The sequence below is a fragment of the Halichoerus grypus genome, chromosome 12 (genome assembly GCF_964656455.1).
Source record: "Halichoerus grypus chromosome 12, mHalGry1.hap1.1, whole genome shotgun sequence".
NCBI classification, from domain to species: Eukaryota; Metazoa; Chordata; class Mammalia; order Carnivora; family Phocidae; genus Halichoerus; species Halichoerus grypus.
In genome coordinates this window covers 31,676,431-31,798,326 of record NC_135723.1, presented here as the reverse complement: position 1 = coordinate 31,798,326, position 121,896 = coordinate 31,676,431, and the positions used below count along the sequence as shown (strand labels likewise).

The 121,896-nt window shown below is 40.3% G+C and overlaps 2 protein-coding genes and 1 long non-coding RNA gene across 13 annotated transcripts; 2 read left to right on the top strand and 1 right to left on the bottom strand.

Moving 5' to 3' along the window:
* The first annotated feature begins 349 nt into the window (after positions 1 to 349).
* On the top strand, positions 350 to 21,024 carry TMEM243 (transmembrane protein 243). Of its 5 annotated transcripts, XR_004914189.2 has the most exons (6): positions 350 to 600; positions 1,208 to 1,513; positions 17,967 to 18,017; positions 19,011 to 19,115; positions 20,414 to 20,605; positions 20,908 to 21,024. XR_004914189.2 is itself a non-coding variant. In XM_078059203.1 (5 exons), exons 2-5 carry the CDS (start codon positions 1,436 to 1,438, stop codon positions 20,534 to 20,536), a joined length of 357 nt encoding a protein of 118 aa, XP_077915329.1. In that variant the 5' UTR covers positions 350 to 526; positions 1,208 to 1,435; the 3' UTR covers positions 20,537 to 21,024. The 5 variants fall into 5 exon arrangements, 4 of the variants coding, with proteins under 4 accessions (XP_077915329.1, XP_077915328.1, XP_035938110.1 ...); XM_078059203.1 differs by having other exon boundaries at positions 350 to 526; positions 20,414 to 21,024; XM_078059202.1 differs by having other exon boundaries at positions 1,211 to 1,513; positions 20,414 to 21,024.
* On the bottom strand, positions 20,849 to 64,374 carry DMTF1 (cyclin D binding myb like transcription factor 1). 2 transcript variants are annotated; one of them, XM_036081499.2, is made up of 18 exons: positions 64,229 to 64,374; positions 53,218 to 53,340; positions 51,929 to 52,045; positions 50,060 to 50,182; positions 45,516 to 45,610; positions 41,817 to 41,931; positions 41,106 to 41,182; positions 36,093 to 36,250; positions 34,925 to 34,957; positions 33,905 to 34,014; positions 31,786 to 32,014; positions 30,445 to 30,596; positions 28,936 to 29,145; positions 26,212 to 26,297; positions 23,899 to 24,054; positions 23,026 to 23,400; positions 22,348 to 22,495; positions 20,849 to 22,170 (listed from the first exon to the last, which is right to left on the bottom strand). In XM_036081499.2, exons 3-18 carry the CDS (start codon positions 52,035 to 52,037, stop codon positions 22,061 to 22,063), a joined length of 2,286 nt encoding a protein of 761 aa, XP_035937392.1. In that variant the 5' UTR covers positions 52,038 to 52,045; positions 53,218 to 53,340; positions 64,229 to 64,374; the 3' UTR covers positions 20,849 to 22,060. The 2 variants fall into 2 exon arrangements, with proteins under 2 accessions (XP_035937392.1, XP_035937532.1); XM_036081639.2 differs by lacking the exon at positions 50,060 to 50,182.
* Positions 63,586 to 86,845, top strand: LOC118529575 (uncharacterized). Of its 6 annotated transcripts, none has more exons than XR_013442733.1 (5): positions 63,586 to 63,697; positions 73,259 to 73,317; positions 79,275 to 79,380; positions 82,803 to 82,961; positions 85,692 to 86,845. It is a non-coding gene; the product is annotated as an uncharacterized LOC118529575 (long non-coding RNA). The 6 variants fall into 6 exon arrangements; XR_013442732.1 differs by lacking the exon at positions 63,586 to 63,697 and adding an exon at positions 64,448 to 64,563; XR_013442731.1 differs by lacking the exon at positions 63,586 to 63,697 and adding an exon at positions 64,472 to 64,589.
* Positions 86,846 to 121,896: the final 35,051 nt, after the last annotated feature.

The window sequence follows — 121,896 nt, the reverse complement described above, 5'->3', positions numbered from 1 at the left end:
TCTTTAAACGCCACAGGATCCCTATCACAGAACAAAACAAGACAAACATACAAACAACCGTAAACCAAATTTGTCAGTGACCCCCGTTGTGTCCTAGTCGTGCCAAGACTGGGGTGGTTAAAGCAGGCTGGTTGTTTTAAAGATGCTTCCAGCCAAAGGCAAAGCTATCTTCAGAGCGGTTCTTCACCCACGTGGCTCGCGCAGACGCTAATTACTAAAAGGCCGAGAAGCGTGCAGCCAGGGAGCCTGGCCCAGCGGCGGGAATAAACTGGCACTTCCAGAAATAAAGCTCCGCAGCCAATGCGGCGCCTCGGCCCGCGGGATTGGCTGCCCCGGCGGTGACGTCGCCTGGGCGGGCCAAGTCGGTTTGCGACAGAGGCCGCGGCTCCCGGCCAGGGGAGCCAAGAAGAGGGGATCCGCAGCCCAGCGCTCGGCCCTCGAGCCCGCTCTCCGCCAGCCCGGAAGCTTTCTTCCTTCTCCGCGCGTCTCGCCCGCGCCGCAGAGTCTTGGCACCGGATCCCGGCGGGTGTGTGAGCCCGGGAGCAGCGGAGCCCCGCGCGGCCAGGACTCCCCAGCGCGAGGGCGGCAGGGGACGCCGAGGTTTGGCCTGCGGGCGCGGGGCGGTTCCCGGGAGGGTGGCCAATCTGTGCGCGACCGAGGCGGGATTTTCTCTTCCTCTTGCTCTGACCCGGCCCGGGCTCCAGCCGCGGCTCCTGCAGGAGAGAGCGAGGGGAGTTGCGGAAAGCGCGACGGGGCGCGGGTAGATGCGGCAAATGAAAGGGGATCCGAGGTGCCTGGCGCGGCTGCGACCTGCAGCTGCAGCGCTGGGGGAGAGGCCCGCGGAGTGCTCGGCTTGGGCAACTTCACTTTTCCCGCCGCTCGAAAATTGGAGGGGTGGAGAGGGGCCGAGGGCTTGGTGAGGGGCTTGTCATGAAGTCTTCACTGGAACCCCCCCCCCCCCCCTCGAGCGTGGAGGCGTTGCTGCTCAACAGGAGACTGAGAAAGCTTGGGAAACTATCGTGTAAAGAAACGCGGTGGTGAGGGGTGGGAATCGTGGGGACCCCCGGGAGCGCGCGGTCGCGGATTTGCCGTGCGAGGCGCAGCGCCCGGCGGGGCTGAGCGCTGAGATTTGGGGAAGTGGGAGCCGCGCGGGCTGGGCGTCCCGAGGAGAGTCGGCCACGCGCTGTGCTTCTTTCACTTCCTGCAGCAGCTGCTCGCTATGAGGAGGGCAGCGGGCCTCGGGCGGAGCGGCCGCGTCCCCCGGGCCTGAGCGCCCACCCGCCGCCGCCGCCGCCGCGGGGACGGCCCCGACCCCCCTGCGCTTTCGGCCATGAGCTCTCGGTGAATACGCGGCGTGGGCAGTCGTGGACCTGACCCTTCGGGAGGTAACGCTGGCTCAGCTTTGAGTGGCCTGCGAGAGTGAAAAAACCCTAACATGGAGGACTTCTCCACCAGGACCTATGGCACCAGTGGCCTGGACAACAGACCTCTGTTCGGAGAAACGTCGGCCAAGGTGAGTGCGGACCTGGATTCCGGGCTGGGGACGTGTGTGTGTCTGTGTGTCTGTCCTCCTGCCCAGAGCCCTGGCTGCGGCCCGGGAACGCACTTGAAGGAGGAGAGCGCTGGTTCTTCAATCCTGCTTCCCTCTTAAGATGTTTGTCCTGCCACTCGGCTCTTTCTTTGGGACCGCGTTGGGCCCGCAGCCCCGCAGGCGGGGGTGGAGAAAAGTTTAGAAAGTTCTGGGCTGTTGGGGGCCCTTCAGGGGAGTACGGAAGCCCCTCTCGGGAGGGGAGGTGGAGCTGGAGTGCTAACCTTCAAGAGGCCTCAGGTGTGCAACTCAAGCTTCCGCAAGGAAGAACCCCGGAGAGGTGCTTCTGGTGAGTATTTATCTAGAACCATTAAGGGTTTACGGCTGAGGCAGCCAAGCAAAGCAAAGAGGCTTGAGAGGAGGCTTTCTTTGATGGCGCTCCGATCAAAGGGTCTCTGGACCTAAACAAGCTGTAGTCCCTTATTTTAGCCTTTTAAAAAATATAATGCCACCTTACAGGCTTTATCATGTGATGTTCTGGGCCAGTAATTGAGGAGAGCTCTTTTCCTGGCTTCTGCTTTAACTTTGAGTCATTTTGGCAAAATAAGCCTGTGGTTGTTTTCACCTAGAAGGTGGTGTTGGTGACCTTTGAGACTTGCTTGACAAAGTTTTTTTTTTAAGATTTATTTATTTTAGAGATAGCGCAGGAGTGCACAAGCAGGAGGGGGAGAGAGGTGACAGTCCTTTCAGGCCTCTCAAAAAGTAGGGCACACGTGGACGCCAGAACTTCTTGGGTTTTTCAGCGTTTGGGGGGGACCTCTGACGGAAAGGATGGGAAACATAAACCTGGCAGGGTGGGGTGTAGCCCTGAGTTTGGAAGCTGCCAGCCTTCTGCAGGACTACTACCGGGTTTTTAAAACTCTGTGTGTGTATTCTTTCTTAGAGTATCTTAAGAAAATGTTTTAAGCTTGGTCCCTGGGAAGATGCACCTTGTTTATTTTGTGGCTTTGCATAATCCCGGCTCAATTGCACATGGTTTGAGGAGCATGGTTCTAGTTGATTAGACGTTCCTATTTCTACTACAATTATTAAGTATTATGTGATAGGCCCTGGGGGTCCAAGGAACACAGTTCAGTGGACGAAATAGAGAAAGAAATGTGATGCATTGGATCTGTGTTATGACGGGGCATAGAGGGAGCGTGTTGGGGTATACAGGAGAAACTGGTCACTTCTGTTTGGGAAGCTTGGGGAAGATCATGGATGGCTTTTCCATTCAGAGTTTCTGAATTCGAGCGGCTTGCACATATGAATGTCCTTAAATTGGGGTTTAACAAGAAGAGGATTTGGGGCCTGGAGAGTGGAGGGAGCTTGCTGCCCGAAGGTGTTGGACCCGGGGCACCTGACTGTCCATTTGTCCCAAGAGCTAAGAGGTTCAGTGTCTCCCTCACATGCCTTGTTGCACAGATTGGGGTTCTGGGTGATGTAGACTTGCGATCTCCTTTAAACCCCACAACCCCTTAACACTGAGGTAGATGACTTGATAATGGACTTGATTTACAGAGATACTGAGAAATACTGATGTTTTCTGACTTGCTTGGGCCTAAACAGTCAATGACTGTAAGTTTCCTGTGACCTGTGATCAGTTTGAAACCCATCCAAGAACTTGACTGTTGGAAATGTTTCTCTCTTTGTTGCATACTTTAGTCCGAGAGTATATAGGCCTGGCATTACCTAGGCCACTTTGGGCATTATAACAGCAGATTCAGCTACTCAGAGTCTAAGAATAAGGTACAATTCCAGATATGAAAATTGCTCCCTTCAATTCCCTCCGTCAGGCTGACAGAACGATTGGACGTAGAGAAATTATCCAGAACTGAGAAAGGAAAGGAAAGAGACCATTGGTTTGAGAAGGGGAGAGAACATTTGTGTTTTACAAATGGAGATGTCCGATCTGAAGAAGGAGAGACCTAGGTCTTTAATGACAGCAGGTGATTTTATTGGCGGCTCTGAAGGTGGGCCAGGCACGGGAACTGGGCAGGAAGAGTTGCAGTGCAGCCAGCCCTGTGGAGAGCAGTCACTGCCCGGGCAGGGCCGATCCCTGGGGACCCGGAGAAACCCTTCACTGGCCCCTCTGTGCACGTATTCCCAGCCTGCTCTCCTTCAGATGCAGGAAACTGGACACACAAGCCACTTAACCGTGAAACTTAGTATTAACGAGCTACCGTTTCTGAGGAGAAAATCCAGATAGGGGAAAGCCCACTTCCTGTCATAGTCTGTTAGATGCTCTGAACTTTCAGGAATCTTGTTTGCCATATAACAACTGATCGTATATACCCTCTCGGTTTTGTTTTTATCTTTATTTTTGTTAGCCTCTCAATTTTAAATCTAGAGCTTTAGGTCCAGTGTCTACCTCTAAGGCACAGATGACTGAAAGCCCACAGAGCAGAGCAGTCTCCAGGGAAATCGTTTTTCCTCCGTGCCACTCAGCATGGGGGGCATTTAGGCTTTCCCCTGTTTGGTCATCCGGTTCCTTTGTAAGGTGGGTGTTGACTTTGATTTTATAACTAAGGAAGCTGATCCACAAAGCAGGCTACTTGTCCACTCACACTACTAGTTCTTCCCTCGTCATGTTTTAACAACTCCCTTTCAGGAGTTGATGAGGGTAATAGATAGTAAATGATGCAGTCTCTGTGCATACTTGGAAAAGCACCAGTTACCCATTCCCAGGAAATGGGTTCATCCAAAGTCATGGAGTGAGTGAAAGATAACAGAATCTACTAGAGGACAGAAGATACATCATCCAGTGGGCCTTGAACAGCCTTTCTTGTGGGCAAGTCTCTGCAGTAACTTTTGTCTTCATCTGTACGGGATACACATACTTCTTTGATTTCCCAAACTCTAACCATAATCAGACTTCAGCATGATATTTAGGAATACCCTCTCAGATAGAGCTGTGGAGGGAAAGGCAAAGTGAAACCGTGCTGTCCTTCATAACTATCTCAGGGATGATAGACAAAAAAGGGAACCTATCCATCATTCCTTTGGAATTACATATTGCTAGGTGGGCTAGCTTACGCATACTGGTCAGAATGTTGTTTTCAGCTGTTTTTATCCATTCCCGAAGCCTGGGGTGGACTTACGTATGTTCTTTAAAGGGACAAAACAAATGTGGCGCAATTGCCAAGGTGAATATACCTGGGGTTGCCAAGCCTGTGCTCTAGCTTAGTGTTTTCTAAAAGGAGCACGATCCAGTAGAAATACAATGTGAGCCACAGAGGTGATTTTAAATGTCCTTGTAACCATACTAAAGTATAAACAGGCAAAATTAATTTCAATACGTTTTTGTTTAATTTCCTATCCAAAATACATTTGAAAGTATAATCCATATAAAAAGCCGAGATACTTTTACATTTCTGGACTAAGCCTTGGACAACCAGCGTGTATTTTTCACTTGGAGCCCGTGTCAGGTTTGGACGAGCACATTCCAGGTGCTCAGTAACCACCAACAGCTAATACCGCCGTAGTGGACAGCACGATTCTGAAGCAGGTGAGTTCTTAGTTACGGTGTTTCCGTAGTCCTTTGCACAAAATAGTTTCCTCCTCTGGGGGACTTGTCAGAACCTTTAGCATGCTGATTTTCACTGGGACTCTGGAGAGGGTGGGGAAGTAGTACTTGTGGACTGTTGGTAACAAAGCCTTTTAGGACGGGCGTGATGAGTTAGGGAGTTCTTCCCTCCCCCACGGGAGCATTCATGAGCCCAATTTCTACAGAACACTCTTTCGGAAATGTTACTTTAGGAAGTCTCTTCCTTTGCTCCTCCCTTCCCTCCCCTAGTGTGCACTAAAACTGGAGAAATTCCCCCTCTCTTGTCCGTAGCTGCCTTTAAAAGTTTGCCTTAGGACCACACATAGTTGGGGCCATCTTTCTAAGTAATGGAGGGGGACCTAAGTTAACCTCAGGCCTTGTGAGTCTGTCTTGGTTTGCTGCCTGCCTGCCCAATCATCTGAAATCCATTTCCTCCAATCCCGATGGATGAATCTAAGATGGGAAGGGGAAGATGGTTCTCTGCGGGGAGAAAGCAAACCCACACCCCGTAGCTAGCACAAGCGAGAAAGCAGGAACGCTACCCTTGGTGGGAGGTAATGTAAACTGCTTTCTGGACCAGCCTGTTCTGTTGATCTGTCACTGGTTCCAAAAATGAGTGATTCATTTTAAAAGGCGGGTGGTGACCGTGGTTGACCCTCCGTTCATACCTGGGCGTGATAGAAGAAAGCGAGTGACTTTGGTGACAGTACGTACACTGAACTCTGCTAATATGGGGGGCGGTGGGATCTGTGTAGGGGATATGTTACTGGGTCCCGAGATTCAGATCTTTGGTTCCAGAGGCAAAAGATCCATGTACGAAAGTATTTTTCCTGCGTCCTTCCCTCTTCTTCCTGTAAACAAAAGAAACAAACAAGATTGGTGGGTGGGGGGGGAAAGGTCTTTTTATGGCCTGTACTCCAATGAAAGCAATTCCAACTTGGGGCATTTAGCTTCTGCAGATTATAGTGTAAAATGAGACTGCTACTTTGTGCTTCTGGGGTGGGGGGGTGGTTTAAGGGTTGCTGCTTAATTAATAACAAAGCTGTGCTTAAGATTGTTGTGTCTGCCTGCCGCCCCTCCCCCTGCCTAAAACGCCCGTCTTTACTCTGAGGGGTGCAGGCTTCTAGCTTCTGTCCTCTTGACACAGCTTCTGGGTAATCCTCTGAGCCCAACTCCTGTGTCCCTCCAAGGGGAGCTAGTAGCCCAAGGTACCAGGTCAGCTGTCCCCTTGCCCCTCATCCACTGACAAACCACTTGAGTTGGGATTTCTTGTGCTGGAGATAGTCAAGAATGATCCATGCCATGCCTTTTTTCTTTCTTACTGTAATAAGTTTGCTCTCTCCCACCCCCAGACCCGAGGACTGGGGATCTCTGTGGGTTGGGCTCAGCATTTGTAATTTTTGAAAGCCCCTCAGAGGATGCTGGTGCCTAGAGAGGACTGATTCCCTTGGTCTTACCCATGCTGTGTGGAAGGCCAGTGCAGGCTGGCACCTCTCCACGGACCTCTTTCCTTTAGCTGCCTCTTGCTCCTGGCAAATGCTGTTTACCTCTCTGTAGCGTTCTTGCTGAACCCTGAAATCAGACTGGTGATGCGCAGTAAGCCAGTCTCGGAGTCCCTGAGTTTGAAGCAGACAAGGTTGTAGTATCAGAAGGGCAGCCCCACAAGAAGGCAGGGGAGAGCATTGGCCTAGCTGAGTTGCCCTGTGGAACCTTGGAACGGCTAATCTATGATTAACAAAGTATGTGGCAGTTAGAGCGGGACCTGGGTGAACCTTGAAACTTCTCGAGGTTGTTATGTGCTATCCTCCGCACCCTGGTGCCAGCCAGGGGGTCCTGGTTCTTTACATGTTAACGGGTTCTGCAAGACCGACATTTCAACTGGCATCTCACCCCTGGTCTCTGTAATTAACTTCAGGAAAAAGAATAAAAGGACAGGGTTAATAATTTTTGCAGGGTGGTGAAGGAATGTGTCTGTGTGTAGCCCCTGAAGTTATTATGGAGGGAGAGCCTTGTAAAGGTTTAAGTGAATGAAGAATACTGTTCCCCAGATCCATTGCCCTCTCTTCTCCAAATACCTAAATCCCATTCAGTCTAAATCCCCGCCTTAGAACATTCCTTAAAACCCAGCCTGCATCCATGCTGCCCTCAGAGGTGCCCCCTGGCACTTACTCCTTGTGTGGTGAGGGATTTGTCTAGATCTTGCCTTCCTGACCCTGAGTGTCAGCTCCTTGAGGGTAGAAGCCAGTTGCCTCATTTCTCCACCCTTTCCAGTACTGGGCACGAGGCCCATTCTTAGTGTTACGTTTATTAAGATGTGAGAACTGAGCATCACCAGAAGGGTAACCTACATTCTTGGGCCATGTTGGGTGACCATAGCAGAGGGGGCTGGTATTCAGAAGCCTGGAACGCTGGGCACAGGACAGGACGCTTCAGGCCTCCTGCAGCTAATGGCCTCCCATGATCCTCTCCTTGCTGCGCCTCAGCAGAGGGGCAGGTAATAAACCTAACAGTATTGTACCAAAAACTTAAACTGAGTTTGGCCTCTCAGAAGCTCTCTGGCCTGCTGAGTGGTCCTCTCCATAGATGGATTTTTGCAGGTCTGAGGTGGTAGGCTAGGTCTGCTGAAATGAATCATTTTTTTCCTGAGGGTCAGTCTATGGGCCTTGTATATGTATAATTATATATTTTGAGCTGCTTTAGGATCTAGTGGGTTGACAGACTTGAGTGTCCCTGCGGGAATGATGGAATGCATTTGGAATTGGGGCCAAGGTATGGGCCCTCTGTACTCCCGCTCATCTCTGAGGACCCAGCCTCATCGGTAAGATGTCCCATTAGACGTAGGAATAATACTTACACCATATTAGCAGCTTACCGACTCTCTGGTAAATGTTACTGTTCTAGGGACTTTACAGATACTTCCTCCAAATCCTTACAGCAGCCCCACACGTTCGACCATTGTACAAATATGGCAATTTAGGCTTAAAAGTTGAATGACTCCTCTAAGACCACAGGCCGGCATTTGGCAGGAGAATAAATCTGTCCCGTCCGTCAGGCTTCTAACCTCATAATCTTGCACTGTGTCTCCTGTGCTGGAGGTCACGGCCCGTTCCTGTGGGATTCTAGGGGTTATTTTGCCCCTTAAACTTGTGGAGTAGGTTTGTTTTCTATTTTCACTGTGATCTGATTTGCATAAGTGGTGCTTTAATGAAATTTGCATATTTCAAGTTCATGGATCTATGAGAAAGAGAATCGGGTAGGATGGAGATACAAAAATATTCACAAATGAAAGCTGCTTCAAAATGTGAGTGTGTGAAATAAGGGAAACCTTTGAAGATGTCTGTGTGTGTACTTTCTCCAGATCGAGATGCGCTGGGGGGTTTGATGTTCAGAGAGACACGTGGTTGTGGTGGTCATGGCGCACTTGAGAGGGAGCTCTGCGGGTGAGGGTTGTAAAGTGTGACTACCTTCTCACGCCGCCTCTGCTCCTGGCACCCTTCTAAGTCTGGTGTTTCTTTGGGATGCCAGTGAGGTAAGCTGTCCCCTGGCTTTCTACCCTGTGCATGCTGTCCCTGGCTTTGCCCTGGATGACAGCATGAGGGGAGGCCCCGGGGGAGCCACGTTAACCCACTGACAAGGCGTGAGATCCTGCTTCAGCTGGGCCCCAACCTCCTGCATTTTACATCTTCTTGGTAGGTTTATACTTATAGGGCTGCCTCTTGAGACATCTGATTGCACCATTTCCAGAGCTTTCCCGACAGGTTTTCCCCTGAGATTTGGAAGAAATAAAAGGAAAATCATTTCTGAGAATTGGCCATTTATTTATGGTATTGGGTTAGTTTGAGAAATGCAAAAACTTCTGACAGAAAATTGTAGGATGTGGCTCAAGGGTCTGACTCACTCAGTTGGGTTAACAATGGTAGGAAGTGGTGCCCTTTGGACATTTCCTACGTGCTGAGTGGACAGTCTTCTCTTTGCCTCACCAGAGAAGATAATCACTGTCTTCAGTGACCTGAAGCTCTCATGGGTTATGGAGGATAAGTTCTGGATTTAAAAGGGGATTGAGGCCTCTAATGAAAGGATGAGCAAAGTTCTGGGAGCCCCAAGAAAGAGAAAATTCTATTCAGGGCACCAGATCAGAGGGCTTTTGAGTCTTAGACCTTGAAGCAGGAGTAAGATTTTTGACAGGAGGAGGTGACAGGGAATCCCCAGCAGGAGGTCCCGCTTGTGTCAAAGAGGTGGGAGCAGGAAAGTACAGGAAATGGTGAAGGAACTCTGGGTACGACTGTGACTGGACTCGAGAGCTTGCTGGGAATGGGCTGGGTGGAGAGCCTTGAATGCTGTGCTGGGGAGTGTGATTTGATTTTCTTCTGGAGGCGATAGTTGTTGAGTGTGCACGCATGTATTCTTGTATTCACTTACTGACCATACTATATCCAAGGAGGTGTGCTGTGTGCTGAGTTTGTATCTTTTTTCATGGAGCATGTGCGTACTGCAGGGAAGATAGAAAGGCATCAAACAGTCCTTTTTCTTCCCTTTCTCTTCCTTACTGAGCTTCAGCCATCCTGGCCTTTTCTTTCTTTCTTTTTTCTTTTTAAGATTTTATTTGTCAGAGAGCACAAACGGGGGAGTGGGAGGCAGAGGGAGAAGCAGACTCCCCACGGAGCAGGGAGCCCGATGTGGGGCTCGATCTCAGAACCCTGGGATCATGACCTGAGCCGAAGGCAGACGGTTAACCAACTGAGCCACCTGGGCGTTCCACCCGTTCCCCCCCGCTTTGTTTTTTCCTTAATCCATTTCCCTAGCTTACTCCTGCTGAATTCAGGGCCTTTGCACCTGATGCAGTGGCTCTTTGGCAATACCCTCCTCCCTGAGCCTTGCATGTCTCATTCCTTAGGTCACATCCACATAAAGGATTCCTTGACCTGTATTTACAGATAGCCCTCCATCTCCACCCTGGTCACTCTTCAGTTACCCGGTTTTATTTTCTTCCTAACTTCTAACATTGGCATGTAAGATGAGTGGAGAATGAATGCCTAACATCAAAATGGGAGTCTGTATGGGGCACCTAGGTGGCTCAGTCAGTTAAGCGTCTGCCTTTGGCTCAGGTCATGATCCCAGGGTCCTGGGATCGAGTCCCACATGGGGCTCCCTGCTCAGTGGGGAGCCTGCTTCTCCCTCTCCCTCTGCTTGCCACTCCCCCTGCTTGTGCTCTCTCTCTCTCTCTGTGTCAAATAAATAAATAAAAAATCTTTTAAAAAAAAATGGGAGGCTGTATGGGTGGATCTTCTTCTGGTGCTAGAGGGAATTGAGCTTTGTGGGCTAGAGATGACTCCATGAGGGAGAGCTTCAACATACAGATGAAGATGGAGATAGTTAATGGGGCCAGGGAATGGGTGCAGGATTGACAGAGAAGCAGGTCACCTCTGGTCCTCTTCAGGTTGGAAAGAATGGAAACAGGAGGAGGAGGAGTTTTCCTCTTTTTCTTGGCATCTTTTCTAAAGGATGTCTGCTGATATCCAGGCTGCAAGAGTGGGATGAGGAAGCTGAGTCGAGATGGACCTGCAAACCACTTTCTGGGGAGACGCAGGGACGGTCATCTCAAAATGAAAGGCCATGGAAGTACAGTGAAGGCTCGGCTGACAACAGGAATTTGCAATCAACTCGGTTAGTCTGTCTTTGAGCTAATACTTGGGCATCTAATACACGCTGGGTGCTGTGGTCAGCATGACTAGTGCTACCCCCCGATTCGGTGGCACCCTTGTACAAACAAAAGAAGGTTCTCTCTGCTGTGGGCAGTGGCAGCTTCCTCAGCCGCGTGGCTTGGCTTTGTCTGAATTAGAAAGGCGTTCCTGCCAGTGGGGTGCTGCAGGCCGGTGCCGGGAGCTCAGCTGGGAGGGCGAAGCACGGGGCTGGCCTGCAGCCCCGCGGCCGTGTGTAGTGAGTGGCCCGCAGTCTGACAGTGGACAAGGAAGACGTGGCCCTCGGGCTCCCAGACCTTACAGGGTAGAGGGGGAGACGGACGCGGAAACTGGCCGGTGGGGTTAGGACAGTGGGGAGGCTTCACAGCGAGGCTTAGTGCTGGAGCATAGAAGTGGTTGAGGGTCTGGGAGGGACTCAGGACCGGGTTTTCAAAGCATCAGGAGCAGATGAACAGATCCACTGGGGAGGCTTCCGTGCACAGCTGAAAACCGCTGACTCCATGGTCCCAGATTGGGAGGGAGGCCCTCAAGTTAGAGCTTCGGTGTAACAGCTGGAGAAGGATCTAGTCTGTGGATGTGGGTGAAGACCAGATGGAGGGGCAGTAGAGCAGAACGTTGGAGGGCTACCAATTTGGCAAAAGCAGGTGCAGAAATGATCGAGGAACTGAGAGGAGGAGGGGAAGAAGTGGAGCGGACATTGGCAGGGACATAGGCTTTAAAGAGGATGCCTTAGTCCACTTGGGCTGCCACTACAGAATCCCGCAGACCAAGGACTAGGTGATTCTATAAACAGACCTTTCTCTCTCCGTTCTGGAGGCCGGAAGTCGGAGGTCAGGATGCCAGCGAGGCTGGATGCAGGTCCTCTGCCAGACTGTAGCTGGTGTCTGTGCCCTCACGTGCCGGAAGGCATGAGGGAGAGCTGGAGCCTCTCACAAGGGCACCAGTCCCATTCCTGGGGGCTCTGCCCTTGTGGCCTAATTATGTCCCAAAGACCCCACCTCTTAATAGTGTCACAGTGGGTGGTAGGATATGAAGCTGAGGAATTAGCAGGACGCAAACACCCAGACTGTAGCGGAGGATCTTACTGAAGCTGCTAACTCCATCTGGCCCAGGGAGCAGGGAATGCCCTACACCCCCTCCTGGCCGTGAACCTGGCGTGAGTACATGGGTGACACGGCTCTCTCGGGGACAGCGTTCAGAGACTGAGGCGGCAAGAGAAATGCAGGGTGTGGGAGAACTCTGCAGTCCCCAAAGCCGTTGGCTCACATGGAACAGGTTTCAGGGGGTGGGACAGCTCACAGGACTTGCGAGTGTGGGTGTGAGGACGGACCTGGGGAACATGTAGCGGGAGGGTGTGGGTCTGCTGGGCTACCTGCGACCGTGTGGGAGGTGAAGGATTTTACGGAGTCACAAAATTAGAGGCGACGCCAAAAATGGAATTCTCCATCTTACCCCAACCCTTGCACCCTCTGTCTCTCTCCAGAGGGTGGAGGGGATCGTTTCTGTGGCCTTGTCCATCCAGGGGTTTTCTGTCCTGCACAGAGCATTCTCTGTTTTCCTTTGCTTCTCCCGGGGAGTGCTGAGCAGCTCTGCCGGAGGATGAATTCCTCAGCAGGAGTTGCTGTCCTGTCTCTGAAACCAGCGCTTGGTCCTGCTGTAGCTGAAAGTGAGTAACTGGGCTTGTACTCGGTAGGGAAACCTGGACCCTGGTTTATCAGGTATTTTCGTGGAATTAATGGCACCTAGCCTGGGAGGCACCAGAAGGGTGTCAGGCCTTCGTGGCTGGCAGAAACGTGACCTTTTAGGCTGCAGGACCAGGCTGTAGCTTCTGGGCTGTGATGTGTCCGTTGCGGAACAGCGAGGCCACCAGGCTGTTCTGCCTGGGAGCTGGGATTTCCAAGGAGAGAGGAGCCTCTGTTGGTGACAGGCCCTCGAAGAGAAATGCCGTTGGCCACTTGTGCTTAACGATTCTCTGAGTCAACCATGTGCCAGGCCGCAGGGAAGGAGGACGAGGAGGCTGCCTGCCTTGCCATAAACTAACTGCCGCTCCTAATGGAGGAGACGGGGAGTACGTTCTGTTTCAGGGTAGTAAGCCTCCAGTCTGGGCAGTGTGACCTCGGAGTCCTGAGACAAGAGCATCTCACCCTGAGGGGAAGGTGCCTGAGGATGGGGTCCAGAAAGGATTTACAGTGGACTTGATGTTCGGGTTGAGCTCTGAAGGATGAGCATTCAAATTGGGAGCGTGGCGTGCTGGCCACCCCAGCCTCCCATCCCGCAGCTCACTCTTGTGAGAACTTTATGCCTTCATTCTTTCTTACTGGTCAGTATAAGAGACAATGATGTGTGAAGTAGCTGTGTTTTCTGTGTCCCTATATTTGCAAAGACCCATGCAACAAAACTCTTAGATCCAGGAGAAGTTTGCCTCTTCTAATGATCCAGTGTGCTTAATTTAGCCAGCAATTTTAAACCCTATTGCACTTCCCACTTCCCCAGCAGTCTTAGTACTAACATTTGAGCTTAAATCGGAAAAGTTTGTCTTTAGTCCAATTTTTTTGTGTCTGTCCTCTCACTCCACTCCCCAAACCGCTTTGGAAATTTTGCCTTGCTCTTTCTGTTGTTGCTTGAACGGGCTGGGGTTTTACTGTGGTAGCACAAGCCCTTAGATCCATTTTGGAAGTAGGCAAACAATAAATTGCTCTGGAAATGGAAGACTTGTTAGCATTCTGAACAGTCTAGAACCAGGATGTTTCCAGGTTGCCGAGGGCAAATGCGTTTTTATTTGAGATGTTACTGCCAGTTTCCTCCCAGAGCCGTCATGAAATGCCTGAGCATTTGACATGAGTTTGGGGTTCTCTGTCTTGTACCAAGATGCTGGCTCATGACTGACAAGGCAAGACTGGGGGGCTTCTCTGCTTTCTGATTGCTGGGGAGTAGGCCCTCTACTCTGGCCCAAGTGCAATTTGAAGCTGACAATCCAGAACCATAAATTTTAAAGCAGGAAGGGTCCAGATACCACGTAGCCCAATCCCCTGGTATGATAGACCCAAATGGGTTAAGGGATCTTTTTTTTTTTTTAAATTATGTTAATCACATGGGTAGCCAGTGGCAGAAGGGAGATGAGAACCTTGGTTTCTTAATTCTAATTTCAGGATCCATACATATTATTAGTCTAAGGATTCTTAGACCTTTGGCTTGAATTTTGCAAAGAGCATTGGATAGACTTGGCCATTACCTGGTTGTATGGCCTTGAAAGATCAGTCTCATTGAAGCTAGTTACCCATTAGTCAATGGAGATCGTATTTTCTTACTTGATTCACAGGGTTAACTTCTACCATCCCAGGTATAAGCCGCTGGTACATACGTCCATCATTTTCTCTTTCTCCATTTGCAAGGAACATGAAGACCTAACTGCTTTGGGCTCGAGGCTGATGCCAGCCCCTTTGCTCAGGTCTAAAGAAGCTGGCTCAGCTATGGGCTATCTACATCTGCCATGCTTTTGTTCTCTCTGGGGTCTTGGCTAAAGTCCCTCTGGACCCCCTTCTTTTCCCTTTTTGTTCATCTGCTAGTCCTCTTTCAGGTTTGACTTTGTCTTACATTCTCTACCTGACGAAGGTACCTCACTTCCTTTCTCCTTAGTGCCCTCTTGAGCTATGAACAGTGCCACCTTCTGGAGGGTAGAGACTGTTTTATTCATTGTATTTGCATCTGAAATATAGTAATTTTCTTCATTTTATTGAGCTGTCATGGAGATGTTTAAATGAATGAATGACTCACAAGGTAATATATGCAGAATCCCTCTCAGAACTATGCTATGTATTTTCTGTGTTCATGTGCTAGGGTGTCCTAATTCCCTATCCTATCCTTTCTGCAAGTAAGGATCAAGGATGATTTGGATCCTTCGATCTTTCTTGGGGAGTGAAAATAAAACACAGTGTAAGGTCTAAAGGTCTGGGAGGGGAGAAGTTTTGGTAGGCAGAAATAGGAATAATATAAAAATGGGGAGGAGACCGTTTCTATGAGAAATTAATAATCTTATCTTCATGTACTTTATTATGAATTTGATGCATATTAGTTTGAAAACTGCCCTTTGAAATGCTATTTAACTAATTGCTTTTATTGCTCTATCTTTGGAGATTGGGAGCTGGGAGAGATGCTAAAGCCCAGCAAGTAATCTCTGGGCCCAGGGAAGGGTCTCTTCTCTATTATTTGAACTTCTCAATATTTATTTATTTATTTTTATTTTTTTAAAGATTTTATTCATTTATTTGAGAGAGAGAATGAGAGAGAGAGAGAGAGAGAGAGCCCATGAGGGGGGAGGGTCAGAGGGAGAAGCAGACTCCCTGCTGAGCAGGGAGCCCGATGTGGGACTCGATCCCGGGACTCCAGGATCATGACCTGAGCCGAAGGCAGTCGCCTAACCAACTGAGCCACCCAGGCGCCCCTTTTTTTTTTTTTTTTTTAAAGATTTTATTCATGAACTTCTCAATATTTAAAATGGTTTAGTTTGGACTTGTTGATAGAGCAGTGCTTCTCAAATTTTAATGTGCAAATCGCCTGAAGATCTTGTTAAAATGCAGATTGATTCAGTAGGTCCTGAGGCAAGGCCCGGGATTCTGCATTTCTCACAGGCTCTCAACTGAGGCTGACGCTGCTGGGCTGCAGACCACACTTTCCATACATAACAAGCTTTTAGAAGCGCCTGAAAGTGGGAGGTCTTACTAAGTCAACTCTGCTGTTTCTTTGGCCTGGATTCATGGTTACTTGGATAGCAGAAGGCCTGAAGCCAAGTCCTTGGCTTGGAGAAGGAAAACCCTGTGAGAAGCACTTGACCATATGCTAAATGGTTCGTCCCATCTTGGGAGTCCCAGAGGGGCTGCATTGTGATAGAATGACTGATATTCATGAAGAGGACTTGGGATTCTATTCAGTGAACTGTCTAGAAGGCAAGCAAGGAGTCTTCATTAAAGTTTAGATATATTATGAAAGATTAAAACCAGTTAGGCTTATGTAATTTTGACAACATGAAAAAGTCATTTGAGGAACTCTTCATTCCTGAAAGACACTCTACTGTAGTTCTTTGCTAATGGGCTTTTTGAGGGGCCACCTGCCACTTGATGTCTTTGTCTAGACCAGAAGTAGCATTCCAAGCTGCTCTTCCAGTGAGAAGTTAAGTGGGATCTGCTCTCTCGGCATTGAATCCTGTCTCCATCGCTGAGTGAGACCTTGGGCAAATTGTCTTTCCCAGAGCCTGTTTTGCCACCTGTAAAATAGTCCTGATATCATTTCATCCCAGAATTTTTTATTTTTATTTTTTAGAAGATACGCAAAAGCTCTTGGCATAGTTACTATCCCTTCACTATGATTTTTCTCCTGCTCTGATCCTAGTTGGCATCTTGCTGTGCTGTTTGGAGATAAGTGATTCTGCTTGGCTCCCTCACCTGAACCTCTTCACTGCTTCTTTCTATGGGTAAGAGAGCTGTTGTGAGGTATGCAGACCTTCGTGAACTTCTGCAAATCCCTCGAACTCTTAAAGAGACGAGAGCAGATACTCTAAGTTAAACGTTTTTCACAAGGTAAAAACAGTGGGACTCCCATTAAGAGACTGTACAACTTAGGTTGAGACACACATTTGTCTTGTGTGTGGACACCAGTGACCAGTGACCGGTGATTTGGCCCTGGGTCTCTTTGCCCACAAATGGTTGTAATTTCAGACTCTGGGTGTTGCCGGGCAGGCTTCTGTAGCTGAGGCGGTGAAGATTGGTTCTGAGTCCTTCTAGGTTAGTAAGGGTGTGGCTGGAGTTGTCTCCTTTGTCCTCTATAACATGTGAATTGCAGTGGCCTTGGTCTGGAGAGAGGGGTTTGTCCTTGGTTAGGTCAAGCACACCCAATTTAATACTTGGCTTTCCTTCACTGTTCTCTCAGCTTGGCTTGCCTCTTATCTTTGGGTTCTCAGCTTTAAATGTAGACACCTCGGAAGTGGGTGTTCAGTTGCTGCTCTGCTGGTTCCTTCCTGTGCCCTTCGATCTGTGAGCGGTTGTTTATTGCCTACTCATGTTCCATAGCTGCTGTTCCTGCTCAGATGCTACCAAAAATCTTTAAGACTACGGATTTGGGAAAAAAAAAAAAAAAAGACTACGGATTTGTTTTGACTTCTCAGTAATAAGACTACTTGGTATTCTCAGTGGCCTTTAGTGTTTGTTAATCATGACCCTGTTCTGTAAGCTCAACCAAATCTACATATTACACGTGTATTACGTATTACTAACATTATATTAGTTTTATATATATAAAATACTTGAGTCCCTAGAGCTGAAGCTTTATCTAACCAGTGACCCTGATTTGGGAATCCTATTAAAAAGTTGCTTCACACTTGCTGTAGGGCTTTAGACAAAAAATTTAACCATACTCACTGGACCTAAATTTATCTTAATCTATAATAAAAGGATTGAATTAGATGAGACGTTTTCCAAACCTTTCTGTGGAATTGGTTGGAGTGGGGATGGGAATGACAAGAAGGCTCAGCGGTGGGTAGGACCCCAGGCTCGGCATTCAATCACATGATTATTTTGTTACTAAAGGCTTTTGCTATTAAGTTGGCAAAGCACTGGCCTAGATGGTGTGAGATTGCCTCCAGCCCTGGCATTGTGTGATCCCTTCCAGCAGGAGCCTCTGCTTCTAAATTACGTCAGGCAAGGACACCTAAGCTGTAACACAGGCAGGCCCAAACTCATGGCACTCAAAGTCCTCTACGGTCCGGTTCCTGATATTTGTCACCAAGGCCCTGGGCTGGCTGGCCATGCGAGTGCCCTTGTCCCTTTGCTTCTGTTCAAACTGTTCCCAGCAGCACAGGGAATATTTATAAGCATCCTTTCCCCATTCAGTCTTCCCAGTCTTCCAAAGACTATAGTGTAAAAGCATCGTGTCCTTTCAGAAAACCTTTTCTCATTAGTGGTCCGTGTCTTCCCAAAGTACCTTCTCCACCCTGGTGGCTCAGTACACTTGGCCTTTCTGGCACTTACGTGTGTGTGTGTAAAGCTCAGAGAGGGGCAGGACCTTCATTTCTTAATTCGCCATCACCGTAGTGGCTAGAATTGTACCTTTCTGAAAGTGACGTGGACCTATCATAGAGCTCAAGAACTCTTTTCTCTTTCAGGATCGAATCATCAATTTAGTTGTTGGCAGCTTAACATCCTTATTGATTCTAGTAAGTATGTTTATTTTGTGTCTTACCCAGGCTCTTCGCCAAAGTTTTTTTGAAAGCCTCAGTATTGTGGTTCAGTTTAACACTCAGAAAAAATACAAGAGGCCAGTACATGAATCTGTGGAGTATTCTAGTCACAGTCTAGTATTCAGTTTTATTACCGCTTGAACTGCAGCTGACAACAGGAATACCCCCCAGTTGAGTATATGAAATAGCCCATGTCAAGTAAGTAGTTATTTCTGAGTCTGCCATGTTTCTGTGTTTAGTAAATTTGTAACTCGTCAGTGGCACCAGCAATTCCCCTCTGTATACGACCCACAACTCCCCTTTCCTGCTAATCCCTTAAGTTTATTTTGTTCCTAAAAGCACACTCGTTATCCTTTAAAAAGATTATTTGGTCCTTATTCTTTATCCTGTATAATGTAGCTTGGTACTTCTGCTGTAAAATATAGCTATAGTTCCCATAGTCTAAAAAGGGCATTTTTATATCACATTTCATTAAATCAAAGAGAATTTTAGTGAAGTTTCATTGACATCTTAATAAAAAGAATGAGTATAATGCTTTATTTGTGATAGAAACAGAACTCCAATGTATTAGAAACCTATCTCAGTATTTCCCAAAATGTTCAAAAACCGTTTTGGTTTTAATTTTTGTTGGCGTATGCAAAATAACGTAACAAAGGTTAGAACTTTTCCCAGTGTAATCCTTAATCCTGGGAATGAGGTTTAAATGCTTTCTAATCTTTTTGTCAAGGGGTTATTTTGAGCTTAGCTAGTTTTATGAGCTATGATGTTTTGTCTCCTTTCATAGTGGAGGAAAAGGATAGGAAAAGGAAGTACTAAAAGAAGTAACATACTGGAACAGATTTACAAATACTAACATTCCAGAAGGCAAACCTGGTGGTAGATACTATTTTACAATGTGAAGTGTTTTATAATAGGACATTGCTTAAACTCCAGTCTAACCAAGGCCTGACACAATTTCTTTTCATACAGGTAACGCTGATCAGTGCTTTTGTTTTCCCTCAACTACCTCCAAAACCTTTGAATATATTTTTTGCTGTCTGCATCTCTTTGAGTAGTATTACTGCCTGCATACTTGTGAGTACTATTTAGAATTTAAATTGAGTATCCTGGAGGGCTGAAGGTTGCAGTGTATACGTAGGACAGATTCCCAGCCTTGGGTCTGTAAGAAAGGGTATGTCTAATTACCCGTCCCCACCTCGATGCAAAGGATGTCAGAAGTCTGAATATTAATTGGCAGATTTTTTGTTTCTGGAATCAGGAGTTGTTAATTCTAAAGGGAACCTTTGAAAGCTTAAAAAAAAAAAAAAGGTGGGGAGGGGGGAAAAGAGTTAAGACTTGGGTGGCCAAAGCTTTAGTTTAATTTACCTAATACATCTTCCTTCAAGGACTGCCTACAGGCCCAGCAGGATTTGGCAAATGCCATTACTGCTCTAAAGGGAAGAGATACAGCATTCTGGATTTACTTCTAATTACAGAATTAGTCTATTTTAATCTCTGTGCTTATCTCCCCAAATGAAAGTAATTAACACCAAGAACCTCCTGGGAAATCTTAAGCTACAGCTATATCCTTGTCATAAGAATGTACAACTACTTACCATAAAGATGCTTTTCCTTTACATAAACAAAGACAGTGATAGATCCTCACTTAGATATTTGCCAATTGTTTGGTCATTAATTACTTGGCTGTTGTTTTATTTCCCTTGAGGAGAGGTAGAACCAAAACTATAAACCCTTAAAAGCAGTAGTTTTGACTCACATAGGGCTTAAATCACCATTGTAATGTGCTTATCTCATTAATTTATTCTGCTCTACTCCTTTGCTCTGAGGAAGAGTTGGCCCATCTACTTCTGGAGTCTTTGGAACAAAACTACTAGAGATGGCTCTTCTCACTCCCAGCCTAAAGCCAGGAGTGACTAACATGACCTAGTTTTGTATAAGAACTTACCATGTATTGGCAACCTGACTCTGTAGTTAATAAGAATTTAAAAGTTGTCATCCCTTCCAGTACCTAAGAGACCTGTAACTTTTAACTCAAATACATTTAAAACTGACCTACAAGGTATACATTCTTGGATGGCTTGTCAGTGATTGGATGACTACTGGTTTGAACAGAAAAAAGGTAGCTGAGAAAGCAGGAAAAAGTATGATCTTGGATGTGGAAATTTGGTATTACTAGAATTATAAAGAGAAAAATTACATTCTGGCCACATTGGTTTCAGAAATGTATACTAACGTAAAGACTGTCTCAGTGGGGGAAAGTATATATGGATGAAATTGGTCACAGTTGAAAAAGAATCAGTTGTATTGAAAAATTTTCATGCCAGGCCTAGTGGCTATTACTTAAAACTCTTATTTAATTCTTCTTCTTTTAGATCTACTGGTATCGACAAGGAGACTTAGAACCGAAATTTAGAAATCTAATTTACTATATCTTATTTTCTATCATCATGTTATGTGTATGTGCGAACCTGTACTTCCATGACGTGGGGAGGTGAGGCTGCCAAGGAGAAATACTTACCAGGTCTCTTCAAAGCTATACATTAGGACTGTTGAGTCAGAGCCGGGTAAGCTATGCTGAAGAATCTCCTGCACAAGTCTGATACATGATTTTCATGTTAATTGTAAATCTAAAATTCCCTCTTGCAGGGGAGACATAGCCTAGATTGCTTTGCTTTTTCTTTAAGGAGGTGGTGTTGCACCTAAACATTCCAACCCTTAAAGCTCAAAGGGCACAAGCAATTTTCACTTTTGAAATTAGACTTTTTATAATGTAAGTGCATGGCGAAAGGCTATGTAACAATCTTGCATTTTAAGACAAATATTCTTTTATTTCTGTTAAACTGAATATACAATTATTGTTCCCTAGGCAACCAACTTCTGCTTATAACTACAATTTCACATTAACAAAACACAGACGGTGAAAAGACAACTTTGATTGTGAAGATCTAATTACAATAATAAATAAAATAATTTATACAAGGTTTTTTTTTTTTTTTTGTGACTTTTTTATAGGGGTCATGTTCATTAAAGCCCTAGAGGCTAATTTTGGCTTCAACTTCTCTAATACATGAATGACTCTTGATTTCTTTCCTTTCATAACAGAAGCAAATTTTGTTTTTTTAAATTGCCTGAGAGGGAGAAGTTATGTCACACCCCACCAGCTGATGCATTAAAGTGAAGGGCAGACTCATACCTTCCTCAACGATTTCCTGGGTAATTTGTATAGCAAAACATGTGAGAGTCGGAGTATAGGGTAGGCAACCGTACTTCCTTCCCATTTAATTTTACTTCAAAGTGCTAACTTTGTAAACTGACAACAGTGGGTTCTGAAGGGGTGAAGACTCTAGCTTCTGGTGAGCTGTGTTGCTATTCTCTTCCATATTCCCTTTATAAGTAATAAAAAACCTGTAGTGAATGTTCTTATAATGCTTCTTTGTGTACCCAGCCTGAATCAGCTCCCACTGCCAGCAATGGGTAAACCAACAGTCATGGCCACACAGTGCCCTCCTAGGTCTCTGTATGGGATGCTGGGCACCTTTCAAACTAAGGGTACGTGACATTTCTGAGCGTCACTGGTAAGCTCTACACCATGTTGATGGGATGTCTCCGAAATACGAACAGGCCTACTTGAGACTGGATAGAGCCATGTCCGATCTTTAGAGATGAGTATGACTGCTTTGTAAAACAAAGTAGATAAGCTTTGGTGATTGTAAACTTTTCTCAGTAGCTGAAGTGAATGAAATTCCCTGCTGACAATTAACACCAATCACAGGGATCTACGCAGTTAAGACCTCCATACTCAGTTCATCTACACACTGTCCTAAGACTGACCTCAGATGGTATATTTAAAGGAGGTAAATAGTCATAGCAGCAACATGTATGTGGCTTAAGCACTGTAGTTATTTAAAAGCCAAAGGAATGGTGAATTAAGCCTCTTGGGAGTTGCTCCTATTTCTTTGGAGATGTTGTAATTAACAGTGTGGCTTCTCTGCCTGAGCTACCTGTCTCTTAAGAATTACCTAATGACAGTTGACCAAATCCTCAACATCCTTTGAGTCTTCTGAAACAGGACTGCCCAAAGATGATCCAATGATATTTGATTCTTCTCGATGATGTTGGAGTATGGGATCTGTAATGAGTTAAGTGTTAAGTAAGTTTACATGTATGTACTCTAATCCATGTCAAGAAGGTATAGTAAGTACTCGACCAAAGTGCAATATCTTAACAAGATGACTACTGTTGGATCAAGTAGCCTGATGTTCCCCTTAAGATTTATCAGGCACATGATGGAGTTGTATCACAGTACCTGTTAGTGTTGTCAAAGGCAAGACAGATTCAGTATCTATAACATCAGATGCCTGGATAAAGCCATGTGGTGAAGGAACGATAAGTATGGTTTCATCATCAATGGCTGTTTGATCAACTTGTTCTTCTATGGTAGGAGACTCTAGATCCTAAACAGTAGCAATTAAAAAAAAAAAAAAGACATTCTGACTTCTATTTCTTAGTTTTCCTTAAGCTCCCAAAAAAGGACTTTATAGTCAAACATTATCCCATTTTATAAAGAAAAGAAAATTAAAGCCTAAAAATGGACAAAACAGAACTTAAAAGGAATTCAGTTCTAGGTCCCCTGAACGTAGAAGAAACAGCACTGTTACACTGGGGTAAGTAAGGTTGCTAAGCTGTACCACAAAGACCTACTACTAACCACTCTCCTGAAAATGGTTCCATAGGTCCCAACAAACAAATCTCAAGCTATTGGAAGGGTACAGGGGAAAAGTTTTGGTGCTAAGGCTGAGCAACACACTGCTGTCTCATCTTGTGAGGTCGCAGGTACAGTTTGCATTTGATTTTGTGTCCAGAGAAAAAGGGAAGTTGGTGGAGGACCCCCTCCCCCCCATAAATTATTGCTAGGCTTTTTCCAAAATGAAGGTTTAAGGCTCAAGGCAAGAACCCAGAGGCTGTTCCCTTAATTGCAACTTACCTCAGTAACATAAGCACGGGCTAAAGGAGAAGATGACTCCTCTTGTTTAAGGTCGGTGTCAGAGATTCCTTCCGCTCTGACCATAACACTATTCATCAGTTCTGTGCTATTTTGGTCACTGAATTTGGATACATGAGCATCATTAAATGATGGCTCTACAGTTATCTTAGGCTGATGAATTTCATCTGGGAAAGTGTCTGCTTCTAGGGCATCTGGAGGCTCAGGAAAATCAGATGAGTGAATATCACTATCTACTGTCAGTTCTGCTTGGGATATGGAAGAAGTGAGGTCTTCTGTGGCAACAGTCTGAATGATGACTCGTGGTGTGTGACACTGCACCGTGACGTTGTCACTTGTGTTTAACAAATGTTCTGGCTATAAAATGTCAAAGAAAATGGTCAATGGCAAAATGAGAAAGTCCCAACCAGACTTCAGTTATAGGCGACAACTACCATTTACAGGTGGCACCCGCCTGTCCCCACCCCTGCCCTCACCTCTGGAACTGCAGTGGTCTAGGACCCCCCCCCAATCATTCCATCTCCTGTAAGGAGACACACAGGGGTAAGGGTTATACTCCAGTAGAGGCAGAGTAATGGTGTAAAACTATGCTCCTAAGACAACAGCAGTAGGAAAAATTGTTTAAATAAGTGGACTCTATTAGTTCTGGCTCTTAAACTTAGTATCATTTAATCCTGGTCCCTAACAGGTACTCAAATACTTAGACTACATAATCCATTTCTCCCCTAGACCTATTGTTATTATTGAAGGCACATGGGTTCTCTCATAGTATTAAAAACAAAAAGCTTCTGGTGACACTTATCAGCCAGTCTTCTCTACAGAAACTAGAAAAACCAAGGAACTGATGGAACATACGGATAAAGCGTGAACAATGATCTGTTCAGGAGAAGCAGGTGCGGCAGCCGTCAGGGTTACTGTGGGACTAGCCGTCAGAGTGAGGGGAAGGCCTTGGCTTGAGCTTGTCTGAAGCAGGTAGGTGCCTGGAGTGCCAGTGGGCTGTAAATGGAAAGACTGAAGCAAAAAAGTTAAGATCAACATAGGTGCAACACACTGAGTGAGTAAGCTTACTTAAGTCTAGCTTTATATCTGAAATGGAGTCTTTAATTTACTAGCCACAAATGTACTTCCCAATCCTGAAGGTGCCCTCAAGTAACACAATGAAGGGTATAATACTGACTCGTCCTACGTCCTTACACTTGTCTGGGAGGTTTAACAGAGAACCTTGATCCTGCTCTTCACTCCCATGTATTTCTATGGTCTGGTCTTAGCCATTTATTTCAAGGCACCAAGACACGGTAGCATAAGCCACTGTGTCCAGTGCAGTAACCCGCACACAGTCTTCCTTCACTGCCTGTCTAGCATGTAAAGAACTGGCACTCTCCCCACTTTTTACAAGTTTCACATTTTTGAAAAGGTACTACAGAGTTTACTTGAACAGATTTTTTCCATAGTATAATTTTAGGAACTATTTTTTATACTAAGAAATGTACAGAGATAGTAATTAGTGTTCTGAATGAAAAAGAGTAACTTTGAAAAGCTGGTTAACTGATAGTTTATCTTGATAGGTTTCACAGAACTGTCACAAAACTATTCAACTTCTATGCTTGATAATTTGAGTTCGGTTTATCCTTTTCTCCCACAGGGAAAGTGTTTACACTTAGAGGGTGATGTTGAAGTCCTAGAGCCTGTGGTCTTGTGTACTGAAGTTATAATAGCTCTCCTGGTACTAGCTCAATGAAAGTAAGTTTCCTTATTGCTAAAGCAGGCATAATAACTACCTCAGGGAAGGGGTTGTGAGCATTACAAATTATTACAAAATGGTGCCTGGCACACAGTAGGACTCAAGTAGGACTCAATTTCTTTCCTCCCTCTCCATAGAAGTAAAAGCTGATCATTTACAATTTATAATTAGTAAATTAGATGTGGTCAGACAATAAATACTTCATGTATTAAATATATGCATTTTATTTAAGTTCCTGTAATGTTCATGATTTTTTGAAGCTGAGGCAATATCATCTTTTATTAATAAATTAGGACAGAAGTCTAAATATCTGTGACCCAAATAAGTAAAAACCTGAACACATACTCTAAATATATGTATGTATATTATTTGGCCAGGGGGCAGAGAGGAGGTGGCCAAAAAAAAAAAGTTTTCAACCTGTGACAAAGGGTTATATTACACATCCCTATTTTGGAGACCACAGGATTAGGAAGTGGAAGCTTAGGTTAAATAAATTGCTAGTAGAGGTTCCAAAGTTGTTCTAAAAGAGAACCTTTAGCCATGTCGACTATCCTCATGAGATTTGACTGTGCAGAGGATAAACTTTTGCACTAATAGCCCTATGTTTTTCACAGCAAATAAAGCTTGACAGAATTTAAATAAAACCTACTTTATATTTTCTTCCTGAAAAATGAGCTAATTCTGGGTATTATCCATTTTAGAAAACAGGGTAAGAATGGAGACTTAAAAAGTTACCCTACTTCACCCAAAAGAAACCCCATTCAAATTAGCCATCTTGGTCCTTAGCTCCCCCACAACCTCTTAGCATAGGCAACCATTAATCTTTTTGTCTCTACAGATTTGCCTATTTTAGACACTTCAAATAAATGGGAATCAAACACTCTATGGTATTTTGTGGCTAGTTTCACTTAGCATAACATTTTCAAGGTTCACCCTTGGAGCATGTATTAGTACTTTGTTCTTTTTTACTGCTGAATGAATGAATTATTCAGAATTGATGGCTCAGATGTTAACTATACTGTTTCACCTTTAGAAGAACTACAAGGTTCTTCTGTAAAGTGGCTACACCATTTAGGACTGGGACTTTTAAATTCTGTATCCCCAAGGGCCAGTACAATAAACTTTTTGGTTATGGATGGTATTTGTTTATGACTCAATACAAATCCATAGCATGCACCCTCCTCATTAAGCCCTGTCACGTTCATATGTAAAAAGAGCACGTTATTGGTTTAAACCTCTAGAGATGAAGAAAAAGTGGAAGTCTGATTTATGTCCTCGTTTAACAATCTGGCCTCAAAAACATGGACAGAGCTGCACTGAATGCCAATCATGTTTTTATTTCATTTGTTTATATGGTAACAGTGCTAAAACCAGTGATTTTTCTTATGCATAAAATGCCCATTTCTGTTTTGTGAAGTGCTACTCACTGGAAGAATCTCAAATGCCTGTAGTGTTCCACTGTTTAGTGTTATTGTTTCCGAGTCAACAGTAGCAGCAGGGGACTCTGTTGAAGCTGTGGTAGGAACAAGGACAACAAAATAAAACACGTAGTCTCATAGTGAGTAATTTGCCTGGAAACCTGAAGTCATTTAAATTTCTTACGAGAAGGAATCTAACAGATTTACCTGGGATGGCACAGGTTAGTGGTTAGCAAACTGTGGCTCATATCCAAATCCGGCCCACTACCAGTGTTTGTAAAAAGTATTTATAGGAACACGGCCACACCTATTTATTCTCCACAGTTGCTTCTGTACTTTAAGGGCAGAGCTGACTGTTACAGAGACAGTATCTGCTAAGCCTTGGTAGAGATCACAAAATAGTTCTAGAAGTAAGAGGAATACCCTAAGACTAACAAGTCAACAGGAACTTGGTAAAAAATAAATTTTCCTGGACAATCTGATAAGCAGTATGGATTCCTGGAATGTTAGTCCCCCAAAACCAGGCTTCTGTTCCAGCAGCATCACTCCCGAGCAAATAGCTTGCTTTGAACCTACTCATGTTCAAAGACTATGTGTCCTGCCTACCTCATGTAGTTGTTGGGAGGAACCACATACATGAAATATAAGATAGAATTATTTCAGGGGCGCCTGGGTGGCTCAGTCAGTTAAGCGTCTGCCTTCAGCTCAGGCCATGATCCCAGGGTCCTGGGATCGAGCCCCATGTCGGGTTCCCTGCTCAGTGGGGAGTCTGCCCTCTGCGCAACTCCCCCCCCCCCCCGCGCCCCGCCCCGAGTTTGTGCGCTCTCTTAAATCTCTAAAAAAAAAAAAAAGTTATTTCACAAGAACACATTTGGGTTCGTAGGTGTTCAGAATGGTTTGATCCCTATCCAGCTGAATTCCTGAGACCAGACGAAATCCAGGTCTCCTACTCCTCCGCCACCTTGCTCCGCCCAGCCCAGAACAACACATTTGGGAGACTGAACAGTGCTTTAGAGATCACACAGTATATAATCTGTTTATAGGTGTGTCAGTTGAGGCTTTAGACTTGAGCAGTGTTGGTTACACCTGATCAAGGTTATAAGGAATTAAGACTAGATGAAACGTGGATCTCTTGGTGCTTTCAATTGCACCTGTAGTTAAATCCATGTGAAAAAGGATTTGGAATCATCTTGTAATGTGTAGTGTTTATTCCAACTAAAATACTTCTCAGTTGGAAATGAGACACCTTTCTAAAGAAATGCACCTGATTCATGTTACTATTTCTCTATTTGATGGAATCTTAAGATCATACTTAGAATAATTTAAAGTGATTCCAGATAAATAACCTTCATCATGGGTAAGCAAACTATGGGCAGGGACAAATGTGGCTCAAGACTAAGAATGGTTTTTACATTTTTAAAGGATTGTTTAAAAACCAGAAAATTCCACAAAGACTTATGTGGGCTGCTAAGTCTAACATGTTTATATTTACTATTCTGGCTTTAAGGTTTGCTAGTCCCTGACTCCTAACATAAAGGAAGAAACAATCATGAGATTTTAGCCTGAATGCAAAGAATAACTGATATGGTATAAAACTCTTACCAACATTTCTTGCTGGAAGAAATACAATTATTCTACATATTTTAAAAAAGCCATCCTGTGAATATTAAGGTACCAAATCTAAAATGTCTGCATTCCCAATAAGTATAGTCACCACAACAGCCAAGGAGAGTTCTAACAATTTCTGTGCACAATCTATAACCAACAGCTCTCATATTTATGGCGGACCAGTAATTTCAGTTGCTTTGTAATTCTTCAGGCTATAAAGTTAAATAAGCAGAGGGCTAAAGAAAAATTCTTCATGCATTATCACACTGGTAAAAAGCTAAAGCAAATACCCAAACTTAAATAAGAATTTTAAGACAGGCATGATTAGTTTAAAGGTCTCCAAGGTAATTTTGATAGTCATTGGATATATGGATATATATAGTGTCACCACAACCAATAGACAGCCCAGTGATTCTCAAAAAGGTGAAAATCCTTAGGTGTTTTTATTTGCCATAGTGATTAGGAAGTACCACTGCAAGGGACACTGAGCATCCTGCAATGTGTAGGACAGCCCTGCCAACAATGAATTATCTCACTCAAAATGCCAATAATCCTGATTGAGAATAACAAACAGCAACTGGTATACTCTTGGTAATGACCTTTCCATAGGCATAGCATTTAGGTAGACAAAAGAAATGAGAAAAAACTGAAGAATCATCTGGTTCTGAGAATTTTATTCTCCTTCCTTTTGTTACTCTACCATGGGAAAAAAGAACTATCAACTTGGCTTAGATTTCAGGAAATAATTTCCTCTCCCTGTAACAATTGTTCAGTTCTCATAATCTCATTAAACACAAAAAATATCAGACGCAAAGGAAAAAGAAAGGATAAACAAAAGAGTTCCCACAGGAAACTGGCTCTTTACTTCCTGAAGAAAATCTTCAATCTCAACAAACTCATTTCTTCTACACACGACTTCAAATCCACCCCCAATTTGTGTCTCTGGTGAATTACTACAAATGATGTGCCACCTTAGGAACTCTATTTTGCTCAATTGTAAAATGCCTTAGAGTGCCTGTGTCAACTTGCACAAATTCCTGTCAACATTCTAGAAGAATGAAAGGTGTTAGAGCCGTTACTAAATCATACAGGTCCAATAGCAAGGAGTCTCCAATAAACACTTACAGACATGGGTGATCTGGACTGGAATCTGCAAGGCTGTCATGGGGCTTGGAGAGATGGCTGTATTGTCTTCCAAGCGGGCGACTCTGATCTGAACATGCTGTACACTGGAATTGGAATTACTGTTTGGAACTCCAGATCCTGATTTATTCTCCAAAAGCGTTGGGTTGTTTTTTTGATTCTCATGTAACTGTTTAAGACCTTTTATTAAGACTGAAGGGAGATGGGTAGACAAAAAGAACATTGATTCTCCGACAGACCACCATCTAAGCAGCAAGGGAGGTGGGGGTAAGGAGGGAAAGTATTTGGAATAAATAATTGTACACTGCATGTGAGATCTCAGCAAAATAACAATAAAAATATTTTAAAGCTACAACCTGTCTGGAAATTTTTGGAAACATCATCCATCACAAGAAACTTAAAAAATTCCTAACATAATGTTATTCTTGCCACCTAAGATACATTAAAAAAATAGCCATTGTGAGGAACATGAAAATAAAACCTTCGCTATGTCCTAGGGCTTCAGGATAAAATTCTTACCATTTAGGAAGAATATTGTTAATGCAAAGTAGCTTATTTCCTTTTTTAAGTGAATAGTGTACTTCTCCTCCACACACACCAAGTACTCAAGGACACCTGACTGTTTTAGTTTAACTCACGACTCCAGAGTAGCAGCTCATTTTTTCCAAACAGTAATATGCAACCACCATGAATTCTTGTGCAGGAAAGTCAAATCTAGACTTGCCCCATTCCACTAGTCATGATAAGCTATCAATACTCTCAGGTGATAACTGAAATCTGGGTGGGTTCATGTCACATTAGTATTCATTCACTCTTCCGGTTTTAACATTAGCTTTATAAATTTGTAACTATGTACTTAATTTTTAAAAAATCTTATTTTCATCAAGCCAAAGTTCTTCAGCATTTAATTTTCCTTGGGAAAAATGGAAGTTGGAGCACCACGCTAAGGGGAATGAATCTGACTGCCTTAATTACATGGACTGTACAACGGAGTTTTGCACCTCGGTGCAAAGCAGGCTCTATGCCTCCCGTTTAAGCAAACCCAACTTAAGATCTCTAGATTTATGTAATAAATGAATTATAGATTTATGGTCTTTATACTATAAAGCCACCAAAGACAATCTCTAAATGACAAACCCAGTTAAAATACATGAAATTATTCAACACATAAAAGTTGATTTAAACCTAAGTTTTCAGAAATTCATTTTGGTACACGATATGTAAAATCGTTTTCTTCTTCAGTTGATATGAGAACAAGAATGTGTATAAATGTGTATATTTTCGTCTTAGGTGCTTTGAGAATTACACATCACATCAACTCCTCAAGGGAAGAAAAGACAGTTACCCAAAGAAACAGAGGAGATATTTAAGTGAAGATCTACTAAGATTCGTATCTCTTTAGCTGAGGCAAAGAATTTCTGATCTCTAAGTTCTGAGGAGTAAATATCTGGTAAGACAAGGGAAGGACTTAAGAAGCAAATAATACATTACCAGGGAATGAAACATCCTTATGATTTGCAATTTGCCTTTTGATGGTCCACCATTTACTTCGAAGCCATTGTGGTGAACGGACACTGCTCCATCCCTCCGCTAACAGATCCCAGTTGATGTCATTTTCATCAGCTACATCAAGCTCTGCTATCCTACAGGTTACAAAACAAACGTCTGTTAGAACCTGTTAATGGATTTCTCTGGAAGAACCCTCCTCTGACTACACATGATGGCACTGGCAATAAAGGGGACAGCAGCTTTTGTCACGGAAAAGCTACTGTTAATTGCATGGGAAAGAATTTCAAGGGTGCAGAACTGCTCCCAGAGCTGAGAGCTATGACTGAGCACTGGCAAGAGCCTTTTGTTAATGGTACAAGCAAGGGGCCAGACCGTAAATGGTCAGAAGCAGATGAAGCACTGTAAAGGCAAGGGAGTAGCTAAAGGTTAGAAGAGGGTAAGAACAGGGTTAATTATATAGTGTTTTGCCATGTTTTAGAGTGTGTCATAGCAAGTTACTTCCTAGATCTGAGCTTTTCCGTATCTGTAATAAAAATGTTGAGAAATGAGCTATTTGCAGATGACCGGTTGAAAGAAGTATATTAAAAACAAAACCCAAAATAAAATGCTAGAAAAACAAAATACTCCAGCAGCAACCAAAACAAAAACCATCAACATGATAGTACCACTCAATTTGGGGTATGAATGGTCTGTTTTGTTTTCTAGCTTCAACTGTCATGATGATTTTGATTTGCAGGAGGGAGTAGCTTTTATTACTTCAGTGTCTCAAACATTTTCTTGTTGGTATTTTTGCCCACTTGAATCACTGAGTCTTAATGGTTATACCGACTAACTTAAAAAAAAAATGGAAGTGCCTGACTGGGGCCAGTGGGAAGGTGTGGGGTAACTGCAGACTGGGCCCCCTTCTTGGCAATCTTAGCACAGGAGCCCAAGATTGAAGGGCATGGAGACTGAAGAGCCCTCTTCCCCTGCACGTGGAGCCCCTCTGCTAGCACTGAGGCACAGTGGTGGGACAGTGGCAAGCTGCAGGGCCACTGTCTGTGCCGTACCTGTTCTGTGGACAGAGAGGACTTCAGTCTCCACGCCTTCAAGCTGGTACTTTGCACGAGCACTAAATCCTCTAAAAAGGAACAAACACAAAACAACAAAAAAAGAGCTCAATATGAAATGCATAGGATCTGAAAGATCCTCCATGGATCCTTTCTCTATGGAAAGGATGCTTTTCAGACATTAGGCATCTAGGGAAACCAAAAGAGGAAATACCAATCAAGACAACTATAGCTATTAAGCAGCTTTTGTTACTAAAGGACTTACGACACAAACCTGAGGATGAGATTGATTTCATCTTCCTTGGTCCATTCAGTACCTCCACTCTGTTTCCAGTTCAGGTAGTTGAGCCATTTAGAACGACACTGCTTTTCTGAGCGGGTCCCGACTCGCTCTGCCACAGCTGCCCATGACACGCCCTGTGTCACTATGTCACCTGGCTCAGTGCTTGTCAATTCATGAACCACCTCTGCAAGTCTCTTCTCCTCTTCTTCCGTCCACTTCCCTGAAAGAAGGAAATCATCTAGACCACTACTGCTACCTTCTTTTTTTTTTTGCAAATCAGATTCAGCCCTGTATTTCCAAGGACTGATGGAAGTACGCAGTAGCACCAAAAGTTATTTATGAACGACCCTGGGGCGGGAATCTGCATATATCTACTAAGACGGTTGCACCTGACTAGCCCAGTAAGGTTCTTGATACAAAAGAAAATATAGAATCCTACTAGAAAATACTGCCTGACTCCTTATGGAAAGAAAAACTACGCAATACATACCTAGAAAAAATTATATGCTGTCAAGTTGCACTAATCCTAAGTGGGAAGAGCTTCATGGAGGCGACATGGACACAGAAACTCACAATCACAATTTTTCCTTAGTCTTGCCTAAAATTCCCTGCTGTGCAGAAGTAGAGTAAGCTCAATAGAGATCCTTCATTAGAGGAATGAATGATGAGAGACAAGTGGAGTAACTCCTATGGGCTCCCACCCACTTAAGTAAAAATGGAAACTAGATTTATACCATCTCCTTTCCCCACTATCCCAACTCTAAGATATTGTGATAAAACAGAAGTCTGAGACTGGTATTCACACATGATTTTACTCCAGGTTTTCCTAAAGCCATAAACCAGTAATGACACCAAATGATCCTCTTGGTCTTTTCTTAAGGAACTTGAGCAGAAAAACATTTTTTTTACTCCTTCTACTTCTGTTTCCATTTTGTTACTAGTAGCTAAAAATGTCTAGAAAATTTCAAAAGAGCTGTGTGCTTGCATCAGGGATTCATTCATTCAACAAGTATTTATTGAACTTCTATTATGTTCTAGGCACAGTTCTGGATACCATATATTCAAGACAAAGTCCTGCTCTTCTACTTTAGCATGGCAACAAAAGGGGTTCTGTACTCACAGTGCCTTACATGAAACTCTGGGGTCAAATCCTAAATCTAGAGCTCCTATTCCTGCTTCATTCATTAAGCTGTCATTAACCACAGAATGACAGAGTTGGTGGGATTTATGTTCTCAATGTCTTGTGGGTCATAGGGCTGGTGGAATGAATGGTTAAGCAGGAAATATTCCTGATTCCACTTTGGCGGGGTAGGGAGGTGAAAAAAGAAAATATATAACCTGGAAGCTTAACTTGAGAACTATTTTTCTTATTAAAGACTAAGCACAGATTGTGGCTCCTTCAGAGAATTTTAGGGCTAAAAGGGAACTATGAGATCATAGTTCCCTTCTCATATATGAGAATTACAGATCACCTCTTCTAACTCTTCATTTTAGAGGAGACTGAGGCTCAGAAAAGTTATCTGAGAGCTGGTGCTGGAGCCTCAATACTGTTGTTGGTCACAAAGGGTAGGTTTAACAGTATCATCAGTGCATTTGTATACATTAAGAGTTAAATAGGCATTTGTGGTCTGTACTAGAGACTGAAACACTAATGACAAGTCTTTTCTATGGAAAAATATACTTACTTGTTTGAAATAAGCAAAACAGAGCCACAGCACTGAAAGATAACTTTTTAAGTTTTTTATAAACATGAGTGGATAAGCTGTTGTTAACAGAAGCTCAACAGTTAGATGGGCTTAAATTAAAACTACTTCCTGTACATAAACCTAGTAACAACTTTCCCAACTGGAGCAGTTTTGAATGGCTACAAAATGGAAACATGCTATACCTAAAACCTCGGAAACTGAGGACATGTGTCCCTGTGAACAATGTCACCTCGCACAAAAGCAGAAAAATGAAGGATTACTCGGGCCTACAAAGCGTGAAGAAAATAAAATGTGAACTCAAGTGAATGACAAATTTCTTTCCAGAAGAGAAGAGAAAGCAGTATGTGACAGGGCGGGAAGCTCCCATGGGGACAAGAGCAGCCCATCGGCAGCGCTCACAGTACCTGTGTTGCAAGTATCCTTCATCAGTCGGCACCGATCTTTGACGGAAGACGCGCTTCTTCCTAGCGCCGCCCCTATTGTTGCCCAGTCATTGCCATGCTTTATCCGGAGCCTAAAACAAGAGTCTGCCAATCAGCATTGGGTTCAACTGTTTTCTCCCTTTTAATTTCATCATTTATTCTTCATTCTTCTTCTTCCCATTTGACTGGTTTGGAAGTTGTGGGCAGCAATACTTTGAGAGCCAAAGTTTGAAAGTGTGGCCTTTTTTTGGGGTCCACAGTTGTCTGTGGGTGAAAAAAAAACAGGCAGCAATTGCCTTTTTCCTGGGTCAGAGAAGAAATAAGTAACTTGGATATGTGTTCAAAAAAGACCAAATTTCCCCTCAGGTTACTGACACAATCTCCCAGGCAATCCCCAGATTGTTCCCTTTTCAGTACTCCTAACGAGCTCTTCTCAGACATCTGAAAAAGTTTCCCAAGCTGCTACCATCATAAAGAGGATCAACCCTCAGTTTTTTCCACGATCCATACAATCCATTAACCCATACTTTATGGCCCTACTCAACAAAGAAAATTATTTTTCCTGCGAAATAGCCTTCATAAAGTAGAGTTCGCCCAGACATTAAGTGAAACATTTGCTAAGTCACCATTCTAAACTAAGCATGTAGCACAACCCTGGTTTTGATCCTGGTATTAAGTTCCTGGTATTTAGTATTTAGTCTTCAGGCCACCAAGAATGGCCATCTAATCTCTTCTGTAACCCTTATTAGTGGTCTGAGGACACATTTCATTCAGCAACTCACTATAGGAGAAGACGAAATTTATGGGCATGGCTACTCTGTGCATGTATGGATCTGAAAAGTTCTTTTTATGGTCAATCATGCTTAATAGCAGGATTAAATTACACCAGTCTACTAAAAATCTCTAGACATTTTCACAGTAAAAGTTTAAAAAACAAAGGTATTAAAAAAGTTAAAACCCAACTATCAGAATTCAGGAAAAGAAAAAAAATTTTAAACTTACTCCTTGAGCTTTTCAATTTCTTCAGGTGTATATCTAGAAATTTAAAGAAATTTTTAAAAAGATCAATTAAAACAAAGAATGCTAAAAAACCTTAATAAAAATCAGAATTTCACTTAGGGAGCCAAATGTTAAGTCACTTAGCATACTGATAATATTTTTAAAGTAACCAATTTCAAAGTAAATTACTAAAAATTAAAACTAATTCTTCTATCTTTTTTGTAAAAAAAAATACAATACTTTTAGCTATAATAAAAGTGAGCAATGTACATCTTTCTCTAGGAAAATTCAACATTTAAAACATATTTGCTCCTATTCTGCTTTAAGTCTTCCATTATTTCAAAACTGGTTTCAGGCCCTCTAACATAGCTATGCATGACACTGTAAACCAGAGCCAAAATGCAAATCTATGGTAAATTCTCACAAGGCACCAAAAAATTTTAAAAACTTCTCTTCATTTCCCCTACCCATGCACGGATATCTGCCATACTCTTGCTCCAACGTAAAGGCTCATTTTCTTTAGATGGCAAGTACTCAATACAGCCAATGCAATGTTCTTTTTTAAAGCAGTATCTAATAAGCCATAGTATAACTACCTAAAATTCCCAAAGAGAAATTAAAAATACGTCAGTAACACCAAAGAATCATTGCATTGAAAAAAAAATGATGCCTTCCCATAAATGTTACCTATAACAGAAATCCAGGCATTGTATTCAGAAATTTAATTATTTATTTTCCACTCTGGTTTATATATATATATATATATATATATATAAATAAAGTCACTAACCTAGGAAATGCTATACTATTAAAAAAAAAAAAAAAAGGAACGTTACCAATGAATTTAGAGGGTTTTTTTCAACTTCCTAAATCTTTAACCACTGTATTTTTATTATTTTATTACTTTATTACAAAGCAGATTTTGATGAAGACAGCTAAGTCTAAAATCTGACATATATAAGGTGATTGAGATTCTAATTTCTAAGAGGCCTTATTATAATGAGATTTCCATATTTACAACATGGACCTGGAGAAAAAAAATATTAACACAGCAAACAGTAATTCATAGCTGTCTCCAATTAAAATTCTGATAACTATATTTAAAAAATGATAGCTCTTTAAATATTTCCCCTAATTACATGAAAACATGCAGCATTACAAGTTTTCATACTTTCCCACATGGTTTCTGTCATCATACATGCGAAGCACTCTTCTATAAACTGCAAACAAAGGCCGGTTCAGACCCCATGCTATAGTCCTGTAGAAATCTTTTCTTTCGTCTTTTGACATCTCAAAGATGATTTCTGTAGCATCTTTTATTCCGCGTGCCTAAATGGGTTACATTTCTTTGATTTAGGGATTTCTGATAAAATGCATATGGATATACTATGCTTTTTAAAAGTTGTTTTTTTATGTTCAGGATCATCAATGGCATTTAGAGAAATAGTAAGTCAAATATAAACTTTAAAATGTTTGAAGAGATAATAAAGTGATACTTAAATGCTCCAAAAATAAACTATTAAATTCAATAAAGTCAAGTTGTGTCAACCCCTTTTAAAATTATAAAAAATTAGTATCTAAAGAAAGTAGAAGAAAATTGTAAGAACAAAAATAATGGAATCAGGAATCAAATAAATAACAAACTACAAGCAATGTTAAAAAATGGTTCTTTGAAAAGACTCATCAAGACTAATAAAATATGAAAAGATAAACTATGGCAAAACTAAAAGACAAAACAATACTGGAAATGAAAAAATGGGGCCTAAGTAGAGATGCTACAAAGATTAGAGAGTTGAACATTATGAAAATTCTATGGCAATAAATTTGAAAACTTAAATAAAATGAATAAACTCCTAGAAAAAGTCAACTTACCAAAAGAGACTCAGGAAGAGATAGAAAATCTAATAAGCACAGACCACCAAGAAAATTTAATCAGTTATTAATAATTTTTCACAATGGAAATATCAGGCCCACATGACTTTACAGGTAAATCCTACCAAACAATCAAGAGAAACATAATTCTGATTTTAAACTATTGTAGGGTATAGAAAAACAGGGGGGACACTTCCTCATTCATTTTATTAGGCTAGCATAACCTCAGTAGCAAAACCACACAAGGATAGTTTCAGAAAAGAATTTTCAGGCAAGCTCATTCTGTAACACAGATCCCCTAGTCCCTAAAATATTGAGCACCAGCAATGTGTAAGAAGGTCAGTAATCAATACAGAAGGTGAGCTTATTCCAGGAATTTTGTGTTAACTAAAAAAAAAATTTGTTATTATTACAGCATTAAATATTAAATTTATGGAAAAAATGTAAATAGCTATAGATATGGAAAGAACATTCATAACATAGAACATTCATATGTGATTATATTCCTACTGAGTCTGGATTTGCTGATAACCTAATAAAAGAAAATATATAAAAAGTACAGATTGAAAAAAAAAATCATTCACAGGTATTATATATGTAGAAACTTCAGAGTAGCAAATACTGGTTACAAAATCAATATATAAAGTCATTTTCATTTCTATACAAAGATCAAAAAAAGTTTAAAAGTTCTCATTTACAGTAACATCATAATTAAAAGCAACAGGACTAAATCTTAGGCAAGTGATGCAAGTCCTTTGTGGAGGAAAACAAAGTACCAAAAGGTATTAAACAGGAAGCCACTACAATGTAGGGTATACAACGTTCTCTATAGGAAGATGGAATACTGTAAAGATGTTAATTACCCTCAAACTGATGCACAGATTCAGTGCATTCCCAATAAAAATTCCAACGGTCTTCCATTCTCTGCAACTTGGCTCTAAATTTATAATGGAAGAGCAAAGGGCCAAAAAGGGCCAAGACATTCATAGAGACTTGCCCCATCAGATGCTCTGATTTCTCTAGACAGTGCTATCTATACTGGTGCAAGTACCAACAAACAGAACCTAGGAACAGGTCAGAAACAGGAACAAGTCTGGGGAAGCTTGACTTGGGGCAAAATGGACATTGTAGATTGGGAGAAGACCAACATTCCATAGCGATGCTGGGACAACGATCTTCCATACGAAACCAAAAAAACCCCAATAGTGAAACCCTATCTCAGAGCTATAGGAAAAAAAAAATCAACAAGAAAGGCAAAACTATAGAACTTTTATGTGACAATATATAGGGCAGTATCTTTATGCCCTTGAAGCAGAGGAGAATTTCTTAAATAACCATGCAAAATATAAAAGAATAATGATTTTGATATTGAAATTAAGAATCTTTTTTCATCAAATGACCCCCAGGAAGAAGGAAAAGATAGCCCACTGAATTGAGACAAGATATCTGTCATACAAATAAACAAAATGCCGTTAATATTAAGAATGTCTAGAAAATGAAAAAGTATAACCCCATAAAAAACTGATGAAAAACACAAACAGGAATTTCAAAGAGGAAACATAAAAAGTGGCCAGTAAGCATATAAAAGTATGTAATCAGAGGAATACAAATTAAATCCATAATAAAATACCATTCACACCCATCAAATTTGTATAAATAAATAGCAAAAAACTAAAAAGACCCAAAACAACCATTAACTATGCATGGGTAACTTACAGTATATGCATTGGCATAGTGAAATACAGCTAAAAAAAAAAAAGAAATCAACAGGGTAGGGATCACAAAATCACAGTAATAAACAACAGAAACCAGTTACAGAACACCCAAAGAATGAATCTATTTACATAAATTTCAAAAAGAGGTAAAACTACACTGATATGCATTATATACATTCTCTTGAATATATAAAACTTCACAGTAAAGTTTCTACATTTTATTTATTAAATTTTTTTTTTTTTTTAGTAATCTCTACACCCAACATGGGGTTCAAACTCATGACCCCAGACGAAGAGTCATAGTCTACTGACTGAACCAGCTAGGTGCCCCAAAGTTTCTAAATTTTAGAATCTAAAATTCTCTTATGCCAGTTCTGCAAATAATTAAAACTAACATTTACAAGTCTAAATATCTGAAAGGCACTGTGTTGCAGGATGACCATATAGTGAGATGAAAAGATCCTTTTGCGCTCTCTTTTTCCACTTGTAGCAGTTACTTTCACTTCTCTGACGTCTAATTAATTGGTTTACAAATGGCTCCACAATGTTCTTAAACAGTAGCACATAATAAAATCCATGGTCAACTATCAAACAAAATACCTTTTCCCACGATCAGTACATCTTTTTGGACATTTCCTATCTCTGCCAATCCATTAATCATTCTCCCAGTCATCCGAAATAAAACACTCTGAAGTTATTCCAAATCCTCCTTTTCCCTCCTCCCCGACATCCAGTCACCAGGCGTCCTTAGAGACTACCTGCTCATCTGCCCTTTCCCTGCCAATTCTGCCATCACTGTAGTTTACAGAGTCCTTAATTACTCTCATCTGGTCAAGTGAAATGGTCCTCTAAAAGGTCTCCAATATCTGTCACATTCCCACCCTTTATTCATAGAGTTGAAGGGGTTCTTGGAAACCATCTACTCCAATCCCCTAGACAAGAAACCAGCTTCTTAATTCCCAAAGTTCAGTGTTCTTACCATTCATTACTGTCTTATCTAAACCTGCAGCATTTTCCAAGTTTTAATTAACTAAAGTGTATGTGACCAGCGGACATACGTTTTCAATGGTCACTGTATTTGTGTTTCTCTTAAAAAAATTAGTTTGGTGGGAAGGATCTTTATTCATTAACAAAGAACTGAAGTTTTTTATTTACTCTTTATAGTTTACAGAGCTTAGCTTGGGAACAGTGCAGATTAAAATTAGGTTTAAGAATGTGGACATTATAAACAACTATTTAAGGGGGAAAAAAAAGAATGTGGACATTCTAGGCAGCAATGTATTTATAATAGTGAAAAATTATATAAACCACCTAAGTATCAAACAATAGGAGAATGGTTAAATAAATACTGTACACCTCCCATTCCCAAACAATGCTGATGGTATGTATTTCAAACATGCACTAACTCTTTTAAGGGAATGGTCAGCAAATAACTGGAAAAATTTCTTTGAGAAGAGCACAGACCTACTCCACCAATCTCTCACTCAACTAAGTTACCAGTTTTTCTCATTTCCTATGGGACAGAGTTCTAGTTCTTTGGACTGGACTTCAAAGCCAAGTTTCCAGAGGCTAATGACTCAGTGCAAGTTAAAGGGCTAATTTAATGTGCTCTGGGTTTCGTTTCTGACTCCCTGGTGTTCAGCATTTGCTCATGCTCCCTCCAGCCCCACTCTAGCCCAAGTTCTGTTCCTTTAAGACTCCACTCAAATCCTTGCTCTTCCAAATATTCTCCGTAACTGTCCTAACCCTAAGAATATACTCTTCCTTCTCCGATCTCATGCAGAATTCACAACATGTATCACTCACATGGTACAAAGCCTTATATTGCTCTTCATCTGCTTTGAATATTCCCAAATGAACTGCTGGCTTTTAAAAAGCCAATACCATGTGTTATGGCAATTCATATCTCCAGTACCTCAGAAACACTTTGTTCCAGAGACATTTAATGAAAAGGATGACTTAGCTAACAGCATATAAGCCTCAACAGGAAAATGAACTAAATTATTCATTTTTTTTTAAAGGCAGAAGTCTCATGTCATAAATTCAAAGAAGAAGACGTATATCTTAGGCTGTAGACAATATAAGCTTAAACTACAGGCTGCTTGAAAAGACAGGGCTTTAAGATTCTGAGAAGCTATTAGGATTTTGTCTAAACTTCAGGTGTTAACTAACGCATTACAGCTATTTTAAACTAAGAATTCGAAATTTGTTGGGGCGCCTGGGTGGCTCAGTCGTTAAGCGTCTGCCTTCGGCTCAGGTCATGATCCCAGCGTCCTGGGATCGAGCCCCACATCGGGCTCCCTGCTCAGCGGGAAGCCTGCTTCTCCCTCTCCCACTCCCCCTGCTGTGCTCCCTCTCTCACTGTCTCTCTCTGTCAAATAAATAAAATCTTAAAAAAAAAAAAAAGAATTCAAAATTTGTTTAAAAATATACTGTAATCATATACCTTAGAATTATGAAGCTATGACATATTAACCAATCAACCATTACAAAAATTACTGGAAAGCTCCTTGTAAAGTACATACAATGATGCTTTGATAATTTTTGCAATTGGCAATGAAAAAATTTGTGAAACAAAAAAATATGCCATAAAATACCTTTAGATAGCGTTCAATATTGTTCATCAAAATATCAATTTCTTCCTTAGACCACATCCCCTGTTTCCATTTATGTCCTTTAAAGGAAAAGAAATAATGTTATAGAAAATGTTATCCCTCAAGAGGAATAAAATACTGCGGATTTGCTTTGTGATTAAATAAATTATCTGTGGGAATAAAATGTAGCTAAATTCCAAGGTAAACATAATATGTTGGATACCAAGTGAATAATATATTCATAATGAGTATTACTATGCAGTGGTTGAAAACAATTCCTTTCCTTAACTTCAGAGTGACGTACGCACACCCCCGACTTTCTTATAGCAGCTCCCTACCAATCCTCATGAACTCCGTAGCACTATAAACACTTACTTTAAACCTCTAAGCCGCTTATCAGACCAAAGTTAGATCTCTGAAAAGACTTGACTTCCCACTCCCACGTGCAGTAACTGTACTTTCTTTTAAATGCCACCACTGTGCATCTGTTTATGATTTACTGCATCTCAGAGAAATTATGATTAATTATTAAAAAACAAACGTTGGTTTCATGGTCTCATTCAGAGCCAAAGTTAATCAATTACAAAAACTCAAATATTGTTAACTACTCAATCACAATTATGAAGTCCTCAAAATCCTGATGACTACAAGTTCTTCTTACCTCCCACTTTTTTTTTCCCCCCAATGGACACTAAAATTCACATTATATCTTACCTTTGTTAGTCAGAGAATCCTTATCTTCTTTAGTTGTAAACCATGCTTGGCTAACTGCTGAAACTTCCTCATTACCCAAGGAAGATATTTCATCTAGTTGCTCATTCTGTAGAATCTTGAAGAGGTAAAGGTAAAAAAAAAAAAAAAAAAAAAAAAGAAAAAAACAAACAAGTATAGCTTGATTTAATACAACCTGATTCATCTTTGTCTACAACACTAATGTAATCTAATGGAATTCATTTGCTTTAGATATAGTAAAAATACATTCATTTTATAGAAAAACAAGTATTTTTTTGCTGTTTTTATTATGACAGTATGAAAACAAAACTGCCTGCATTAACAAACTATGACTTTCATTTAAGCAAGTTAACTCTGCACTAGTGGCCTGAATTTTACAGAATAATAGCTAAGGTTCCATTAAGTACTTAAATCAATATAGGATATCTAAAGCTATCTGTTTATTTATATATGTAAAATGAGCTCATACATATAATAAAATGGAAATGCTTCGTTTGACTGTCATGATTGTTCAGGTCCTTATAGGTAGTTTGCTGCAAAAATAAACAGTCATCTGTAATGTAATCTCTTGCTAAATTTAAAGGATTAATAGACCAAATCAAAAGACACAGCAAAATCATGGTCTCCTTATTGTTTATTGGCAAGTTTGTTTTAGCCAACCTCTAGAATTCCTAACTTCATCAATGTACCTTCTTCTCAAAGAACTATATGTTACCACTTTTTATTATTATTGCAGCTAAAGTAGTCTTTACTGAGAAATGTGCAGTTAAAAACCAACAGCTTTACTGAGATATAATTAACACACCATAAAGCTCACCCTTTAAAGTACACAATTCAGTGGCTTTTAGTGTATCTATGCAATGATCACACCAGGTACATTTTCAATTACAGATATACCTGATCTAGCAAATTCTGCAGGAACAAAACCGCTTAAGAGAGCTGGCCTTGGGCTAAAGACAGCTATAGTGTGAGTAAGGAAGATGTGGCAACAGGGCTACCATTTCAGGGACAAACCCATCTATCATAGGCAGACCAGGAGGACAGTCACATGCCTAGTGACCACTCAACTCAGTTCAGTCTCTGGATTGGATCAACTAAGCTATGTCACTGGCTGGAGATTAAGTCCTAACAGACACTGGACTATTCCTTGAATAGGCAGAAACTGAATTTCTAATTTCAAGAGGAACTGAAATCATCATGCTCGGGAAGAGAGAAGCTGTCAGTGAACAACCCAAGCACAATGAGGAGGAAAGCCACGTTTCTACCGTTACCTATGTTATTTTTTTATCTGGGAGTAATGAGTATGTTGTATTTAAGAAAGCACTTTTCTTAAATCCATGGGCAAAAAGCTAGAGTCACTGGAATAAGTATGAAAAGTTTTGTCACCCTATGTTTATGTGTCATACATTTTAGATTTTTTTGTTTTAAAGATCAAGAGGCTACCTTTATAAAGGTGAGAATGGAGATAGCAGGACAATGTCTAAGGCCTCTTGTATTCTGAACAACCCAACTAAGATTTGACACTGAGGTTATTCATTAAGGGTGATAGATTGCTGTGAAAAGACCCTGATACAAACAATACCCATTGTTAAGAAATGTAATGTAGAAAATACTCTCCTGAGGTGACCTTCTCTTATGTATTAATCAGCTGGTTAAAAGAATAAAATCACCATTTCCCAAAGTGAGTCTAAATATACAGCCCACTCTCTGAACCTTAGGAATACACCTGTCATGCTGATTAACTGCTGTTTTTGGGCAAACACCTAAAGCCTTCTGTTTTAAATTACCCTGATGAAGAAATACAATTATTACTTACAAAGAGTAAACATGTAAATGGTAAACATGTAAATAGCCATCAAATGAAGCCAACAATTATTAAATTTTAGCAGTAAAACTTAACACCTTCCATAGCAAATGAATTGAGTATAGCAGAAGACTTAGGTACCTCAAAGGATGTCTACCTATACTTAGTATATAGATATTATGAAGTTTTACAGTATTTTACCCCCATTTTTCACTACTTTATATATACATTTTTTAAAATTACTCAGATATATTTAGTATGCTGCTGTTTTTGAAATGCAGCCTTTCTGAGTTGGTTTGGTTGTGCAGGGTTTTATGTCTGTAATATACATAGACTTGGAAATCTAAATATTTCACCCACTAAATACCTCTTGCAACCACAAAGCACTATAAATATCGGCAATTTTTTTGGTTTCTAACTATTTTTCCAGCTAGTTCCAATGCTGAAATGGGATGGTACATTAACTACAGCAATACGTGAAATAGTTACACCTGCTTGGACACAGGACACGGCGAAAAACAGGCTAGTTCTGAACTTTGAACTATGCTTTCACTCACAACCTAATGGTGTTTTTATGAAACAAATATTAGAAATTATTAAACGTTTTTCATTCACTAAAATGGCAATTACAAACCAAGAGGCTAATATCAAATTATAACTCATTAACTCTTAAGAAATAACCCAAACAAAACAACCCTATAATTTGTCTAACTCACATTGCCATTGCCCAATCTTTTAACAAGTAGGTTGTAAACCAAATCACACACACACATATATACACAGCTATTTTTACTGTGCTGAAAACGAAATTGAAGTGAGACTATACAGTCTTTGAAATGGAAATGACTTTGACAAGCCCCGTCTTGAAGAATGTGCTCTATGGCTTCAGAGGACTTGGAAAAAATTCCTGTCCAGATCACTCTCTGAAATCCAAGAGTAGATGATAAGGATCTCTAGGCAGACTCAAAACTGTTTGAAGCACATGAAAGACTCACTCCTCTAGAAATCCTGTCATTCTAGAACGACTGTAAAGCTCCCTGTTGAAAAAGGTTCACAGTGCACCCACCTGAGATTTCCTTAGTCCTTGACGTTATACATCAACTCGTAACTCTTACACTTAACTGAAGGGTCATTGGAAAAATAATGACATAATGTCTTTATTATCTACTTCAAAAATATGCTATTAAATAAAGAAATGAAACAAAAGGACAAGATACTAAAAAGAAAGGCACAATCAGCCAGACATAAACTTAAAAGTAAAATTTAAGCTCCAGGCTATCTAAAAGAGCAAAGAATTCTGATTACATTTGGCAGAAATAACTCGTACGAGACAAAGAAGTTCACAGGGAAGGAAAGCAGTAAGCCCTGCTTGTTACCCAATCACTTAACTCAGGGTAAAAGGTATCTTAGTCCTAGAGGCACCAAAAGGGACTACAACTGTTATAACTAATATCTATGTGAAACGAACAGCTTCCATTCGTATTAGAACAGAGCACATATGTAGCCCTTCTCAATCAGTCATTAGAGATACTGCTGGGTAACACTTCAAAAGCTTTAGATCAATATCTTATATAACTGGTAAGATAAAATTTAAAGTTATTTAATAGCTCAGGTGAGACCATTCCACGCAGCTGAAGAATGCACGTGCACCATCTGTTTCAACAGATGTGAACCACTCTACAGGGAATGAATTTTCAAACTCTATCTTTGCCTACTATTCTGAGATTCATATAAGTGGGGACTGGAACCCTGAATGAAAATAATAAATCTTACCTCAATTCTGTCCTTTGTCAGACAAATTATGTTCTCATCATTTTATCACCTAAGGTATGTGTTAAGGATAATCCTCTTGCGGTCAGTAAAAAGACTCACTATACCTGGATCTGTGTCACAGTTCCCTCAGTAATCTCATCATCTGCCACTTCTGTGGTTGCAGTCATGGTCACCTCAAAGCTCTGATCATTTTCTGAAACTTCAAGGAAAAAGAACAATTCAACTGCAGAATAAATGCAAGTTCTAATTATTAAAAAAAAAAAAATCCATGGAAAAAAATACGTGACCATCTAATTTCCTAACACATTCCTTGCCATATATGCTTAACAAAAATTGTGTACCTAATACATACTAGGTATTGCGTTGGGTGATGGGAAGACAGCAGTAAGCAAATGAAACAAAGTCCTGCCTTCGTGGTGCTTATATTCTAGTGAGGAAGACACAAAATGAACATAGTATGTCAGATGTTGATAAATAGTGAGAAAAAATAAAGCAGAAAAGGGAATGTATTGGGGGAGGGGAGGGCCAGGAAAAGTAACCAAGATTTGGACCCAAGTGACAAAGGGAGCTAGTCACACAGGCATCCTGAGGAAGAACACTTCATGCAGAAGCCAAGGGCAGAGACTCTGAAACAGGGGCACACATGGACTGTCCAAAGGAATGGCAAGGAGGGCAGAGTGACCAGAGAAGACTGAACAAGAACATTAAGATACTGTGTGGGGACTTGAAGGCCAATGTAAAGACTTTGGCTTTAATGCTCACATAGAAAACCACTGGAAGACGCAGAGTGACATAATCTGACTTTTATTTTATTTTAATGGGATCACTGGCTCCTCAGGAGACAATAGTCTGAAGGGCAGGAAGGGCTGTAGTGAAACCGGTTAAGAAGCTCATTCAATAATCCAGGTAAGAGAAGTCAGTGACTTGGACCAGGGCCGAAGGCAAGTGGAGGTGACGAGTAGTTCAAATTGTGGATATACCTTGATTTGGGAACCAACAGGATTTGTGGATAAACCAAATATGAAAGAAACTGAAAAGTCCAGGATGTTACTGAAGTTTTAAAAATCTGCACTATTGGAAGAATGTACCTGCCATTAATGAAATGAGGAAGACTGCAGAAGAAGCAAATGTTAGAATTTAAGAAATTTCAGGAGCTTGGTTTTAACACACTCGTTTGAGGTTAAACATCTAGAATCAAGAGCAAGTCTGGACTGGAATAAATCTGAGCATCATCACCTGAGATAGGATTTAAAACCATGAATTCTAGGGAGTGAGAGAAAACGAAACAGAAGCAGCCTAAGAACTGAGTCCTGGACTACTCCAATTAAGAGCCCGGGGAGATGTGAACAGGTTAGCATAAGAGACTCCGAAGGCGCAGACAGTAAGGTAGAAAAAAAAAAATTAGAGGAATGTGTTCCCTGGAGACCAAATGACAAAATGTTCTAGAGAAGACAGAGTGATAAATATTGTCAAAAATTGTGGCTAGATTAAGTAAAGAAGAAGAACGAAACAAACAAACAAACAAAAATCACCACTAGACTTAGCAACAAGATAGTCTCTGGAGATCTGGGAAGAACAGTTTTGGTGAAGTGATAAGAGATGAAACCCTGACTGGAGTGCGTTTAGGAAGAATGTAGGAAGAAATAGAGGTTTTTTTTTTTTTTGAAGTATTCTGCTCTAAAGGAAAGAAGTTAGATGGGAGCCCAAAGTGGGCTAATGGGACTTTTTATTTTATTTTATTTAAAGATTTTATTTATTTATTTGTGACCAAGAAAGAGAGAGAGAGAGAGAGCGCACAAGCTGAGCAGGGAGGCGAACTTGGGACTCGATCCCAGGACCCTGGGATCATGACCTGGGCTGAAGGCAGACGCATAACCGACTGAGCCACCCAGGCATCCCAGCGACGTTTTATTTTAAAGAAGACATTACAGTATGTTTGCAATGCTGATGGGAATGATCCAGTAAAGAACAAAAAACTGATGATTCAGAGAAGAAGGGAAAGAAATGCTGTGACAGTGTTCCTGAGTAGGTAGTAAAGCGAAGGGCTGGCCGTAGCTAGAAGAAAAGACAGAATGTATGGACATGGCTACATGTGGGTGTGTATTTGTAGTAGTGGAAACTTGCAGAAACTTGTTCGGACTACTTCAGTTTTCTCAGTAAGTAGAAGCAAGGTTATCCGCTGAGAGTAACAAAGGTGGAGAAAATACTAGAGGTTTCAGGCATGTATGAAACAGTCATCTCTGAGCGGGAGAAAAAAACATCCATTTGGTAGGTGTGGCGTGACTGGCAGGCAACAGTATGAGCCCACTTCAAGTTACTCATCATGAATTTAAAGTAAGATCACTTAGCTTGCTTGTGCTGTTTTTCAATTAGCTGTGCCAGTACAGACATAAACAGCCAGACAGATTTAACCACTGTTAGGTGGTTGTGGTTTCACTGAAGGACAATGAAGTGAAAGAAGGAAAAAAGGATGTGAGGGTAAATGCAAGAGGGATTATAATGATTAACCACAAAACAAAGTGGGTAGGGAGGAAACAAAAGATACAAGTGGAAAAGAATAATGCAAAAGTGGTAAGATCAGTGGGTCCTAGTGGGCAAAGGACTGCAAACATTCAAGAGTATTAGAGAAAGTAACCTGGAAACATAGGACGTAGTGCTGGAAGTAGATCACAAACGGACTCCAGTTAATAGGTGAGAGCAAAGGAGGCAGTGGGAGTAATAAACAACATAGTATGGAGAACAAAAGGTAGAAGAGGCTAAGATATTGCAACAGTCATCTAAATGAATAATCACCAAGAGTTCTGTGAATAGGGAATGGAGTAAATGTGGTGGTAGGTAATCGCAGTAAGAAGTGGTAAGTGATCTAGAATGATTAACATGAGACTTAAGAGGATTTTTAAGGATCAGATAGATAAATTTTTCAGTTTTATAAAGAATGTAATGAAAACTTGAATATTAAAATTTGAAGTTAAATCTTTAAGAGCTAATAATATTTACTTCCCTGAAGTCCAACAAACAATGACCTGCCCATTCAGTCAGTCCCCGATGATGGTGACGGACACAGGACTTCATGTTTTTACGTGACTTTTTTTTAATGGAGAAGTTTTCCTAAGTTGATTTTATCAACATCCTTTTTTTTTTTTTTTACCAATTTAGAGAACCATACTTCAAGCCCATGTTTCATAAATTTAGTCTTACTATAAATGTTAGGCTCCAGAATGTCCTCCAAATGTGATGCTGCTATGACCCCACATCAAGCAGCTCAGGTGCTTTTAGGTCAGCACATCCAAATTACCCTACCCAGTTAAGTGAGTGAGTGTGTGAAGGATTCAGTCTAACACCATAAAATAGAACAAAATATCAAGTGTAGTTTGAACCTGTGATTGTGACCAATATAGTCAACTTTAACCAAATGAATTAACCAGTCATAATTTATGTGAAAATAATCCCTTACTAATCCCTGGCTTAGTAAAATAAATATTTTTGTTTCATTTTATGTCCTGGGGATGTGGTGACTATAGATAATAATAGTCTATGGTATATTTGGAAATTGTTAAGAGAGTAGATCTTGGAAGTTCTCATCACAAGAGAAAAAGCTGTAACTATGTGTGGTGACTAGATATTAACTAGAATTGTTATGTTCATTTCACAACATATACGTATACCAAATTATTATGTTGTGCACCTGAGACTAATATAATGTTACAGGTTAATTATATCTGAGTTTTAAAAAATTCTAGCTTAGTAAATGCCCATATAGGATTGTATCTGTAGATACAGGTGAATCGAGTTTTAAGAGTGGATCACAGCTATTATGGTCAAATTAGGAGTTTAAAAATCATATGAACCACCACTAGAAGGAAAATCTCATTTAACCAGAAATAGGTTATGTTTATATATGCCACTGGAAGCAATATTAGTAATATTAACATTAACAATGTCTTTGAATAAAGTCTCACAGTAAACGGATATTTTATGGTTTCTTTTCTATTCAATTGAATAAGCAATAAACTCTACACAAAACGTGCACATCTACTTGTGAAGACAAGGTTTGCCATGATGAAAACCTAATCTTCATTTTTTCCAACTGGATGAAGATGTGATTTTGCTTGATGCTGAGAGCAAAATTAAAGTTCTCAAGAACCAGAACGCTGGGTATGACGTTAGACACGTTCTCATACCTCTCTGTGCCTTAGTTTCCTCATTATAAAACAGGGCTCATAATACCTACTCTACAGCATGCCTTCTCAATGAGGGTACACATGCTTCTGGGGGAGGTGTGGGTGAAAGAAAGCATTCTCATTAATAAGACAATACACACATACAGTATGTTAAAAAAAAAAAAACAGTGTGTCTGTGGTATTACCATTTCATGGGGGAGCGCACGATCAGGAGAAAACATCTAAAAAAGTTTGGGGCGGGGAGGACGACAACAATTAAAAAAAAAAGGCTGAGAAGATCAAAACAGGCAATATATGTAGAAGCATTCAGAGCCACGCCCACTCATTAAGTATTAGTTGAGAGTTCTTTTGACTCAAAGAAGAGAAAAATAATGGGTCTAAGTCAACCTTGGAATGCTAATTCCATGTCTCCCAAGCTACACTGTGATTTCAGAAGGGACCTCTGTTCTGAACACATAGTGACTTACGTGGCAGTGCAACAACTGATATGCAAGGAGTAGAACCATCGATACTCTGATCATCCTCAGAAGACAGACAAAGCCTTTTATGTGGAGGTTCAGTACTATCTTCTGAGTCTATTTCATCAGCTTCTAATGAAACAAAATAAAACAAAAATCTCAAAATCTTCAAACCAATGAGGAAAACCCACAATCTTCCAACAAGTAACTGTAAGACAATCTTCTTATCAATTTGCTTAGTTAACCCAATTGTGCAAGGAGGACCCCAAACGGCACCGCCTTCTCTGTCCCCCGTGCAGAACCTCAGCTCCTCTGCTTCTGACAACAACTATGAGAAGAGAGGCACCACTTTTTAAACATCACACTTCTGTGCTACTAATTACCTGTCTTTCCAAATATTTCACATATTAAGACAAGGGCTGGTTATTTAAATCACTCACAAATATTTACTGAATGCCCACTGTGTTCTGAGTGCTGGGAACAGAACAATGACAGATACTCTTCTCTGTCCAGGACCTCACAGGGTAGTGGAGATGACTAAAGCACCCATTTCAAAATAGTGTTTTAAGAGCTATGCAGGTGGAATGAGGGGAGAGGCATCTAATTTAGACTCTGGGTGAAGGAAGGTTTCCTGGAGAAGGTATCTTAAATTGGAAAGAACTTGAATGAACAGACGCCAGGGGTAATGATCATTACTGGCACTAGGGATAATTATTTGCAGTGACAGTGAGGTATGAAAAGCTTAAGGTATGGAAGGAAAAAAAGCCAGCTGTGACTCGCTGGGACACAGATATATGCAATGTGGCAGGAAGTGAGGCTGGAAGGAAAGTGGAGAAGATATCCATCTCTGTACTGTACAAACCACAGGACACTTAACAGAACAAACAAACCAACCTTCCTACACTACTGAGTATCATGAGCAAGGTCATCAGCAGTTTGAAAGATGAATTCAGGTTGGGAGACGCGTTAAAAGGCTACTAGGGCCTCCCAAGTGAGAAATGAGACTCTGAACTAAGAAAGCGGGACTTAAGACAAAGGAAGCAATGGACTCAAGAAACAAAATACCATCAACAAGTGTTCATGATGGAATGAACGCAGGAGATGAGAGAAGGGTTTATTCCTACCCACATTTATGATCTGGGTTACTAAGTAATGAAACTGACTGAGAAAGAGAACTGGGTCTGGGAATTTTGTAAAAGAATTCAGTTTGGAACATGTGAAATTTAAGGTGTCTATGAGAAACACAAAGAATTCAGAAAAAAGAAGTTTGAATCATTTTAATAGGTAGGTGGTAGTTAAAATCCCAAGTTTGAATAAAATAACCAGAAATTAAGTACTGAATGAGAGAAAAGAAGATAAAACCTAGGTTGAGCAAAGATAAACTTAAAGCAAAATAAAAAGCAAATACAAATAAGGAATAGGTAGAGAAGTGACAACAAAATCACAAGCCTCAAAGCTATGGAATCTTAATTGATTACAGATAATCACATTAAATCCTATTCAAAGATTCATGTAAAATCCTCTAACAGACTAGCAAAAAAACTGGCAGGACTACTATATTTTCTAATGTACTACATATATTGCAGGCACCAAATGATATCAAAAAGGAAGTATATTACAGTTAATTAATCATCATCTTTGTAGGTGCAATAGATTGTAGCTACGAGATTCAAAGTTCAAATTTATGGTAAATTTTAAAAATACAAAGGTATATTAAAAAATATATATATAAATTAAGGTTAATTCATGATCCAAAGAGATAACCCCCTTTTCTACTGTCCTAGCCTCAACTGTCTATCTGGGTAAAAGGGATCAAAGGTGACATGAAATCCAAAAATTCAAAAAGATCCACAATTCTATGTCAGCAAGTTCTCCTACCATTCTGAGGGCAATGAAGAATGAGGTTCCCGTCTGTGTCCTGAGTCAAAGTCACAGAGTTCACAGTTTCTACTGTTACTGTGTCAGAATCCTCTTCAACTGTGCTCATACTCAAATCTGTAGAACAGATTTCAGATTTAAAACATTATTTCCAAATATGAACATAAAGAAGCCTCCAACTTCCCCCTCCTCCCCACAAAAAACCCCACAATTTATACCAGCTCAACTGCAGTGACAGTTTAGATTTCAAAAATTGTCTTTCAAAAGGTTATACCCATTATTTAGAATGAGATGTAATAATCTGCAAGAATCTGACTTCTCTAATTAAAAACCTATGGCATTTATTTTTTAAATAGACTTGGTTTTACCACATCCAATGAAAATGACTGTTCCAAGTTGTCTTATCCATAAAATATTACGTCTTATTAGCAAAACTTTCACCACTATTGGCAATTCTGTGATATATTCAAATAGGTGTTTAACTTCTGATACAGAAGATTCATTAAACCTTGTAACTTAGAAATCTAAGATAAATCTAATAATTATTTCTCCAAAACACTTTTACAAGTATTTAAGCTCTATTATTATCTGAAAACTAAGAACACAATGGAATTACCCTCATGACGTTTTTTCCATGATATTAAATAAGCGCATACATCCATCACTGACCAAACTGCTTTTTTAAATGGATATGGAGGTAGGCCTTCTTTTGGAATAGAGAATTGATTTTGTTTAAAGTGCCTTTACCTGCTATTTTACACATACATTATTTTCCTCTTGTTCAGACAAACCGAATGATCAGAGTCTGACAATACAATACCTCATGGTTGACAGGAGGAAATGTATTGAATTAAAATCAAGAGCCCGGTTGAAGTCTTTGGGGTGTACCTTATAATGTTCAACTAAGTTTTTCCCTCAGTACTCAATTTTGGTCTTATCCACATACTTTTTACCAACTAACTAATAGAGTCCATAAGCCTTAATGTATACTAATCACTCAATATTTATTTGGCTCCTATACACAGCATATTAGTCTGTTCACGTATTTACCATTTATTCAAGTGCATTTTCCCTTGGCAGAAAAACTTAAAATCTATTGACATTCACATGGTGAAGATCCAATGATTCACTCAGGTTTTACTATACAAATCACTGTTTTAATGGACAACAGTCATTTTACAATAATAAAGATGAAATTCCCCAAATTAAAGATAAATAGAAATCATGATCTAGTTATCACCAAAATTTGCAAAACACAGGTGAAGTCCTTGGAACAAATGCAGGCTTACCTAGAAAATAGATGGATCAGGTATAGCCCTTCCCAAAGAATCGAGTCGCCTTCCCTTAGACACCAGCATCACTTTCATGTTATCCAGACTGCTTCTCTCCCATATTCCTACCTCTGCAACACTCTGAAAAAGTAACAGCATTACACAATAAGGCTTCAATAAGAACAATCATGTTCTACTGGTACGTTCATGACACTCTAGCCTCAAGCCTCTGTGATGTCTCAACTAGAAAAAGAAAGACAAAAACCAGAATTCTTTTCTAAATAGACCTTTTAGAAATCAAATCAGCCTTTGAAAGTATTCCCCAATGAAAGGCAGAAATGAGATCTTGTACCTATTAAGTTAGTTTACAGGCAGATTCTCAACCCAAGTTGTCCCTCAAAAGCAAATATTCTCAGAAAAAAAAAGAGGTTCAACTGTGCTACTGGCTCTTTGAACTGCAGAGAGTACATGCAACCTAACCCAGGGTGTAGAGTACCACAAATACTACCAGTAACTGTATTTTTTTCTTTATGTAATTTACTAACACCTCCTTATACATAATACCGTATTTCAACTTAAAGCATTAAAAACTATATCATATCTGTGAACAATCCTGCCTCCGGATCTGTGGGAAAAAAAAGAAACCCTAAACAATTGAGCCAGGAAAGATAAATTACAAGCAAGCTCCTGAATCCAATGTGAAACTTATAAAATCACAAGTGTTTTTTAAAGGTTTCTTTCAATAAACTCATTATAATCCCAAAGGGTCATCCAAAGAATCAAAAAGTTCAACACAATTTGAGATTTAAGGGGTATTTCAGCAAAAGCTATCAGCTGAAATTTCCATTTTAGTAGTGTTCTAATGAGAACGCCTCTCTCCAGGATGGTTATATTTTGAGAATTGCTATACATAAATAAGTCTGCAGTGAAAAGGTACAGATCCTGCTAGAGAAACCTCCAGTCAGCTATTAGATTTCATGTTGTTCTTATTTCTAATCCATTAAATTTTCTCAAAAGGCTGGTTAGTAATACTGCAGAAGATGGAGAAATTCAATGTTAAAAAAACTCATCCATAAACTTACCAAAAGCAGAGTTCACTCTTGGTGTGTGTGTGTGTTTTTAAATGTGTATACACCACAGTGTATAAGCAATTTATATCCTGCTTTTTAGAGTTTATTCATATTAAAAAGTATGATGAAACCAAGCTAGGTTATCTAACTGAAGTTTTCGGTATCACGTAAAACTTACACCACATAAAAAACAGGACATTATTTAATAACTGCCCTATCACTGGACATTTGTATTGTTCCTAATTTTTCATTTCCTTAAAACATACTGAAACATTTATACACTCTATTTCCTTAAACAGTATTAATTAATGGAAATTATTACATAAAAGAATATGACAAAATTTAGAACTTTTTTAAAAAAGATTTTATTAGAGAGAGAGAGGGCACAAGCGAGAGCACAAGAGTGGGGTGAGAGGCAGAGGGAGAAGCAGACTCCCCGTTGAGCAGGGAGCCCGATGCGGGGCTCCATCCCAGGACCCTGGGATCATGACCTGAGCCGAAGGCAGACACTTAACTGAGCCACCCAGGCGTCCCAAAATTTAGAACTCTTAAGTCACACTGAGACAGGGAGACTGTAAGGGACCTCATGAAAAAAAAAAAAAAGCTATTCTTTTTTCTTTTTTCCTTTTCCTGCTTCTAATTTTGCTAGGACCTGCACCCCCACTTTATACATGCCTTAATGTATGTCCTCCTTGTAAAGGTCAAGGAGTTAATGATTTCTTTGAAGTCTTCCAGCACAACTGATAACATCTAGGGAGTGGCCAGATGAGGTCCTCATGAATGTTTTCCAAGACCACAGACTCCAAACACCCTGATGCCAAGACCCCAGGCTCCAGGGCCATTAAGTGACTTGAGGAGGACACCTGAGCACTAGTCCTTGTTTGACCAGTTCCTGGATGCCTGCAAGGACATGTACACCAGACCACCGTCCTTAATAATAACTCCAGACCAGCAAACAAAGATGAGACTCATGCCTGTTTTCCCTTGAGTCTCCCAGACCATCTGTCAGTATCTGCTCTCTTCTATATATTCATTCAACTCTGCTCTCACTTCTTGCTGCCTTGAGTTTTATTTCCATCCTGTGGGAAGCCTAGAACCCCCTTGGCTGGTCCTGTAGTCCTCTGAGTCCTCAGGCCTGGCCTGCCTGCATTAATACTGCAGTCAGTTTTCCAGAAAGATTGTTTGAATTTATATCCAAACCACTGAGGTAGAAACTCTATTCTTGGCAACCTTTCTTTTTTAAGAAAGCACAAAGCAAAAAAACAGCACAAGAGCTCAATTGATAGGTGCAAAGTAGTCACTGGTTTAGTGTTTTAATCAATTTCATCAGGACCCAAATTAATCTAAAACTAAGAAAAAATAATATAGATTTAAGACAATATGGAGATATGGTGAGATAATAATACCAGAAAAAAGGAGTCTGAAATAGCTAGCTGAAATAAAATATTTAATCCTTGAAAACCTGTATTGGTTACAGGTAATCCTATGCAGTGTAGTAGCTTTAAATCAGAAATCTAGGTTCATTTTTTAAAAATTCGGCAACTCATGTTTGAGATTAGTAAATAGTTCTAAGGTGCTTGGCAAATTAACAAGCATATTTGTTCAATCAACAAATATTTACCACTTATCTACTATATATTAGGCACTCTCTAGGCACTGGGGATGTGGTGCCCCCCCCCTTTTTAAACTGTCTCTTTAGATATGACTCACTTTCCTGAGGTCTCCCCCACTGTAGTTAGAGCTAGGAGGTCAATGTATTTATTAATATTTAAGAAACTAATCTGGTTTTATTTTAAATTTATTTTTAATAGGTAACACATTTACATAGTTCAAAATTCAAAAGATAAAGGTGGTTGGTTATACAGTGAAGTCTGCTTCCTGCTCCAGTTCCCTAGTCACCCGGTCCCCATCCCTCTATAGGTAAACTGTTACCAATTTCTCAGACTTCCTTCCAGCTATTTAATGCATATGTAAGTCAATACAGCCCTTCTTGCTACATATACTCTTTTTACAGAAATAGTATCGGGCGCCTGGGTGGCTCAGTTGGTTAAGCGACTGCCTTCAGCTCAGGTCATGATCCTGGAGTCCCGGGATCGAGTCCCACATCGGGCTTCCTGCTCAGCAGGGAGTCTGCTTCTCCCTCTGACCCTCCTCCCTCTCATGCTCTCTGTCTTTCATTCTCTCTCTCGCAAATAAATAAAAAAAAAAAAAAAAAAAAAAGATTTACAGAAATAGTATCATACTACCAACACGGAACAGTACCTTAACGGCTACTTTCCAGTGCTTCAGCAAGATGAGGAGACACCACTACAAGCATGTGACTGCAAGCTAGCGAACTGATTAATAGCAAAGTCCCTAAAGTGGGACCTGCTTTGGCCTGTTGCGGGAAAAAAACCAAAAACCAAAAACCAAAAAAACAACCCAGCAGCAAGTATGGCAGAGGCTTTCCATAAAGGAGAGTAGCTGAATGGAAGGTTGGAGATAAAGACAGGGGTAGATCTCACAAGGCCTTACAATTCCTTGGATAGTTTTCAGTTGGGGAATATAATTTACATTTTTAAAAGATCACTTAGACTGCAGTATGGAGAATGGGTAAGTAAGTTATGAAGACAAGCTGTTGTCCAAGAGAGGATTCTTGTTTGGACTGTTGACAGCAGTCAAAGGAGGGAGACTGAACAAAGGATATATTCTGGAGCAGTGTGGACAGGATGTGCTGAATGAAGAGATGGAGATTAAGGGAAGGGGAGCTATCTCAAGCTGATTCCTGGGCTTTTGGCTTGAACAGCTGATTGAGTCTGGGGGCACTCAGATATATATTATGTATTTTTATTACTATTAGAATGAATGATTAACGTTGTAAGGCATTCAAACGAAGAGATCACATTGACAGAAGCTGGAATTCAACAAGGACTAGACATATCAAGACAAACAAGTGGCATGCAAACACATTTTTTAAAGATTTATTTATTTATTTATTTTGGGGGGGGAGGGTAAAAGAAGAGGGAAACGGAGAGAAAGTCTCAAGCAGACTCTGACCTGAGCACAGAGCCCGAATGGGTCTCAATCTCATAACCCTCAGCTGAAACCAAGAAGTCAGAAGCTTAACCCACTGCACCACCCAGGAGCCCTGGCAAATAATTTTTAAACATAGTATCACCCAGAGAGGTTAGATAAGACAGCCTAGATTCCAGTTCTAGAGCAGACTTTAACAGGTGGAAATCAAGCTATATATAAACAAGCAAAGGACTGAAAAGGACCAGCTAGTGATGCAGAAGGAAAACTAAGGTGTTAATCAAGAGACACAAAGTGTTTTTCAAGGAGCATTAAGTAGTCAACCGTGTTAACAGAGAAAAAAGACGATGGAGAGGTTACTATTTGATCTGTCAATATGGAGAACACTGGTGGCCTTAAAAGTATCTGAGGTACATTGGGGACAGCAGCCCCATTGGAATACGTAGAGAATTGAAAGTAGGGAGACAAAACAAACAACAGGTCATTTATGAGGTTTGGTTTTCAGGGCAAGTGAGAGTACTAGCTACAGTAATGTCTAGAGAGCTGTTATTTAGAAAAGCACATTTGTATTCTGATAGGACTATGAGAGTGCCTAAGAAATGTTGGTGAATAAACTTGTGATAGTAAGGTACAAAGCTGAGTATTTTATTGCCTTCCATTCTAATTCATTAAACATGAAACTATGCTTAGCTTCTGGACCTGTTCCTTATTTGGTTTATCGGGGAAAGGTATCAGAAAGATACATCAACTTTTTAGTCTTTTGTACTGTCATCAGCCTACTGAGGTCTTCCCTTTATTCTCTGTAAAGGGTTATACCGTATGTACTTTTATACTAACTAGAAATAAGAGGAAAAAAATTTTAACAGCCATTTTAACTGGTGAAATGGCTTTTTAGCACGTTTCCACCCATCATTTGGTGGCTATCTTGAACAGCAACAATATACTAATAAAATCAAGAAAAGAACATGTGAAATGTGATCTAAAAGATTTATAATGAAATACATCCACATTTAAATGAGAAATATATTTGTCTTCATTTAGAATTCCCAAAAAATGAAAACCCTATTTAACGTAGGACAAAAGAACAACTCTGGATCTGGTACTTAATACAGAATTTAATTAAAGAAATGAATCCTTCATCCTACTTCATTCCGGTATTGATGTGAAGTTCTTATTCAATGGATTATCTTAGACTGGTAGTTCCATCAACTAAATCGACATACAGGCATAACTCATTTTATTACACTTCACAGACACTAAGTTTTTTAATATAGTGAAGGTTTATGGCAACCCTGCGTTAAGCAAGTCTATTGGTACTACCAATAGCATTTGCTCACTTTGTGTTTGTGTAACATTTTGGTAATTCTCAAACTATTTTCAACTTTTTCATTATTACAGTTGACCCTTGAACAACACAGGTTTGAACTGCCTGTGTCCACTTATATGTGGATTTTTTACAATACAGTACTGTAAATGTATTTTCTCTTAGGATTTTCTTATATTTTTTTTCTCTAGTTTACTCTATTGTAAGAATACAGTATATGAAATGTGTAACATACAAAATATGTGTTACTTGACTGTTATTGGTAAGGCTTCTGGTCAATAGTAAGCTATTAGTTTTTGGGGAATCAAAAGTTATACAGGGATTTTCAACTGCCCAGGGGGCCACCTCCCCTAAGCACCCAACAACTGTATATTGGTTGTGGTGATCTGCGATCAGCGCTTAAGACTAGCTGAAAGCTCAGATAACATCTTTTAACAGTTATTTCTTAAGTTACGCACATTGGTTCTGACATGTTCTTGCATGCTTTTAAATGAACTACAGTAAAGTATAAACATAACTTGTATATGCCCTGAGAACCAAAAAAATTCATTTGACTTGTTTTATTGCAATCTTTGCTTTATTGCAGTGTCTGGGAATGAACTTGCAGTATCTCTAAGGTAGGCCTTTAATGGTCCTAATTTTCCAAGTAAAATGTCAAGTATCTTCCAAAAACTACAACCAGAAGTGGCATTTCTTCCTAGTTTGGGAACTAGTTTTGTAGATAAATTTGTACCAGTTTCTGAACAGTTCCAAGTGTGGGAGGATATATTTTAGCGGAGATCATGAAAAGCACAGGAGCTAAAAGTTGCTGACCCTCCAAGTTTGGACTCAGAATTCTACACTGAAAAGATGTGATAAGACTAAACATTCAGTATTATAAGATACTTTTATACGGGGAAATCAAGCAAGCTACAGAACGTGTAACACTAGAATTTTATTGAATGAGGTGAATGAAAAACACTGAGATGCCAAGGTTTCTGGGGTAATTCAACTAGTAAGTCAGTAAGGCCACATTTAATTTTTAGATGTCTTTTCTTAAACCAATGTAAGAAAAGTTATTCATATATTCCTCTGTAACATTTTGTGATGATCTTCCAAACATACTGCTCCATCTTTTAGAACTTTTTTTTTCTGTACTTACCTTATTAAGACTATTTTCCAATATTTCTACTTATTCTTCCAAAGCATTTTTAATGGGTATATAGTATCTAAATTTATCTAACCATTATCCTGTAAATCAACATTTTTGTTTGAGGTTGTGCTATTATGAAGACCCCATAATGACCACCACCATACCTATCACTGCATATTAACTAATGCCTTAGGAAATGCTTATAAGTGGATCTCCTCAGTAATATGTAATAAAAAATTTAAAGATATGTTTTATGATATTTTAAAAGAATACAACTCTTTGCTAATTAGAACATCTTAGTGGAAGAGAATAAGAAACAAGTGCCTATATCCTGAACATGGGTACACAGATCGTTGGCAGAATAGAAAGCTGCGAATACTGGTTTTATTCAAGATAGGAATAGGGACGCTTCACACTGAGGTTGAATGCTTTGTACAGTGATTCCAGGCCCCTGGGGATTTGCTCTTCTATACACTTTGTGGAAAAGTTTGAGAAGCAAAGCTATAAATGAACATAAAGCATACAAGACTAAGGTAACTAATGATCCTAATAGCTTAGTTTTAAGGTGGCAAAATAATGACTACACATTGAGTCAAAAAAATTGTTTGTGGAGTTTATTATAAAAGGCTTTAGTTGCTTAAGATGTTGATTTCAACTACCAACTATTTTTTTCTTAAATTTTATTTATTTGAAAGAGAGACTGAGTCAGAGAGAGAGCGCACAAGCTGGGGGAGAGGCAGAGGGAGAGGGAGAAGCAGACTCCCCATTGAGCAGGGAGCCCTATGCAGGGCCCAATCCACAGGACCTGGGATCATGACCTGAGCAGAAGGCAGACCCTTAACTGACTGAGCCACCCAAGCACCCCCAATTAACCAACTACTGAAAAACAATGTTATTATCAAAGAGAATTAGTTGGCAGTATGGTTCATTTCAAGGTGCAGCATTTCATACCTGGTTTGACAATAAAACCGTATTACTGATTAAAAAGAAAGACTATTTTTCACCCAGTGCATGATTTAAGAACTTATAATGTATATTTGGCTACATTTAAAAATTTTATCCATTCAAAACTGAGCACTTTATGCAAGGCACCATTAGAAGCTCTTTAAATGGAAATATATCAAATTATCACCATAGTCCTCCGATGTACACTGAAGTTTATTTTTAAAGCACACTTTCTTGACAGATACAAACATACACATAGGCAGTAAATAAACATAATGAGCATTTCTTCTGCTACACAGTATGTAATGGTAAATAAAGATTACTGTTGACAACCCAGTGCTTGGAAGAATGGCCTGACAACAGTGTCAGCTTAAAAAAAAAAAAAAAAAAAAACTGTTCATAAAGGGATCTCTGGTGTGCTTTTTCCTGACAACTTCTTTCGGGAATTCTGTCCTGGAATGGGGTATCTTTCCACAAACTTGAAGCAGCAGACATGATAAACAGGTTCCTTCTTTTATTTATCTTTATGGAATCAAACCAAAACCAAAACCTGTTTGTGATTTCTATTACAAGAATTCCCTTCACAAAAGGGGAAAAAAGGTGGGGGGAGGGAATGATATGAAAGCAAACAAATGCCATGTTTAATAAATCTATCATTTAACAAAGCAATAGGTTCGTAACTTTCTCAGGTCATTTCCCATCATTTGAGAATAAAAAAAGCTTTGGAACTGAAATTGCAAAGTACTTAGAGGTACACCAATCCCTAAACAAACCTTTTATATGGAAAAAAAGTGTTAATGATTAGGGCAGTAAGAGAAGATTGACTATTTAAAAATAAAGCTCCATTTTGAGAAGATAAACATCCCATCTTAAATAAGTAGCCTCTAAGACCAAAAAAAAAAAAAAAAAGAACTCTTCAACTTCATTGTTGTTCTAAAGTTTTGCTGTACCTGGAACGGTTATAAACGTGTGTTCAATATGATCTAGGAGCTCAATACTTTAAAAAACACTTCCCAACCCTCCTAAATTTTTAACATCTATGTGCCAGGTTGTAAATCCCTAGGGATGCTAGTGTTTCACATTAGTGTATTCATCCTCACGGGTGTTAACTTTAAGCCAATGTACTTAATGGAGCATGATAAAAGCAACTGTTTATAATAATGTTAAGTTATTGTCAGAACACACAATTTTATTACAACATTAATAAAAACTAGGGTCTGTAGATGTTGGGAGAGATAAATGAATAAAAGGAAAAGCTTTTGTTTTTTGTATTTCAATACTAACTAGCAATATCTAGCCTTACAAATAAGGCTTCTCTCTCCCATTGCCTTGGGGTGAAATCAGATAAACTTGCTCCATCATAAAACAAACAAACAAACCCTTAAAAAAAAAAGGGGGGGAACTTAAAAAAGATTCAAGGGGATATCTGCCTTCTTTTGATATAATTCTCTATTAGTAACCATTTCCCAGCCATACTCTGCTTTCAAAGATCAAATCCTAACTCCAAAACGTTCTTGTGATTGCTTCCCCTCAAAATATTTCTAAAACCTGAACGTTCTGTGGAAAATATTTATACAGTATATATTTATTCGTATCACTGCTTAAGGTATGAACTTGAAGTTCTAAGCAAGTATGCAATGCCCAGTACTTACTGATTAACTGTAGATGAAAAAAGGGCAATAGCATTTTGGCTCCACCATCTAGCTCAACTACAATCAAATAAAGAGATTCACACAGAAAATGCAGATTCTAGATCAGTCCCAAAAAGCCTATTTTGGGGTGAGCCTATAAACTAAAATAGTAAAACAAAACAAAACAAAACAAAAAATTAGCTTATTGGTGGCACATAAGTTTATGGAAGTAATAATGATGAGATAAACATGAAATGTCTTTTTCATAACTGTAATTTTTTTCCAGACAAATTCAAGCTATTTATTGTCCCTGGTGAATGAAAAAACAACTATTCTCACACCAAATTTTTCTCAAACAGCCTGACAATTTTTTTGTAAGGTTAAGGAACTCCATTTTAATTTTTTCCTAAATCTTAACTAAATTTCTGAATCTTAACCTAATTAATGCGCTCTTATCACTACGCCACCAGAGTAAAACGCTAAGTTTTTGGTATTTACCGCCACATAACCTTCAAATGTTAAAGTGGTGGTAATTACTCAAATTACTAAAAAACAAAACAGTAATACTAAAAAGATTATTAGAAACAACTTTAAAGCCGGCTCAAAGAAAGAAGCTTAACGGACAAATACGAAAACCTTTAACTGAAAAAGAAAAAAAGATTTCCCGTTTGTAAAACTTTCAACACAATGGAAGAGTATTTTCTTACTTAGACTGGAGCTTAAAAGCTATAAATGGTTAATCGCCTTGCACGAAAAATAAAGATATAATTAGTAAAAGATAAAAAAATTCGAAATGGTATTATTCTATGCTTAAAACGTTGCATACTCGAAAGTCACCCTACAGACTGAATTTTGTCGGATGTCCCAACAAGCAGCCTCGCCTACTGTCAGGAGGTACACGACGATGAATCAAGTTACAAGAAAAGCAACCACACACCGAATTTGAATTTCCAGATTCAAACATGGAAAGGGAGAGGGAGTCCTGACTTACATTTCATATAATTATCACCCTCCCCTTATCTTCACCGAGTATTTTTATTACAAAAACAGATGCTGTATCATTCAACTGCATAGAACGGCACTTGGCCACCCCACTCTCAAATCTACGCCAGAGAATGGGTCAAAACAAAGTCCATTTTAAAGGACAAGATTAAAAAATTTAAAAACTTCCTCAGACCTCAGCAAAATATGACAATTACTACTTTGCAGACGCCTTTTACGGTTCTCTGCTCGACTAGGACACTCTCCCCGCAGTCAGTGCTGGTCCTTTTTGAGAGGCTGACAGAGATAACTACGGCCAGCAACCAGATTGCCTCTGCATGGGCCTTGAACAGCAGAGCTAGAACGAATCCCGAAAGATGGAAGAGTCTAAGACGCAAACAAGGTAAAAGGAAAAAAAAAGGGGGGGGGGGACGAGACCCGCCCAACTCTCTCAAGCCCACCTCTCCTTCACTGGACCACATAAAACCGAAAAGGTAACAAAAAACCAAAAAAAGAACACCACGAGAAAGCAACTAAGGCTTCCTTACTCTCCGCATTCTCGGGTCCAATTCTCTACCGAAGCTCCCGGCCCACCCCACCCCCAGGGGTCCCGGCGCCATTTAGCTCCTCCGAAGCAGCCGCCATTTTCCGCCCCCGCCGGATCGCTGCTGCGCCTCGGCGGCCGCTCTCTACGCCACTCTGTAGCCCGAGCCACCGCCGCGGGTCGGGCCCTGAGAGGGAGGCCCTGGCCTGAGCGTGCGGGGACGGCAGCTTCAGCATCATGAAGGCCCAGCTCCGACCCCGCCCGCGGTGCCCGGTGCCCACAGCCTGCGCCGGCCGGCGGGAACAAACTGGCAGCAAGGGGGCCGGACAGGCTCCACTGGGCGGAGCGGCCCTGGCGGCGGTTGGGACCTGAAGGTTCCATCGCACTTACTTCCTGTTTTGGGTCCGGGCACTTTGGAAGAACCAGGATGGAGGCTCCAAAAAATACCAGGATGGAGGAAGCAGCCACGGGCAAGAGTGGCTGCAGCTGGAGTGAGCGAGCGCGACGAGCCACCGGAAACGGAGCTACGACCGCGCCCCGCCCCTAGCCCCCGCTCGCTCCCCCTCCCGCTCTCCTCTCCCTTGGGACTGCCCTGCGTGTTGGCTGCTCACGTCACTTCCGGCCAAGTCGGAGCGCTGAAAAACAGTCCCGGGTTAATGGAGCTTCGGAGACCGGGCGTTTGTTTGTGATCCGCTCCTCTTCTCTCTTCCTACTAGGAAATCTCGGTACCGACGATTCTGCTGCTGATGCTGTTAAGGAGGCCCATCTTTCTTTGGCGTAACTGTGGTGTTGCTGGCTCGGGGGGCAGTTGGGCCCAGCTGGCCGAGTTTCAGAAATTCGCCAGGCTCCAGAGCAGATACAGCCGGGCATGGAACGGAATGAGAGCCTTGTCTAGATGCAAAAGAAAGCCGGGAATTCTGTCTGGCCCCTCACAGTTAGTTTGCATTGCCGTAGGCGCTTTGGGCGTATGATGCAGTTCTGGTCAAAAGTATCCTCTGTGAGCGTAGCAAGATGCTACTCTAGTGCACAGTCCGTCTTAAAGCACTGTCTTTTCTAAGCCAGCTGCTCTTCAATTACGTGGGAAACTTTGAGAAAGGACCAATAGTCGGGCCTATCCCCTAGACCAGTCTTTCAGAAGCTCCGTGAGACCCTGGCAGAGATTGTGATTTTAGAGAGTTTCGAGTTCGAAAATCTTAATGGTGGAGTGGTGCGAACCTGTTACAACTATATGATTCCGATCTCGTTTTACTTGTTTATAAAACTAGATTTATTGTAGTCTTTCTGTACTGAGATGACAGAAGTTATAAAAGTTAAATTTGACTAATGTTCTTGCTTCCAACAACTATGTGTAGACTCCCGCTACGTTGTCACAAGGGGAATGTAGTCCGCCTCAGTCGTAAAGGTCAAAAAAAGACTATGGAGAATGTGATTATGTACTCCCAAATTGATCCTAAGTAGCTAATGAAGTTAATAATGCTTAGTAATCCCCCCCCCCCCATTATTTAAGCATGTTTTGATTTTTCTATGCAGTTGTGGTTTCCTTTGACTACAAAGTATTGTTGAAAGACTTGGTGGTGGTGGTAAAAAAACTACACAACGAAATGGGTTTAGAAACAAATATTTAGATTTTAAGCCAAATGTACATAGTTTCCAGCAGTAGTCCACATAACCATGCTATTCTTTGGGGTAAAAGAATTTTTCAGTCATAATCGTTGGGTTTCACAAAAGGAGTGTAAAACTATAATGAGATACTATTATACACCTATTAGAATGACTAAAATAAAAGCCACAGACAACACCAAATTCTTGTGAGGATGTGGAACAGGAACTGTCATTAATTGCCAGTGGGAATGCAAAAGGTTACAGTCACATTGGGAGACAGTTTGGCAGTTTCTTACAGAACTAAACATTCTTACTGAATGATCCAACAATTGCTCCTTGGTATTTACCCAATGAGTTGAAAAGTTATGTCCACATAAAAACCTGCACACAGATATTTATTGCAGTTTTATTCATAATTGTCAAAACTTGGAAGACACCAAGATGGGCTTCATTAGGTGACGGGATAAATGGTGGTACATCCATACAATTGAATATTACCTAATGCTAAAAAGAAATGAACTATCAAGCCATGAAAGGATATGAAGGAAGCTTAAATGCATATAACTAAGTAAAATAAGTCAATCTGAAAAAGTCACATACTGTATGATTCAAGCTATATAACATTCTGGAAAGGGAAAAACTGGAGACAGTGAAAAAGATCAGTAGTGGCCAAGTTTTGGGGCTGGGGAGAGGAATACATGGAGTGGAGGATATTTAAGGCAGTGAAACGATTCTCTATGATATTAAAGTGGTAGATACAAGTGCTTCTACATTTATTAAAGCCTACAAAATGTACACCACCAATAGTGAATCCTAATGTGAGTTATGGTCTTTGGGTGATAATGATGTGTCATTGTTGGTTCTTCATTTGTAATAAATGTACCATTCTGGTGGGTGATAATAATGGAAGAGGCTACACATGTGTAGAGCAGGTGGTATATGGGAAGTCTGTACCTTTCTCTCAGTTTTGCTGTGCATCTTAAACTCCTCTCAAAAAAAAAAGTCTATTTGAAAAAAGAAGGAATGAAAGTGCGAAATAAGCCTTTGGATTTGGACAACATGAGCCAGAGTTTTTTGAGTGTTTATGTGTCAAAGGCTTTACATGTATTAAACTCATTTAATGTTCACAAGTGTCAGATGCATTAGTACAGTTACTACAAATGAATTCTGTTTTAGACAACCAAAAAGAAGTGAAAAAATGTCGGGGGCACACAGCAGATAAGTGATAGAGTCAGAATTGAATCCTCAGCTCCAGAGCCCATGCTCTGAACTCTACTACTCTTTTGCAGCTCACAAAGTACACTTTGGCAACAGTCTTTTTTATTACAAAAACAAGTTATTTCAACCAGTTTCCAGAGTCTTTACTGAACAGGAAAATGGACATGTTCGACCAATTTTCAAAAATAAATGCCAGAAGCAGCATTTTACTACATCTAAATTTATTACCAATATGTGATACTCTGTATCCTATTTGGTTATTACATATATCACTCAATTTTTAAGTGGGTACGTAAGTAATATGTAAGCAAAACCATGAAGTAGGATTGTATTGGGGAATAGATGTTGAAGTTACACCTGAGTATGCATCTTGGCTTTATTGCTTTGTAGTGGGTATGGTAATTCACTGCTCAGTTTCATTTGCCTTCAAAACATGGGAATAATAAAATCTACCTCCCAAAATAATGTAGGCATGCATTGCACAGAGCCTGACGTGTGTAGTAAGCACTTAAAAATGAACCAGAAAAGCAATTACTCTCAGAGCAGTTCTAATGAAATAATAATTACATATGTAAAATTGTTAACATTTACGAGGAAGTGGTTCCTAATTAGCCACACTTTTCATAAAGCATAACCATATAGGATTCTTTTTCACCAAGGCATGACAGAGTGGTATTTAAATTATAGTCTGTCTATCCATTGTCCTCTGCAAAATTTTGCAGCCTGCACTCTGCTGCACTCTGCTGTTAATTCCCTGAAAAAGTCAAGCACATCCTCATAATTAATTCTCCCTTTCTGGGTAGGTTTCTTTCATAATTACCTTTTCCAAAGTCAGTTAAGATTGGGGAAAACAAATGTATTTTAATATTAGTCTAATATATAATTTTAAAAGCACATTCAATATCCATTTATGATAAAAACAAAGTGGATGTAGAAGGACTGTACCTCAACATAGTAAAGGCCATATATGACAAGCCCACAGCTAACCATATATAGTGGTGAAAAGCTGAAAGCTTTTTCTCTGAGATCAGGAACAGGACCGGAATACCCACTTTTACCACTTTCATTCAACCTAGTATTGGAAGTCTTAGGCACAGCAATTAGGCAAGAATAGGAAATAAAATGCATCCAAATTGGAAAGGAAGAAGTAAAACTCACTATCTGCAGATGACATGATATATATGTAAAATCCTAAGGACTGTCAAAAAACTGTTAGAATTAATAAATCAATAAAGTTGCAGAATACAAAGTCAATACACAAAAATTGGTTGCATTTCTATACACTAATAACAAATTATCAGAAAGAGAAACTAAGAAAAAAATTCCATTTACAACTGCATCAAAAAGAATGAAGTACCTAAAAATTTACCAAGCAGGTGAAAGACCTGAGTGTTGATATCTATGAAATATTAATGAAGGAACTTAAGACAAATAAATGGAAAAATATTCCATGCTCATTGGTTGGAAGGATTAATACTGATTGTTAAAGTGTCCATACTACTCAAAATAATATACAGATTCAATGAAATCCCTGAAAAATTCTGATGGCATTTTTCACTGAAATAGAACAAAGAATTCTAAAATTTCTGTGGAACCACAAAAGACCTCCAATAACCAAAGCACTCTTGAGAAAGAGGAACAAAGCTGGAGGCATCATGCTCTCTGATTCCAAACTGTATTACAAAGCTGTATTAATTAAAACAGTATGGTATTGGCATTAAAAACAGACACATAGATCAATAGAACAAAATAGCCCAGAAATAAACCCATGCATATGTGGTCAATTAATTAATGACAAAGGAGTCAAGAATATACAATGTTTAAAGGACAGGCTCATCAATAAATAGTATTGGGAAAACTGGGCAGCCACATGCAAAGGAATGAAACTGGGCCACATCATATATAAAAATTAACTCAAAATGGATTAAACTGGGCCACATCATATGTAAAAATTAACTCAGTGGATTAAAGACTTGAACATAAGACCTGAAACCATAAAGATCTAGAAGAAAACATGGGCAGTAGTCTCCCTGACATAGGTCTTGGCAGTGATTTTTGAACCTGACACCAAAAGCAAAAACAACGAAAGCAAAAATAAACAAATGGGACTACCTCAAACTAAAAAGCTTCTGTACAGCAAAGGAAACCATCAACAAAATGAAGAGGCAACCTACTGAATGGGAGAAAATATTTGCAAATCATACATCTGATAAGGGGCTAATATGCAAAATATGTAAAGAACTCATACAATTCAATAGCAAAAAAACCGATCTGATTAAAAAATGGGCAGAAGATCTAAATAGACATTTTTCCAAGGAAGACACAGATGACCAACAAGTACATGAAAAGATGCTCAACATCACTAATCAGGGAAATGCAAATCAAAACCACAAAGAGATGTCACTCCACACTGTTAGAATGGCTATTATCAAAAAAATTTAAAAAATAAACATTGATGAGGATGTTGAGAAAAGGGAACCCTGATGCACTATTGGTGGGAATGTAAATTGGTGCAACCACTACGGAAAACAGAACAGATGTTCCTCAAAAAATTAAAAATAGAATAGCCATATAATCCACTTCTGGGTGTTTATTGGAGGAAAACGAAAACACAAACTCAAAAAGATCCATGCACCCCATATTTATCGCAGCATTATTTATAATAGCTGAGCTATGGAAACAACCTAAGTGTCCATGACTGAATGAATGGATAAAGAAGATATATATGTATACATATATATATATATAATGGAATATTACTTAGCCATAAAAAATGAAATCTTGCCATTTGTGACAACATGGATAGACTTAAAGGGTATTATGTTAAGTGAAATAAGTCAGAGAAAGACAAATACCATATGATTATATGTGGAAACTTAAAAAAACAGCAACCAAATACCCCCTTCCCCCCAAAACAAACTCCAAGCTCATAGGTATAGATAACAAATTGATAGCTGCCAGAGGTGATTGAAGGAGGGTGGGAGAAATGGGTATACTTAAAATTTTTTTTTAGTAATAAAAAAATAATAAAATTAAATTTATTATAGTAACACCATATTATGTTTAACTTGAATAATCATTGTAAGGACTATCCATAATATAATTTGAAGTCTAGGGCAACTTTCTGTAGTTACACATCTAGGTTATTTCTACCTTAGTACTTCATCACTGTATACCTAGGGAATGTAAGAGATTTTTAATATTATCTTAGGATTTACCTAATTAGGCATTAAATATTTTGTAGAGAAATCATGAGAAATAGTTCTACCCCAAATAGAAGTTATATTATAAAAGTATTTTACAGCACAGTTATGGTATTTGCTGCATTTGCTAGTTATGATTAACTCTCTTGGACTCTAGATTTTTTTAACACTTTCTTGAAGCTCATCAGTGATAGAATATTGATGAAATTACCTTTCTTTTATGAAAGATGATATATTAATGCAAAAGTGTTTCATATACTGAGAGGCAGGTTCTGTTGTTTGATGATCATCTCGTGTTTTTGGATGGTATGAAAGAGATGTTTGCAAGGGCTTTTGTTCAAAGTACATGAAAAATACAATTACTGAGTAGTCCATTTTCTTTCCACAGTTTCTGAGTCATGTTAATACAGTTCGTGAGTTGTACTGGATGGCTTTCAAGAAGTTCTGGACATCCGATGGGGATTCCTATGCTAATAGGGGAAAGAACAAACTGTCCCTAATTAGGCCCACACATCAGGCTCTTCCAGATCCTCTTTCGTCTCACATTTCTCCTCTAGGCTTTTTCTCTGGGGCTTATGGCACTCCATCTAAACCCCTTTTCATGTCCCTCATTTTGTGTCAGTGTCTCATCTCCACACTTCTTTCAATCTCTCAATCTAGTCACCACCTCTTTATACCCTCCTCACTTTTTCTTTTGCAGTAGGTCTTTACTGAGACTTATTAATGGGACATTAGCAGAGTTTGGTTTCTCTTTCAGTTAGGAAAATGGAGAACCAAGACTTTGGATATTCCCAGCAAATGAGGATAAAAGTGTTCATTCTGTCCTTGAATTTTTTTTTTGTGCAAAATAAAAGAGTTAAGTTACTTGACTAAAATTGGGAGAATGTCTGGACCCAGACTCAAAGACCTGTTCCTTTACAGTCTGTCGTAGGAGAGAGAGGGATAATATACCAATAAGCCAGTAAATAATTGCCAATTTTTATAAGTTCTAAGGAGGACACAAATTGAATGCTCTGAAAGTGAGCTTTCCATAGGGTGTTCAGAGTAGGGCATTCTGAGAAGACATGTGAACAGAGACTGGAAAGATGAGAAGAAATCACCATAGTAGGGGGTAAAAGATGGGAGAACATTTATCCAGTTAATATGGGAAAGAATGTTTTTGTAGAAAGCAACTGGCCTCTATAATGTTTATAAAAGGGAAAGAGCACAGTTTTATAAAAGGGGTAGGCTCAGTTTCTCTTACAAAGTTAATTGATTTTAAGTCCCCTCCTCTAAGACTGGAGGTCAGCACATGCCCAGAGGTGGCTGAACAATCTGCCACCTCTGCCTTATCTTATGGCTTCAGTTTGTCAGCATATGGCACAATATTTTAACTTAATAGATTCTTAAATGTTTGTTGAGTTCACAAATAATTAGTATCTTAAGCCAAAAGATCAGGAAGCTAGCCATTTCTCTTCTTTGGCAATAGTTAACTGACTACGGAGAGAGCTCAGTTGTTTTTTCAGATAGTGTCACTACTTGTTAACTCTGGAATAAAATACATGCTACCTTTTATTATTACTGTAGCGCAAGGAGGTTATTTTAACAGAATGCTCTGAAAGTGAGCATTTGTCTAACAGAAGGTTTGGAGTTACTTTATTGCCCAAATCTCCTTGTCCATCTAGATGCAATATTTTAAGGGTAGAAGCACTACATTTTAACCAGCAGAGGTCCCTGTTGTTTAGCAAGATTTTTTTTTTTTCTTTCCAGAGTAGTAGCTTCAACAGTAAGATGGGAATTCTGTGGTTTGAATTTGTTAAATGTTACACTATGGTAGACCAATGACAAGCCTCATCAATAAGAAAACCAAAGGGTTATGCTTTGAAATCCAAATGTGAAAGGTCTTCTATCATTTAAAGACTTGTCATTGATTTATCCCCTTCTTTTTTTTTCCAATGTACTTCTAATTCCCTTGCACAGAATACACAGTGAAAGAAATAAGAGAAAGAAATAAGGAACATATGTAACCTTTATAGCTTTAGGAGTTTGCGCATCTCTGGTACACTTACTCATTGACTTCATTCTGCAGACCTTCCTGAGAACCTACTTTGTGCTGAGCACTATTTTAGGGAGAAGGAATATGGTAGAGATCAAGAGAGATAATGTCCTTGCCCTCAAAGTACATATTTTCTAATGGAGGAGCCTACATTGTAGTAGTTTTTTTTCAATGTCTTTGTAAAAAACTCTTGGTTAAAGTACCAATTTACTGAATTGTTGCAACTGCCCATAAAACTTGCTCATTTTTAACGACTTAATGAGGGATTAAGACAAAATATGAATCAAATCACTTGGTATCATCAAATTAGTCTGAATTGCAAATATTAGGACAGGTGGATCAATGCTCATTGGTCTTGCTTCATCAAAGCACAGTGTTTTTCTTTTAAATTACATTATAAATCTGTATTTAATATTGTTAAGTTTTTTAATTCCAATATAGTTAATACACTGTGTTATATTAGTTTCAGGAATATAATATAGTGATTCAATAATTCTATACATTACTCAGTGCTCATCATAAGTGTACTCTTAATCTCCTTCACCTGTTTCACCCATCCCCCCACTTACCTCCCCTCTGGTCACCATCTGTTCTCTGTAGTTCAAAGTCTGTTTCTTGGTCTGTTTCTCTTCTTTTTTTTCCTTTGCTCATTTGTTTCTTAAATTCCATATATGAATGAAATCATATGGTATTTGTCTTTCTCTGACTGACTCATTTCACTTAGCATTATACTCTCTAGTTTCATCCATGTTGTTGCAAATGGTAAGAGTTCATTCTTTCTTACGGCTGAATTATATATCTATTTTTTTTTTGAAGATTTTATTTATTTATTTGACAGAGAGAGACACAGCGAGAGAGGGAACACAAGCAGGGGGAGTGGGAGAGGGAGAAGCAGGCTCCCCGCGGAGCAGGGAGCCCGATGCGGGGCTCGATCCCAGGACCCGGGATCATGACCTGAGCCGAAGGCAGACGCTTAACGACTGAGCCACCCAGGCGCCACCTGAATTATATATCTACAGTGGGATATATATCACATCTTCTTTATCCATTCATCTATCGACGGACACTTAGGCTGCTTCCATAGTTTGGCTATTATAAATAATGCTGCAATAAACAGAGGGATGCATGTATCCCTTTGAATTAGTGTCTTTGTATTTGTTGGGTAAATACCCAATAGTATGATTATTAGATCATAGGGTAGTTCTATTTTTAATTTTCTGAAGAAACTCCATCCTTTTTGCCAGAGTGGCTGCACCAGTTTGCTTTCCCATTAAGAGTGCATCAGGGTTCCTTTTCGTCCACATCCAACACCAAGACCTTTTTCCTCACCAACACTGTTGTCTCTTGTGTTGATGATTTTAGCCATTCTGACGGCTGTGAGGTGATATCTCCTTGGCGTTTTGATTTGCATTTCCCTGATGGTAAGTGATGATGAACATCTTTTCATGTATGTTGACCATCTGTGTGTCTTCTTTGGAGAAATATCTGTTCATGTCTTCTGCCCATTTTTTAATTGGATTGTTGGTTTTTTGGGTGTTGAGTTGTATCAGTTCTTTATATATTTTGGATACTAACCCTTTATTGGATTATCAGTTGCAAATATCTTCTCCCATTCAGTAGGTTTCCTTTTAGTTGTGTTGATTGTTTCCTTCACTGTGCAGAAATTTGTGTTTTGATAGTCCCATAGTTTATTTTTGCTTTTATTCCCTTGCCTGAGGAGACATATCTAGAAAAATGTTGCTTTGGCTGATGTCTCAGACGTTACTGCCCGTGCTCTCTTCTAGGATTTTTATGGTTTCCGGTCTCACAGTTAGGTCTTTCATCCCCTTTGAGTTTATTTTTGTGTATGGTGAAAGAAAGTGGTCCAGTTTCATTCTTTTGCATGTGGCTGTCCAGTTTTCCCAACACTGTTTGTTAAAGACACTGTCTTTTTCCCACTGGATATTCATTCCTCCTTTGTCGAAGATTAATTGACCATATAATTGTGGGCTTATTTCTGGGTTTTCTATTCTGTTCTATTGATCCATGTGTCTATTTTTATGCCCATACCAGGCTATTTTGATTACTATAGCTTTGTAACAGAACTTGAAGACTGGAATTGTGATACCTCCCATTTTGTTTTTCTTTTTCAAGATTGTTCTGGCTATTTGGGGTTTTTGTGTTTCCATACAAATTTTAGGATTGTTTGTTCTAGTTCTGTGAAATCTGTAGATTGCTTTGGGCAGTATAGACATTTTAACAATGTGTTCTAGTCAAAGCACTTTGAACAATAGGTGCTCCAAAATGTCAGGTATTATTATTTGTCTTGCCCATCATAACAACAACAACAACAAAATGAAAAACAGGAGAGAATTGCGTTATTTGACTATTGAGTAGGATTTATTAGGGTAACAATTCTATCTCAGTGAAGAGGATTGGGATATAAAAAAATTATTCATTAAGATTTATATTGGAAAAAAAGATTTATCTTGAATTAAAAATAGCTAACAGGTAGTCTATTTTTAGATACCTTTTAAATTTATTTTAAACTGGCCTTCCAAAATGTCAGTCTATTGCTGATAGATATGGAAAGGAGTAATATAAACTGCATTGTTTTGAGGTTTTTGTTTCTCTGAAACTCCTTGGAAACAAGCCTGTTCATGTTTCTGGGCAAAGTGCTTTATGCACTGGAGAAGGTGATATGGCCACTTATTTGAGGAAACCCCTGCTACTAAGCTTCACTGGATACTTTTAACATGCATACAACAGATGCATATAAACACATGCAAGCTAAAGGTCTTTCTTGGCCTGAAATAGTTAGACTTAAAATCCAAACTCAACAGAAAACACTGTTTCTCAAAGAAGCAATTCCTCCAAAAACAATTACCTGAAATACCAACCTAGCCTTTTAATACCTACCCAATTTAAGAACAGCAACAATGGATTAGATATAGCCACATCAAATTAAATTCCAGAGCATAATACCTTTGTTATAATGACTGCATCTTAAGTGGGCAGACCTGGTAAAAACATGTAATATATAATTTTTAATTTAATGAGATTGGGAATAACAGGATTAGGAAAGCAGAGCTTCTGTGGGCCATCTGTTCAGACTGGTGGACAATATTATTACGTATCATCCTGTTTTAGAATTGTAGCCATTGCAGCAGTATTATACTGGTACCAGCAAACCTAGAGTAAGGAAGGTATGTGGCTCCCACAGTCACAGTATCACTAATGTCTTTTTCCTCTGTTTATGTTTCTTACCAGAAATTTACATTTATGCCGGACTTTGGTCTATGTTAGTTCAACATGGTGTAGTATGGCATAAGGCTGTTACAGCCATTCTTTGAAGGTGAAACTCCTTTCTCTATTTCCATTATAATTGGATAAGCTCTATTTTTGTTGAACAGGAGCCCACTTTCACATGATGCTGCAGTCTTTTCTTTCTTTTCCTTTGCCAGAGAGCCATCTGCCGTGAAATCATTATTGAGAACACTCTTGATCTTGAGCCTGTAATAAATTTTCACAAGAATCTCCTCTGAGAAGGAACCCATGCTGCTTTGCCATTGTAGACCAATTGCAGGGAAAATATATGATACAACAATATCTCATACATAATGTTATAAATAACTATGTTATTTGAAAAGGTCACAGTAAATATAGTACTCTATAAGCAATCTGTCTCTTGCAGTGGCTAAAACCGAAAATGCATCTGAAGCCTTTGCTTTTAGGCCTTTCCTACCTCTCTCTTCACTGCAACTACGTTTTGAGAAAGCAATAAATTGGATGAAGATTTTAAAAATTGGATTTCCCTAGGATAAGTGGCTTACGGTTGTTGGGAGGATGCAACAAATGACCAGGGTTTTCCTACCATTCCATATTGACTTGGTAGTAATGTATAATATTATTAGATGTTTTATTTATAAAAAAGAACTAAAGAGAAAGCAAGATGGTTGATTTCACTTCTTTTTATTGTTGTTTAAACAAATAAAAGGTAAAACTCAGTACTAATGAAAAATTTAAAGACACAGATCGTACAGTTTTGCAAGGAATATGTCTGTCATTTCTTCAGTAACAAGGCTTCAGAGAGCTCCTCAGACCCCGATGGCCATTTATTCCACCTCTCTCTCAACAAATGATCTTTACAGGGGCGCCTGGGTGGCTCAGTCATTAAGTGTCTGCCTTCAGCTCAGGTCATGATCCCAGGGTCCTGGGATTGAGCCCCGCATCAAGCCGGCGTCAGGCTCCCTGCTCAGTGGGGAGTCTGCTTCTCCCTCTCCCTCTCCTACTCCCCCTGCTTGTATTCCCTCTCTCGCTGTCTCTCTGTCAAATAAATAAATAAATAAAATCTTAAAAAACAAACAAACAAAGAAAAACAAATGACCTTTATGGAGTCTTTTAAGTATGAACTCCCTCAATGGGCTGCCCCCACTTATATGGTCATCTGTGTTCATCTAACCTCCTTCTCTACAATTCTAGAAATGTTCATTCTCTTATTCAAGGCTAATCTCTCTCTTTTTTTGGTGCTTTTGATCTGTCTCCCTTCCAGGACTGTGCTTATTCCTTCTTCTATGTTTTTAACCGCTGTAGTCTGGTTTCTTCCTCCAACATACCACTGAAGATCATTAATGGCCTCCATGTTGCCAAATCCAATGAATAATATTCTGTTGTCACTTAACTTAATTTTTCAGCAGCCTTTACTCCTGAAATGACTACCTCCTCCTTTTTTGAATATTCTTTTTTTTTCTTGACTTTGAGATCCAGTACTCTTTCTTTTTTCCCCAGGCATGAAGAACACAATCTTTTATTGTACCAACACTAGATGCCTAATATTTAGCCTAGCATGGTGCAGAGAGGTTATGCTTGAAACAATAATAAGTACAGATTTTCTTGAATAGCAAGAACAACAACAAAGAATTAAAAACTTATAGGACACTCCTTATGCTGTAGGTATGAATCTGCTATGCATATATTTTCTTCTTCTTCTAGACAAGGTATTTAATTGTTTATTTGTTTGTTTATTTGTTTAGGAAGGTTTAAGTTTTATTATATTTCATCTTAAATGGTTTTAGATAGCATGCAATGGTAAATCACTCTGGAATTCCTTCTATCTCTCTAAACACTTCTTGGCTGGCCTGGATTTTAAATGTTAGGGTTCTTCATGGTGAACTCCTGTGCCCACATCTCCTTCTCTTTCTAATCTGTCTTCCTAAGTGATTTCATCCACTCCAATGGCTTCAACTACTCTCTATACACTGATGACTCCTACATTTATAACTCCACTAATCTACTATTCAAATGCACTTGGCTTAAATGTGGAAGATTGTATTTTCCAAAGATGGCTGTAACAGTATTTCTCATCCAACATGCTCTTCATACAATACAGCTTTGACACTCTTCCCATTAAGAGGAGGGACTCCTCCCATTGAAATGGCACAGCTTCTGTGGCTATTTTAACTAATAGAGTATGCAGAAAGTGGTACTATGTGACTTCTGGAGATAGATCATCAAAAGCCTATCAGCCATCATGTAAGCAGCCACCATATAAGCAGTCCAGCTGCCATACTGTGAGGAAGCCCAAACTAGCCCATTCAGAAAAACCACATGAAGAGGCACCATGTAAAAAGGTAAGTATGACTGGAGAGCCCCTCCTCTCCAATAGGTATCTATTGCTACAAAACAAATTACCCCAAAATGTAGTGGCTTACAACAGCAACCATTTATTACCTCTTAGTTTCTGTGGGTCAGGCACTCAGGAGTGGCTTAGCTGGATGATTTCCTTAGGGACTCTCACGAGGTTGCAATCAAGCAAGATGTCCGCTAGGGCTTCAGTCATCTAGTCCCAAGATGGCTCACTCACAGGACGATGGCAAGAGGTTTCATCCTTGGCTATTGGCTGGAGGACTCAATTCCTACCATGTGGGCCTTTCCATAGGGCTGCTCGATTGTCCTCAAGCACATGGCAGCTAGCCTCCCTGAGAGCAAGAGATCTAAGAGTGAGAGCAATGAGGAAGCTTCAATGCCTTTTATGACCTAGTTTCAGGAGTTACACATTGTCACTTCTATTTTATTCTATTCACTGGAAATGAGTCACTCAGGCCAGCCAACACTCCAGGGGGTAGGGATCGGGCTCTACCTTTTGAAGGGATTTGCGGATAGGTTCCATCCATTGTTACAGCTCCAGCCATTATCTGACTGCAAAGGCATGAGACCTGCAAGCTAGAACTATTTATCCCAGCCTTTCCCCAAATCCTCATCCATAGAAACTATAAGCAATAATAAAATGATTATTGTTGTTTTAAGCCATTATGGTTTGGAGTAATTTTTTTTTTAGTACTAGCTAATCAGAACATGGAGTCTTTTGGACTAAACCCTAGAATGCCAGAAGCTACTCCATTCTTTTCTGGGATCCCCACAAATTTATCTGGGGTTTCTATTTCTTTTTCTTCCTCTGACCTAGGATTTTGACTCCAAGAAGGAGTAGCATATGTGGTTCCTTCTCACCTACTACTGCTTGTTCTCTTGTCAAAATTTTCATTTCTTTTTGGCTGGGAAAACAACTCTTATATCACCAGCATTCTTGCCATGCTCTGGTTCATGATGTAAATTCTGATCTGGGTGGTCTAGGCTCTTCTATTAGTTTTTAAATGAAAGTTTTGAATCCCCCAAGCCTTTTTTTTCTGTCCATAGTTCCTGGCTCTTAAAGGTAAGACTCTGGGTTTCAATATTGTCTCATATAAATTTATAAAAGTCCATTCAGAAGTTTAACTTACTTCTTTGTTCTAGTCTGTATGTATGTTCCTCCTCCAAGGCAATATAGAGAAAACTATCAAAGTTGCCTTTATGAAGGATGACAGGTATGAGAAAGTTCAGGAAGAAACAGCAGCCCATTAATAGCTCAAAATTATTATTATACTAAAGAATACTTGACATATAGCATTTATATTAAGTGCTATTTGATTTTACATAAAAAATAAAAGTTTGCACAAAGTATGTATTCCAGTTATAGTTCTCTATCTATTTATGAATGATAGATTTTGGAATGTGGGAGATATGGAATTCATACCCTTAATTGGAATTCTAATTTACAACATTCTACCATAGAAAATGGCAATTAAAGGAAATATGTACCTGGAAATTATCAGCATTTTTAGGAGAAAAGCAACTCAGCAGAGTGCATTCCAAAGACTATGGAGATGCTTCTGGGTTCCAAAAAGTGGAAAGAGATGTATCCACCTGAGTCCTTTACAGCACTGGAGAGATGGTAATTAGGAACATAGAGATAACCTGAATCTCTGGGCAGAAAACTGAAATACCCACCACAACCTCAAATAGGACAGAGTCATGTTCTGCATTTCCAGCTGATCAGACATTTTCAACTTCTGTTTTCATACAGTTTTATTGGTTCAAAACTCTCTAAGGAGTTTCCCAGGTGTGATCTGAAACCAGCCTCTGAAGGAAGAGGAAAGGGAGAGACCAAGGAAAGAGGCAGACTACTCCAGGTTGGTAGGTGGCAGTTTTAATAAACAAAGAGAACTTACATATGAGGCTTGTCTTGGGCAGCAGCAAGATGAATGGATCCCTGCACCCACCCTCCAAATCTTAAAAGTTTAGAAAGAGGGCCTACCTGGGCTCAGTTACATATGCTGTGTAGGTGTTTTCAACACCACATCCCTATCTCAAGCCTCTGTCCTTGAAGGCAGCCTCTGGGAGCTGAAAGGCAAGCAAAACCCACATTCTAAGGATGGGAGAGGGGTTGAGGAGCCTCCAAGTGCCAGGGTCTTGCCCATGGGTCAGTCGGTGGTCGTGTCTTCGATGACGTTCCCCAACAAGCTTACATAGGAAGGACAGGACTATATTGTTCAACAAGGAATTTCTTCTAAGAAGACCTTCTTGTATTGGACCTGGTTAACATCTGAAAGATCACTTTCTGTGAAAAATGACACATAGATGCTCACATAGGGCTTCCTGATGACTGTTGGCTTGTGTTTATTTGGTTCTAAATAAACTTTCTCCATAACAGCTTCTAATGGTGATGAGGCCTCTTCAGCAATGAATTATTTTGTAATCAGTCATGTTGCAATCTGCCAGAAATGCTCAGTTTGTCCATCTGCTGGGTCATTTCCACTAATATTATGGAGTCTATTTGGAAAGATGGAAATTGGCCAGTCCATCCTGTTTCCTTCATTGGTGTGTTAGTGTCAGTACATAAAACGTGGTTGAGAAAAAATTTAGGTGAAATTCTTAAAATCTGTGATGGTCACATTTAGCCTACTTTTCAGTTAAGAAAGTGATTCATACTTCTTATTTATTTCCAGTAGCTAAAACTCAACACTGTGTCAAGTCTAACTAAAGCTCTCTCAAATTGCTAACTTTATAGTTGCTATAAGTAGCATAATTAGGAATTCTACACTGACTTCTTTTTGACTATTTTTTTTTCAACAATGCTTAATCCTGCTCTTAGCACCCGTGTTTGCTTAAAAGTTGTGGAATTTAAAAGGAGCTGTGGTGGTACTCATGTGTTGGGGCCTCCTATCTCCCATCTCGTGAAATCAATATAAGATTGCTTCATTTCCAAAGTCCACTTAGGCTCAGAACTTTCCATATTCTCCTACAGGTTCTCAGAATTTTACATGGCTCCCTCTTCCTCTAATTCTTGCATCCTGGCATACACTCTATTTTACCTCGAAGAATCGAATCTCTTCACCAGTTATGACAGGGTTTCTCTTTCCAAGAATTTAGAGGTTTTGTGGGAGAGTTAAAGGTTTCAGGGAATAGTCATAGCCTTCCACCAATTCCCTGGCTTCTTTCTCTCCTCTCCTATTCTTTCCTACCTTTCAGGAACGAAGCCTGTTTCTCTTCTTGCCTTGTACATAGCATTTTAATAGGCTAATATGCATGCTCTAAGTTGTGGTAGAGGCTACTACTGATCCCCATATTTGTTCTTCCCTTCTTCCATAGTATTAGTAGAATATTTGAGTGCCAAGGTAACAATACATCTCCTAGCTTCCTGTGCAGCCAGATACAATTGTATGACTATCACTAGCCAATGTGATGTAAGCAAGAACTGAAGTATACACCATCTGGGTTTTTCCCCCCTGAAAGGAATGAGCCTGTCCTCCTTTTCATTTTCCCCAGAGGCTTAACCAGTTGAGCCACGCAGGCGCCCCTCTCTTCTTTTTAATCCATTTTTATTTTGGGTTTCTGTTTCTGCCGCTGAGTCTATATTCTAATCCATGCAATGCCCTTCAAGCTTCCTCCCTTCTCACCAAGGCGTTTCTTAAAAATACGAAGAGGAGCTCTGGTGAGCCAAATTTTCTCCCCCTCTTTATATTTATATATGAAACTTTCTGTACAAGGGGAATATGAGTGATATTTTTTTAAGTAGCGATATGAGAGTACAGGTACTTCAGGTGGAAGAAAATTTCATAAGGAAATATTCAGGAAAGTGCAAAGAATTTCTAGGGAATAAAAACACGTGCAGTTTGGGTGGCGCATAGGGGAATTCTGGAAAGCAAAGCTGGAAATGTGACTTGGCTGGGTTAAGTTAATGGAGGCATGCATCAGTTCATCTTTGTTGCTTTGTCATGTAACAACAACATCCCCCCCCCCAAAAAAAACAACTTTTAGTGTGTTAAAACAATTATTTACTCACTACTTAATGGGTCTGCAATTGGGGCTGGCAGCAGCCGGTTAGTTTTTCAGCTGTTTTCCTTGGGTTTACTCATGCAGCTGAAGTCAGCTGGAAGATCAGCTGGGATGGCCTCATTCACATGTCTAGTTGATAGGTTGATGGCGGCTGTGGCTCAGTTCTCCATGTTGTCACATCAGCTGTCTGTCTTGGGCTTGTTCATCTAGCAGCCATGTCCCAAGAGCAGCAAAGAAGGCAAGACCCAATGCTCAAGCACTTTCTAAGCCTCCAATTGTTTCACATTAGTAAGTCACTAACGGAGCCCATATATGAATTAGAGGAAAAGATTTCACCTCTTGATAGGAAGAATTGTAAATTACCAGGGGACAGTATTTTGCAATCTGCTAGGACCTTGGATACTAAGCTAAGAAATTTGGACTTTTAATTGGTAGACAGTGAGGAAGGAAGGGCACAGACTTAAGAGATCAACCCTAGATGTAGCCAAAAACTGTATTTTTGAAAATCGTCTTTATTTTTTAGAACAGTTTTAGATTTGTAGAAAAATGAAGATGATACAGAGTCCCCATATGTCCCACACCCAGTATCCCTTGTTAATAACATCTTATATTAATATGGTATATTTGTTAAAATTAATGAACCAATTTTGATATGTTTTTATTAGCTAATACATACTGTATGTAGATTTCCTTTTTATCATTTTATCTTATTTTATTTCATCACAATAAGTGCATTCTGTAATCTCGATCCCTTATTTCACCCATGCCGCCACCTATCTCCCCTCTGGTAAAGGGGAGGTAGGTGAACAGCTGGTTAACAGATGGTTATCTGTTCCCTATAGTTAAGAGTCTTTTTCTTGGTTTGTTTCTCTCTCTTCTTTCTTTTCCTTTGCTCATTTGTTTCTTAAATTCCACATATGAATGAAATCATATGGTATTTGTCTTTCTCTGACTTACTCATTTCACTTAGCATTATACTCTCTAGCTCCATCCATGTTGTTGCAAATGGCAAGAGTTCATTCTTTCTTACGGCTGAATTATATATCTACGGTGGGATATATATCACATCTTCTTTATCCATTCATCTATCGACGGACACTTAGGCTGCTTCCGTAGTTTGGCTATTATAAATAATGCTGCAATAAACAGAGGGATGCATGTATCCCTTTGAATTAGTGTCTTTGTATTTGTTGGGTAAATACCCAATAGTATGATTATTAGATCATAGGGTAGTTCTATTTTTAATTTCCTGAAGAAACTCCATCCTTTTTTCCAGAGTGGCTGCACCAGTTTGCTTTCCCATTAAGAGTGCATCAGGGTTCCTTTTCGTCCACATCTTCACCAACACCTGTTGTCTCTTGTGTTGATGATTTTAGCCATTCTGACGGCTGTGAGGTGATATCTCCTTGGCGTTTTGATTTGCATTTCCCTGATGGTAAGTGGTGATGAACATCTTTTCATGTATGTTGACCATCTGTGTGTCTTCTTTGGAGAAATATCTGTTCATGTCTTCTGCCAATTTTTTAATTGGATTGTTGGTTTTTTGGGTATTGAGTTGTATCAGTTCTTTATATATTTTGGATACTAACTCTGTATTGGATATATCAGTTGCAAATATCTTCTCCCATTCAGTAGGTTTCCTTTTAGTTGTGTTGATTGTTTCCTTCACTGTGCAGAAATTTGTGTTTTGATGTAGTCCCAATAGTTTATTTTTGCTTTTATTTCCCTTGCCTGAGGAGACATCTAGAAAAATGTTGCTTTGGCCGATGTCTGAGACATTACTGCCCATGCTCTTTTCTAGGATTTTTATGGTTTCAGGTCTTACAGTTAGGTCTTTCATCCCCTTTGAGTTTATTTTTGTGTATGGTGAAAGAAAGTGGTCCAGTTTCATTCTTTTGCATGTGGCTGTCCAGTTTTCCCAACACTGTTTGTTAAAGACACTGTCTTTTTCCCACTGGATATTCATTCCTCCTTTGTCGAAGATTAATTGACCATATAATTGTGGGCTTATTTCTGGGTTTTCTATTCTGTTCTATTGATCCATGTGTCTATTTTTATGCCCATACCAGGCTATTTTGATTACTATAGCTTTGTAATAGAACTTGAAGACTGGAATTGTGATACCTCCCATTTTGTTTTTCTTTTTCAAGATTGTTCTGGCTATTTGGGGTCTTTTGTGTTTCCATACAAATTTTAGGATTGTTTGTTCTAGTTCTGTGAAAAATGTTGTTGGTATTTTTTTAAAAGATTTTATTTATTCATTTGAGAGAGAGAGATACAGAGAGAGAGAACATGAGCAGGGGGAGAGGCAGAGGGAGAGGGAGAAGCAGGCTCCCCGCTGAGCCAAGAGCCCAATGTGGGGCTCAATCCCAGGACCCTGGGATCATGACTTGAGCCACAGGCAGACGCTCAACCATCTGAGCCACCCAGGCACCCCACTGTTGGTATTTTAATAGGGATTGCATTAAATGTGTAGATTGCTTTGGGCAGTATAGACATTTTAACAATATTTCTTCTTCCAACCCATGAGCATGGAATGTCTTTCCATTTCTTTGTGTCATCTTGAATTTCTTCCATCAGTGTTTTATAGTTTTCAGAGTATAGGTCTTTCACCTCTTTGATTAAGTTTATTCTTAGATATTTTATTGTTTTTTGGTGTAGTTGTAAATGGGATTGTTTTCTTAACAATCATGAGCATTTATCATATACTTTGGGTTATAATTTAATACTAATCTTTATTTTCTTGCTCAAATTGTTTCAGCTTTGATGACTAGGAGCTATTTCAGTTGGCATGCCCCTATCTACATAGGCTGATGTTGCCTAGGCTGCACAAGTATCAGAAGCAGATTGCGTAAGGCATGGAAGGCAAAAAGGGAAGTTTGCATGAGGACAACTGAAGGGTGGTAGGCAATAAGTTAAGACTTAGCCCTTTTTCTTTTGAGTTGGAGAGAATAAGAAGAATTATTCTGTTATAGCAGATTTCAAGGTTGAAGACATCATCAGGGAAAACCCAGATGTTGACTATGTTATTATAACCAAAAAATACTTCTAGAAAAGTTTGAAGGTGCAGAGAGTTTTTACAGTTGAACAGGGATGCAGTAGAATGCAATAGGAGGAGATAATAAAGTGTCTGGCAGAGGTAGAGGACTATGAAAGAGGGAGGGAGAAAGATGGAGATACAGCTTCGTGAATCCAAAGGGTACTTATCCCATGTTGCAGTATCTCAGTATGAGCCCCAAACAAGGGATTTGATAGTTAAATAAATGAATAAAAATATCTTTTGACAAATGGTAAATTAGCAACTAATAATTGTTTGCTCAAATAATTATTTGGGACAAGAATGAATGAAGAGCATATGCTGCCTGTTTGAGCTATCAGTACTTAGATGAGCTGTTGACAAAAATGGAAGGATATTAAATTAGAACCATGATCTCGCATAATGCATCAGAGAGTACTGGGAATGCTGGTACTTTAAATCTTCAACAGACAAATGGGTAGAGAAGATGTGGTCCATATATACAATGGAATATTACTCAGCCATCAGAAAGGATGAATACCCAACTTTCACTTATTTGTGGAACATAAGGAATAGCATGGAGGACATTAGGAGAAGGAAGGGAAAAATGAAGGGGGGGGAATCAGAGGGGGGAGATGAACCATGAGAGACTATGGACTCTGAGAAACAGACTGAGGGTTTTAGAGGGGAGGGGGTGGGGGGGATGTGTTAGCCCGGTGATGGGTATACTGCATGGAGCACTGGGTGTAATACGAAAACAATGAATTGTGGATCACCACATCAAAAACTAATGATGTATTGTATGGTGACTAACATAACATAATAAAATAAAATTTAAAAAAATATTCACGTGAAAAGTCATAAAGCGAATGACTTCTTACAATATGTGAAAAAGTTATATAATAATATATGGGCTATGTCATTATACTTTCTTAGGTTGGGGAGAAGGAAATATGATGGTTCTCTCTTTCTTCCACCATAGTCTACATTCCCAAAATATTTTGGTACATGTGTCACTTTGGGTTTTCACTGGGGAAGAAATGGAAGGTAGGAAGAATGTTCTGAAAAGCAGAGACAGAATTACATTGAAGAAAAAGAATAACCTTCCTTACTTTTCATCTGTTATTTTCCCCTGCTTCTCCCCACCAGCACTGAAGAACTGGATTTAGATGACCTATACCCAAAGAGATCAAAGATCTCTATGTGCCTTCTTTGAGCAGCACAATGAGAATAGAATCAGAAACTGGATCTAAACTCAACTTTGAAGACAGAAACATCTGAAATTTTTGAGATGAAGACTGGACAATTTAAAGTGACCCAAAATAACGTAATAGTTGTCTCCTGCAGGGAACAATCTTTATACATCTGGGCCAGAAGTTTGCATCTCTTATTTAATGTTATCTTCCATCATTTACTCTTACCTGTCCTTGGGCAGGTTAATTTGCACTAGAAACTTTCTTTATTCGTGGCATTCTGAAAAACTTAAATACAATCTGTGTATGTAGGATTTTCTCCCTGGTTTTATTTTTTATTCAAAATAGAAGCAATCTCAAACTTAGAGAATAGTTGGCAGTACGGTATAATCAACTTTTTTTTCCTAAGCCATTTGAGAGTAAGTTGCTAATGTGATATACCATCACCCATGATTACTTTTGTGTATATTTCCTACAGTGATATTTTAGTGCAGGATAGTATTTAGATATCAAGAAATGGGTACTAGGTGTGGTTATAACTATTGGAATGTTGCTGTTTCCAGGTCTCTCAGTGGATAGAAATTTATACATGTCTTCAGAAAGAGACTTGTACAACAATAGTTATGCAGCTTTATTTATAAAAGTTCAAAGCTGGAAATAGTACAAATATCTCCCAACAGGAGAGTGCATGAAAATTGTGGTGTATTCATACAATAAAATACTGCATAGCAAACATTTTTTTTAAAAAGAGAAAGAAAGAACAAATGATACATGCTGTCACATGGATAAATCTCAAAATCATTATGTTGAATGAAAGAATCTAGATACAGACAAGAATACTCTGTATGAATCCATTTATATGAAGTTCAAGAACATGCAAAACTAACCTATAGCAATTGACCAGAACAGTGCTGCCTCTAGAGAATGGAATTTAGTGGGAACTCAAAGTAATTTGTTGCCATTATGGAAATATTCTATCTCTTCTTTGGGATGTTGGTTTTACAGTATGCCCATTGGACTGTACATGTAAAATTTGTGCATTTCATTGTATGTAAATTTTAACTCAATTAAAAAAAATAGTGGTGGGCTGATTCAGCTCTGCAGAGAGGATTTTATGCCTTATCTTTCTTGGCAACTGTTACGTAAGTTTGAGCATGGAAGCCATGAGTTAAGAATGGCAAAATAGAAAGATAGAGTTTAAGTCCTTCATGACTTTGTAGGACCACATAGCATTCGTAGACTGTGTAGTTCCAGAATGTGTGTGTGTGTGTGAGTGTGTGTGTGTGTGTGTGTGTGTGTTTGTGAGAGAGGTTGAGAGCCTAATGGGTTTAAGTCATTATAGTTGAGCCTCAGTTCGAGCAGCCTAAACCATTCCCTAACCACTATACTTCCCCTGCTCTCTTTTTCTCTCATCTTGTTTGGTTAGGAGTACAGTATTTCTCAACCTAAATGTACTATCAATCCTGAGGGAGAATTAAATAGCTATTTCATATGACAGTAATTGCCTGTTCCTAAAGCATGTTCCACAGAATGTTCTTGTCACAGGAAGAAATTCCATATTCAAAAAAACCAGATTAACCTTTTATATGTGAATCGTTATAAATTATTGAGAATTGTAAATTCCCACCAGGGGAATGCACTCTACTCATTTCGCAAATATTTCTTGGCCACCCAAGCTTTTTTTCAGTGGTGCATCTGGCTGTATTGGAATATAAGTTTGGAAACATCATCCTTCATCAAGTGTGCAACTTGGAAACAACACTTCTTGGGATTTGCCATCTTCCCCACCCACCCCTCCCCACTTCAACAGGGTGTGTAGCTTGTTTCAATTTGCTGTCGTAGACCAGTCCTACTTAAAGAATGTGTTTCCTACCTTGCCAGAACTATAGAAACCTCTCTAACTAAGAGCATTTTAATTTTTTTAAGTCCTGTTAGTGCAGAGGCCTCACATCTCCTGTCCTGCCTGCTTTGCCCTTCCATTTCAGTTCCCTTCGCTCTCCTTGTTCCTGAGATCTGGGATCCAGAGCCTCTGAAGATGCTACACATGTGTGTGGCCAAAGTGTAGCAGGCAGCATTTATAATGGACAGGGGTATGAAAGGTGCCCTCTGGGATGTCCAATGAGGCAGCCCCGGTTCTATTCTGACCCTTTGTGTCCCATCTGCACCCATTTTCTGCCTGACCCTATCTTCTGGGGTTCACCGTTCCTGAACTGTGATTTCTGTTTGCTTCTCTAGTTTCTGACTGATCTTGGTTTTCTCATCCTTACTTTCATTTTAGATATGTTTTTGAGCTTCTGACAGGTTGGTCTGGGAACTGACTATGGCTGAAATAAACTGGTATTCCCATATCCAAATATCCGAGTACTAACGCTTCTCAGTTACCTCCCCTTTCCTCACAGATGCACTCCTGCTTGAAACAGTCTTTTGCCCAGATGACACTTTGGAGACATGTGAAGAAAGGCTAACTAAAGAGGAATTTTTAAAATTCAAGATTACTCTGTGTTGTGAATATTTGAAGGTGAAGGTGAAATTCTTTCCTCCTCAGTCAGACATTAGATTGTCTGTTGAGAATTAAAAGTTTAAAAGGATCACAGGACAGAATAGCAAAATCTTCTCTAAAGGGAAGAATTGTTTGCTCAGCAGGTGACATTGAACTGTAACCTGATTGAGTATATTTAGTAGCTAAAGAAAATAGTGTCAGGCAGGTGGTGTGGGGCCTTGGCTAGCCCTGAGATTTCAGAAAAAGAAAGATCACGGGGGCAAAGATTGACTATACCTAGGGACAAGAGACCTTGACCCAGAGGGAGCATAGAACTGACACTGCTCATTCCAAGGTTATGATCCCCCAGAAACCTTTTGATTATAGTCTAGCTGCCCGTACAGTGATCCTGTGGGTAAAGAATGCATGGACTGGAGCAACGAGTGGCAGTGAACACTTTTCTTTGCAAATTAATACACTTGAAATTGAGTTTACATATCAGTCTTTGTGAGCTGGATTAGTGGGATGCTGCATGGTGAATTGAGACATCAGGTTTATGAGCTTTCGAGGCTCTCGAGCCAAGCCCGTGAGGGATTTATCAAGGTAATGCCAGCCTGCTAGGAGCTGAACATGTAGCTCGCCCCTCTTCCCTAGTCATCTTTCCTCCCACCACTGCCATGCATGTGAGCACATTCTAGCCTATATAACTCAGATTAATCAAGTGTGTCAGTATTACTGGCATATTAATACCTATGTACTTTCACAGTCTCCTTCCTGCTTCCATTTTGCGGTGAAAGTATCAGCAGGAAACAGAGGGATATTATGACCCTCACACGGGAAATTAGATGAAAGAAAGAATTTCCTAACAGGTGAGCTTTGAAAATTCTGTTTCTTTTTTATATTTATTTTAATGTAATTATATTTATTTATTTACTTTAGGAAAAAAGTTCAGATGCCAGTTTGCCTGAAATTGCTCTTCTTCTTTCTTTTTTCTTTTTCCTTGTAAAAGGAGCTGGGTCTGACGATACCACAGTTTGTCTAGCCCAACAGATCCTAAAGTTTAATGTTCCACTTGATATTAAAAGTGTTAATCTGAACAAGGATCTCTACTAGTTCCTCTTTAGGTTTGGGGGTTGGATTTTCTCTCACAAAGTTAGATGAGAAAGTAGGAAATTAATGTGTTTATTTATTTAATTTGGGAACCTCCCCCGAGTTTTGCTAAATTTCTGACTCTATGTTGATAAGAGAAACCTGGGTAATTACCTTTTATCTCAGCCTTTCTCCATGGAAACATCTGAATCAACATGTGTAATGGTTTTAATGACTGTGATGTGGATTACCACCCACTCTCTTCGGTGTCATAATCCGTACTGTTTCTAGAAAGATTGCCGAAGTAATTAGCTTGGCTATGTTGCTGTACTATTCAGTGACATTTTATGACTATGATTAAATTGTGTAGGCTTCTATTTCCCATAATCTAAGTGTAAAATAAAGTATTTGATGGATTAAATCATTGGTGATTATTATTTGGATATTTGAAAGGATCACATTCCAACTCACATGGGAGAATGCACTTAGGTTATTGTCAGAAATGAGTTAAGTGATACTCTCAAACATTAGCATGAGAAAGAAATCCATGTGGGATGACTGCAAGAACAGATAGACTTCTAATTTTGTTAATGTTGAGAAAGTTAAACTTTCCATGTCAAGTAGCAGTCATTCAGAGGTAACAAATTGTCACAAATTATTTTTGTTATACTAGGATCAAGAAAGCTCACTAGGGTAGAAATTGGACTAGGGCCTGCCCACTGCACTTTCTGGTCAGCCCCCAGACGCATGCATTGTGTACTATCACTCATAAGGGTATGGCATTTCATTCATATTCAATTATGTTAGGTACTTTGAAAATTATCTATTGCAGAACTTTAAATTTTAACTCAAGCATTTAACTAATGGACAAAATTAACTGGAAAAAAATAAGTAAAATAGATGATAAAAACAATAAAGAAAAAGCATTTTATTTCAGTAATTTTTATATAGCAGTAAGTGTAGCATTATCTTTATGTACCCTTACCTTTCAGAGTAAAGTAAAAATAAATTAAATGGGACTTTCCTGGAAATACAGACAAACCAATTTGTAGCTGTTTACTACTTCAATATCAAGTGAGACAATTAACTGAAATTAGAATATTTAGCACATTAGAATAATTAGCCCATTAGAAAGAGTCTATCTGGGCAAGACAAAAGACTAAAAAAGAGGCTGACTACAATGAACAAGTGAATGAGTAGGATATATTTTTGTTGACTTTATCTTGTTCTTTAGTTTTTTGAAAAAGTGGTAAGGAATAATCTCAGACTCCTAAGAGTATGATAGTAAGGAATGATTTATCCTTACAATCATTTAGCAGTACCCCACCGCTGAAATGACAGTCTTCCATAAAAATAGAATACTTCCAGGAAAAATATTTAACAAGAATATTTTGATCACCTATCATGAGAAAGACATTGTTGCAGTTCTTAGGCGTATAAGATAATAAAAGACAGTATGACTCCATAAGCAATCCCCGTTTTCAGTATAAACTTGGATTTATTTGTGGTAATCCACACTTGATTTCCACATTTCATTTTGGACCCAAGGTATTTACCTGACACAGCTGGGACGGGTATAGTTGGTTGGCTAATCAACAATGTGGCTAAAACCTAGAATCTTTTCTTTTCCTTTTTTTCAGGGAATCTGTAAAAATTAATGTAGTAAATGTGTAATTCAAACTTAAAACATAAATATGTATACTTTTGTCAAGTTTTTGGAATAGAGTCATGGCTTTTTTTTTTTCCGCATGGGTCTCGTGATTGGAGTTCTGTAGTCTCTTTCATACATACATGATGTATACACACAATAGTTATCTCTTGTGATTCTCAGTTTTGTTTCCTGAAAATGGGATGGAAACTTGAAAATACTTCTGAAGTGAACTGTGAGAAAGCTCCTCTGTTTTTAAGATTTGTTCACCTGTCTTTTGGAGTGCCTGTTCAACTTGTAATTCAAAGACAATAGTTGTTAGAGTTTCACCTTTACTGAGTCACTAAAGTGAATGAGAGAGTATAATTCTATTACTTAGCATTTCTAAAATATTTAGCTTCATTTTTATTGAAACAACTTTGCCTTTTTCATTTCTATTTAATTGATTTTTGTGATATTCATCTGAGTTATATATTTACAGTAATAAGCTCAACTGGAATAAACAGGTTTGAGCAAACCTGACTGACCTGGTGGCAACATAATTCAACTGATGGGAAAAGAAGTGTGTGGGCATAACGGAGGAGAGTATTAGCAATGATTATATATATAGTGTGACAAGGGTCTTAGTAAGTATGTTTTAAAGAAGATTACAGAAGAAATGGAGAGTGCTAGTTTTCCAGCAGGGCAGTTAGTTGGATAATGGTTCAAGATACAACTACAAGTGTTGGGTAGATTCATCATATAGCTATGGTAGTGTGGTCTTGAGACTTTGTTATGTAATGTTGAGGGGGGACTCCACACATGTTTTTTTTTGTTTTTGTTTTTGTTTTTTTAGAGAGAGAGTCAGGGGGAAGGGCAGAGAGAGAATCTTAAGCAGGCTCCATGCCCAGCGAGGAGCCCGACACTGAGCTTGATCTCACGACCCTGAGATCATGACCTGAGCTGAAATCAAGGGTCGGATGCTTAACCAACTGAGCCACCCAGGTACCTCTCTGGACATGGTTTTATCAAGGCTTCTTCATTCATCAGTGATTCTCTTGGCTTTTCCTTCCTCTGTGTCTTGGTTTCATCCTCGGGCTGATTTCCCTTATGATAGAAAAACAGCTACAGTTCTAGGCTTCCCATCCACACACCCCACTGATCAGAAAAATTCAAAGTATCTCTTCAAGTAGCTTCAGCAGGGAAGTAAGGATGCTCTCTTCCCTAAAGCTTCCAGCAAACATCTCTTTTTTCATTGATGTGAATTGCATCATGGGCCCTTCCCTGAATTAATTACTGTGACCAGGTGATGGGGTGTGCTGTTTGGCTTAAACCCATCAGTGCATATGCATGAAACATATGGAATGAATGAGAGAGCTAAGATACTGGAATGAAAATTGTGGTTCTATAAGAGGAGAAAGAAGGAGGAAGTGCCCACTATAGGCTGCAAACCAAGTCTATAAATTCCTTAACATGTTGATCAATTTAATCAAATATCATCCTTGAACTTACAGGAATTATTTTTTCCAGTAAGGAGAAGTCATCTAAAATATTTTTATTACTATTATTGATGTGAAGTAGTATTTATAGTGTACTGGAGGTAGATATGCACATTACATTGAATAATGTGAATTATTTCATTTGGTGTCTCAGGGGAGAACATGGCTTAGTGGCTAAAAATATGAGCTTCAGAGACACTGGATTCATATCCAGAATCTTGCACTGTTGTAATAGGACTACCTCTGTGACCTTAGACAAGTTTCATAACGTGAGACCTCAATATTTTCATCTACTAAATATAAAGCATCATGAAGTTGTGGGGATTAAATAATCCATACAAAACACTTAGTACAGTATCTGGCTGCACTTCTAAATGTTATTTTTGTCAGGGTTCAATCAGAGTGGGTATCCTCATTACCATTTGGCTACCTGGAAGTCTTTTGGGGCTCTGGAATCAAACCTCATGCCACATCTTTGAAAGAAGTTTTTATAACTTGAAAATCCATCTTGTTTCTTTTTCTGAGTGAAATGATAAATTCACCATTCACTTTTCTTTCTCACAATATATATGTAAGAATGAAAGGAACTATAACCACATAAAATAACAATGCTGAGCTATAGAGCCTGGGCAGAAAAGAGTAGATACTATGTGATTTCATTTAAATAAAGTCAGTAGAGGCAAAATCAATCTCTGGTGTTAGAAGATAGGATACTGGTTAGTCTTGGTGGGTAGGGGTTAAGTGACTGAAAAGGGCTTGAGCGAGACTTCTGGGCTGGTGGTCATGTGCTATATCTTGATTTGGATGTTGGTTATAACGTATGTTCACTTAACGAAATTTATTTAGCTGTCTGCTTGTGATTTGCCCATGTTTCTTTTTTTTTTTTTATTTGTTATACTTATCAGAAAGTTAAAAGTGAACATGCCTGACTTTCTGTGGATCAAGAAATATAGCTCCTTACCTTTTGTCCAGACTAAAAGTTATACAAAGATAAGCCAATAGGAAGCTATTTCTTTGGAGGAAATATGGCCTTACAAGGACAATCTCTCCCATGGTCCCGTGGGATGAAGGGCTGGCCCCCGAGATGAGTGATTCATATGTGAGAAGAGACACTTCCTGGGAGAGTGGAGCTTGAATTATCAAACTCTTCCCTTTTGAGGTCTAATGTTATAAAAATCTTTTAAAAGGGTGGTGTTGGTCCTAATGGAAGACCATTGTCAGAATGTCCTTAAAGTTCCCCAAAAGGTTGCTAAAGATTGGGGAAAGAGGAAAAGAGTCTGCTAATGGAAATCTGGAGGTTCATGAATGAAGAGCTGGGTACATCACACATCTGTTCTGGAACATGTGAGCCATGCTGACTTAAGCCAATCTGTGCATCCCATCCTTCTAAACACAGTGATTGTTTCAGACATGGGTGCATAACCAGATCAGAACAATGATGTCTAAGGTCGCACTTGCTGAGCTATCTTGTTAAAAGAAAGGTAAAGGAAACACATTCAATTGTGGAAAATGGCAGAGAAGACATCTTTTTTTGTCCTAAATGTTGAGGTATAATATGTAAAGTTGGTTTTATTGTATCTGTATTACTGTCACCAGCAGGGAAACCATGAGGCTTCCCTGGAAGGCCATTATATAGATCCCGAGGATAAAGCCTATGTTATGGAAGGCAGAGTGGAGAGATGGAGAGAAAATGGAGTCTTTGATCACATAGACTCCTTTATTGCTAAAGCCAATTTGAGTAGGTTTTTCTCTCATATATACTGATCATTTAGTGGATTCAACAATTTAATTATTTTAAGAATGCATGTAATATAGTTTTATCTGATTTAATGTGTATATAAATATTGACATGGGAAGTAGCCACATAAAATGATTGGTCTAAGTTCCTTAACCCTTGTGAGTCATTCTGCTCTCATCTCTCCTAACTTCTACCTCTATGTCTGACTTAAGTTTGAAGGATTTCCAAAGATTACTGTGTCTTTACATGTAATTTTTTATATGAGATGTACTATACTTCCTTCAAATAGGGACCAAGCTAAAAATTGTCAATAAAATATTGTTGAATAATGACTATTTTAAAAAGTAGACCTTAATTTCTTTTTTAATTACAGGAGGAGATGACTTTTTTAAAATTTAATTTTATTTTATTTAAATTCAGTTAATTAACATATAGTGTATTATTAGTTTCAGAGGTGGGGTTCAGTGATTCATCAGTTGCGTATAACACCTAGTGCTCTTTACATCATGTGCCCTCCTTAATGCTCATCATCCAGTCATCCCATCCCCACTCCAACCTCCCCGCCAGCAACCCTCAGTTTCTTTCCTAGAGTCTCGTATGGTTTGTATCGTGCTCTGATTTCATCTTATTTTATTTTTCCCTCCCTTCCCTATGATCCTCTGTTTTGTTTCTTAAATTCTACGTATGAGTGAGATCATATGATAACTGTCTTTCTCTGACTGACTTATTTCGCTCAGCATAATACCCTCTAGTTCCATCCACATCATGGCAAATGATAAGATTTCATTTTTTGATGGCTGAATAATATTCCATGGTATGTATATATATATTTTATTTTAGCCATTCTGACTGGTGTGAGGTGGTACCTCATTGTGGTTTTGATTTGTATTTCCCTGATGCGGAGTGATGTGGAACATTTTTTCATGTGTCTATTGGCCATTTGTATGTCTTCTTTGGAGAAATGTCTGTTCATGTCTTCTGCCCATTTCTTGACTGAATTATTTGTTTTTTGGGTGTTGAATCTGATGAGTTCTTTATAGATCTTGGATACTAGCCCTTTATCTGGTAAGACATTTGCAAATATCTTCTCCCATTCTGTAGGTTGTCTTTTGGTGTTGTCAACTATTTCCTTTGTTGTGCAAAAGCTTTTTATCTTGATGAAGTCCCAATACTTCATTTTTGCTTTTTTTCCCCTTGCCCTTGGAGACGAGTCTAGCAAGAAGTTGCTGTGATGGAAGTTGAAGAGGTTGCTGCCTGTGTTCTCCTCTAGGCTTTTGATGACTTCTTACAGCCACTTGTTAAGTGGTCTGTAACTTGAAAATCTGTAATTCCTAGATTCTAACTATATCAACAGACACCATGAGAGATGATTTCTGCTGAGCACCATGGAAGTCATTAACAGTTTGGCTTGTCTCCATTTTTAGGTCAACACTCTCATACCCTCCCTCATTCTATTTCCAGTATGTTCATGTTTTCCCAGAATAGCTATGAAAATCATGTAATTAGCCTCCAAATCAGCAATGCTGACACAGCCATTGGCATGAAGTACAGAAAAATTGATCAACTTATTTTAAAGAAAACATTCCAAAGGAGTCAGGTCTGCTTTCAAATGCCAGGGAGAGTCCGATCTATTAATATTACATTTCTGTCATTACAACATGAAATGGCTACTGAAAACTGTTCCCACATTGCCTCCAAGAATTCCTACTCCCAGAGCAGAAAACAGCCCATTGGTCAGATTTCTGCACATGTACCATGGAGTGCCCATCACAAAGCCAAACAAGCTAGATCCAGATGGAAGTCTATAAAATAACATATTTAAAGGGGAAAAGTAATCAGTGGTGAGCTAGGTGGTATATGGGAGCAAGAATGGGGTCCCACCCAAGAGATTTTTTAAAAGGCAAATGGTATTTTCCTTTGTGGTTTATTCTATAAAATCAATACATAGTGGATGTGTCAGGCATGTAAAATACTACATGGCAAGTCAGAAAGACTCAGAAATGAGTGTCAGACATAATGGCGACCTGACTGGGTGTGGTATATATTTGTGAGTACATGCACATATAAAGCAAGGCAATCCAATTTTCTCATCTGAAAAGTACCAATAATAATTGCACCTATTTCACAGTGGCCTTGTGAAGATTAAAGGGAGGGAAGCATGTCAAGCGTTTAGTGCAGAGCCTACCGCATCGGAAGAGCTCAGAGTGGTTGGAGAGGGCCACGCGCAAGAGCACTCAGGCAATGCCATCCATTTGCCTCCTTTTTCTGCCCGGTCTGTGGTCCGCCCAGGAGCTGCTCTAAGTGCTTTACGTGTTTTAACTCCTTTCATTCACACAACAGGTACTTTCAAGTACCTTTAAGACAGGCGCTATTTTATCTCCATTTTGCAATTTAAGAAACCGGCACCGAGGAGTTACTTAAGCCTAACATTGCTGAGATTACAAAGTTGGCAAGAAGATGATTGCTGGAGACAGGACGGACCCCCATCAGTCTGTACCGTGGGCATCGATGGAGCGTGAGTGTACCCGGAGCCCACATCAAGGTTCTGATGGTTCCTCGGGATTCCTGCTTTTTGCCCAGAGGCTTTCTTTTCCAAAATTAGTCATCTCATGGTTCTTGGTTTGTGAAACTGCTTAAATTTGCATAATTATAGGTTTACAGGAGACCTCTACATTCTTTAACTTTTCTGCCTGTTTCCAGCCATCTGATGATTTGTTGTTTCTCTTAAGAGCTGTTTAGATTTCCTTGGTTCTTTGTATGCCTAGTAATTTTGGATTTTATTTTGAACATTTTGAATGATATAAGTCTCTGGGTCCTGTAAATATCCTTTAGAAATGTTGATTTTATTGTTGTCTTAGTAGACAGTCAGCCTGGTTATGTTCAAACTACAAAGCCTGTCTTCTGTGGGCAGTGGTTCAATTTTGAGTTTGTACAGCTATTTGGATCCCATCCCATGTGTGTCCCACTGTGCCAGTCTGGGAACTGGGTGGGGCTCTCTACTGCGGTTTGGGTTGTGAAGCCTTTGCTATGCTCTTTTGGGTCTCTGTTGCACATGCGCATATCACGGGTGAGCCTAAGACCGTGTGGGTTCATACAGGGATACGCAGATTGAGAGTTTCTCCTTCAGTTTCCTCCTCTGTGATTTCCCATCTTCCAAGGGTACCTTATCCCTGTCCCCTCGCTAGAAAGCTGCGGTTACTTTTAGAGTTTTAGCCTCTCCACAACTGTTGTGCACTTCCCATAACTGGGACACAGGAGCAAGAGAAAAAAGAACAAAGAAAAAAATGTGAGAGAAATACCTTGGGTTTCTCTTACACTTTGGGGTGTGGGGAGCAGGCCCTCCCCCATCTTCTGCCTGGAGATAAGTGTTTCTCTCTGGGTTTTAGGAGCCTGTAAGACCTCAACTTTCACCGGGGTTTGCTGTGGGGAAGGCTGGGATAGAGAAAAAGAAAAAAATAAAGCAAAGATTTCTCCCACATTCTCAGGCAGGCTAATACCTCATCCTGTGATGAGAAAGAAAATATTTCTCTTGGAGATTTTCATGTCCAGGAGTGCTGCACAGTAGAATTTGGGCTGCTTTCAAGTCTAAGCTGGGAAACTGTTGCATAGGTTGTTCTTTAAGTTTTGGTTTCCTTCCCTAATATGTCTGCTCTTATTTATTTTCAGTCTGGGATATTGCTTCTTTGTATTCTCTTGCAAGACTTTTAGTTATAATCACCAGGAGAACTAGGGTATGGTGGGCTTACAGCAACTTACATGGAACCACGAACTCTTCAGTTATCTTTTAAATTGAGATACCCCCTTCCTGTGTGATCATATATTCAATAGGTACTGTGATATAAGGAACCTTAATCCCCTGGAGTTACCTATTCATTGATTTCTTTATTCACTAAATTGTTGAATGCCTACTGTGTTCTATACCCTGTGTTGGAATACATATATAAATAAGACCCAATTTCTATCCAAGTTTCTCAGAGTATGCACAGAAGACAGATAAACCAGTAACTGCAATATAGAATAAGTGCTATAGTGGATCTTTAACTTTTTTTTTTTTTTGGATGAACCCCAAGCAGGGAACTATCTCTATTAAAGGCTAAGCTCTGATTTCTCCCTCATTTTTCATTTCCTTTGATAGCTCCCCATTTCCCTCTCTGCCTTTTTTTTTTTTTTAAAGTACAGTCTGGAGGAGTTGGTTCCAAGGTAGAACTAAATGTTTTTATTTCACAAAGAAAGGCATATATTTTAAGCAAAATTAAAAGTAAATTCTCACTTTACTGGGTTACTTGAGAGGGCTTTAGAACCTAGATACTTCTTTTCCAGTCTCCTCTGCCATCATTACCCTTTGGTCTCAAGATCTTATCTCTTGTCTAAGGATCAATCTCTGAGTTACACACTTTAAAAATACATTCTTTCAATCATTGAGCCAATGCTAAGCTATAGCTGTGAGTTCTATTTTAGCTTGTAAAACTTAGTTGCTTAAAATAACAAACATGTATTATCTCACAATTTCTCTGAGTCAGATGCTCAATGCCTCTGGTTCTGAGTCTCTGTTGAGGTTGCACTTAAGCTGTCAGATGGGGCCACAGTCTCATGTCAGGCTTGAGTGGGAAGGATACACTTCCAAGTTCCCTCATGTGGTTGTCAGCAGGATTCAGTTCCTCTTGGGATGCTGGACTGAGGGCTTCTGTTCTTTGCTGGCTGTTGGTCAGTTCTTTGCTATGTACCTCTAGTTCCAAGCTATCACCAGAAGGCTGCTCTTAACACGTCAGCTGACTTGCCTCAGAGCGAGTGTATAAGAGAATGCGAGAGAGCATCCAAGATGGAAGCCATGGTCTTTCTGTAACCTAATCTCAGATATTAGGCCATCACTTTTGCCATATTCTATTTGTTAGAAGCAAGTCACTAATCCAGCCCATGCCCAAGGGGATGGGATTATAAACCTTAACTGCCTGGATCAGGGTGTTTCTTATTTGCTGTAAATAGGACTTCTCTGTCCTAAGTCATGGGATGTGATAGCCTTTGCATGCTGACTCAAAGCATCTAAAATTGTATAGATATTTATCTCTACCCTTTTTATTTTGTTTATTCATCTTAGCTTTGAACTACTTCTTTTCCAATAGGTTGGATTCAATCGAACTAGATCCCCCCTTTAAAATGTCCTGTAGGAAGTCATAATGTGCATTTATATATTAATAAAGATAACCATCTTCCTAAAGAAGTCTCTACTGTCTTTCAAAAAAGTATGCAAAGTATTTAAGACTTCATAGTTATATTTGAGTCATGTGCCTTATCTGCCTCTTATTTATTTGTTGCTTCTTATTTCCCAGTTACTCTTGGGAGTTGGAGGACATTTTGTGATAAAGGAAAATCTTTATCACTCAGGGTCACTTTGGGTATAATTTTTCTGGCCATGTGATTCTGGGAAAACTCTATAAATTCAAAATTGTATCATTATTTATGTATTAATGTATAACTAAAGATGTGCTGATCAAAATCACAGCAAGGGTATTGCTGCCATGGAAAATATACATATTACATTTCTATTATGTGACCTGCACTAACAGGACTATCTCTAATAGAAGAGAATTAACAACCTTAACATTTTAGTTCAGCATTGTATGAGTATAATGGGATGCCACTTATAACCTTCCGCTTACTGAATTTGTGTCCACTTCAGGTTTTAATAAGTTATGTTATATTCTACAAAATGTTTTATTTTTGGTTTTCATATGATTTGATTTTCCCCAATTCTTGAAAGTTTTCAGTTTAACAAGACAAAATTTGGAGCATCCTCTTTCATCCATTCAGGCAATAATGTACTTGTTGCTAAAGGTAACTGAGCAGTATTGACCGTATTATTATCTCAGTGCTTGAGGAACATGAGGCGTATATGTTGAGAGCCATGGGAAATAAGGCATGAACATTTTGTGCTGAGGGCTCTGAGTCCAGAGATTGATTATAAAGACAAAAAACAAACAAACAAACAAACAAACAAAACAACCTGAAATGTAATCACTGCACATAGATAATGCAGGAGTGCAAAATCAATTTCTCGTAAATCCTAGAATAAAGATACACTTCATTATCCTTTGTCGAATATTTTATTCATTGAACAAAATGTATTGAGTATCCATGTGTGCCAGTTCTCAGCTGAGAATTGTCACTTCCTTCAGAGCTCATGGTAATATAGAGAAAACAGGAGTAAATGGCTCGAAACAGTGCCATCTTTCTTTTCTTCAAGTGAGCTTCTTAAGAAGATTGTTTTTAAAAAAGATTTTGTTTGTTTATTTGGCAGAGAGAGAGAAAGCACGCACAAGAAGGTGGAGCAGCAGGAAGAGGGAGAAGAAGAAGAAGCAGGCTCCCAGCTGAGCAGGGAGCCCGATTTGATTCGGGGCTTGATCCCAGGACCCTGGGAACTTGACCTGAGCTGAATGCAGATGCTTAACTGACTGAGCCACCTAGGCGCCCCAGAAGAAGATTTTTTAAAAAGATTTCTTTACTTCTTTTAGAGAGAGAGCACACACACAAGCAGAGGGAGGGACAGAGGGAGAGCGAGAAGACAGAGAGAATCTCAAGTAGACTCCCTGCTAAGCACAGAGCCCTTCCCAGGGCTTGATCTCACAACCCTGACATCATGCCCTGGGCCAAAATCAAAAGTCGGACACTTAACTGACTGAGTCTCCCAGGTGCCGCTAAGGAGAAGATTTTATTATGAAATATAATGCACATATATATACTTTTTAAAAAAGATTTTATTTCTTTATTTGAGAGAGAGGGAGAGCGAGAGAGAGCACAAGCAGGGTGAAGAGCAGAGGGAGAAGCAAACTCCCCGCTAAGCAGGGAGCCCGATGTGGGGCTCCATCCTGGGACTCTGGGATCATGACCTGAACCAAAGGCAGACACCTAACCGACTGAGCCACCCAGGTGCCCCACATATATAAACTTTTGGCCAAAAAACATTCACCACCTTTTAGTTGATGAAGAAAATATTTAGTGTAAATGGTTTAACTAGGTAACAAATTCTTTAAAATTCTCTCACCAAAGAAGGACATTAAACAGTCTTTTTAATCCCTCCAAACAACCTTATCTGAAAATCCAAGTGCTCTAAACCTGTTACTCCCAGATCAAAGACTTATAGTAGTTTCTCTTTGTTCACAGAATATACCTCAAACTTTTAAACCAAAAATCTGAAGACTTGTGGTCCCAGAAGACTTTTCTAACCCCACCTTTCATTACTTTATTACTTCTCAGCTCCACCTTTCATAATGAATAATTGTTACAACACTGTATTTCAACAAAACCATTCTTTTTTCTTGCGCTATTTGTCTGCATGCCTTTCCACGTGCTGTTACCTTCACTTGGTTGTTTAACTGGTTCTTAACCAGGGACAATCTTGTCTTTTCCCTCCTCCCTTCACCAGGGACATTTGGCAATGTCTGGAGACTTTTGGCTGTCACAGCTGGAGGGTACCTCTGGCATCTAGTGGGTAGAGGTTAGGGATGCTGGTACAGTGCACACAGGACAGCCCCCCCATAACAAATAATTATTTCTCCCAAACCATTTCTAGTGCCAACGTTGAGAAACCCTACCTAAAAAGTGCTTTCTTTCTCTCTGTTCAAATTCCAAACTCTTTATGGCCTCTTTTAATGATTATCTCCTTTATGTAAGCTGGTGTTGGCCTTTCCATCCAAATAATCACTCTTTTGACTTTGAACTTTCCTAAGCAAAGTGCTTTTGGTACTTAGTATTTTAAATAATTTTAGAGCAATTTTAGGTTCATTAGCAAAATTAAGAAGAAGGTACCAAAATTTCTCATATTCTCCTTCATACACAAATAATTTCTCCCATTATCAGTATCCCCCAACAGAGTGATATGTTGTTATAAATAATGAACCTCCATTGACACATCATAACCATCTGAAGTCCATAGTTTACATTAGGATTCACTCTTGGTGTTGTAAATTCTATAGGTTTGGACAATTGTGTGATGATAAGTATCTATCATCATAGTAGCATACAGACGATTTTCACTAAATACTAAAAATATCTGCTTTCGCCCCCAAGCCCCCAACCACTGATCTTTTTACTGTCTCCACAGTTTTGCCCACGTCTAGAATGTCATATGGTTAGAGTCATAAAACTGTAAGTAAATAGCTTTTTAAAATTGGCTTCTTTTGCTTAGTAGTGTGCATTTCAGCTTCCTCTGTGACTTTTCATGGCGTGATAGCTCATTTCTTTTTAGCACTGCACAGTATTCCATTGTCTGGATGTACCACAGTTTATTTATCCATTAACCTACTGAAGGACATCTTGGTTGCTTCCAAATTTTGGCCATCGTGAATAAAGCTGCTATACATATCCATGTGCCAGTTTTTGTGTGGACATAAATCTCCAGCTCATTTGGAGTGAAATTGCGGGATTGTATGGTAAGAGTAGGTTTAGCTTTTCCCATCTCCTGTTGCACCCACTTCTATTCTTCCATCCTCTGAAGTTCAGCTTACAGTACATCTTCTCCAGGAAGTCTTTTGGATCACTTCTGCTCACAGAATTCTTTCTTTCCTTTAAAGTCATTTTATAGAGGTGGTATAGTATAGAGCAGTGGTTCTCAAACTGAAGCAGGCACTGGAATCCTGGTGGGAGGGCTTGATGAAAACACAGATTCCTAGGCTTCATTCCAAGAGCTGCTGATCCAGTAGGTCTCGGTGGGACCCAGGAATGTGTATTTCTAACAAGCGCCCAGGGGACGCTGATGCTGCTGTTCTGGGGACCACCCATGGAGAACCACTGCTAAGGGAAGCATAGAAGACCACCCTTGGAGCCAGACAGGTCTGGATTTGTATCCCAGTTCCTCTACTTCCAAGCTCTATGTCACTGAACTAGTTATTTTATCTCTCTAATACTCAGTTTCCTCATCTGTAAGAGGGGAACAGTAATAGCTTAGCTTATTGGGATTACACAAAATAAGACCTATAAGTGTTACAAAATAGCAAATTTCTTTGGTCTTATTTGTCTTGTTTACGATAAATGCTACAATATACCAGTTATTATTTTTGTTGTTGGAAAATAAAAAGTTAGAGTGTAGAGATTTGTTGACATTCATAGACCAAACCCAAAGCGGCTAGTGGCCAGCCCTTCCCAGACTGGCCTGCGAGCAAGCTATAGGGAGAAGGGAGCAATTGTTTACCATACGGTGCCTGTGAGACCCACTTCTGTGTGCTTATTATTTCATCCTTAACAAGAGGAACAGAGTGTGCTGATACGTTACCATCTGAGGCAGAGCATCCCAATCGGGCAGAGTTTCTCTGCAAGTTTCTCAGCGGATTCGCTCTTCCTAATGTTGAGCTTACCATGTCTGCTTTTAGCATGGACGAGAATATCCGGTCCAATCTGCTGTGCTCTAAGTGGCAGGTTTGGTTGCTTTTGATGTACATGGTATAAGTCACAGCAGAGATGGTAGGGGGCTGCTTTCCTCGCAAGAACACAGTGGGAATGGCAAATAGGACCTCTGAATGGTCCATCTTGATAGGTAATTTCACCCTCACTCTCGGCTGGGCTTGGCTGAGTGGCGCTGCTCTAAGATCTGCCTTTAGGTTGAAGGGTCAGTGTCTATGGAGGAAGCTCTTTTCATGGCTATGGCAACAGTAGAAGAGAAGAAGCAGAAACATGCAAGGCATAGTGAAGCCTAGGCTTGGAGCTAGCATTTTCTCACTTTTGCCTGCCTGTTTTGGTCAAAGCAAGTTTGACGAGGTGGGAAAGATAGCCTGTGTCTATGATGACATTACACAATCAATTTACCAAAAACAAAAACAAAACAAAATGAATGGAGGCTCTACACTATGGCAATTTCAACATAAAATTAAGGTCTGAACAAACTGAGAGGCATACCATGTTCTTGGATGAGAAGATTTAATTGTAAAAAGCTAATTATTCCCAAATCAATTTATATATTTCATATAACTACAGTTAGAATACCAACCTCGATTTGTTTTGTGGAACTGGACAACAATGACCTTAGAGTTCAATTGGAAGACAAAAAAAAAAGTCTTAAAAATAGCCAGGAAATTTATCTAAAAGAATAGTGACCGGGGCGTCCCACATATCAGAACATAGTCTAAAGCCACTAAAACCCTAGTAATATAGAACTGGCATAGGAGTAGACAAATTGTTCATCCAGATATAGAGCAGGAAACATTAAAATGTAACATATGACAAGAGTATTTTAATTCAGGGAGAAAAGATTTATTTAACAGTTGGTGCTGGTAAAACTGATTGCCCACCTATAGGAGTATAAAATTAGAGTCTGACATTTTGTATATATGAATGTCAATTCCAGTTCAAATACTTAAATATAAAAATTAAAATGTTAAGAATTTTAGAAAGAAATTTAGGGGATAACATACAATCTAGGGAGAGAGAAAGACAATAATAATAATAATAATAATAATAATAAATCCTAGATTAAAATACTAGAGTAAATAAATCCTAGATTAAAATCCTAGATTAAAAATTACATATCTGAGAACATAAATGTTAAAAGTCTTGTATGCAAAATAAACTATAAACAATGCCTGCAGACAATCATTAGATTTGGAACAAATATTTGCAAAGCAGATGATGGATTAAGTAAGGGTTAATAACTATAATACTCAGCTTTTACAATTTGACAAAAAAGACAACTTGATAGAGAAATAGATGAAGGATATAAATCTGCAGTTCACAAGGGCAAATCCAAACAGCTGTTAAGTATATTAAAAGATGCTCTAATACAATAGTAGTCATAAAAATGCAAACCAAATTAACATTGACATATTGCTTTATACCTGCCAGACTGGTATATATTTTAAATGGTATGACAGCTATTGCAAGCAGGGATTCAGGAACTGAAAATACAGTTATCATGCAGGTAAAGGTGAATTTTCATAGTCCACCTCTTTGGTACCCAACATCACATTTTTCTTTCCATTTATATAACCTCTCCCTCTCTTCTCAAAGTCCAGATCTCTGGGTGATGTTCACTCACCTCCATCAGGTCTCCTTGTGTTTCCCTGGACTCAAGTGACATACAGACTAAGATACAAGTTATTGGTTCTCAACATAGTCATATGTGGTAATTAAGAAGCACCAGAAAAAACTGCAAAATAAGCTTCCATTTGGAGAGAGACAGTAAAAAACAAAAACAAAAACAAAAGCAAAAACAAAAACAAAAAATCCAAAAAACATCCAGCTGTCACTAGTCCACAGCAAATATCAAATCCTGATGGGTGGGAGTAGCAAGAACTCCCTGAGGTGTCAAGGAAGTCGCTGCCAATCTAGCAGACCCTGTTTCCGATTTCTGGGAAATCTCTGAGAAGTCTCTGGTCCTTGCTGGGGTAGGACTAGGGGATCCTCCTTGTCCATTATATTTCATGACCACAGGTGAGGTCAGCTGCTCCATTTTAACAGCTCACTTCTAGATGGTGTGAGTTCGGGGTGCTTAAGGATGGCTTTAGGGGCTGATTGATGGAACCATCATTCGATATGAGGAGTAGAGTTGGGGAATAGGGTTAGGCACACAGGTGAGGGGTAGCAGGAGGAAACAGAAGGGCAAGGAACTTATCTGCTGGTTTCTTTTTATGTGTTTCATCTCTTAGAATATATAACCTTCTCCAAGTGTGTGAATTTTGTTTATTTGGCCCCTCCACTGGGGACCCATGTAGCTCTTGTTCTGCTCTGAGCTGATGGGAAGAGCCAGAGCCTCGGTGGGTCCCTTCTAGTCTGGCAGGGACAGAGGAACTGTGGTGGCTTGTTATAGGGCACAGCACTAGCTGTGCCAGGGCTTGGCCCTTTCTTCTGGGAAGATTGGGTCAGCCAGTGGTGTTGGAAGACACTGCCAATGGCATGCATAAATCTGGACACAAGTCCATCATTGTCCCTACTGGAATGGATCCAGTACCATCAACTGCCCCTCACTGAGAGGGCTGGGTCTCATGCAATTCCCACCCATCTCATGCATATGCAAATTCTAAAAATGGCTCTAAAAACTGACTACAATCATATGACACATAATATTTAATATGCACACAAGTGACTTCTTATTTATGCAGGATCTCATATTTTATTTTGGTCAGTTTTCATTTTGTTAATTTAAAAGTTGGTGAGCAGGATCACAGGAAGGAAGACAACTGGCCTGTAGTTCAGGCAGAAGAGGGAAGGGTAAGGAGCAAACCCTTACTTATTAGGGCTTGCATAGCCAGGAATTGCACTAGATTGGCCAAATATATTAACTTGCTGGTGGTTCTCAGTTTTGGGTCAGAATCACCTGGGAACTTTGCATACAATGCAGATGTTCAAGTCTTATCCTACTTCAGTGAGGGTCTGTATCCTTTACTAACTCTCCAGGTAGTATTTCAATATGTACTCAAGTTTCAGCTCTTCCTGCGTTAACTCATTATACCTGAGGTAGATATCATTGCTCTCTTTACAGAATCCCAAGCTGGGGTTCTGGGAGGTTAAGCGATTGGTTCACATTGAGCTGGAAGATGGGGAGGAACTTAAAAAAGTAATTTCTGCCGAATTGGTGGGGAGTTTAGAAGCTTGGAAATCTTAGTTAATGGTAATATGACACTGTTCTTGCCCATTTTGGTGAGGACTGATGGCATTCCGAGTATGCTTTTAAAAAGTATTGAGCGTTGGGTGTTATATGCAACTAATGAATCGTTGAACACTACATCAAAAACTAATGATGTACTATATGTTGGCTAACTGAATATTAAAAAAAAAGTATTGCACATTAAATCAAGAAACAAATCTTCTCAGCGTTAGTTTTCCATCTATATTCTTAGCCCATTCTTTTTTTCGTCAAGAATTTCAAATATTACATGCACATAGTAAAAAAATAAAATAATGAAGAAAGAGTTTCTCTTTCAATATTAGATATTTCTAACGCATCCTGGGGATTAGCATGGGGAGTGTTGTGTGCTTTTTAAGATATGTAAGTCACTTTGGCTCGCCTCTCCCTTCCCCCCTAACCTTAGCTTCATTAGATTCCCACTGCATACAGAATAAAATGTAAACTCCTTCACATGATCTAAAAGACTCTTCATGAACTGGCCCTGCTCAATTCTTTAACTTTTTTCTACCATCTCCTTTAGCCCATTTCACCTTCCTGGCTTGGTGCTGTCTGAGGGTCTTGCATTGGATGGTTTCTCTGCTTGAAAGAGTCCCCTTAGTCTGGCTCTCAGGTCTTTCCTCAGCCTATTTATACAATGTGTCATTAATGTGGTTTATTTCTTTATGGTGCTGGTCACTCCCCAAAAGTATCTATCTGTTTAATTGTTCATTATATTTCTCCTCCACACACAAATAAATTCCAGGAGAATAAGGACTTTGTCTTTTTTCATCTATGTTCCTATAATACCTAGAAAAGAACAGTGCCTGGCCCATAAGAGGGCATAATGCATATTTGCCAAATGAATGAATATACCTTCCTGAGGACACACAGACATACACACACACACACACACACGCGCATGCAAGCACGAAGACACACATACAAAGAAATTTATGCCAATAGAATCATGCTATCTTTAAAAACAAAATTAATTATGTATCTTTGAGATTTTCCCAGAAAAACAGACATAGATCTACCGTTTTTTTTATGGCTTAAAGATCTTCAGGATATAAAATTTAGCTGAAAATAAAAAAGCAAAGGGCAGAATGAAATACTATTTTGTGGATGTACTGTGATTCATTTATCGAGTCCCCTATTGATGGATATTTTGCTTTTGATTCCAGGAGTTTGCCATTTCAAAAGTGCAGCAGTGAATACAATCATGGTATCTTGGAGTATTTTTGTTTCTCTCTTACTTTAAAATTTTTAATATTTCAGGTGCATACATTTCTGAACATCATTTTATCAGAATCACCATATTATGTGACTGTTATTGCTCGTGGTGGGGGGGAGATATTATTAATTAACATTAATACCTGAGGATTTTCAAAAATCAATAAGATGGTTCTTAGAAAACATCGTTCTTTTTACTTTGCTTCAGACTCACTGTAAGTGATATTATTCTATGTGAGATGCCAATTTTTAAATGAATTTCCTGGAAAAGAAAGAAGTCTTTCCCTTATTACTCTGACTTTTGAAATAATAGCAAGAGTCGGTTAACTTCTCAAGTGTAAAATTCAACAGGGCCCATGCCTGCTGACCCATGAGAAATTTTGAAAGTCTGGCTAATGCATTATTGATTGTACTTTTTCTAATTAGTTCTAGTAAGTGGGCAGTCCTGGGGGTGCGGTAGCGGAGACAGGGCCTCGAGCAGATCATATTGCATGTTCCCCTCTCTGCTCCACCAGTCCTGTTAATCTAGTGTTATCAGGTCATGAGGAACACAGACAGTTTTGGTGGTGAAAGGTTGCTAAAAGGGTTAGCCCAGGGACGGTGCAAGGCAGGCAGGGAGAGGTGGTTCCCCCAGCTACGCTGGGTGGTTGAGAATAAGATGAGCTCACCCTGAGTGTCGTAGGTAAGACTCAGGTCTGCCTAGCAAGCAGAACCAACTCCTGCCTCATGCGTTGGCTGCTTCCCTGCATTCCAATTCATCTTTCAGTAAGAGAAGAGGAGAAGGGGAAACATAGGTGGCCCAGGGCTGTTTTACTGATCCGCATTAATTTTTGAGTGTTTCTCAAAGGGTGACTTTTGTACCTCTGTGTACCTCTGGACACACTCCAGTTTATCAGTGTTTCTTTTAAAGGCATTCCTGTAAGCTAAGCAGGGCGTCCCACAAGCTGTTCCCAACCCCAGTCTGTGTCTTGTCACATCACCACCCTTTGGGCAGCCACAAGTTACGGTATTGAGAAGTAATGACCGGCTCCCCAAGGCCTGGCAGGACCTGCCCTTTCCGAATGGCAATTCCAAATCTGTTTACACACCCAGCGCCAAGAAGAAAGCCAAGGGAGAATCTGTGTGCGCCTTAAGCACTTTAAATGCACAGTGAATTCTCATCCTTTTAAGTGTGGCCACATGAATATTTTGAGCCTTATCAATCTGGTTAGCAATTCCTCTTTCCTCAGGGAGAAGAAAGGATTTGGCAGAAGGTGGGTAGAGTGGCAGATATATTTTCTCTTCTATATCTGGATTGAGTTTAAAAAGGGAGGTTTTCCAAGTAGAAATGCTAGAACTCAGTTTAAGCAACAGAAGTCTGAAGATAGGGGCTATTTTGAACCCACCTTGGTCTGTGTTCCCCTCCCTTTTGTCTTTCTGTACTGTTTTCACATAATTTTTATTTTATTTTTTAAACAAAATCTTGGGAAGGCCACAAAAAATCTAAGTAACATACCTGGTGGTGTGATGTCAGGAGTATTCTTATTTATCTGGGGCCTTTTTCTTGTGCTAAGGGCTAAGACTCCATGAGATGCTAGAACACCTCAGAAAGAAGATTAGGTCACTGACTGAGATCTCTCATTCCCCAACCAGACGGAAACCACTTTGTGAGAGCCCCCTTTCCCTACCCATCTCCTTATATCCTAGTGCTTAGTATGGCAGGTGGCAATGCTAATGAGGGTGGTATTAAACTTTAAATATGTAATGAAATGTAGACAGGTTCTTAACTCATGTATGAACTTTGCAAGAATGTGTGCCTTTGAGCTGGTTTTGAGCATCTCATTACATATTCCCATCATGCCAGTAGGCTGAATTGCATAATAGTTCCAAAGGTTCTACCTGCCAGAGTCTTGTCTATGTTCATGTTGTATTCCAGAAGACTCTGGAAGGACCTGATACTTAGGGAGAAAGGGCTGGTTGTGTTAGTAGTGACTGTAGGCATTTGTTCATTTTCTATTTGGGAAAATTGCTCTTCTTTCACCAAGATATTTATAATTTTTTAAAAATGACACTTACTCATTAGATGAAAATAGTGATTTCCCTTCCAAACAGGAAGAACGAATGTAATTTTTTTCTAAAGAACCTATATTACAGTTAATGATTTGTAGGTCACTAATTACCTTGCTTGGTGCTGATGGGGCAGTGGTAGGATCTGAAGGTCCAGGACCTTACTCCCATAATTACAGATATATTCCTTCCAATGATAACTGAAAAATTGTAAATGTTATTTCATATGTAGTAGAATCATAATTAAAGCTCTGTAGTGCATTTTGTTTCATGTAAGTTTCCATTTTATTTTATCAAAATTTTTTTAAGCTAGGTACACCTGTACTTTCTTACTGAGTAGATTCCACCTTGGATATAATCACACCTCTTTTATGCTAGCAGGGAAGCAGTAAAGAGGTGAAGGTTACAGGAAACAGGTATAGACTGAGTTACATAGCCCTCTGTAAGTAACAAGGAGAGCTGAGAAAATATAGCCCAAGGATGGATCTACTGTTCCAAGTAAATATTTATTTCTTCAGTGTGGTTGTAGATAGCCCATCAGAGATAATATAATAAGCAGGGATGAGCACAGTTCAAAATGAACAGATGTCTTCTCTATTGGAGTAAATTTTAACTTCAAAGACATATTTTTGTATTTAATTTTTGGTTGTATGGTCTATTTCAAAGCTTCAAAATGATTCCAAAATTATTTTTCACTACAAGATTTCAATAATAAGTTGCGTATCTCTGGAAGGTTAGAGTCAAAGAGTATGACAGGCACTGGGAAATCACGGCAGACGGTGGTAAAGTGATCTCACTTGCTGGCATAGAATTCTCATGCTTTGGCCAAAACTAGATTAAGAGATGGTGGCATAATGGAAGGAGAGAATAGGTAATGTAAAACTGTAAGGGACCGACAATGATGGGAAAGAAGACTACTTTAAGAGTGGACGTTTCAGGGCGCCTGGGTGGCTCAGTTGGTTGAGCGACTGCCTTCGGCTCAGGTCATGATCCTGGAGTCCCTGGATCGAGTCCCACATCGGGCTCCCTGCTCGGCAGGGAGTCTGCTTCTCCCTCTGACCCTCCCCCCCTCATGTGCTCTCTCTCATTCTCTCTCAAATAAATAAATAAAATCTTTAAAAAAAAAAAAAAGAGCGAACGTTTCATTCTCCTTTCCTGAAAATTCTAGAATGATGCTTTCTAAGGAATGTGGAGGATGACAGCATTAAGGCTTCAATGATGACAAAGCCTATACCATGGCACAGATAATTGCGTATGCATGGAATATCCTTTAACACATAGACCAGTTTTTCCTGTGAGTCACCATGTCTAATTTCACGTTGTCATGAAAAGATGGCAATAAAACAAACAAATAACAAGGAGATAGGCTGTTTGTTATTCCTTCTTAATTTTGTTGCAGTTTCTTTCCTCATATTCCCTCAAAAAGGGAACGATACTACAGCGTGGTTTGAGATCTCTCAAGCTTTGCATTTCTTTCTCCCATTCCTCTTTTTCCCTTTTGCTTGGCCTTGGGACAACATTAGTTATACTCTAGTTGTTTACCCCCTGAATTTAATTATCATGAGTTATAAGACACACGTTCTCCTATCTGTTGCACATCATTAAGTGGCATCATTAAAACATTAAATTATATCAGGGTGAAAAACACTTGTGAGTTCTGCTCATTTATATACCATCCTAGCAAACTCTCCTTATGAACAACCATCTGTGCAAAGATCTTGATGAAGAAAGAGGAGAAGCCTATAGATTATAGACTCTGCACAAACACAGTTGAGGAATTCCACAATAATTTTTGGCTCACAATGAATCCCCACAGTGCTCTAACATAGTTTGAGTGAGATTATGGCCAGAGCTCCACTGTCTCTCACCTTTAAGAAAACTTTGTTCACATTAACTGGGGAGTATATACTGTACTAGTTTCCTACTAAGAGATGTATGTTACAGTATCTCTGTTAGAAAGTTACTGACTCAGCAAAGTGTGGCTATAGAGAGCTCCAAACCTCTACTCCAGGTGGTTGGAAGATGGTGGGAAGTCAGCACATGGCCATTCTCCATGAGCAGCAGAAAAGGTTGGACGTGAGGTTTATTTGGAGGGTCTTCTTTTGTGTAATGGCTTTATTCTGGTTTGACAGAGCCTTAGAATTAGGTCAAAGGTCTATATCCACCATGCAATAGAGCTCCTTGTCTCAGGGCTCTGATGTAGGAAATCTGGGTGTGAATCCTGGGTCTGCCACTTACTCTGTGTGAACTCTAAGTCTCAGTTTCCACGTTTGTATTACTTCTTAAAGCTGTCATGATGATTAAATTAAATCATGTCCATAAAGACGCTCAACTAAAGCTGCTCACTCTTCTTTTAGTGATGTAGACAGAAGGGCAAATGTAAATCATGACGCTTCCCTTCTTTTCTAAAGGCCTGTAGATGAGTGATAGGGAATGGAGGATGAGTGTATGACTGGAGATGGCATGGGGGTGCCTAGGACTTCCCATACCTCCTACAGTTCATGTTGCTCACTGGCTTTTCAACTCTTCTTTGTTTCCTTTTGTTCCAGAGCCCGAGCTGTAAGAGTCAGCAGTAATGGACTGGTGAGTAGGCAATCCGGAGGTACTACACATCTCTCAGCCTATAAGGCACTTGCTTCTGGGTAGATAGAGAATTAATTGTGGTCAAAAGGAAGCCAGAGGCTATAAGTCAATCCTGCTCATTACTGAATGCAGAGCAAAGAGTCTGGGATAGTAGACTAAAGCAAACAGAAGATTTACTAAACATGGTGTTAGAGGTTTAATTGTGTTCCCCCAACCCCAATTCATATGCTGCAGTCCTAACCCTCAGTACCTCAGAAGGTAACGTATTTGGAAATAGGGTGATTGCAGATGGAATTCATGAAGATGAGGTCATACTGAAGTAGGGTGGGCCTTTAATCCAAGATGACCAGTGTCTTTATAAAAAGTGGAAATTTGGAGACACACATACACACACACACACACGGAGAACACCATGTAAACATGAAAGCAGGGATTAAGTTTATGCATCTACAAACTAAGGGTCCCCAAAGATTTCCAGCAAATTGCCAGAAGCTGGGAGAGAAGCGTGGAACACATTCTGTGGCACAGTCCCCAGAAGGAACCAAGCTTGCTAACATCTTCATTTGGACTTCTATTTTTTTTTTCTTTTTCTTCAAAACTTTTTAAAGATTTTATTTATTTATTTGAGAGAGAGACCATGAGCAGGGGGGAGGGGCAAAGGGAGAGGGAGAAGCAGACTTCCTGTTGAGCAGGGAACCCAATGCAGGGCTCGATCCCAGGACCCTGAGATCATGACCCGAGCCAAAGGCAGATGCTTAACTGACTGAGCCACCCAGGCGCCCCCATCTTGGGCTTCTAGATTCTAGACCTGTGATACAATAAATTTCTTTTAAGCCATCCATTTGGTGGCACCAGCCCTAGCAAACTAATACACACGGGTAATATTAATCTCCATTTCTCTTAAACAAAGCTGGGAAGACGGTGAAGCAAATGAAGCACTTGCCTCAGCACATTTAAAGGGCACCACACATACACACAAAAGACTAATCAAGATAAACTGTATCTGAATGCAATATTTTTAAAAATTGAAAGTAATGCAAAAAATAATCAATGGCAAAAAATATCAAAAGTTCAAATAGCAGCAGGATCAGTAACAGCTTCATGCTAAGCAAAAGCATGGGGCAAAAGAAATGAAAAAATTAGTAATACTATGTTCATAGTGTTCTTAAAGAACACTAAACATATCTGCTATATAAAGCACCACAATCAACACCTTTATACATGTACACTCGTCTGATGATTTCCTCAGGCTAAATGATTAGAAGTGGAATTATTGGGCCAAAAATGTAGAGATTTTATGATTTGATACTCACTGTTAAATTAACAAAATTTTGCTTTCCCCGTTGGTTTATGGATACCTTTTCCTCCTGGATATAATTTGGTGTCTTGAAATTTCACTTATTTTGTGAATTGCCTGTTCATGTCCTTTATATATTCGTTTGGGTTGTTCATCTCTTTCAAAGTGTTTTGTTTATTTATTTATATATTTTTAAAGATTTTATTTATTTGACAGAGAAAGAGCGAGAGAGGGAACACAAGCAGGGGGAGTGGGAGAGGGAGAAGCAGTCCTCCCAACAAGCAGGGAGCCTGAGGCGGGGCTTGATCCCAGGACCCCGGGATCATGACCTGAGCCAAAGGCAGACGCTTAAAGACTGAGCCACCCAGGTGCCCCTAAAAGTGTTTTATTTAAAGAGCTCTCTTATTAAGGATATCATCTGGATATTAACTCTTAGTTAATGTTATATATATTGCTAAAGTTTTCTCCAGTTTATCAGTCGTCTTTTTTGTTTTAAAGATTTTATTTATTTATTTATTTGAGAGAGAGAGTGAACGAGAGAGACAGAAGGAGCAGGGGGAGGGGCAGAGGGAGAGGAAGAAGCAGGCTCCCCGCTGAGCACAGAGCCCGATGTGGAACTCAATCCCAGGACTCCGGGATCACAACCCCAGCTGAAGGCAAACGCTTAACTGACTAAGCCACCCAGGTGCCCCAATCCTCTTTTAACTTAACTTATGTTGTATCTTACCCAACCAGAAACCTGAGCGTAGGTGGATCCGTTTCCATAAGGTCACAGGCAAACTAATGAGCATCACGAGCAGGCACCTGAGGTCCAGAACAGGCTGGAACAATGAGGAAGAGCTTGTCACTGTATCTCTTCACTCCTGAAGAACTGAATACAGGTGTACCTAGTACACACATACTGACTGATTGGCATGAGCTAATGAATTCCACTTTTTTTTGCCTAGGCCAATTTGAGTTAAATTTTTGTAATTTGTAGCCAGAAAGAGTCCTGACTAGTCAGGCCACATAATTTGGAGAAAATAATTTTTTTTTTTCCTGTTAAATACAAGGAGAGATTCCCAGGGAACCTGAAAAACTGAAGAAGTAGTAGACTTCATTTTCTGGATTTTGGAGGGCAAAGGATCAGGTGGTGTTTAGACGGACTAATTATAAATGAGAAAATAAATTAGGATTTTGACATCAGAGTCATGGAGGCTGTTAGTGTTTACACATAATCTAAAGCTCAAAGTGTATAGGCTGAATTGGAACTAAGGGTCAAAACTTTTTGTTTACCCTCATGGAAGTCTGCCTCCAGGGAGAAAACGTGCTGATCCTATTGACTTTAAGTGTTCTGGTTTTGTGGTAATTATTTTTTATTGTATAATACTACATTGGCATTTGGTTTTGAATACTTCGGTCTTCTGAGTGGATTAATAGGAGTCCTCCCTTGGGACATGGCGGAGTACCAGCGACTGAGCTATTATTATTTCACTCTAAATTTAGCCTTCTCTCTGCGCCTCTGTGATGATGTAGCTTAGACTTTGCAAACTACAGTTCCCAGAATTCTTTGCCTGTTAGGCTCCTCAAGTAGCACGTCCTACAAAGGATTTGGCAGTCAGGAAGAGGAGAGAAGGGATTTTCATCCTGCTTGCTTGTTATTTCTATTAGTAAGGCCCCTACATCAGCATTTTGTTCCAGTCCCCAGCTTCTTGTAGTACTTTGCTTGTGTGTCTCCTCAGAGATACCTGGAGCAACCAGGTCTCCCTCCTTTGAGCTTCTAGGCTCTCATAATCTAAACTCTTTGTATTCCCCTGGCCTAAGGGCTGGTAGCTGCACTTAGGATCTCTGCATTACCTCAGTGTTTCTATTTTGGTCTTTTGGCCCACAAACACCTATGTAACCAATTCCTTATATTTAATTCCCTTCCCGGCTAGACCCTAATATGTAATAATAGGAATGGTCCTGTTATGGAACCTGGACTGGATCACCTGACAGAAGAACCAAGCGGCGCTCGGAGATCTTGGAGGATAGGAGGTTTATTTAACGCCGGTGGGCTCAGAGGAGAGTGGTCTCCAAAGGTCTGAGCCCTGAGCACAAACAAAGGGGGCAATTTATACACTTCTACTTCCGCATACTTGGCACTTTTGGCACGTGCGCGAAGCGGGGCAGGGAGAAGAACCTGGATTGGTGCCCGCGGGAAGCAGAGCGGGGAGAAGAACCTGGAAGAGCCCCGGGACAAGGACTGGGACTCTTCCGCTGGCTCTGTCAGCCATCTTAAGACACCGATTTTCCTTATCAGTCCCCCCCTGATGCCCCTTTAAACACCTACTTTAGAGGGCATCATTTTCATCTTCTAAGTGGCGATAGTGAGTAAGGAGCAACTGGAGTCTGATTTTAGCAATTTGAGTAGTGATAAACCTAGTAAGGGCATTAAGAATACAAGGACCAAATGCTACTATGAGGAGAAGCAATAGAAGGGGGCCGATGAGGGGGGTGAACCAAGGGAACCATTGTGAGAGGGTATCCCACCAAGTTGTCCGCTGGAGTGATTCCCACCGGCGATGTACTTGTTCCTGTAATTGGGTCAGAGTTTCTTGGACCACCCCGACTCAGTAGCATAGAAACAACATTCCTCCTGTAAGAAGAGGCAGAGCCCCCCTTGCACAGCCGTGAGCAAGTCGAGCCCGTGCCTGTTTTGGAGGACCACCAAGGCCAGTGAATCGAGTTGGCGCTGCAGGGCCAGGGCCGACTGAGTGAGGGCGGAAAAATCTGCCGTGAGTTGTTGAGTTAACCCCTGGTACTGAACCTGAGACATCCCAACGCCAGTGGCGCTGAGGGCAACACCTAATGCAGTCAGCAGGCTCACAATAAGAGGGATGGCCACGGGAGAGCACCGAGGGCGGCTAGGAGGTCTCCATATGAGTGGGGCATCGCTCCGGGGGAGGACTGAAAGATCAGGTAAGAGACTGACAAGTGCGCATGATTGGTCGCACGGGGTGATGCAGATGTATACACCTTGATCACAAGCCAGAAAAGTGTTCTTAGGTGCACAGACCCAACTGTGGCCCGTGATGGGAGAGGAAGAGTTGCCATACAGCAGTACCGGAGCCAGAAAGGGATAATCTGAGGTCCCTGGTGCCGAGGTGGGAGGTGACATGGTAGATTGGTTGAGGATGACACCTAGGTATTGGACGGGACTGGGCTTTATACAGATCCAGCAGTCAGATGCTGGGGTGGATTCAAGGGGTTAAGCACTCGGTGGGAGGAGTTAATCATACCTAACAGTTGTGCTATAGACGCTTGCTGCGTGTGGATGGGGGACCCAGGGATGCGCCAGGGCGAGTTATTTTCTGTCTGACTCTGGGGGTTGACTGTAAGGCTTGGAGTGAACATGGACTTAATCATAAATTTGGCCATGGGGTCGGTTCCCATAGGGTGATATTGGCCCAACAGGAGAATGATTCCTGTAGCCCATGATGTGACATTGGGTTCTAAGACTGAGAGGGTGAGTGGTATACAGTGATTGTTAGAGCAAGAGGATGGGGTGGCATTGCATGACAAGGAAATCCGGATGTCACTGCACTGTTTGAGGTGCCACGTCCTGGTGGACCATCATTCCATTCCCAGCCAAGTCGCCACCCATGCCTCACATCCCCAGGCTTGCGAGCAGAAGTGAGGGCAGGTGTTTGGCTGTTGAGGCGTAGGGCCCCCACAGATGTAGATATCTACCAGCCAGTAACCAGAGTGAGGGCCATGGTAGGAACACCGTCTATGGGGTTCCCAGGAGGTATCAAGAAGCTGGCATCCATCAAAATGGAGGTTAACCTTCGGTGTGTGTCCATCCCAAGTGGAAGAAGTCAGCGTGGGTGCTGGTGCAGGATTGAGGGGTATAGGCTGGAAAGTCCAGTTGCCAGTAACGGTGATATGAGAGTTGCCCCCTTGCCTGGCCGGGCAAGCTAGAGGAACAGCACACCAGGTAGCAGAAAACCGGACTGACTGGGGCCAGGAAAACCATGGTGAAATGCACTCAGGAGTAGACAGCAGAGGGCCAGTAAAAGTGGCATCTATGACCTTGGGTAGAGGGAGCCATCGTGGCTAACCCGTCAGCAGATGAAACCCGTGGACAAGTGAGTGCAGTAATACACCCTAGGGACACCCAATAAGCAATGACAATAGTAAGCCTCTGGGGGAAAGTCCAGTCAGGAGGGGCAACAGTGTAGAGTCTGACTCCCAGGATGAGGGAAATCACGTGGATGAGAGCCAGGGACCACAGTGAGCAGGTGTCCATCAATCAGTGGGGTCTCATCGAAGGTGAAGCTGGAGTGGGTTCGTGAGGTCTGGCTGGACTCTCCACTGGCGCGGACCCATGGGGTAACACCTGAGACCTTGAGGGCAGTAGGGGCGGTTAGAACAACAGTGTGGGGCCCTGTCCACTGCAGTCTGAGGGAGTCTTTCTTCCAATCTTTGACCCAAACAGAGTCCCCTGTCTGGAAGGAGTGTACCTGAGACCCTAAGGAGATTGGGGCCCTCTCAATGGTGTACTTTTATAATTTATTTAGGGTGGCCCCCAGGGCCTGAAGCTGCTCCTTTATCCCCTCATCTCCAACCTGATGGAAGTTTCCTGGAAGGCTTCCCAAGCATGGGGGAGGCCGTCCATATATTAATTCAAATGGGGAGAAACCTGATGTCCCAGGTGTGCAGTGAGCACGCAGGAGAGATAGGGGTAGCAGACCCGGCCATGGGAGGTTAGTCTCCTGACAAAACTTTGCTACAGTTACCTTTAGGGTGTGATTCATTCACTCTATTTTTCCCTAAACTTTGGGGCCGGAAAGTGGTGTGGAGTCTCCAGGTGATGTTGAGAGATTTGGTCAAGACCTGTACAATGTCAGCCACAAATGCTTGTCCATTGTCACTATGGATTGTTAATGACAGGCTGAACCAGGGCACGATCTCCTGCAAGAGGACTTTAGCTACTTCCCGGCTTTGCTCCGTCCTAGTCGGGAAGGCTTCGACCCACCCAGAGTATGTGCACACTATTACTAGAAGATATCTGAACCCCCTGCTCGGCTGCACATCTGTGAAGTCTACCTCTAGATCTTTGAAGGGGGCTGCTCCCATCCTCTGGACACCTGGTGGGGGCCGTGGTGCAGACTGAGTATTATTTTTAGCACATGTTATGCACCATTCACTTGTTGCTTGGCATAGTGCCGGCAGCTGACTGATGTTGTAGTGCTTCTTGAGAAGGGCCTCTAATGCACTTTGTCCCAGATGAGTGACTCGGTGGTGTTCCTTGACTAGATGCCCTCCAGTTGCTGTTGGAACAAAGATGCGCTCATCTGGCATCATCCACCATCCCTTTTCAGTCAGGGTGGCTCCCTCAGCCATGGCCCATTCTTTTCCTTTTTAGTGTAACTGGGTGGAGAGACTTCTTCCAGGGGTGTTAGGGCCATGGTGAGGGAAGGGGCTCTGTCCATGTCCTCACTGGCTGTGGTCTTGGCTGCCTCATCTGCCAGATGATTTCCCCGAGCTATGGGATTGTCTCCTTTCTGGTGCCCCTTACAGTGCAGGATTGCTACTTCCTTTGGAAGCCAGACGGCTTCGAGGAGTCTTAGTATCTCCTCTTTGTTCTTGATAGCTTTTCCTGCTGCGGTTAGGAGGCCCCTTTCCTTGTAGATGGCTCCATGTATGTGTACAGTAGCAAAGGCGTACCGACAGTCAGTATAGATGTTGACTCGCTTGCCTTCACCGAGGGTGAGGGCTCAGACCAAGGCATATAATTCAGCCCGTTGAGCTGACCATCCAGCTGGTAATGCCTTAGCTTCTAGGACTTCAGTGGTTGTGGTTACTGCATAACCCGCTTTCCGGGCACCCTCCTGTAGGTAACTGCTGCCATCGCTGAACAGTGTGAGCTCTGGATTCTTTATGGCTTGATCCCGCAGATCTGGACGGCTCGAGTAGACTTCATCAGTCACCTCGGAACAGTCATGGTCTGGTTCCCCCTCTTCCGTGGGGAGAAAGGTTGCTGGATTTAATGTCCTTACTATTTTGAGGGTGACCCACGGGTTTTCGCAGAGGAGCCCTTGGTATTGTGCTAGCCGAGAGTTGGAAAGGAAGCGGTGTCCCTGTGCGTTCATGAGGGACACAACTGCCTGAGGGACCTTGATGTTAAGTTCTTGCCCCAGGGTAAGTTTGTCCACCTCCTTGATGAGTAGGACTGTGGCTGCCAGCACCCTGAGGCATGGTGGCCATCCCACTGCCACGGGCTCCAGCTTCTTTGACAGGTAAGCAACTGGCCATTGCCAGGGTCCAACAGTCTGGGTGAGTACCCCGAGTGCTATTTTTTCCTTTTCATGCACAAAGAGATTGAAGGGTTTTTCTACATCTGGTAGGCCCAGGGCTGGAACCCCCCCCCCCGGGGCGATCTTTATCTCTGTGAAAGCAGTTTCTGCTTCCTCAGTCCAGGCAAGGGGTTCTCAGTCTGGTCCCCCTAAGAGATCATAAAGGGGTCTTGCTATTGCTGAAAACCCAGGGATCCAGATGTGGCAGAATCCTGCAGCCCCCAGGAATTCTCGTAGGCCCCTTTTTATCTGGGGCTGCGGCAGGGAGATGATGACCCTTTTCCTCTCCGGCCCTAGTTCTCTCTTCCCTCGGGTGAGGAGGAAGCCAAGGTATCAGACCTGCTGTCGGCACAGTGTGCCTTCTTCCGTGAGGCTCGGTAGCCCGAGTCTGCCAGGAGCTGTAGGAGGGCCTTTGTGCCTTTTGTGCAGTCTTCTTGTGTGTCACTGGTGAGGAGGAGGTCATCAACATACTGGAGGAGGGTGCATCGTGTGGCCTCTCTTGGGAAGCTGGCGAGGTCCGCGGCCAGGGCTTCCCCAGAGAGGGTTGGTGAGTTTTTAAACCCCTGCGGGAGGCGCGTCCAAGTCAGTTGCATCTGGCGCCCTGTGTCAGGTTCAGACCATTCAAAGGCAAACAGCGGCTGGCTCTGGGGAGCTCAGCGGAGGCAGAAGGAGGCATCCTTCAAATCTAGGCAAGTGAACCATCTGGCCGACCCTGGGATTTGGCCGAGGAGGGTGTATGGATTCGGGGCCACTGGGTACAGAGAGATGGTCACCTTGTTGATGGCCCGAAGGTCTTGAACTGGTCGGTAACCCCCTCCTGGCTTCTTGACTGGCAGGAGTGGGGTATTCCAAGCTGACTGGCACTTGACCAGAATACCTCCTTCTTTGAGTTTGGCCAGATGTTCTTGAATGCCGATCTTAGCTTCCTGTGGAAGGGGGTATTGCTTTTGGCTCTGAGGTTGGGCTCCTGGGATCACTTCAACAATGATAGGGGCCCGATTCCGTGCTAGTCCAGGTGGGTTGTTTTTAGCCCATACTGAAGGGAAGGCGAGTCTGAACTCCGGTGGGCGATAGTCACAGTCCTTTTGCTGAAAGGGACCACTAGGAAGGTGGGGAGGTGACAACAGAGTGCTTGGCCCCAGTATCAACCATAAAAGTCACTGGTTGGCCCCCCACCTTCATTCTGACCGTGGGCTCATGGGGGCCAAGGAGGAAAGAGCCAGGTCCCCCTTAGTCTGAGTCCATTCCCGCAAGGCCTATGAGGTCTACCATAGCCTGTGGTTTCTCAGAGTAGGATGGGGTGTTATGTTTCCAGTCGAGGAGGTCAGTGGTGGAGAAGGGCTGATAATACATCACGGAATGGCCAGGTTGGGCCATCCCATCTTCATCGTGACTCTCGGGTTTCTGCGTCTCTTGTACTGGCATTTGGAGGACGCTTGCACCCAGTCTGGGGTGCAGCCTGGCTGCTGGTCCTGGAGAAAGTGGATCTTTTGGGTCTGGGAGTGCCGGTGGATCTTCTGGACCTGGGGGCACCAGTGAAACCGATGGCGGCGGAGTGTCTGGAGCTGAAGGGCCAGGTGTAGATGGTCTTGGGGGGTATGTACAGTGGGGGCAGGGTCAGTTTGTCCTCGGGATCTCCGGCTAGGATTTGTGGAGACTGG

Coding starts and splice junctions, on each gene's coding strand:
- DMTF1 (XM_036081499.2), bottom strand. CDS start 52,037: ATGAGCACAGTTGAAGAGGATTCTGACACAGTAACAGTAGAAACTGTG. Junction 32,015..33,904: donor GAAGGATACTTGCAACACAG/GTACTGTGAGCG, acceptor TCCTTCTTTCAG/GGAAGTGGACGGAAGAAGAG. Junction 23,401..23,898: donor TCATTGTTCACGCTTTATCC/GTATGTTCCATC, acceptor GACATTTTATAG/CCAGAACATTTGTTAAACAC.
- TMEM243 (XM_078059203.1), top strand. CDS start 1,436: ATGGAGGACTTCTCCACCAGGACCTATGGCACCAGTGGCCTGGACAAC. Junction 1,514..17,966: donor TCGGAGAAACGTCGGCCAAG/GTGAGTGCGGAC, acceptor TTTCTCTTTCAG/GATCGAATCATCAATTTAGT. Junction 19,116..20,413: donor GTATTACTGCCTGCATACTT/GTGAGTACTATT, acceptor TTCTTCTTTTAG/ATCTACTGGTATCGACAAGG.